At 39.4% G+C, this 135,125-nt stretch overlaps 3 protein-coding genes and 1 long non-coding RNA gene across 5 annotated transcripts; 2 read left to right on the forward strand and 2 right to left on the reverse strand.

The window, feature by feature from the left end:
• Positions 1 to 18,676: 18,676 nt before the first annotated feature.
• Positions 18,677 to 24,421, reverse strand: rnf114 (ring finger protein 114). The gene is made up of 6 exons (XM_018668183.2): positions 24,237 to 24,421; positions 23,234 to 23,384; positions 22,319 to 22,425; positions 20,953 to 21,067; positions 20,740 to 20,847; positions 18,677 to 20,655 (listed from the first exon to the last, which is right to left on the reverse strand). The coding sequence occupies exons 1-6, from the start codon at positions 24,371 to 24,373 to the stop codon at positions 20,590 to 20,592; spliced, it is 684 nt and encodes a 227-aa protein (XP_018523699.1). The 5' UTR covers positions 24,374 to 24,421; the 3' UTR covers positions 18,677 to 20,589.
• A 973-nt stretch (positions 24,422 to 25,394) lies between these two features.
• On the forward strand, positions 25,395 to 33,677 carry spata2 (spermatogenesis associated 2). 2 transcript variants are annotated; one of them, XM_018668181.2, is made up of 3 exons: positions 25,395 to 25,505; positions 26,570 to 27,412; positions 28,310 to 33,677. In XM_018668181.2, the coding sequence occupies exons 2-3, from the start codon at positions 27,062 to 27,064 to the stop codon at positions 29,663 to 29,665; spliced, it is 1,707 nt and encodes a 568-aa protein (XP_018523697.1). In that variant the 5' UTR covers positions 25,395 to 25,505; positions 26,570 to 27,061; the 3' UTR covers positions 29,666 to 33,677. The 2 variants fall into 2 exon arrangements, with proteins under 2 accessions (XP_018523697.1, XP_018523698.1); XM_018668182.2 differs by lacking the exon at positions 25,395 to 25,505 and adding an exon at positions 25,516 to 26,198.
• Positions 33,678 to 46,183: 12,506 nt separating this feature from the next.
• On the forward strand, positions 46,184 to 74,265 carry LOC108877954 (uncharacterized). Its single transcript, XR_001960177.2, has 3 exons — positions 46,184 to 46,430; positions 57,611 to 57,723; positions 73,521 to 74,265. It is a non-coding gene; the product is annotated as an uncharacterized LOC108877954 (long non-coding RNA).
• opn7b (opsin 7, group member b) lies at positions 59,306 to 114,751 on the reverse strand. Its single transcript, XM_018668218.2, has 6 exons — positions 114,401 to 114,751; positions 76,719 to 76,806; positions 76,462 to 76,624; positions 75,011 to 75,138; positions 65,751 to 66,085; positions 59,306 to 65,646 (listed from the first exon to the last, which is right to left on the reverse strand). Exons 2-6 carry the CDS (start codon positions 76,804 to 76,806, stop codon positions 65,146 to 65,148), a joined length of 1,215 nt encoding a protein of 404 aa, XP_018523734.1. The 5' UTR covers positions 114,401 to 114,751; the 3' UTR covers positions 59,306 to 65,145.
• Positions 114,752 to 135,125: the final 20,374 nt, after the last annotated feature.

The following is a 135,125-nucleotide window of genomic DNA, read 5'->3' on the forward strand; positions in this document are numbered from 1 at the left end:
TAACTGATTATACCGCTATCGACAGGGCCCCAGAAAAACAGGCACTCACTTTCCTCTTGATTGAATTAAACACCTTTTATGGGGCAAATCAATGGGAGGGGTGGCGGATGACGGGGATAAAGGGAGAGGAGAGCTGAGTGTTATGATATGTGGAGGTGAGATCTGTCTTTACTCTCTCACACACATTCACACTCAACACACACACACACACACACACACACACCCTCCACAGACAGGTGAGAGGTCTGATGCTATGTTGTAATTCAGGCAAATCAATGCTTTTAAAGCATTTAGCCATGCCTGGTGATGAAGTACAGTCAGAATAGGCCCGCCAAGCAATATATGTCCCAGACCCAAATCAATCATAATTACATGGCCAGGCGGGGTACAGTGCCGAGAGTGGACAGAGGGATGACTGGACTCCACTCCTCCATTCACTCCTTTTATAGTATGATCAAAGATGAATGGTAAAAAGAGATTGTGTATCACTGAAGAGAAATGCAGAGGGATGTAGGCCTTTTTCCCAGCAGACATTCTTACTTGTCATATTTGGAATTCAACTGTGACTTTATCAATTATACCCTCTACTTTTCCTAATGTGTAATGTCAAAATGTCAAATAAGAATTGATAATCTTCTATATAGAAGTCTCATTCCTATGTGCAGTTCTGTATAATGTGGTTTCATGACTTTAGAACATTTTGGGGAAAACATCCCTTTTCACATTTGTGTTCATCAGATCCTTGCCAGGCTAACACCTACAGAGACTTCACTGGTTCCAGACCTGTTTTCTCTTTTTACTTTTACTCTGACTCAAAGATTAATGTTTGAGATGATTTCTCTTAAATTTACTTTTTTAAAATCTGTTGAAGGTTCACGCTCCTTGCCCCAGCTGACGTTATTCTGGCTAGAGTCCATATGTTTCCCAAATCTCTACAAAGGAGGTGGTGAGTGAACTCATAATGGACAAAACATACTAGAATAACACCCTGGTTGACAAATATCAGACAGTTTCTTTAAAAGAATACTCAAATTATTATAATTGATTTAGCATGGTACTTTTATAACCTTGTTTGGGTTCCTATGTTTTTTTTTTTTAAGATCAAAGTCCACCTAGCAGACCAGAGGTTCAGTCCATGCGTTTGTCTCCTTTGTTAAAACCTGATGCCTATATTACCCACAGAAACTTTAGCCACCAACAGTTCAGTCAGAGATGTATGTATGTTGTGCTAATAGTTGCTTGTGTAGCCTTGAGCTGCAACAGTCAAGCAAAGATGAGAGGTGAGCTACAGGGGACTAGTAAGTGCACCTCTTTTTAACTCCACATCCTCAGATTTTTATCATTTTCAAACCTGTAGTCTTCAGCTCCAGCCAACACTGCCTCAAGTTACATCACTCGATGCAGTCTACACAGCTCACTCTGGTGCCACAAAAGGCTTTACACAACATTTTTCACATACGCAGCAGCACTCTCCAATACCTGTAAAGAGACTTGTACACAACAACAACAACATGTAAAATTGTTGGAGTTCCCGTTTAACTTTAGCCAACAACAAATTTCACTGATGTCAGAAAGCATCAACACCACAATTCTCCAATCACCAGTATCAGCGATCACAACGGAGCCAGGCAAAGTGACATCATCCCCACAAAACTGGCATAATCGATACAAAACAGGAGGCTGATCATTTTAAAACTCAGCTGTCCTGTAATTAGTACAAACTGACCCACCCCTCTTGGCCTTGATTTTCATAGACCTCACTAGTTAGGAACAGGCCAGTATGACCTCATGTTGCCACAGGGAGACCTCCCGCCTGCTGCCTGTCCTAATCAGCTCCTCAGCCTGGACACTGTGTCCACTATGACCACATTAGTCATCAACAGCAACCCTACCACTGACCCCCACAAACCACCACGCTAACTCCACAGCTTGGCTCAGCCAATCAACACTGCTGTCAACACTGGCCAAACCAATTAAAGTGTCTAATGAGCGTCTTGTATAACACTAACACGGCCATTAAAGAGCATTTAAAGAGAGTACAGGGGTATCAGGTGGAGGGCTGTGGGTTATGGTGTCATGGCTTATTAGTATTCAAGCAGCGTTTGGTTTCCATTAAGGCAGTGTTCATGAGCGCCTCAGGTGTCTCGATGGATCCGACGCCGGCGATGTGATGATTCACGCATCCAGGACTTTATAAACAGCTTTTACACCAATGAGAACAATCTCCTCTCATAAAGAGCACTTTCGATTTCATTTGCGAATACAGATATATGCAAGACAAAATAAATAAATAAAGTGCATGTGGAATGTGTTTGAGAAAACAGTGACTTGACAGTATTACACAGGCACTCAGTTTAATACCCAGCCATAATATTGCTGAGGGAACAGGCCCAAGGCGCTACTCTCTTTTATTAGTCATTCACTGGGATTATGGACACATTGCTTCCATTACCTAAGAGAGAGGAGCAGAAGCCCTGTCCCCCTGGGGATGGCCAAATAACTCTCTCTCACACACACAAACACACACACGCATTAACATACACTCTATGGCCTAAATAGATTTGAGTGTCAGTGCGCAGACGTACACACACACACAAACACACTCCATCATTAAGATGAACACTGGCTTCTATGAACCCCCTTTACCAGCAGGATAATAGAATCAATACTGCATGTAAATAAATGGCAACTAAATAGATCCATAATAAAGTTGCTGAAAGACATTAGATCACAAAGACTTGGTGAATAACCTTTCTATTGGTGCTTTTGTTTTTTCTATTTGTTATACTGTCTGAGGTCATTTGTGTTCATGTAATGCTCTCTGTCTGTTTACATCATGCCTTTTAAGATACAGTATCTGTGCCCTACGGGGCAATGAGTGGAGGTTACGAATAATCAGGCCAAATTTGCTCACATTAAATCAACACGTGCACTCACACAAACATGCAGCCAGCAGAGCACACACACACACACACACACACACACACACATGTTGGCTTTGTCAGAGGAGATGTGACGAGGCTGATGGATGGCAGCAGAGAGAGAAAGGATGGACAGATGAATTTGATTTGTCTTAATGCAGACGAACTGTGAGGTGGCGGTGCCCTACATCAGTGCATTAAGACCACAACCGTGGACACATGTATCAAGGTAAATCAATTACCAATCGATAAGATTCTTCAATTTGCATAAATCAGACTGTTTTGAGCAGTGTAAGCCCCCCCCCCAGTCGTTTCTGTTCCACACAGAGTGAGGATTCTTTTCACCTTCACTCTTTCAGTCAGTCATCCCTCCATCTCCCCACACAAGCTCCCTGACTTTGATGTGACATTTCTTACAAAAGAATGTAACCCTCTCTGGGGACAGAGATCGGCATCGGTCTATTATGTTGTTCTACGCTCAGTTCAGATGGACATGCCTCTGCTGACCTTTGAAAATGCTCTTTCCCAGACAGATTTTGAGTGGGAACAAAAGTTAAACAACTTTAATTACTAGATTATCAAAATTACAGTAAAGAATAAGCTCAATAAACAAACAGTTCCCATGACTGTAAAGCAGATGCTAACCTGGGGGTTGGGACCTCTCTCTGGGTCTTAAGATAAATCTAGGGGATATAAGATGATATTCAAGATAAGAAAAAAGAAAAATCGGCATAACAAAATTATGTCCTTATTGCTTTGCAAATCTTTGTTTTGTTATTGTGGAATACTGAGTAGCTCTACCTCTTCTGGCCTCTAAAAATTATTCAGATCATCGAAGAAGGGAACATCGTTCTCTGGTAGAACTGCTCACATCATGTAGACGTATGCAGTCTGTGACAAGGGATCCCGAGTTGACGTCGCTTCACTTTAAAGGGTCATGACACTGCTGTGAAGTGATCGTGAGAGAGAAATAAAACAGACAGACAGACAGGAGCAGTTTTTAATGTGACATGGTTTGAAAATAGCCACAAACTAACCTCACTGGTTCTATGATTGTTTATCATGACAAGTAACTGTGTGGAGCTGGATCAATCAGCAGTTCAGATTCCTGATCCCTCACTGCCTCACATTTGTACTCTATATACTAAAAATAGTAAAAGAAACTAAAATCCCTAAAGGCAGAGAGGAAATATTTTACTGTTTTTTGGCCCAATTAAATCGTGAGCTGAAATTCATATTCAAACATTTGTCATCTAATAGAGTCAAGATGCATGAGCAGGAAAACACGAGCGGGGGAAAGTAGCTGCCTGTTGACATCAATTCAGAGAATTAATGTGTCCCAACAAATCTTGTTGTTTTATTTCCACCAGCGCCTCCATTATGCGCTTTTAGTCATTAGGGCTGATACTTAATGATTGACACCCAGTTAAAGTGCACCCACAGTGCATCGCTTATCATGACCTGCTGTCGTGCGCTGCACACACAGGCACGCATGCCTGTATGCACACACGCACATATTAATATTTACTCTCTTAAACACACAAACACACACAGCCAAGCACCCACTCTCCTAAACCCCAACGTGGGCATAAATTTCTCCAGCTGTGACTTAAAAGACAAATAGCCAATAAAAGTGCCAGGGGTGTTCACACATGCGTTTCTGGCACAATCAAATCAATTTCCTCTAAGTAGCCATAAACATGTTCTCTTTTAAAAGGTGTGAGTGGGGTCCCATTATCCCTGGGCCCCCTGGCCTGCTCCTCCACCCCAGAGGTCTCTCCACAGGGGTCAGCATCAAGGCCTAATCTGTCTCAGTCCACTAGACCCATGTGTAGTTCTCAGACTTAGAGAGAGCAGGACCTCGGCCACATCCAAGCCTTCTGATCACAAGACTACGTCCATTAATCAGTAGCAGGCAGCACAGTGACAAAGAGATTGCCTGGCAGGGGGTTAGAGTCCAGGGAGTTGCCCCAGTCCTGCTGGAGGGCCCGGGCTGTGCTCCAGGCCTGTGAAGGTCTGCACGAGGGACCAGACAAGGGGTTCTGTTGTGGTCGATGTTATTAATCAATGGTTGCTGTGACTGAGCTGTCTATTTTACAGATTTATCAGTCAACTAAGACCTGAAAGATCTCTGATCACATTACTTTTGTCCTCAACCTTCGTGCACCAGTGTTGGCCCCATTGTAATGCAGTTACTGTAGTAGCTTCAAGGGGGGTACTGAGACTACAATTACCCTGGTTGTCCTTCCCATGGTGAATGATTGTAATTGTAATTGACTATAACCACTTTTTGCATATAAACTCCATGTAAAACACTCCACCCCCACCTTGCAGAGGCTCCCCGTGCACCCTCTTTCCTCCATCTTCACTGTCTGATAAACCTTGGGCCTCCAGCTTACACTCATGGGAGTTGACACTCAGTTCCTACAAATCCAGTTAATATTCAGTGGCTCATTAAAGATTGATTGGGAGCTGTAAAGGGGGAAATCACACACATATAAGAGCAGAAAATCCTGCCTTTAGGTTGTAATTGTGCTTTATGGAGGAGCTTTGGTCCTGCCGCTCCCTTGGTCCTTGTTAGTGAAGGTTAGGGATGTATAGACCTGCATGGTGGGGACCATGGCCTGGCCCAGGTCGACCTGGACCTACCCAGGCTATAAACGTCAGGCCAGGGCAATCAGGCACAGGATTGCCCCCTTGAGAGAGCAGTTCATTTCTACTGCTGAAATATTTAGGAGTCTGAGCATGCCCTAAGAGACTAGAAGTAGCAAAGCTTAGACACAGTCCTGTGTATATGCTGGAAGGAGTAATCCCTGTACATTCTGACCCAGGTGAGCTTTGTTAATGGTGAAGCAAATTACAGCCAGCATTGTAGCAAGGTCTATTTGCCATATTGGGTTTATCTAAATAAAGAGCATCATTGTTACTATTTTAACCACTTTGCTGTTTTTTTTTTTTTTTTTGATTCATTATGTTCCAGTTAAGTTTTCTGGGGCTTTAAATTGTTGTTTATTCTGTTTTTGTTTCTTCCTCCCACTGTCTCCCACTTTTTCTCTCTCTCTCTGTTCCCACTCTTTCTCTCTCTCTTCCTACCTGACCCCCGTGACCCAGCCAGTTTCCCAGGAGTCCCTGGCCTAGGCAACGCCACAAACACAATTTCCGTAATGTCATTTGCAGCGTGGATGAAGGAGAGAAAGTCCTGGCTGTCAAAACCACCTCAACGCCGCTGCGAAGAAAACACGACCCGACACATGACAGATTCTTAGGTTTGTACAAATGGACAGCTCCCCAACTCCCCTCCCTCTCACTTCAAACCTCTCACCTCTTCTCTCCTCCACCCAGCAGCACCTTATTTCTCTCTCCCCTATCTCTTTTTTTTTTCAACCCATACCCCCACACCCTCCTTGCTTTCACCCTTTCCCTTAAGAGTGTCACTCCCTCACTCTCCCCATGTCAAATGGGCAGAAATTACTGCATTATTAAGTGTGTGTGGAGGCTTGAGCCATCTCATCAAATCTAATTAAATCAGGCTGTCACATGACTCCCACTCTTATGGATGTGATGCACAAATATGGAGTCTTAAATAACTTAAATGAATTAGCCAAACCTTTTAATTAATAATTGTATAACTTAAACAATAAACTGACTGTTAATGTGCATTGTTATATGTGTAAAATGCACACAAACAGCAGACTATTGCTGAGTTTTTATTTTCTCCATTTGCCATTTTCCTTTATGGTTCACCCCCTTACTCCAACCTTCACCTCCTTCTGCTGGCATCATAAAGAAAGGTAGGACCCTCTCAATCATCGGCTCAATCAATGAAGATGATTGGACCAGTGAACAGGAACACATTGGGTTAACACCTCCAACCTGCTCTGCACCTGACCCACAGCCACCGAGAGTGTGCTCACATCCCATTTGTCACCATAGTTTTTCCTGGAACAGGGGGATGAGATTGAATGGGCCGCCATGGAAATATGATTTTCAGTACGCGTTGTTAACTCACCGGGGAGAGGCTTTTGCCAAATTCTATCAAAGTGTGCAACTGTGTATTAAATGACTATCAAAAGACCAGCCATCATTTTTCATGCTGTAACCATGGCATGCCCCAGAACTAACCCCTCTACAATCACAAAGAGGACTATTGCTATTGATCCACTGTCGACAGCAGATATGACAGTGCCTCAGACAAACACAAGCAAGACAGTTTTGAATATGCAGTTGTGGTTAGTATTTCAGAGGGCTGTATGGCGCGTGCAGAGGGCTGGGTTAATATAGCCACTTGCTCTGTGTGCAGATGGAGTGGAGACCTCAGAGTCACTTTCTTCCCACGCTACAGCCAAAAGTTTGGCACTCTGCTGTAGTGATCCATATGGAAGCAGGTGGGCGCGGGGCCATGAGTGGGCGAGAGGGGGTCCCAGTGGGCGGCGGGTCATGGATCTTGGGTTGATGAAACATCAGAATCTCCCACAGCAGAGAATGGTGGTTGAATGTGGTCTTCAGTGTGTAGGAAGAGAGCTAGTTAAAGTTTAACCAGCCCCATCCTGTTCTCCACAACCCTCCATCAGCCAGCCAGAGCCAGGCCCAGCCCCACATCCTCCACCCCCTCTGACCCCCACCCTGTTAGGGACAGAAGTGATGGATCGCCCCTGTCATTGTGCCCTGTGAGGGGACGACTGCAAAGAGGGACCCGGACTCCTTGTTAATCTGACCCTCTGAGCCAGAGTGGACAACGCAACACATTATGACAACCCCCCCTTTCCAAAAAGAGAACACATGGCATGTAACTAAACTCACCCGCCTACATATGAGCCAGAGGACTCTCCTCTTTTCCTTTTTATTCAGCCTATTTTCACCCCCAGCCTCCATAAACCATGACAGGAATGCCTTAGAAGCCAGGCACATTTGGTGAGGAGTATAAAAAGAACAGAGAAAGTTGGGCAGAAAGAGAAAAATGAGAGGTGGAGGAGAGAGACGGCGAGCAGCTGTGTGGAGTGACAGGACGCAGTGCAGATGACTAATGGTGCTGGATGAACTCATGATATTGACGAGTGATCAGTCATATGCTGATGCCATCTCTGCCCCAAAGCATGTGTTCACTAGCACAGGGTGTTGTAATGTTGCCGCTGTTTTTTCTGTATTGATTGTAAGAAAAAGATACATCAACCCAATAGAAGGCTCCCAAATGATTTCATGTTAAAAAAAAAAATTAAAAAAATAATCAACTTTTGCTAAATTACAAAATGTTTAGAGAGAAAATCAAACATTTCAACTTAAGATGACAAAGTAATGTGGTAATGTATAGAATCAACTTACACAATATATACAATCAATCATACAACTTATGCTATGTTTTGTCATTTTGATGACAGTTTTCATTTTCACTTTCACAGGGTCTGATAAAGCTCTGATAAAGTAAAAGAAAGCTTTGTTTTTAGTATGTATTTTTCAAAATTTATTGTCTTCTTTCACAAATGAGCAAAAAATCAACTAAACAGAAGAAATCTCCATATAAACACAAAATTATCAAACTTTCTAAGCAAAATTATAATTTTAAGACAAATAAATGAAAAACAGAAAATGACTTTAATATTGAAATTGTAAAATGTCAATTAAAGACGATGACAAAAGAAAATATATCATGCTAATTTGTAATGGTCCTCCCCTTTATTATTACATGTTTCCCTTGGGGTGAGCTGGCAAAGTTAATTTTACTGGTTTGTTAAGGGAACAGGATGTCAAGCTCTCACAAGGAAATGTAATGATGCGAGGGACATGGGTCAAGTTTACCATTTGCAGAGGGGAAAAAAATCTTGAACCTGTTTTCCTTCATTTTGTGACAGTGGGGTCAGAGCTCCACCCATCTGGGTCTAAACTAGAGACATGGGGTGTCAGTAGGTGACAGAGAGGGGCACCACACTGGCCTAGTCTGGGGACATGATCACAGATGGACATGTGTATGTGTGCATGTGTGTGGGTGGAAGGGTTGACAGACACACGCGCTGCACCTCTCTCAGCTGACTCTGAGAATATGTTTGCGTGGGACAAGTCCACCAAGACCCATCCATCAACCGGGTCCAAATACGCCCTGCGCCACTGTTGACATGGGGTTAACAACTTGACACTGACAGAGGTGGGCGAGGCCTGGAGCAGAATGGAGACGGAGACAGAGAGAGAGATGGATTGGACTGTGATCGACATTCAATTTGAATTATTGCAAATATTTCCATTTAGCAGAAAATTGAGTACTTTATGAAGTATACAGGCTGCTGGACAAGTGAGAGTGATTTTCATGGGAATGGTTTGATCAAAACTGTTTGCACACAAATTGTGTCCATATCCAGTGACTGTTCAATGCAGCAAAAGAGAAAACAAGCAGCGATGTATCTCCTCATGACCTTGTCCTTACTTCAGAGTATAGCTTCAGGTCTAAATAGACAAGCTTGTCAACCTGGCCGCCAGAGATGAGTTATGTTGGAATTGTTCACAAAGACATTAAACTTCCTTCCCCTCAGTAATCACTGTGCATTATTACACATTAAACATGCACTAATGTACAAGTGATCAATTTTGTGGTAAGACAACAACCAGAGAGTGATTAAAAACTTTTAGGGTGCATTGATTTAAAAACTACTTTGCGGGCTATGTGGAAAAAACAGGAGCTGTACATAAAGTAGTAACTCAGGGCCGATGAACGGGTCAGGATGCCGGGAAAGTTCCCGTCCAATGGAGGCCGAGAATGTAAAGTAAATCTCTGAGTAGCTATGGCAGGGATGCAGGTGGAGGAAAGCGCAAGGGAAATGTAGCGTAATCTCAGCCTCAGCCACGTTATCGGCTGGGCTTTTTAACACAGGGGCCAATTTAATTGCACTTAAAGCAGAATGGCAGAACATCAATCTTGATGAGTGGATCTGCATCACAGTTCTCCCAGGCCAATCTATCACTATCTATGCCTCTGGGTAGCCTCCCCCCAGCACTAACACACTCATACATGCCCATACTCCCTTGCCATCCCATCTGTACGTTCCCATCATGGTCCTTTTATTTTTTTATTTTAACAAAGCCATAAGTTATCTGTTGATTGAATGTTGGAGCATGTTTGGAAAAGCTATCTATGAGAAGTACAAACTATATTTCAACAAATATTAAATGGGTTTCGTGAACAAATCCCATGAAAAGGCCAAAAGCAGTATTATGTTAGTCCATCTGTCAATACTTTTTAACTTCCCAGTCAGACCCATCCCCATTTGTTTGGACTGAAGACATTAATATATTTAAAAAAAAAAGAAAAAAAGACACAAATACATATCTTCTTTAAAGGAAATGGTGAAATCATTGCCTAAATTAGCTGAGCACTGTAGGTTTTAGCCAGTGTTGCTCAAACATGAGTAATTAGTGTATTTGTTGAGGACTCTCTGCAGTGGATTTGGTGAGCTAATGAGTATTTACAGCAGCAGGGCAATGTGTGTTTGAACAGCTCAAAATAAATGACAGTACCCATGTTGATCATTATTGAAGAACATGCCACACAGTGCATCGGTGTGTTTTTGACAGTACATATATATAAGCCCCATGACTTTTGGAATCAGCTGTATCAGGCTCACAATACACACACAGTAGTTGTTAGTCAGAACAATATTAAATATCATCAGATTTATCCTTTAATACACACCATGTAGGAAATACAGCTGGCTTTACTAGCAGCAGCATAACATGATGAAGTTAATTTCTGGTCAGCACACAACAGTCAGTGATCAACACTGGCAAATTTGCACTGTAGTTTATTCCAATTCAGATTTAGGACTAGTGCAACTTTGGCCTATAAAGCACTAAACGATGTCTGCTTAAAAACCAGCACATTTTCACATTTACCGGTGAAGTAAATGCAGGGGAAATAGATACAGGCATTAGGGCTTAAGCCAATAGTTCTGTGGTTAGAGAACAGTAACTACCTCCTGTGCCATAAGCATCTTGAACTCTTAGTGGCTATGGAACACTTAAATACAGAGAGTACTGGCTTCATCAAGGCCATAAAGCATAAAGAGGACTTGAAAGCTAGGGACAGAGCCTATAGAGGAGTAATGATCCCTTAATGTGGTGGCCTCTCTCTCTCAACCTCTCACACTCTTTCTGTCTTTTCCCCCTCCTCCCACTCCCAACTGCTACATTAGCAGGGATAATAAATGAGACTCTGGCATCACAAGCATAAACTTTTTATGACCCACCTAACCAGCCTTATCAAATGTGGATGCGATTACTCCACCAGGTGACAGATGGAGAGATGGATGGACAGTCATGAGGGAAAGGATGGACTGCAAAAGGGGGAAATGTAGTTGCTACTCTGATGGGGATAAAATAATTATTTAATATTATGTACATGAAGTAATGATGACTGTGGAAAAGCAGGAAGAGAAAGTGTTAAAATAAAGGACAAGGAATAAAAAATGAGAACAGAATGAGGGAGGTGAGGAGTGGGAGGATGGGAGTGTCTCAAGTGTTGCTCTGTGTAGCTGCTCTGAATGAGCTGGTAAGATGGAGTTGACAGGCTGTATGGGCCCAGTGAAAGGTGCCTTTCTCTTCTACATGATAACTTTGATCCCTCCTGTTTCCACACACCAGTCAGCAATATTGTTAAGCAGCAGTTGGTTAATACTTTAACCAAGTCCTGGAATGGAGTCAAACGGAGGAGGTACTCCCAGCCCCCCATCCCCTCACCCCACCCCTACTCTTATAGTAGTTTGACCTGATATCTCTAGAATTTCCTACCTCTGTGGTCATTGTCTCCAACAGTGAAATTACAGTTACAACTCCAATCAGGTGCCAAATCAAGTAATAATAAGTGATAATAAAAATATCAAATATAAATATACCATTACAAAATTTAAAAAGAAAGAAAGACAAAGTAAGGTGTGTGTGTGTGTGTGTGTACGTATGTGTGGATTGCACACTGATTGACTAGTGTGCTTTAAACCATTGTTGTTCTTGACCCTCACCAAGTTATTTTGTAATTTTCTGATGAGATGCAGAACTCTTATTTAAGTCGAGGGCTTTTCTCACTGCCATGTTAGCTGTATGACTGATAGCATGGATGCATGCTAAACATGTGTGACATGTAGTTTTTGTTCTGCCTCATTAACGAACGGCCCGAGTATGAAGAGATCAGATTAAAGGTAATTAAAATGACAAAAACACACCATCATTCCTAATGCAGCTGTAATGATGGCCTAAGTGTAGCTGAATGCCAGCCTCCTCCACCTCTTTTTCCTCCCTGTTCCTCCCTCTGCTCATCCCTCTCTCCATCTCAGCTGTGGCTACAGAATCATTAACCTGGCTCTGTGAGTAGGATGTGCTGACAGAACATTCTGCTATTGTGCTTCCTGTCATCTTCAGGAAATCAGGGCTTCCCCCTGCTGTCGAGGTAAAGCACCACTGGGTGATGAGTGATGCCAATCTTTCTCTTCGTTCCTCCTTTCATTTTGTTCTTCTGTTTCTATGTTTATCTCATTCTCTTTACCTCTCTGTTTGTCTCTCCTAAAAAACTGCTTACACACAAGAAATCTTTCAGTTAGATATTCGGTGCGTCCAGAATCTCTGTACAGCAACTGAGCCATATTTAAAAGCTTATTTTAAAATTTAAATATATATATTTTACAGTCTAATAAATTTTCCTCATCATCAAATAATAAACCTTACAGTAGTTTAGTAGTATTTATAGCAGGACTATTATACTGAATTGCATGATATTGTCAGATGCTCCTGTTATTTTGGCCACCCCCTTGTGCATGCATGTGTGTGTCTGTGTGACCGCCCTGATGTAAGTGATGGAGTGGGTATGCTCTGTCATGAGCAGCGCAGAGTTGACGCTTCCTTTACATGGCAGCTGCAAGGCTCCGGTGATGTATCAGAGTCAGCAGAGGCATTGATCAGAACTGGGGTTAATCATTGCTCCGGGAATCCAGAAGAGATAGAGGCTGCCTGGGGAGAAGTAAGCCAGGAGAGTGGGCAGCTGCACCACAGGAGGCCTGCAGCTCTACAGTAAAGGAATGCTGGCAGGGAGACATAACCACTTGTCTGTTTATCTGACTATCCAACTGTAAGCTGTTCATAACAACAGAACATTCTGCACAGGTTTATATGTATCCATTTGGATCTGCGTGTGAGTGCACGTGAGATAGGGGCTGATGGGACCAGCAATGTAATCCCCTTAAATGGACGGACTTCCGAAATGTGGGCAATGTGATGCCGGATCTGTGCTGTGTCTACTCAGCAGTACCCATTCACTCCCCTGAGCTGGGGAGTTAATAATTCAAAAGAGAGAAGGGGAAAGAGGCCATAGGCCTGAGTGACAACATGGAGAGCGAGACAGAGACCAGTGGAAGTATGGAAAAACTGACTACAGTAGAAAAGAGGATTGCTGGATAATAACTAAAAAGAAATATTCCAGAGGGCAATTATATCACTTTGGAGAAAATTGACTACATTGTAGTTGCGTATTTTTCCCAACATCTAAACCGAACTACAGATTGCACTGACTCTTCCACCAGCAGAGGTCTTTTCCTCCATTCAGCTTCCCCCTCCTCTCGTCTCTCCATCCTCTTCTCCTCTCACTACTTGTCCCTCTGGGATGACTCTTCTCCGTGACCTGCCGTCACCACCATCACTGTTGCCAACATCAAAGTCCAGGATGTTCTCTCCAAGAAATGCACATTGAGGATATGAAGGAAACACACGAGAAAACCTACAAATGAGTAGCAGCACGGATACACACACACACGCCTGCGTACACTCGCACACGTACAGATACTTGAAGGAATGTCAGCAATGCCAGTAGGAAGGATGAGGGGCAATGGGAATACAAAGAGGTCCATCTCCTCAGAGGGGAGGAAAAACAGGGCAATAAAACCGTCATGTCGAGCCAAGAATCTGCTGATGGCACACATACATATACGCAAGTTCAGAGAGACAAAAGAGAATCTGTCAAGCAGATAAAGCCATCACTTCTCCTTTTCATCCCTGGTTTTGTCCAGAGGCGTCCCCCTTTCACCTCTCCTCTGCCCCGCCAACACTTGTCAGGCAAGAGAGTCATTAATGTTTAGCTGGGCAGTGATGGCAGCACTGACAGCACTCATCTGTCAAGAAGACAAGATGAGGGAGAGGGACAGCCCATCAAAGGATGCCACTTAGAGAGTGAGAGTGTAAAATGAGGGGAAAAAAGAGAAAATGTGAGGCTGAGGCTGGCCAGGACAGGAAAAAAAAACACTTTTTTTTACAAAGTTAAAAGTTACATCACCAAGGTGGGTTATAAAATGACGCCATTGTCATCTCCATCCTCCCCTCCTTTTCTATCTTTCTCTATATCCACCTACACCCCCCACCCCCAAATCTCCCTGCCCATTCACCCCCCTCTGCATGCTTGTCAGCAGTTTGATTCAGTACCTGCAGGTTAGTTACTCATTGAGCTGAGGAGGGACCAGAGCTGGTGGAGGTGTATGGACGGCTGTCTATGGGCAGCCACCGGTGGTTGGGGGCTGCTGTTTTGACTGACAGATCTGCCTGCGTCATCCATTCCCTCTTGTAAAGACACAAGACACAAAGCACAGGAAGTGGAGGAAGGTAAATAGCTCTGAATATGAATGGTACACTGCAGGGGCGGTTAATAATTGGGAAGTATTGGACTATTAATCTGAAAGACAAGGTGATGTCGGGTTTTGTTTTTGTGCGCTTCTGGAGCTCTGACATTACACTGTACAGCCATTGCTTCTGGATATACAGATGAAGGATCTCATGATGTTTCCCATAAACCATTATGATATTACCACCTTACACTACTTGAATAGTGCCCATTATACTGTTATTCACTTTCAAAAATCTCTGATGGAACTCTAATGTAACACATAGGCCGTAAATCTGAACTTCTGACAACAAGCTTTCTCAGGTTACAAAGCAATTTTGTGCCACCTTTTTTATACTTTAATCAACAATCCATCAAGTTTTTATTCTTTAGTTTAGATTTTTATTACTAATGTCTTATAGATCATTTTATAATTTTGTGCAAACTAAAGAATCTTTAGAAATGTTTATAAGTATTCATATTTCTTTGTGCCGATGTGAACATGTCCAAATATCTATGAGTGCAAAACAGTAAATGAGTGTTTCTCTCCATCTTTCCAGATACGTCAGAAGTTAATAGAGAAGGTGCTTTGACTGCCATGACAAGTTAAGTAGAGGGAGCGGGACCATTGTCTTCCAAATCAGCTGTCACTGTGTTTCTGCTGTCAGCACTTTGACTCACTACCTGCCTGGTTAATCATCGAGCTGCACCGAGCTGTGAGCTGCTGGAGGTGTATGGCCCACCATCGCGGACCCCCATCATCGCCACAACAGGACAACATCTGATTGACAGATTAGCAAGCTCTGGCGCTTTTTCGAAGAAAGACTGGGGGAAAACAGGGTGGAGAGTGGTGATTGGAATTGAAGGAGACTTGAAAGGAAGTGTGAGGTAGAGGAGGTGTGTGTTTGCGTGGGTAGTTAGAGGGTGGAGGAATGAAGGTCAACAGGTCTTCTCTAATGTACGTGTGCTGAGGAATATGAAGATGTAAGATTTTCTGTATGAAGTTTTTGCAGTGGAATAGACAGGTAAAATGAGAACATTTACAGACCCGCACAGATGTGAGGTGCACTGTTTATGTATCAGTGTGTCAAAAGCAGAAAATATATGACTTTGTCCTCAACCATTATTATTCTAACTGAAGCTATAAAACAAAAAAATCAAACAATATCTTAATAGCATGCTGTTTTCCCCCAGGGCTTGCTGGACAAGGGAGACTCAGGAAGAAGCAGGGCGACAGCCTGACAAATAATGACGATTCTTTTGAAAGTGAAATTGCCTCCCCTATTGGACATTAACGCTGCTACAACCAACATTTATCCCCCCCATCCTGATAGGTTATGCCCACTCTAGTCCTCTCCCCCTCCTGATTCCCTCATGCACGCCCGCTGAGGTTTGATTTCAAATGGAAAAATTAATGGGAGAATAATAGCCTTGGGCCTTGCTCTCTTCCACACACACACACACACACACACACACACTCACACACTCACATCTTAGTTGGTCTACAGGGGGACAGGAGAGAAAAGGTGGGGGGGGGGGGGATAAAATTTAGATCTATTTGCCTCACTTGGCCTGCTATTCCATTGTGACACAGGCGCACATGCACCAGTGCATGAGTGTACACACGCACACATACACCAGGGACTTTATCCTCCTTTTCATTTGCACCTTAGAGGGCTTAACTTTCAAATATTAGTACAGTGGCTGTGCGGATTTCAAATAAATAAATAAATGAATGAGGATGCAATGATTAGCAATTCTCCTGATAGTTATATCAATGTGTTTCATATTCATTTTCACTTCCAGGAGAATATTTCTGCAGAAACAGTGATTTTGAGAACTTTCCAAGCTTTTAGAAAAGCTCCTAAAACTGGTATGAAGAGTTTAATTCCCGCATTATTTGCAGCAGCTCATGTACAATAGCTTCAAGAGGAATTCAGAGTCCCTCACTTGGATTTACACAAAGCAGATCAAATACTGATTTGTCTCCTCCAATATGTGGCATTTTATTTAGAATAATAAAGTACACAGGATGCTTTTAAAAGCAAGAGTAAATATAAATTGTGTTATCCTTGCAGTACTGAGTACCTCTGGCGTAATATTGGCAGGAGTCAGATTTTAAAGGGCACAAAAATAGATGCACGCACACACAAGATGTGGAAGTCTCACTTCAGCTGATACAGGGCCAAGTTGGTTGCAGGCGTTATAAAATCAAAGTTAAGACTCATTGCTCTTAGGCTAGTAACACAAGAAGTGTGTGTGTGTCTGGCTGGGGTAGGGGGTCGGTTGTTAAGAGTTTAAAAGCGGAAGAGTAGTTGGTGTAAAAAATAAAAAAAATCCTGTATTGATGTCGGGGAAGCCCACTGGCACTTTCTGTTCAAACATTTGAAAGGACTGGCCTGCCGAGCTGCAGCGCCCGGGTGGCAGGATTCCCGCTCTTCCTGTTTCTCCTGACTTTGAGGAATTTTGCGGTGAACAAACTCCCAGCGCTCTTTTCACATGGCCCACACCTCATCACAGATACCTGCCTCAGCAAAACTAGAGAGAGATAGACCAAAGGAGAGAGAACTTTCCAGGCATTTGAGGAGTTCCTATCTCTTGTCACCCTCACTGTGTAGCACAAAGGCTGTCACAAAACTATTTTTAATACCACAGACACAGTATTGCTCTTTTTATGTTAGATATTCCGAAAGCACCAGGTGATGGATATGAGTCAGTTATCCTAATTCCTACCTCACTGACTGCAGAATGGACTGTGTGATGGATGTGAAATAGTCTAAACCGAGAAGAAGAACCATCTGGACCTGGCCCAAAAGGAAACATCTTCAGTCTGCTGCCAAAAATCAAGCACACAGACAGAGAGGAGTCTATGGGTATAAGTGCCGCTGCACCCTGACTCATGACTCAAAAGTGTGCAATTTCAACAATATTACAAAAATATTGACTGAACTTATGGTAGTTTCATCTGTGACTTCAAATGTCTTAGTGAATATCAGTTGACACAGCTACCGAGAGGCGTGAACTTAAAAGTTCAAGGATGCTGGATTTCAATCAAAGTACCGTCATCACAGGAGACTTGGGTTGAAGGGCGCGGGGGGGCTTACAATACATTAAAAGAAAACAAAAGGCTGGCAAAGGGGTGTCTAGGGTAGAGTGATGGTGCGACACACTTCTAAAACAAGCCACCGTCCCCACGCCTCTCGCAGTGTGCCTTTGGGCACATGTAGCATTAATTGCTGCCTCCACAGAGCCTGCAGACTGCACACACTATCTATTGCTCGCATCAAAGAAACCACATGCTGAACTTTATGAAATTTTTATTCAATGTGTTCACTTCTCTTCCCCTTTTCCCTCTCTTTCTTCCTATTCCTATTCCCCACCTTGCCCACCCCCCCTCCTTTTTTTTTTAGCTCCGCCACCAAACAGACAAGAAAGACTTCTCTCTCTGCCATGTTTTTCGGCTCGACTTCCTTCCTGCCCAGAAGCACTCGAGTATCTCGTTAGTTCTCTCAGCGCTAACGTCTCTCCTCCTTGTGCCAGGAGCAAAAACCTGATCGGGAGGGGAAATAAAGAGAAGAAAAGAGAAGAAAGGGGGGACTACATCAAGAAGTTTGGTGGGTAGAGATTCTCCGTAGAGCTAGGTGAGAAACTGTAATATCATTTAGCTACAGTAATTACAAATACAGGGAGCACACAAAGGAAAGAATGGAGATGAGAGGGTTTTTTCTCCCTGTGGACAATGTACACCGAAGGGCCTAAGTTTCATCATAAACTTAGCACAGATTCAAATACATGCAAAAACACATTGCAAGATCATTGTTGGTGTGACATAGCACTGCCCTGATTTCTAATACATGAACAAAGGTTTGTAGAGAGGTTGCCTTATTTAATATATTCCACTATTCTTTTCACTAACACACACCTTTTGCCCTTTGCCTGATTATGACAGCTGAGCAAATCCAGAGTTTAGACTGATGCACCCTGAACATTACCTTCTTGTTAACTGCTCTCTCTTACACACACACACACACACACACACACACATATACACTGTGGTCATCCATCAAAGCAGCGACTGTTGTTTCTTCCCCCACAAGTCTCATACACACAGGTATAAATCACTGCGCCTGATTTCTGGGGCCAGGGTTTAAATAATTAAAGAGCTTTAATTTATCAGGATTTAGCACCCAATGACAGTAGGGCTGACAAAAGAGAATGAGCGATATATTGAGAAAGAAAAAAGGTCATTATACATGAGAAACACATACAAAATTATTACACATTTTACTGGAAAGAGAAACAAACATCTAGGCCTAAGTGGCACCAAAGACTAAGTGAAAAGGCATTAAGGTTCTGCTCTAGAGCTACTTGATCTGGGTGTATGCAGTTTTATTTACCTGTTGGTAGAAGACAAAATGCATTGCAACTGTGAGTGAAGATTTGTACAACTGAATATGGTTGTGACCAGTACAAGTCATGGGAAAATGACACTAATGTAAAATAATAGATGGACACAATCACATTTTAACAATTAAAATAAAAACATCCAGCAAAAATCAAGCAAAGTCAAACAAATATCTTGTTACTTCACGTGCTACCAGTATTTGGAAGCATACAAATAATAACTATGTTGATATATATATATATATGTATATATATTTATTTTTTATTTTTTTCCAAGACTGTTGGCAGTGATATTGAGAATATGAAAACCAGCAAAACAAACTGGAGGGTTTTTTTGTGAAGAAGCATCCGAGACACTGGGCATGAAAGAACACACAACAGTAAGTTACAAGTCACGTCATCAACTGTCTAACAAGTGAAGTTCCGGTTATTTTGTTAAAACTATAACAAATAACCCCACCAAAACCTCAGTTACTAAAGACCAGTGACATTTTTGTATGATGCATTTTAACAAATCCCAGTTTAAAAACTAAGCTGAGAACAACACAATGAGTAAAGCACATTTATAGAATGAAATCTGTGTTAAATTCTGCCTTGCAACAGAGCCAGGTGGCTGGTGAGGGTCAGCGGCCGTCATGGATGGCCAAAGAACGGTGGAACTCTACTGCCCTCCTATGGTCATAAACATGCAAAGAAACTCCCGACAAATGAAAATCACAGAGCCAATTATGACACACTGATGGCCTCCTACTTGTATCTTTTGGTTCACTGAATGAAGTCTTAGCCCTATGAGTTTTGGAAGTCAGAAACAAGATCTACCAGCAGGCACAAAGACATAAGGGAGAAACATTACAATAAAGCAAACAGCCATCTCTGGCTTTGTTTGACCCTCGTATTATTTATTCTTTCCAGTAGATCTCTGAAAACAGAATGAACACACACACTCTCACACACACACACCCAGAAACAGCATAAAAAAAAGACAGAGCTTCCTGCTAATAAACTCAAAAACAATACAAACAAAATCCCACAAAACAAAAACCAAACAACCAAACAGAACAAAATCCCCCCTTCTCTTTTAAGAGTAAACATGCATGGTCACTCTTGAGTAGATTATTATATATTATTGTTTACATTACTTGACCAATGACTTCACTGAGTGAAGTTTGTTGTTTCCTGGCAATAATTAGCCACCTAGTGGTCAAACCCTTTTATAACATCAAGTTTTGACAACAGGGATTTTAATTACAACTTTGGAAGTTTCTGGCTGTATGACACCAAGTCATCAATGAACAAACAGCTTAATAAACATATTTTAGTAGATATTCAACAAACTATCAAATCTACAGACTCAACTGGGGGAAGATAAGAGATTATCACACCAGAAACACAGTGTCACTCCTAAATCAGAAAGTACAATATGCTTTTTAACCATATTGCAATTGATTCATTATCTGAATAATAAACCTATAGATTCGTGGTTACAATACCAATTCCCTGTGAAACTGATCACCCATGGTAATACAGTACCACCATCCTCATGACAGATGAATGGTGATAAAGTATGTTGTTCTGTCTTCTCAAGACTTCACATCACCATCTCCCCTTCACTTCACTAGATCTCGCCTCTGGTGGATTGTTCCTTACACTTCAGTTGTCCAAAAGGGAGCGCTGTAGAGCCTCCTGGATCATTGTGTGCTCATCTGTGGAGTAGTCCTGCAAATACATGGGTGAGTAGGTAAGTGAACTGATCAATAACATAGAAAGAAACCCTGTGTTGTGTTTAGGGCCTCAACTTACAACAAAGGTATCATAGGAGAAAGTGTGCCTGATCTTCAGGTGCTGGAAAAAGTCAGCACTCCTGTAGTTAGGGTCCCCCCAGGGCATCGAGGCACAGATGGGGCAGACCTAAACAGATAGAGAGTGGAAGAAATAAAATATTTATGAACAAATGATGGTTAAAACCAAAAAAAGCACAACTGATGGAATCACAGTGTAATGTGGATTTCTTACTACTTGGCGTGCATCTCGAGCATGCTGGGTAGTGCAATGTTCAACCAGGCCGTCCTGATCGAGGTTCTGGCAGTTGCAGTATGGACAGGTGAAGGTGTAGCGATTTGGCAAAGGACTGTGGGAAAGAAACCAATATTAAAAAATAATAGACTGATTTTGTATTTGGGCATTTTTAAAATCCAACTAACTCTGTAAAACAAACTAAAAAGGCCAAAGTCTGATAAGTCTTCATGTCCACATTACAAATGACTGTTTCTCAAACTTCTCTTATTTGTGAAAACAAAATGGCAGTTCAGTCTGTTATCAGGTTTAGGTCCAGGTTACTTTATTGTCTCCCATGGAAAAAAAAGTGTCTCAAATTAAGGGAACTGCTGCACCAGATATCACAATAAAACTGTAAATACATTACACTGACAGGAACATACTTCTCACTTGCATTAATATAGGCACACATGCAGTTGATAAAACCTTCTGTCATCTTTGAGCCCCACCACTGCTCTGAGGTGACAGGGGTATGAATGAATGTTAATAGTGATTATGCTTAGCACAGAGGGACCTTGTACGTCCTTCTAGAGTATTTTTACCCCTGTAATCCATTATTACTTTTTGAGCTACTTAGTTATGGCTGCAACATGCAGATTGATTGTTTAGTTTACAAAGGGATTAACAACTAGATAGTTAACTGGAGCATACAAAGTTGTTGTTGAAGAAAACGGTTTAAGTCCTGTGTTTCCTTGGCTGCATCAGACTGGACTGTAAATGGGTTTTCAGTGGAATTTACAGCTGATAAAGTTGAGAACAACATTATGCTGTCCTGTACAGATTCTAGATAAAACTGTGACAGTAAGACCTATGTTGTAATATACCTGAAATTCCCTTCTGTCATACTTGTAATTTTTTGTGCATTTCAAGATGGAATGTAAAACTGTGCCAGCGGGTAAGTACTGAACTGTGTCAAAAATCTCTCCCTGTTGGCTACCTAGTGCACAACACAGTATGTACTTTCTGTCGATTTATTTGAGTGCCCAAATTATCTGTACAATGAACAGTATGTAGTGGCCTAAAAAATACACCTCTACTGTTTGCCCACGAAAAACTCCCACAACGCAATGCTTCATCTTTGATAGATATGTCAGTAAACATTTAGACTGAAAACAGCTAAACAACAAATGCAAGTGGCTGCATTGTTGTAGGCGTGTTGTTTCAGAGATCACTAAGACATAAAATACAGTCAAGGAAGTCCAGTTTGAGAAATAGATCTGAGAGTTTGAAGACTTATCAGATGCTAATACACTGCCAGCAGTTTATGGTACTATGAGACAGGATGATTTTACTACTCTGGACTCCTTATTGCCTTCTACTTCACCTGATGATGGCAGGTTGGCTCTGGGCAGTGGTCCTCACTCCCTCCTCAATGTAGTCCTGGTATTTTGAACAGGCAGCTGTGTGGCTTCTCATCTGAGAAAGGCCAATCTGAAAAGTGAGATGACACATATCTGTAACGACCACATCAGGACCAGCATCATGTAATTGTTGTCTATTGTTTGTAATTTAAACTCTGCTACTGTCTGAATATAAAGACTGAAGCTCAGCCTCAGTATATGTTGTAGGGTTGGGCAATATGTTCAAATTTTTCAGCTTGCCACCATCAGTCCAACAACCAGCGACTGCAGATATATTTGTGTAGGTGTGTGCTGACTTTGCCTGTAAAGACAGACTGAACAGCTGTTAAACACTATTTGAGTCAGATGGCATCAGATGAAGGATGCCTTACTTGCAGCTTCCAAATGTACAAACAGGTGGGGATAACATATGCTATTAAATGATCAGGGTGCACAACCACACATACAGTTTCTGTTTTATGAATTGATGTTGCCTTTAACACCAATCGCTCAGACAGAAACCACTAAAGACGGTTTAATTGTCATTTAGTCACTGCCCTGTTTTATGAAAGACGGAAATCAGTGCAACAAGAATGTGCATGACAAGTCCAACTGGCAGTGTCTATTGGCATACACCTTGAATTGCCCTTTATAGGTTAATTATTTACTGAGTTGAATTCTCAAGGAGGCAGACCATTAAATTAGCAAAATAAAATGACAAAAATCGCCCTCCAGAAAAACAACCAGTGCCCAACCCTAATATGCCATTATGATATCTTCAGCCACAGTGGTCGCCTTGTGCATGGCAGTGATCCGTCTAAATGTTTGTATGTTTCCAGATCCAGTTTACAACAAACCAGCAGAGTTCATTTAGATGTCTCATGTCATTTTTTGCATACCTGAACTCCACATCCCTTGCAAGCAGCCACAGATGATTGGATGAGGGCCTCTAGTTCAGCAGCTTTAGTCCAGTGGCCCAGTGTGGCCCTACATACAGCACAAACAGGCTTCTGTGGACGCAAACACTCCTGCAGACAACTCTGGCAAAACCTGACAAGAGATGGGAGAAGGAATGAGATGATGAACACAGTGAGGGAAACAAGTCACTGAGTGTGTTTACATGTGCACTAGTATCTCAGTTTTGTGTCTTATCCTGGTTTTGATCATATCCAGGATGTGATTTTTACTTGGAACATGAGAAACCAGGTTATTCATTTCCCTGCAAACAAGTATCTAGGTTTCTGATAATCTGGGAACAGTTGTGTCTTTCTCACCATCTCAGCAATTATGGAGTATCTATTCTGTGCTTACAAATAATGTTTAGAAACCTGGATAAGATGTTTACATGTTGTATACACCTTATTCGGGTTTCTGAACCAAGAGTGAGATGTTTACATGCACAACATGTGAACAGGATACTCCAAAAACCTGACCACAACCAGAGTAATAAATAAAACACGCTCTCTGACACGAGAAACTGGATAATGTAATTTGGTGGAATATCCCTGTAAAGCTTCTGACAAGAGCTTCCTGTAAATCAGATGGAAAGTCCCCACCTCAAGAGGGCGCAGGGACTTGTAGTCCTGTTGAGTGATTTGACGAGTACAAACAGTAGTGGTGTAAACTACAACTCCCAGGCGAGGCCTCCTCTTTGATGTAAACAAAACTGAAACTGATTTAGCAAGCTGGCACTGTTTTACCAAATATTCAAGTCAGTAAAATTGAATTACAAGAGCACAACAAAGGCAGATACACGCGTGGTGGATGTTTTGTCAGTCTGGTGAAACGACATGTTTAAAAACAAGCATTTCCCCCCATTATTTTCACCTCGTATCATTGCATCGCTGGTGGTAGACGTGGGTTAAGAGGAGGACAATCGGAAGAAAAGGGTAAAATACTCACGTATGTCCGCATTGTGTTTTTACGGGACTGTCGAAGATTTCGAGGCAGACTGGACAGACGAATTCTGACACGTCGCTGCTCCCGTCAGAGACGTTTTTCTTGAGCTGTGCTGCGCTGAAACCTCCGAGCATCGCCATTTCTTTTCTTCACTGAGATAGTCCCCCACCGACCGTCCCGGTAACGACGTCACCGGCTCCTGCTTCTTTTTTAAGCGCGAGGGCGGAGTTATGTCTTAGAATACAACATACGATCACATTTCCAATTTATTGTATAAAAACAAGGGGTGGGAGGAGTATTGAGAGCCTTTCCTAGAGCAGCCTAGTAAATTAAGGAAAATAACATCTTTAATTCTATGAAGATATAGACTGGGTTATACAGGACCCTCAATTTTCCATCTTCCATCACTGTAGCTTGCACATGTGTTGTATTTTATTTTCATTCTTAAAGCCAGCTGCTGGTGAGGAACTGTAAGACTACATATTGCACAGATTTAATAAAGAAATGAATAATCGGAAAAGGTATTAAAAACACTAGCCTCTTTATACGTATGAGTACAAATGCAATATTTAAGTGTGGAAAAGCAGAAAATACTCAAATAAAGTAAAAATACCTCAGAACTGTACTCAAGAACAGAACCTGAGTAGATGTACTTAGTTACTCTCCATCACTGATAAAACTGGACCATCTTTGTTAAGTCTCACCTCTGTTAAGTAACAGTGACAATGCGGCCAGCGTTTACAATGATTTAGGGCTATAACTTACGATTTTTAATTTATTTATTTATGTTCTTGATTGGTCAATAAAATGTTTTGTCTGTAAAATATCAAAGTACCCCAGTAGGGTAAAGTTCATTTCCAGGAGCCTGAGGTAGCATCTCTAAATATCTTCTTTTGTCTTACAGTCCAAAACATCATAATAATTACAGTTTTAGATAATCCTACAATTCATCATTCTTTAAAACATAAAACCTGAATCGTTTGCACAGTACTAAAGACAAATGTTTTCTGTGAGCACGTATGTTCTGCTGAATTAGGAACAAACTGCACGCGTGAGATCATATTTTTGTCGTCCAAAAAAATCTGTACTCATGCAACTTGTACGTACTGAATAATGATAGTGATGTGGTTGGTGGGCTCTGCATCCCTTCCTCCTCAGCACGTGGGCCCCTGATGCTGATGAACTGTCAGAACTGAGGGCATGCGCATTGTGATTATGGGAATTTCCAACAGCTGAGGAGGCGTAGCTAGCCACGGCTAGCACTTGTTAAAGGTAAGGTGTGCGGGTGATGGTGTTTTTCTGACAAAACTGTGTGATCTCTCAGCTGGAGCAGAATTAGACTTGGTGGCACAATAGTCACGCCACGATAACTGTTGTATGGTTAACTGAGTCTAAATTCGCCAATGATTTCTATCTAGCGATGGACCGCCCTGCTAGCTAAAGAAATTGTTAGCTAGCCAGCTGCGCAGAAATGGGCGTTCACTGCTTAGCTTATACTCAGCTGGGGGCCCATGCCAGTCACAGTATCGGGTTTTGTCGGGTTTGAGAGTCATGAAAAATTAACGTAGGACTGTTCTCTGGCCGTCTCCTTTAATATCAAAGTTGGTCGTGGCGAACTGGTTCTGTTGCATTTGATGCGCAATCGTAAGGCATGCTGATGTTGTTAGCTAAGGCGTGCTAGCTTGCTAAACGGATGCTTGCTAAGGTTGATGTGTGAGGTAACTGGAATAGCCGGCCAGCACGCTTGGGAACGGGAAGCCCAACATTTCCTCTACCGTGGCTCGTGCTTCATGGCAGATTTTAGGCTTACGCGCACCTATGCGTCTTATTTTGCGTTCTTGATTTAAGCTAACTATTGCTAAGTGCAGGCTACCATGGGTCACACGCCTGTAACGTAGTACCGATCACTCACACATTCACTGGCGCAAACAGGAGCGCAAGACAAAAGGGATATGTCTGTCAACAGTAAGTCCCGGTCCTGGTTATGTACACTGTATTTCCCCTAATCTTTTTCTTGGTTGCGTACATCATGATAATAATCTGCCAGCCCAACCTATTAGCTGTACGACCAACATAAAATAGCCCACACAATGCATCCTCACACCATCCCACTCAGAGTACAGATACTGCTCTTCCAAATAGTGATGCATATACACTCTCATCTGAACCATTGGATTGTGGAAAAGCTCTCTTAATGATGTCAGTTACAAATGCATTTGGGTTGAATTAACACTGAGTGAAACAGTAGAGAGAAATTTGGCACAAGTTTTCCTCTGTCTTTTTGTGCATCAGACTGAGAGATTTACATTTTTAAATGCTCTCCTGTGTCATTACAGCTCGGTGACGGCTCAGAAGAATCACACGATCATCAGTGTGTCTTCATGATGAGTGACCTTGAACTCTACACATGCTGAAACCAAGGAATGGAATAGATACAACTCTGCATTTACAGAGCGTGAAGCAAAAGCTTCTCCTGACCTCATCTTGCATGACATAGGCCTGTTTGTCTGGAAACAAGTCGGGCTTTGAGCCAGTACCAGAGATGCCCGTAAGAAGGCATCCCTACAGGCTGCAGCCTAGCTACGCCAACTGAAAGCATCAGACAACTGTGCCTCTTGTTTAGAGGATGTGCTGCTGATTGGACGCAACATCTCATTCCTCTTCCACCTCTCCAAAACGTTATTAACGTTGAGTGTGTGCCAGCGTGTACAGTGAATAATGGTGGCCAAAAATGGTGCTTGAATGTAGCATCCTGGTGCAGGGTGTGCTAAAAGGGGTGAGGCTCTCTCAGAAAAGTATAACAGCTGACTGATAGTCTGCTGCTGATAATGGATGCCAAGTTAAAAGAGGACCTGTTTCGGAGGTATGTGACGGCACTAGAGAGGCGTCTGGAGGAGGGAGGGGAATGCACAGGGACTGGAACTGCACCTGAAGGGGACAAAAGCAGACACAAGGACAGTGAGGCCCTACTCTCCACAGCCACAGCTCTGCTTGGGGCCTACCAGCCAGATCCAGCACAACGTTTCCGCATGGTGCGTTTCTATGAGGTGGTGGAGAACTCCCTCCGCTGCCAGAGAGGGGGAAACCTCAAGAGCTTGGAGAGAGCCTTCCACACCCTGGAAACCATCTGCACCAACCTCTTGCTCTTCCCTTGGAAGAAGGAGTTCAGATGTATAAAGGTGCGTTGAGTTTATTCACAGGGTTGTCATTTTATTTTTACTTTTTCTTAATCTGTTTAAAACTGACAACAAACACACCATCTGCTTTCAATACTGCTTTAGGAGTTACATTTCCCAGTTTCCAAATGACAAAATGAACACCTGAAAAATAAAGCAACTTAAAATAAATAAATAGATAAATAAACATATTACATATTACTTTATATTACAATTTAAATATCTTTCAGAGCTTGAGGCAGAAACAAGAATGTTCCTCTGTCCATATTTTCACAGTTTACAGTCCCCATTGTTGTAGCTGTGCCACTGGTCACAAAGACTGTAGTTATCTTTTAAGGCTGATAATGTACAGAAGCAGTACAGAATATACAGATCATGTGTAGGCTGCAAATTAACGTATTGATTTGTGTATGTGATGTCAGCTCCTTGTCTCTGTAGTTGAATTATTTCTGTAAAGAAGTCTGAAACAAGTCTATCCAACATTAGCATCTGACATAATACTAACATATACATTCTGTAACATAATTATAATTCTTGTTTAATTTAGTATTTAGTTAGTTAGAATGTTATTTTCTAATTGTAACACTATTCAGTGTGTTATATATAAACAAAAGGGTAGTGTCACCACAATAATTTAAAATGCAGAACCCAGTCCTGCTACCCCTTTTAAATTTCTTGCCATGTTTTTGAAATACTTAATCATTAGATGACACCTGTGTGTGAGTTAATATTTTTTAATGTGGTTAAAAAGGTTTACATCTATAATGTTAGTATATACTGTAGCAAAACAGACCTGTATTTTGAATTTATATGATATCAGAGAAATAGAATGTTAAGTTTATTTTTTGTGTCCAGCTGTTTTAATTGACACTAATGCTGATTAACTAATTTCTCTTTTAGACCTTCACTGGCCCGTATGTGTACCATCTGCAGTCTGCCATTCCTGATGCTGAACTCCGATCTCTAATGCGCACCATTGGCTACGCCTGTGACCATGATTCGCAGTTCCATTTGCAGGAACACCCAGGAGGCGCAAATCATTTCCGCCAGTTGGCGTTCGAGCTCTTCTTGGCCCAGGCAGAGTGTCGTCTTCTGGGAGAGGTAGTGGCTCTGGCCCGTGGTTCAGCGTCAGAGCTGGAGGCCCTGGAACTCCGTAGAGGGTGCAGAGATGATGCAGCTGGCTGTGCTGAGGCACTCCGCAGGCGCGACAGCCTCGGGGCAGATATGGCTAGGCTGTCTGTGCGGCCACTGGATATAGAGAGGCCTCATGCACACCACCTGCGGAGAGGAAGCCGACCGTCTAAGTCTGTGGATGTTACAGATGGGGCTGGCCATTGGCACGCAGCTGTTAGCAAGCCTGTCTTGAAGGCCTCATTGAGCCTGAGGAAGGAGCCTCTGTTTGTGGATGCAGAGGAGGATATGAAGGATGAGATCATCAGGCCCAGCACCTCAGCGTCTCTCTTCTCTGTGGTTGCTCCACCTTCCTATAGCCCTGTTGCAGATTTCTTCCCAATTCAGTCACCTCCCCCGGCTGATGCTTACACGTCCTACCACCTGTCCTCTTTGGATGAGATTGACTTGTACACTGAGAGGGGTGGCGCTGGGACGGGAGGAAGGCAGACCCCCTCTCGACCTCCATCCAGAGAGCCTCGTGAGGCAAGGGATGGGTGGCTGCTCAAAGCTCACGGTAGTGTGAAGTGTCAGGGCTGTGGGCTGGGCTGCTCAACTATGGCTTCCTGCCAGAGGTGTGACATGATCCTCTGTGCTGCCTGTCATGATGTGGACCCCTCCCCTTGTTGTGGCCTCCAGGACTACCACCCCAAATCGCCACGACCCCTTGATGGATACATCCCCGTCAAGGAGAAGTTGTCTGTCTACTCCAATACTCACTCCCACTCCCATCTCCACCCCCATCCCCTCACACTGACTCACTCACACTCTCACCCCCATCCTCACCCCCAGATGATGGAAAAACCCCTCATGTCCACTAAGCTGTTTCCAAGCAAGTCTGTTGCCTTGACGACGCCAAAGGGAGGCAGCAGTGAGCGAATGAGCATGGGGGGATCGCGGTGCGGGTTTTGCAACAAGCCAGGTGCATCACATACCTGTGTGAACTGCTCAAAGGTGTCATGTGACTCATGCATGGGCTTGTATGCAAAGGATATGTGCACGCGAAAGAATCCCCAGCACAGCTTTGTACCCAACCATCAGCTCAATTTCAAATCTGGCACCATATCTCACCTGGTGTACCGATGAATCAGGCAGACAAAATATTTTGTTTCTCCCCCTCCGGCCCCTTAACCCACAGCGTAGTCTTGCACTATTGCTTTAGCTCTGTTCCCACTCAAAAGGGAAGATAGTGAATGAGTTGTTTATCTGATGGTCTTTTTGCTCTCTCTAACACTCTCTTGAACTTTGTACATTTTCTCTGTCAGTAGGACCCTGGAATGCACATGCCACAGAGAGCCATATCGTGTGCCCATCTCTCTGCCTTGTACAAGTTCAGGCCTTTTATCTATTTCTTCCTCCTTTTACCTTGCTACCTGCTCTTGAGTAGTCATGTGATGTTGTAGCGCTTCCCAAATTCCTCAAATTTTGTCCTCCTCAAAAAGGGAAACTAGAGAAAAGAGAGTTTAATTCCTTCTCATCTTGAATGAATTCCGTCCAAATGAACATATATACTTTGCCTAACTTCTCAGCTAAAAATTCCTCTAATATATAAATATATATATATATATATATATATACAGTATATATATATGTGAGTGTGTGTGTGTGAGAGTGTGTGTGTGTGTGTGTGTGTGTGTGTGTGTGTGTGTGTGTGTGTGTGTAGAAAAGACCTCTGAGCTTGCATTGTGACAAAGGGGATCTTTTTAAACTTGAAAATAGTAGGGAAAACAGAGAAAACATACACTGGAAGTCAATAAGTCAATAGTATATATTTTTAATCTCTATTCTCTAGAACAATGTGAGACTGTTAAATGGGCATGAGGTCTGGCATTGGGATATTTGGGGTATAAACTTATGTCTGTGGGTGTGGGGTGGGAGATATCGCAAAGGGACATATTGAGACAATGGTCAGATGCCATATATTCTATTTAAAAGATTATGCCTTGTAAATTAACCCTCAATTGTTTCTGGTTATATGACTAAGGTGGAAATGCTGCTGTTGACTTGAGACGTTGAAGATTTGTGGTGTTGACTTCTTTCTGGTAAATAGCCTGTTGAGTTGTGTCAGTTCCAAGCCCCCTACCCTCCTTTCATTACACTCCTCCAGCCTCCATGGTCCATGATGTTGTAGTGCCCCCTTACCAGAACAGTGGTTCCCTGTCAGTCTCAGGTGGGGTCACAGGAAGTCTCACGCTGGGCCACAAATCAAGTGATTGCGGTTCTTTGATAGTGTGTGAGCCTATTGATTGGTTTTAGACAGTATGAAAGTGTATACTCTTGACACGGTTTCTGTCTACCTCAAATGGCTTCAGCTTATACACCCAGTTTGACACTGTGGTTTCAAACTAGCCCTAAAAGCCTATGAAACACTGTATTTATTCCATCATTTTTCTCTAATTTGCCAGTCATGTTTTGGCTGAATGGAAAACATCTCCTCTTAAAATCAACTGATTCAGTCACTTTTAAAGGTTAGCAGAGGTTTTTTTTATTTTGTGAGATAATCCTGGGATTTGTCTTCTGAACAACATAACACAGGATTTTCTGTTTTGTAGCTGGTTACAGTTTTTCTATATACAGAGGGTGGACATAAAAACATGAACACTTGTAAATTATAACTAAGCGATAGCCCTATAACAAATACTATATTCAATATGACCTTCAGAAAGATGCTGGAGTTTCATTGTAATTTCTGTGCCTGTGTTTTGTGTTGGTGGCGTACTTAATTGCAAAGTACTGTAAATCATTTACTTATTCTACAGACAAAATGACAGCAACAGCTTACAATATCTTGCAATTAAGTACAATAGACTTTAGGCTCAAAAATGACAAGTAAGTGATGTTGAATTGATGCCTCTTTTCCACTGTATTTAAAAACTATTATTATTTCATCTTCACAAAGATAGGATTTGTCAAACGGCTATTGTACTATATTTTACAGGGACTCATGTTGTTGCGTCCACTTACTTGTAAAACAAATTGATTCCAAGTGTGCAATAAGTTTTGTGCTGAATTTCCAAGGTTGTTAGGTTTACAATGTGCTGAGTTATTTTTCTGATTTTAAGAACCAGAAAATCCCTCTCTTAGACCCCTGATTTGGGACTTATTTGGTTAGCATGAGTTTCCTCAAGCAAGTCACTGCCATTTGCTGTGGAAAGTTCATTCAAATAATTTATTAGTGTACTTAAGGGTTGGGGTCATCACAGATAAACAAACTCTGCTAGCATTTAAAACTGAGTGTCATAAATTTAGAGGGTACTTTTTGTAATTAGGCTTTGATTCTTTATGTAAAAGGAGAACTGATACAGCATGATGCAGTTGATAGCTAGCAAGGGCTACTTTCAAATCACATTTTGTTTAAAAAAAAAAAAAAAAAAAAGTCTGGGTTATTTTGACAGACTCTTTAGGCTACCGTAGCCTTTATGTTCTGTCAGGAGTAACCTTTAAATGCCTTAAGCTCATTCAACTGTCCTGTATTTTAAGTTTTTGGTGTTGTCATTTACGTTGCTCTGTGTTTTACCAGCCTGTAGATTAAACATTAACATGGTTTTGTCAGGCTATATGAATTAAATACGTAGCCTGTTCTATGAGAGCTAAGGAGAAAGAGAAAGAGTAACTGAAAAATACACACTTGTATGGATTAATTACTGCACAGTAGGGTTTCTAAGACAGAGCATAATGAACAAGGTATATTATCAGAATTATGCAGCAAATCACACATTGTAGACCAATATATATACTACAGGGGCTTACAGGGGTTAATGTCTGTAATTATAACCATATTTTGCTTGGAAGTCAAATTTAATATATTTTCCTTTACTTACAGATATTACCAAACACGCATTTGGTTGCAGGGAATGAGGTCTGATCTCATACTTACGTTGATTCCTTCCCTTTAAAACTAAGTTTTGTGTTTTTTGTCTTTATCATTTTATACCACGTGAAGAAGGGAAGTTTTGATACCATTTGGATGTAGCTTAAGGGTTCTTTGAAGGATGTTCTTGATTCAACATTAGCTAACTTGGGTATCACAAAAGTCTCGAGTGACCTTAGGGGAGGTGTGCAATTGTTTTTGTTTTCATCTAATGAAGCCTTTCTAGATAGTTTGAATATTTATCATAGATATATTTTCAGTTGCTCGAATCTGTTCATTGCAAATCATACCAGCAACAAAGACGACTTTCAGAAGTATTGAGCCATCTTGCAAGAGCGATCATATTGCCAAATGAAGAACAAATATCTTATTGAAGTAGAAAACAGAATCCTGTGGCTCGCCTGGATGTACAGTTAATGTAACATAAATCTGTGGTTTTGCTAAAGCTTAGCCTTGTGTCTGTAGATGTTGGCCTTTTTAAGAAGACTAGAAAGAAAAAAATCAACATAGATACCTACCCGCACACCATGGGATGTGGATTTGACTCGGATCAGTGGACTGATAAATTGTATAGGTCACTACAAAGGGCTAAACAGTCTTCAGGGCTGCTGCTAAGTTTGTGGGCACTGTTTTAATCTTTTAGTGAACAACTGACTTGTCATAGGTAAATATCTAATGTGGAGCTTACTTTACATTCATCCGTGGAGATGAATAACCGATGTTGGAAAAACAAAAGAGCTATTTTTATTTTGTGTCATGGAATACATTGAGCCATTTGAACATGATTGGTTTAACCCACACCAGACACACTCAAGTCATTGTGGAAGTCAATACTCCCTTTACCTCTTTGTGTGGTTATCTTACTGATATTAACAGTGGTGGTGTAGTTAGGCAGCCCCTTTACCATTCCCTGTTTCCCAAACCCTCTCTTGGCATGCTCTGTACAAGGCCCAAACCCATACCTCTTCTCCCTCAATCCTACATGTACCCTCACCCATTTTCTCCCCTCTCTCCTTCCCCCCCTTCCACCTTGGCACTGAGGATCATTGCACAATGTCTATGTGAAGGGGTATGGACCTTACGATCAATATGTGGGCATACATGGGGATGGAAAGGGAAAATAGCCAAAATTGTTAATTGGTGAAAAAAATCTATAAATATATATATATTGAAACGTAAATGAGATTTTATAAAATAATTTAAAGAATAAAATTCTGAAAAAAAAAACTTTTGCCTTTTCTGAGTTTGTGAATGACTGAAACTTTGTATGATTAAGTTGTTTTTGTTTGTTTGTTTGTTTAGTGTTTTGTCATCTTCTAAATTTTCTCTCCATCCATTTTATTTAGCGACCTGTTAGATATACAAAGGTGGGATGTTTGCACATGCATAGGCGCCATGACAATTTACTGCTGTTCCCCATCTCCACTGACGATTTACATTTTGTATTTACATACATTTTCTGCCCTTGACAGTAACATTATTTGTTCACTTCCTGTCAGTTTAGTGTTTGAACTAACATCCACCTCCTAACTTCCTTCACTTTGTATATCCCTGTTTACTCCCTCTCTTGGTTCCTATATACTAGCTTTGTAGGCTGCACAGCTTTTTCCCTATATGACCAGCAGATGGTGATAAATACCCACAATAACTGAAGCTGCATAACATCCACCACTCCTGTTGAGGAAAAAAATACTTTTTAACTTAATGTATATCATATATATCAAGTGATACTTTATTGCACGTGATACCTTAGCTTGGTCTATGAGCATCCCTATGGGTATGCAGCAAAATTAGTTTGAATGAATACTGTACACACATATTAAAAGTAGTCTGATATTTCACCATTTCCATCATTATAGAGAGTCAACCACAGAGTAGAAGCAGCCCCTTTTCTCTGCATGCCATGCCCCTCTGTTTTTGACACCAGCTGTAGTATGACATGGTGTACTAAAATAGTTGTGTGTGAAAGCAAAACTTTTGTATGCATAACAAGGCAACATTAGTCAATGGAGAAAAGAGCAAATGTAATAGTGTGCTGTCAAAACATTTCTGTGTTCAAGTTAAAATAAGCCAAGTCACTCATTATGCCTGATATGCTCTCTTTTACTTCTGTTAAGAGGGGACAAGATGTCTAGACATGACCTTTTATAGCAATAAAGCAGGACAACTTCTGCACTTACAGAGGTCCTGTGTTAGGTTGTTTGTTTATCAGTATTTTCAGCTCAAATGGAGAATGACAAACTATTTAAACAAATACTGTGCGGATAGATGAAACCAAATAAGAAAGCAGTAATCTGACACTCAGAGCTTGAGTGACATGGAAAAATATCTGTGAGAAACTACTCAAGAAGTAAATACAGAACAATGTGAGTTTTCACACGAGCAGGATTTATATTACCACCCAACAAACAGTCAAGAAAGTCTTGATTATATACAATCTTTGGCTCTTGTCTTCTCTGAAATTGGTGACTTGTGATGTGTCAGTGTGACTGTCAGGCAGTAGAGTTCCTGGAGTTCCTCATTTGTACCAATAGAAGCTCAGGTGCAATTCATTTTCATATTTATGGCCATAAGCAGCAAACTAAATTTAGCTGTTACCTCAGATTTCACATGGTAAGCTTCATACACTAAGAAGGGATCATTTTGAAATGGACATCTGCTTAGGATAAGCTTGCAGATGTTTGCTTTGGCTTACAGTTCTTTTATCAAATGAGATCTGGAGTCTGGTGCCCATCACCAGTCTAAATTAGCTTCCATATTGGTTATGATAATTGGATCAGTATCTGGATTAGCGCCATTTCCCTACAAACTAATGTTAGATATCAGAGAGCTGTAACTGAGATTATCTGCAAAAGGGGAAAAGCTGAGATGGACATCAGCAAAACCTCTATGGTGACTGAAATGCCGGGCGAGTGCCAGTCCCTGTGCCCTGCATCATCCTCTCCTCTGGGACATGTCAGAACTGTGCTGACTAAGATAACTTCACCAGCCTTGAGGGAACTAAAGACACACTGAGTAAAGAACATTACTGTTCAGCAGGAGAGAAAGATAATGAGTGATGGCACACTGCTTAGCCTTTGAATATATTCACCAGCAGCAGCAGCAGCATTAACGCCATCTTAGTTAATGGTCTCACTGAAAAGAGACCACCAGAGAAGCAATTACAGCACAGGCACATAGATAACTGTTATACCACGAGTGTTTGAATGTGTATTTCACAGTTCAAAATTCATACAATGCTTTAGGTCAAACGTTTTCCCACGTTTGCCTCCACTTTACTTCTATGTCCTCCATTTATTCAACCATCTCCATAGCAACATTTACCTATAACTGAAGAAAATGGACGGATTTCAAGAAACTGAGATTCCAGCAGCAGAAATGTCCACGGTTTGCCACTCACAGTAGCTTATCATTAGCAGAGGAAGGTGAGCACAGTATTTAACTGACTACATGTACAATCTGAAAGCATGTGACTCCTAATCAGGGCGGTAACAGACATGCAGCGCTGTATGTTATGTGTTTATCTGTATTCCACCCACATACAATGACAGTCTTACCTAACACTGCACGTTAGCCCAGTATAATTCATACGTTGATGCATACACACCTGTACATTGACTCATACATGCATCTGCGGCAAGAATGAGGTGAGCAGTACCCAAAGACCAGTTCTTAAAGAATGAAACCAAAGACGTGGGTTTTAGCAGTTCTGCATATTTAGTTTTTTTTTCCCATGATGGTTGAGAAACAAATAAATATATTTTTGCCATTCGATAATGAAAAGAACATTTATCTTCTATCTTGTACATCAGAGTTAGAGCGTGTTTGATACCCATGTCTCGGCAAATACATGTTCTACACTCACTCCTACACATACTATATACATGCAGAGGCCAGCATTTAACCCATTTACCCATTATCTTGTTAAGATAAATACTACCAGAGGTCTTTGTCCAGTGCCATAAATATTCCCACTACACAACTGCCTTAAACTAATGTGTGTTTTTTGATTTATAGTTAAAGGTGTCATTACTGCCTCCTCTCTTTAACTTTGAAACTTCATCACAAGGATGTCCTTGTCACTTCAAAGCCTCAATTCATCACCTGTAAGTGAAGTTGTCCTCTATGTTTTTTTGTTTTTGTTTTTTCCAGATATTTAACAGCAGCCACTGACAATGATTAACTTTGACAAATTGCAACAAGTGGGAGGCATGTAGCAAGAATGTTCAGTATAGTGTAGTTTGTGATAGGTATGACAATTAAAGTGGCCCCTGAGAACTCGATGCACCTCAGCTTAAAGAAGTACAAATAGACAAAACACAAAGCAAACTACTTTGTTTTCCTTTCTTTAAACATTCTGCTTGCGTGAGTGAGATATTATTCCCGTTAACCTGGAAGCATTTGGTTCTGTTCTTGGAGGTATTTTCTGCATTTGCAGTGTCTTTCAGTATCTGGCTATTTTTTTCTGTTTTTCTGTTTCTTATGTCTGTATGGTATGGTTTTGGTTCAGTTTTCTCACTTTACAACAGTTTTTATCAAGATTTTTTCTTTGTTCATGTTTTGTCTATTTGAATGTGTTCTTTATTTGCAGTGCACTGACCTCTCATGACCACTGTAGATAGTAATACGTGTTTCTGGATGTACAGTTTCCCCTATAGGTTGTTATCCTAATGGAATAGTTAAATAATAGTTATAGTTGAGTCAGCCAAGAGGAAAATGACAATCAGTATGAACTGCAACACAGTAGACTAAAAATCATTTTACAGAAGTAAAGCTATGGTAAAGAGATGGACAGAATAATAATGAATCAATTATTTTGTAAACAAGTAAACAAACTCAAGTTAGAACTGCTGATACCTCCTGCCAAACTTTATTGTTACCATAAAGTATGTGCTAATATTTTATTATAACTCATGTCCTCATGCTACCTACATACAACCTTGACACTCCTGCACTGCCAGCAGTTAATTGCCTTAAATATGAGATGCATTCACAACAAGTACACACACTCAAACTATTCACTTGTGTTTTGTTGAAAGGCTAGAGAAAAAAGAAAAATTAAAGCTGCTTTTCAAAGCAGTGAATCCCAGCAAACACATCCAGGTCTACAACAAGCCCATTCAGCAACCAGGATAATAAAAATTGAAGGCAGGTTCACCAAGACCTTGAACTGACCCTTAGTACAACAAGCAGGCTACTACCAAATGACCTGAGAGGTCAGATCGACTCATATAGCTTTTAAAGATTTCTATCATGAACTATGCAGGAGGGATATTTGGTGCTTTATAGACAAGTAAGAGAAGTCAAAACTTGGAGGACTAAAGCTAAGCCCACAGTAGCAGTAAAATCCTCAAGTGCCTTTAAACAATTTTTTACTTGTAGTTGTAGTGAATGTGATAGCTTTAATATCATTTGTTTATCGAACGACGCACGTCATAAAGGTCATCAGATACAAAGAAGTTCTGAGAAATGGTATTCTTGACGTCAGTCTCTTTATTGAATGAGACTGTTTTAACCCAGGAAATCAAGTTACTTTGAATCATGCAAACACTGTAATCCAAAACTTGCCTTTTGTTAATTACTGATAATTGAAGTGTTAGTGTGCACGTGAATGCTCTCAGTATTTTTTGTCACCACTATCCTTTTTTGCCAGTGCACTGGCCTTCTCTGAGGTCCTTGGAAAGTTGAATTGTGTCAGCCACTCAGCCTTGGCACTCCTCTTATAAAACTTGGGGCCATTGTTACTGCATCAAAAGGTGTAGCACATCACTCGTTCTGTAATAGTTTTCCAACAGAGACACAGTCTTGTTGTGACGTGGTCAGTGACAATGAGTTGTGATGAGTGGGATTCAGCAAACAGCATGAATACTTTTCACCAATACCAGTTTACTTTATTCACTCATATTCAATGCATATATACATATTAATGTAAAACATAGACAATCTAACAACAATAAACATCTTATTATTCAAGCATTATTTCCTTCTTTTGACAATGAAAGGACAACTATAGATAGAATCAAATAAAATTTACTTCTGAGTGTCTGTCATGGACAAATGATCCTTTCTTTCTATATGTATCCATAGACAATAAATAAGAAAAAGAAGGTCAAATTAAGTGAGGAAAGAAGAATGTCTCAGTGAGACTACAATGAACATGACAGCCCACACATCAAGGAGAAAAGGCAAATGGAAATATTTTAAATGGTAAATGGACTGTACTTATATAGCGCTTTTCTAGTCGTATCGACCACTCAAAGCACTTTACACTACACGTCACATTCACCCATTCACACAGCGCTTGCACTACTACAAAACGCTCCAGCACATTCACACACATCAGGGGGCAACGTGGGCTTCAGTACCTTCCGATTAGTGGACGACCCGCTCTACCTCCTGAGCCACAGCCGCCCTGACAGTGTCACTGTGTATAGCTTTATAATAAAGAGCAGTGCTTCTGTATTGTGTAGTGTGAATGTGACCATGAGAGGAAACTAGTTATCAGTCTTTGTGGCACCTGAAAAATTATAACAAAATAATTAATGGTGATATATTCATATTGTAAGAGACCAGCAATGTCAGTTGTACAGTAAAATTTCAGAGAATAGGAATAATAATAGGAAATATAAATTAAATCCGTTGTGTGCTTGATTTTCTTCACACTTCACACACAACTTTCTTGTGTTTTTATTTTATTTTATGTGTATGGTACTTGCTTAATATGCTTTTCTGTTTATCCTACAGGTTTTCACTCAAACATGGGTCATATAATCTCACCCTCTTATTATCTATTTAGTTAGTGTGGCAGTAAACCTTGTGCCCAGTCTATTGATTTTTTTCCCATGTCACCATTCTTCTGCTGGGATGTAAAAATAACCCACCTCCAGTCTTGTTCAGTACAACTCACCACAGTATTTGTGTGCAGGTTAAAAATGAACCTTTGTGTGTGCATGATGAAAACGCAACTTAATGCGCCCCCAATAAAATACAGCATGACAGTGTCATACTGCTATTTAACACTGGGATTCAAACTTAGTCTTAGCCTAATACGCTGTCAGACCGACACTTTGACTCATTTTCAAATGCACACTAACCCATGAACTTGGGCAGATTGAGAAAATAATCCCTCTGAGACTTCAAGCCTGGTTGACCTAATTTCTAATTTAGCTGGACTCTGCTTACCCCACCACTCCCAAGCTAGAGAAATGTTTTTTAACATCATTTGGAGAGAAGAGATTATCTGCTACTTGCATGTATGAGCAGAGTATCTATCTATTCATGTCTGTCACCCATGAGAGAAACCGTTACTGCATGAAAGGCTATTTACTGAAAGATAAAAATAATAGTAGATTAAAATCAGATTGTAATAGAGTCTTTACAGGCTGTGTTAGAGTGTTAATCAGAGAAACACAGCTTTTGACAAGGCAGTGACTGCTGAAATGAAATGAAGACTCCTCAGAATGTGTCCTAGGCTTTTCAGTGAGTGTTAATTGTGTAATTTTAACCTCCATGTGGAATAAATGTTTTTCACTTTATTAGCGTCCTTGTGTTTAGGACTAGATACAATAAGTGGTTGTGGGAAGTTTGCATTGTTACAGCAGCAGAGTATAGATGAGGGTAGATAAATATTTACATAGAGAAAAAACATTTACATCAGAACAACAATTTACACTGTATTTACATTAGGTGTATTATTGCACACATGTAAAACAATGGTGAGAAAAAAGTCACATATGTTACATAGAAATATTTCACATATTACTTTCCATTGTTGTGTGGGCCTAGTGTGTATTTGGGAACAGTGCTGGTCGCACAGCAGCAGGAAGTAAAGACCTGCGGTATCACTCCTTTCAGCACCGCAGGTGGAGCAGCCAGTTTCTGAAGGTGCTGCCAAGTGCTGTCAGAGCCTCATGCAGCAACATAACCACCTGAGCAAAAACTGATGCCTCAAAACAGTTTTTCTGTGGAAAAAATCTATTCTGCAGAGCAGAAAAAAAAGACAAATTATCAATTTATGCTGTAGAGACAAAAACATGCAGAGAGAGAGAGAGAGAGAGAGAGAAACAGCAAACAGGCAGTCTCAGCCATCTTTTCTTCATCATTCTTGTTGGCACATTGATCTCTCTGTCTGTTTGGTAGGCTGTGTGATTAGCTCATCACTGTTCATTTACTTCAGCCCCACACTGCTCTCTTCCAACCTCCAAAGCACTGATCTGCAGGAAGGGCACAGTGGATGGTTTGGTTACAGGAGTTGAAAATGATGTGATTTTTAGATGTATAGAAGAAAAAGACACATAGTGCTGGTACACTTAAACCTTTTTCTTTGGCAAAGCGTCTGCTCATGTGTGAGAATACGTTGTGTATCTAGTGGAGCAAGATTTATATCTCTGTAAATCTTGCTCCCTTCACCCTTGTCCTGAGCTTGGTTAAGGGAATTTGCATCCATGTATTATACATAATGAAGAAGTCATGGAGAATCATAGCATGCTGTGTCGTGTGGGCTGCCCTGAAGTTATAGCAGGAAAATGACTGAGCATATGCAATCACTGTAGCATTCATACACACATATACCTATTAAATTGAGCTTTCTCTTAATTTTACACAGTAGCACAGGGAGGAAGATCAGTTTTGATCATATGAATACTACACTGACTGTGATAACAGATAAAAAGAGAAATAGAGAAATGTTTTGTAATTGGTTATATAAGATGTGCATTATGTAAGCGCTGAGGGAGAACATACATGCTATATCTTCGTGCTCCCCTCAGAGGAGACACCAGAGTGGAAAGCCTTAAAGTGTTAAAGGATCACTGTGTGTGAACACAAGAGGGAGTGTGTGTTTGTGTGCATCTGTGTGTATATGTTTATGAACCAGAGAGAGAGCAAAAGTGTTTGGTTTTGGTTTGCTTGATGGGTGAGGAGCCAACGGGAGACACTTGCCGATAAAATGAAGTGATGAGAAATGATGAGAAGGATGAAGTGCAGTGATGCAACAGAGGGGAAATGGAATTTGAGGAATATGCTGGAAAATGAGAAGAAACTGGGAGATGGGGGGAGGAGAACAGGGAGGAGATGAAGATCAATGGAAGCAGTCACCAGAGGAGCTAAAAGGGCTGAGTGATCCACAGAAATGGACTGAGCCGTAGACAGATGTGTCGACAGAGAGTGAGACGAGGACTGACAGCGGAAGAGGCAGAGACAGTGACAGGATGAGATAGGGACACTGACTGAGAGATTTAGGGTAGGCAGGAAATAAAGTGGTTGGGTGAAAGAAGCAGGAAAGGGAGGGTGGAGGAGAAGTAGGCCTGATGGCTGTGACTCCAGTCGGACTTGCAGCTGAGTCATGGAGCATGAAAACAGATAAACTATAGCCCAGATCTTTCCACACTCCCATAAAGTTCACCCTGTTACAGTAGGAGATTGTCTCCCTGTAAAAAATGACCCCATAAGTCATCTGTGCAAGCAGCTCATTGTGACCCATAGTTATATTTTATTATTAGGTGGCTGTAGTAATTATGACAGGAGCAAAGGAGGATGTTAGGTGAGACTGACAAAGTCTGTGTTAGGAGGAGGTTGGGGTGGATGGATGGGTCTTTACTACACAAGAGAACACTGTTCGTTTTCCATGTGAGACAGTCAGTACTGGTAGTATTTTTTGTGTGTAAACAGACTTCTCCTCTTCATTATTCTTGCTGGCACATTGATCTCTCTCACTCCTATGGGTTATATCTGAGGGCATATATGGTTGTTTAGGTTGGAGGATTTGTTGCACTGGGAGTATGATGTTTCTGTCCAAAGCTTGAGTGTACATTCACTGCATTCTCTCATTAGACAATAAGTTTATTCTATATAGTTTTAGGGCAAATAAATATAGCTAAATTCAACGAAAATAGTTTACAATGTTAAAAGTCAGTAACTGGTTGTATTTTGGTTCGGGTCACTAAGGAATACTGACTTAATGCAGGAGTAAGATATATTATATACATCACATTTTATTTATGTTCTATAACTGTTGAGGTTTTCATATTTATTCACACACTTTATATTTAAACAAGACTAAGAGTCTTGAAGGGTTTGAAAATGATATGCAATAGCCTCCACAGTCAGCAGATCTCAACCCAACTAAACCCTTTTGGGAGATTTTGGAGGAAGACCATCTTCAAAACACCATCAGAGTTGGATAATCAAAACTAAGGAACACTGAAGCTGTTCTGGTGGCTCGTAGTGGAGCTGCACCTCATTAAGACACTTTACGTGTTTGTGTTTTTTTCTTTTACTTTAACTGGTCACACACATGTATAGATTTTTCTGAAACAGTGATTTGACAGTTATAATAACACCTTGAATAACAAAATGTTATGAACCTCCTGTGATACAGCAGATGAGTCATTTACACCTACATAGATACATAAACTATAAACTGTTGCTTTTGAAATACTTACAACATCATCAATAAATCAGTTATGGCTGTTCTGGGTTTGGTGCAGGTAGCAAAATAATAATAAACAGTCTGGGCACAAACACACAATCATTTAAAGTGTAGCAACATAGCCATGCTGGCTTGGCTCTGGCTCTCAGCAGCTGTGTTTCCACTCTCACTCATTTCAGTTGACTGACCATTCAGGTCCTTTGATAACTACCTTAACTGAGAAACAAATAGGGTAAATGAAATCTACTCGTGTTTGAGCCACACCTCAGAATTAAGATTTCTTTATCACAAGATTGTCATTAATCTTTTCATTAGTCCTACCTGCTCATGTGTTCTCTTTTTTCTCCCTGCACAGGACAAGTAAAAGAGGAGTTAAGTGGAACAGTCTCAGTAGAGCAGCTTTAATTGATTAAAGTGGCAGTGATGCCTTGTGGCTGTCAGTGTGAACAGCCATGGTGCTTAGGTGCTTGGTAGAACAGACCTGCATTCATTCAGTGGAAAGTTAAAGAGACTCACCTCAGCATCATTACTGGCCTTTCAGCATGGAAGCAGTCTTGTGTGGTGTTCACGCTCAGCAAGAACACTGCAGGTGAATCTGGTTTAATGAAGTGCAGGGCTATCTTAGAGGTGATAAGGGAGCAGCAGAAGCTTTTCTCAATACAGAGTGGAGCATAGTACAGCTATTTTGCATTCAGAGAGCATTCAGACTGCTAGACTTTTTAAAAAACATTTTGTAATGTTGCATATTTTTTCCTCATGAATCTACACTCAACGCCCCCTTGCAAAATTATTAAAAAAGGAAAAATGGAAATATCACACTGATGTAAATATACACACCCTTTGTTCAGTACTAACTTCAAAATTTGCAAAAAGAAATTGTAACTTTCTCTTATCCGTGCCCTTCCTTCTCCCTCACATGTAATTCATGTCTCCTGTGTGGGTGAGGAGCTCAGATGAATGTGAGAATGGACGTGTCCAGTGAGAAGTAAGGAAATGTCGAGATAAGCTGTGGGTAGATGAGTGAGAAGGGAGATTAAGACCAGGAGTCGCCCCACCATGAGGCTGAACATATAGCTATCTGGGGTAGAAACTATATCCCTACACAGGAGATAAGCTGTAGCCTGTATGGCAGCTGGAATCCTCATCAGTTCACTATCACATAATAATGAGGGGATAGTTTCTCAGGACTGTGAGAAGGCAGGCAGAAGACATGCATTGTCTGTCTGTCTTATCATGAACAACTGTGTCTTTGCGTCATACCACTTTACCTAATTTGGCACTAGGAGAAGTGTTTGATGTGCAGCACCTCAGCACATAGAAATGAGGATGAACGAAGGATGTGGTGATGAAAGGAGATGAAGATATCACAGAACATAAAGACTTGAATAGCCAATGGGGTGTAAATACACTGCTTTCTTTCTTTTTGTATTTGAGTTCTCATTTACATATGATGAATAGAAAAGATGTCGTACAAATGATGGTATATGAAGACTAAAATACAGCACTTATTTTTTCTGATATCACTGAATTGTACTATGTCATTAAGCTGTTCCAGTATGTCCACATTATATTTCTCACTTTTATATATGACAGCTCAGAGAATCTAAAGTTCCTTTTGGAAATGTCAGATTTCACAAACTAGGGACAGGTCAATGTCTTAAAGAGTACATGCACATTACTATTCCAGGTATGATCAGATTTTTTGGAATACCTTGTTCATGTGTTTGCACATATAAACATCATATCCTGACTTCAGAGACCTGTAAGTTGGTTTTGAGAAACCTAATGAAGCAAGTGGTGATCTCAAGTCAAAGACGCCAATCACAAACCTGGATTATGTCATAATCGCATACACAGGAACATGATAACTAACCAATTTACTGTGTTCCAGGTATTGTAATCATAGCCCAAATATGATTATGAACAGGATGTGACTCATCACAGGGATACTAGGATGCATGTAAATGTCCTCAGTGAAAGTAGGTTATTTAGAAATTCAGTTGTAGTGGGAATTATGAATCATTTTGGGTCCTGTGAATGTGGGGTGAAATTAAATGGGGAGTAAAAGAGAGGGATAGAGAAAGAAACATATGGTGTTGTCACAGTAACAGACGGGACATGGAAGTGCTGTAACATGCGGATGTAAGGAAAGATGCAGGGTCAGCAATGGCCTCTGTACGTACACACACACACACACACACACACACACACACACACTCGATTATGTAAAACTGCTGCATTCATACGGTACAGAACATGCTCCTGCTTATAGGAGCATAATTTGGCAGGGTGCTTGTTGTCTTGTTTGTACAATATGCCCATTCAGTCGTGTAAAAATGTGCTGCATTAATGTCAAAGCTTCCTATAGATGGTATGCATGTCAGGAAGATAAATGAAGGAAGACTAAATTCATAATATATACATCGTGTATCCATAATTTATATGCTGATTTCTTCCAGTATCAAATCTCTCATTAGTAGGTTGCAAGAAAAGATATCAGGAGAATAGAATGATGTAGCAACACATGCATGTCTGTGTGTGCACTGACTTTTGAGTTTGACAAAATCTGGTCCAGATTTTGACCAGGCAAAGATACTGCCTGAGGTGAAAGGGCGAGGTGTTCTAAAAACAACAGGAAATTGGTTATTGCAGTTGAATCTCACACAGAGAGACATTATACACACATTTTTAGATCCAGTGTGACTTTCCGTGGATATCTTCTTCTTTGATGTCCATGAATATAATAATGAATATATTTTCCGTTCTAATTGTACTTGTTGTAATTTAGTTGTTTTAGTTTATTTTACATCAATGTTTGGAAAATCAGTAATTCTGTTTTTCTTTTGTTTTTGTATCTAAAGCACTTTAGTTCAATAAATTTCAAGTTGCATCCGTTATTGAGTAAAAACAAGTCACCTAAAACAGTCATGATAAACCATGTGAGAATCAAACAAATGAAAGAAGCCAAATCAGTAACAGCAGCCTGGCTAGAGAGAGAAAGCGGTGCCACCGCACTGAGCTGCCGCCTGACACTAGTGGAGTTTCAGGCGGTGGTAGGGGGGCCGCCTGGTAGTTTGTGAACAGTACAAAAAGAAATGCACAATAATGTAATAAAATAAGGGTTTATGGGATATGGTTAATGATAGCATTAACTCGGCATACGCAAAAGAAAAAAAGGTTGCATTACCGTTATCTATCAGATTCAATGCACCACCCTGCCAGCATCCCGAGAAACACAAATCAAACACACCGACAATTGCGTATTAAACAGGCACACACGGGGCTTCTGTAACTCTCATCCCTCAGCAGGGGCCCCCCCATGAGGTGTGTGTGAGGCCGCCTCGCTGTTTTTGATTGTTAAAAGCTTACACAATCATGACTTCCGGCCGCTCTTTCACTGAAAATTGTTTAAAAACTGCGGAGTGCGGTGACACAAGACTGGTTGAGTGGACAGCTTTTTAAAACATTTAGAATGAACGCGTAAGGAAGCTGAACGTGGAGCAGATTGAGGAGGACTTCGCACAAGACTCGCGAGAATCACGCTCAAACAGGTGAGTACAACAAACTCATTGTGTAAAACTCTGCTTTGATGTGTGTTTGTGAGCTGTAGCTGTTGTGTTATATTGTTTACACATCTTTGTGTTGGGTGCTTTGGTGATGCTTTAGTCCGCTGTTAAAATATCGCTTGTTGCACCTGCCACAGTATCAATACCTCTTTGTATTTGTTGCCAGTTATTTTTGTTGCCTGAAGTTTGCCTCATCTTCTGGTTAATATAAGTAAGGCTACACTGATGAAGGTAATTTTATATTTAAACTTGATAATCCGTTGTATATACTGGCTGGAAATGAACCATAAAGAGTTGATGGTGTTATAGAGTTCAGGTCAGTCCTTATGATGTCAGCTGTGTTTTACCCTTGTATATAGACAACAACAACAAAAAAAAGTTACCTTGGGGCGGTTTTGAAGGAGGTTGTTGGGGAGGCACAGCTGTCTTTATTTTGTTTGAGGGGGGACCTGCAGTGTCACAATTCGAAAATCCCTTGTTTAGACCTTCCAGAGTATGCTTGACCCAAACTGACCCAAGAGTAGCCTCATGAACTGTCAGATCAGATAATATATGAGTCTGATTCTTCCAGAAGGGCTCAGGCTGAAAACAGGTCGGAGCTGAAGAGGAGAAACAAACTTTTAATTGTCAAGGTTTTGATGTAAATCTCCACCTCAACTTACCCAAGTCATATTTCTGTCTGCCGCTGAGATGCTGGAGCATCTCTGACCACAGGATCTGTAGTCTCAGCTGATGTCCATGCACTGATTTCACTACCAGGAAGTAAGTCCATTTATCAAAAAACACAGTAGCTTAGAGAAGTCATTGTCCAAAATATTTGGTGGACATGAAACTCATTCATCACAAGCCTGATGATCAACAGCCAGACATAAAGAGTGCTTGGATCAGCTAACACTACTGGTGGGAAGCCTTCTTTGCAAGTGTGTCAATGTCACTCAACAGCAGGAGGCATTACAGCCGGCACTCCAGCTCCACTTCAGGCACAATGTCACAGACGGCTTCCAGACATGTATTTCATTTTAATATACATTTGTTGCCTGTGACCACAGTTTTCTTCCACTCTAGTGGAAATCACTGGGAGGCAGAATGCATTTTTCCTGTGGCATTATTCCAGAGAGATCAGAATCACTGTCAGACCTTGCACTGACATGTTCCTATCCCATCATGAGCACTCAGGTTTTGAGAAGCTGTCATGAGCATCTGGAAGACATTTTCTGCAGAAAATTGTTTGATGTGAAGATGATATCCTACCTGCATTGTCATGGCACTAGTGGCTTTTATAGGAAATCAGATACATCCTGCATGGGGCTGGGATAATGGAAAAAAAAAAAAAAAAAGAAAACTGGCTGAACCTCAGGATCATGCCACTACCCCATCATAAATCAGTGCTGTGTGCTCTGGTACAGCACATAAATTCTGTCAATTTAGCTAAATTATATTAACCCTAGCACAAGAAGCAACAGCTTGGTGACTGACGGCTGATGATCATCTGATTTTATGAAAGCCTAGGAACGTAAATGGATAAATTGTGCAGGCTAGTTTTTCTTGGTTTGCCAGTCATAAAAATCCACCTGGGTGATCAGGTCCAACAGGAGAACACTGGTCCAGTTCAGTTGTATAGAGGGTCAGTGTATCAGTAAGATATATGTAATACAGTTTTTATTGACTTGAATGATGATACAAAACATATAAAATACAACTCAAAGTGATCAGTAAGGTCCAAGTCCAGGGTCCAGGGGGTTAGTTCATAATACGTCCTGAACTTTCTTCTTCCATTATCAGACTTATTGAACCATTCTCTCAAAATGGTTCAATAAACCTTCTTCCTATTTAAGTCTTAATCAAGTGAGAATACAACAATTTAATTAATTCATCTAGTATCTTATATAGATCCTTGATAAATTTGGGTTTTGCTGTACGTGGGGGAACACAGGCAGGAAGGAACCACTACCTGAGAGACAAACTGAAGGGCAAAAAAGTATTGATAACCGGTTTAATTTGACCTAACCACAGTCAGTGTGGCATTACTTGTGCCATTTTGTTGTCACTTTTTCGAGCAGTAGCAGTTAATATGGGAGGTAATTATTATTCTGCTGTTAAGCAGTGGTAGTGAAATGTAAAAACTGAATCATACGCTAGGGTGGTTGTACTGAGAGACAGTGATATGGCTAATCGAAAATAATCAGAAGTCGCCACTATGAACAGAAAACTGGCAGAAGAAACAGTTGAGGTGGCCAGCACCATGATAGCTAGCCTCTTAAATTCAAGTCAAGTCAATTTTTATTCATACAGGGCCAAATCATAGCAGAAGTTATCTCAAGGCACTGAACACATAGAGCAGGACCATACTCTTTATATTGTAATTTTACAAAGAGAGATCCAACAGTTCCCACCATGAGCAGTACTAGGTGACGGTGGCAAGGAAAACGTTAAGAGGCAGAGACCTCGAGCAGAAACAGGCTCAAATAGTCAATGAAATGGTGTTAGCTAACTTACATTTAGCATCTCTGATTTACTGGTTAGGCAGCTACTGTATAAACACGTTTTGAATAATTTTTTTGCTAGTTAGACTTTAGTAGCACAGATCAAATATATTGAGCCCAGTATTATGATATGAAGAACAGACTTGACTGGATGTAGTCTGTGGGCTCAGATGCAGTGGTGTGGCTTCAATAGTCCTGCTGTAGTGAGCAGGATTTTAGAAATGACCTGTGTATGTGATGGAGGAATGCACAGAGCAGGGTTAGAAATTCAGCTGAATTTGCTCTAAATCTGGTTGTTTTAACCAAGATTATGCTGCAAGATACATCTACATCTAAGGTCCCTGTTAGAGGCTAACCTGCAATTCTGCAAATTTTTTTGCAACCCTAGCAGTAACAGTGATCACATGACCACTGACATGACTGTTATCTGTTTACTTTAATCAATGATATAGAGATGCACAGGAGAGACGGCTGAGTTATCTCACTGTCAGAGAAGCAAATTACAAGTTTCCTCAGTCCCTTTATGTTATATCATTTCATATATATCTTAAGATTACTCTGGAATAAATGGGCCCACCAGGAAATCAACTGATACTACTTGAATCAACTGAAAAATAGCACATGCCTCACTTCATGCCATGTTGGATAGTGTGCTTGCAAAGAGCAGGATTTTGATTTGGGAGTCCACAGTCTGTAGCCTGCGTTCTATTTGTGGTTCAGTTTAGACAACAAAAACACTTTTATTAAGTTTGTTGGGGGAGGGTGCAGTTTTCCCAATTTTGTCTGAGGATGGACCTACAGTGTCAGAGTTTGAAAACCCTTGTCTAGACTTTCTGGAGCATACTTGACCCAAACTGACCCAAGAGTAGCCTCATGACCTGTCAGAGCATTGTCTTAAGGTTTCTATGTAACTGTTTGAACTGTGTGTGCCCCAAAGATGTGAAAATCCCCACTCTAACCTACCCAGGCTTATTTACTGTATGTTTGACAAGCTGCTGGAACATTTCTGACCACAGGAGCTGTAGCCACAGCTAATGTCCAAGCACTGATATCACCACCAGGGAGTAAGTCACATCATTATTTCAAAAATATTAGCCATCCCTTTGAATTTGAAGCACAGTAAAATGATCTGGTATGTGTACACACACAGAGAAATCATTGTCCAAAACATTTGACGTCACTCATCACAAGCTGGATGATCAACAACCAGACGCAAGGTCACCTCACTCAGGAAGCAGTAAAGTAGTGCTTTAGATCACCTGATACTGCTGAGAGCTTTACACAACAAAAAACTAGTTCATTAAGTTTAAGGAAAAAGGTTAAATGTCAATATAAAACACATCAGGTCTCATGCTTCAAGTCACTGCAGACTTTTTCTGTGATAGTGCAAGACCACAGTCTCTCCCTGGCCTTAACTGAGCGCCAAGACCCTAAACATAAGCATGAAACAGATGAGTGGCCACTGGGGCTGAACAATTTTGGGAAAAAAATCTAATTGCGATCACAGAACAAACAGTAGCACTACGTTCTCTTGTAACTTTATTTCAATCACACTGCTGCCTGTGATGATTTTTCAAATGCTGATACACTGAGATTGGGCCGGTAGAGACAGACACAGACGATTAAAACTCAACAGGATCTGTCCCAGTAGAAAATATAAAATACAAACACAAATCTAACTTAATGTGAGCTAGTTCATTCTACCATCTTCTCTTTGTTTCTCTTCTTTCTCTCTCCTTCTCAGCTCAACCTGCAACTTTATCAGCAGCAATAATTTCCCGTGGTGGGCTGCTGCTACATATTATGTATAGTGGAAACACTGCAGAATTGTTGGCATCTTGGTCACAGCTCAGTTATCTCTCTTGCCAGTCTGATGACACTGTCAATTGGTTTTAACTCGTCATAACACCGGACGTTTCAGCTTTAGTTGTGTCCGCTCTCAGAACAGGCAATTGGAGTGACTCACACTATCTGTGTTGCTCTGTTGCTCTGTTGCTCTGTCCTCCGTCCTCCGTGGTTTGGTCATTTCAAGACAAGATCTCGTTGTAAAGTTTATAGCCTGTCGCTCTGTTGCTCCTGCAGTGCTCTGTGCGTGAACTGTGAGGCACAGGCTGAGTTGTAACCTCCATGACTGATAAAATGATTGTGATATGAAAAACCTGTGGCACGCTTCTTTAAAAGTGATTGTCCAACTATGACATCATGACAGTGTTATGGATGCAACATGGTATGATGACTACTGCTGCTTTGGTACAGTTTATTCTTTATTCGCACTCAGTTTAATGTTATGTTAAATTTTTTTTTTTTTTTTTTTACCTCTGCGTAATTGATCATCCCGTAATGGTGCATTTCTTTATTGTGGAGACTAAATGTATATTCCATGCTTCAGTTCTATACCAATCCCCAAAAATTAGACCGGATGTGTGAAGTTATCAGAGCGACAAAGATTGCTGTGTGCAACATGTTTGACTTCAGTGACCAATGGCCAATAAAGCACTGAATAAAAATCATAATATTTTCCAGTGCCTGGTTCAATTACACACAGAACAGATCTGAGTTGGTTGCAAAAAACACTTTCCAGGCAGTCTGATTTCCATTGCAGTCTGCTTATTCCTGTAGCTTATTATCTAAATGCAGACATGGTGTCACATCGTGTCAACATATTTCTAATGCAATTACAATGGAATTTAATAACTTACTAATGCATTAAGTTTTGTATCTGTTCCTAGGGTTTATACAGCAACAGTTTACTGTTAAGATTTACAATAATCCCCGATTGTAGAGGAGACAGAGATGGTTATTTTTTCACTGCAGTGCAACTCTAAGATGTAGTATTTTGAGTTAGAGGCGTGACTGATGCTTTTCTTTCTTTGTTGCTTTTCTCTTTGGAAAAACAAACTCTCTGACTGTGACAGTTGTGAACATTTCTATTGTTTCCGTTAGTCTCCCCGTCCTTACCACATGTACAAGATGCAGCAAATCCAGACACATTCTCAGGGGAATGTAAGAAGGCTTTATAGGAAACACAGAAAATCACCATTGACACAGCAGACAAGACACTGGATAATGCTGAGGGACAATATTGGTGCAGTATTGTATTTACAGGGAACCAGAGAAAGCTTAGATGGTACAGGTTTATGTGGCTGTTTATTGTTGTTATGGGATTATGTTAGCTTTTGATATGACCAAGTACATAGCTGGACTACAAACCGGGAGTGTCCATCTAACAGCCAAGGCAGTTTTGGAAGATAATCGATTTTATGCTCTCTCACAGGGTAGCAGTCATGAACAGTAAAGGACACAAACACTGTACAGTCACTGAGAAACTTTATTTCACAGGATCAAAATTGGTCATGCTCATGTAGCTCAAATTAGAATAGATACCCGTTAGTTAAAAAGTAAGTATAAATACTTTTTAAGTTCTGTAGTTGTTACCCCCTTATTCCTTAAGATCACATCTTGTTTCCTTGTACCTGCATGTTTGTATCTGTACATACTGTACTGGAACACAGTAAATTGGGAAGAATTATCGTGTACACAGTGAGCTGTAATTTAATACATTACCAAAACATTATATGCAGTAGGTATATAAAATAGACAAACAAAGCAATGCGTTTAAATTGGAGTCAAAATAAATACACCGAGGACGTTTGGCAGAAACAGAGCACAGGGGTTTATAATTAGATTAGGTAATCAAATCTTAACAAAACACTGACTATTATTATGGGGAAGCATCCAGCAAGATTGGGTGAATACTGATGGAAACAGACAAGCATCTTCTAGCCAAGTGCTGGATGTATAGTGAGGAAAGAAAATTGAGACCTAGAGATATGAGTGCTGGAAAGTGGAAAGCAGCAGTTTGTAGTGGCAACTGATAGAATTAGCAGAAGATTGAAGGGAATGTAGCTTTTGGTTTGACTTCTTGAAGGATGCAGGTTTAATGAAAAGGATATAGATGCAAGCATGATGTTAAGCAGCTTTTGCTTTACTATAGGAAGGAAGTTCTGAGTGGCATATGAAAATATGAAAAAAGATGAATATAGAGTAAGGAAGCAGTGCATGTAGCTAAGAGGGGCACCTGTTTTCTCATGAGGGCAAGAGAGAGACAGCAGAATCTGAATCTGAATCTCATCTGACATTTAGGTAACCTACAGACAGTCCAGTCTCTTTTCTGTGTTTACAAAATATTTATAGCACTGTCCTAAATCATACTCTTACCTCTGAAGATCTTTCACACACACATACTCACACACAAACACACGTCTGTTAGAGTTCACGGGTTCCTATTTCGAGATGTTCCTGAGGCTTAAATGTTTAATCCAGTTAAATTTGTACTTTTCAGATTATTAAATCCACCATGAGGAATGTCAGCTGAGTGTACAAGGTCAGCAAAATGTAAAAAGTGATTATTCAATGACAGAGTCACAGACTCACTCTCTTACTGTTGCCTGGAGGAAAACAAACAAAGGACTACCTTATGTATCCAGTTTCTTTTGCTGTCTTTGTATTTTTTATTTATTTTTTTTAAAACCTTGGCTTAAATATGTGGCTTCAATACTGTGACGTGCAGCGCACATGGGAAAACAGTATGTAATGATGACCCTTAGCAGGAATTCAGACTGAAAACAGCCCTGTGTTAAAACTGTGCAGGTGGCTGCGTTGTTGAAGTTGTGATATGCGATCCAGGAAGTCTGGTTTGAGAAACAGACTAAGTATTTAAAGACTTTTCAGATGCTAAAACGCTGCACAACAATTTGCAATTCTTACAGAATAGAGTTTACAACTTTTTACAACTTTTTCATGATAGCGATGGTGAGGTGAGAGATGCTGTATCAACCAAGAATGTGCGCTTGCATGTATTTGAATTGCCAAGGCAGCATCTTCCCAGCTGGATGATATTGTGTTATCAGAGTATGAGCCTTGTTAAACCTTTTTTGCCAGATGACCTCAAGTTGTTTTTCCCTGCTGCACAAACAAATACAGTTCTGGCCTCAGGAAGGCACAGAAGAAAACTCATGTTGTTTCTTTAATCAGAATTTGTGGTCTTTTCAGGGCATCTGTGATTCAGCTTAACAGTCTTGACTCTGTGTTGTCACAGAGTCACACTTTGCCCAACTTCATCATAATATAGCTAGGCTGGTTAACATGTGTAGTTAGGCTCAGTTTAACGCATTAAGTTCAGCTGATGTTTTGGTCACTGGTTTTGTAGGACATGTAGAATATATGAATATTTTTTTACCTGCTGACAACTCCAGATGAAACATTCAGGGATCGTCAAAGTCATTGGGATTCATTTTTGAGAGAGAGAAGTTCTCTAAATCAAATTTCATCCCAAGTAGGATTGAATTATAGGATTCACAGGCCACAATGATGGAACACACATTTCCATCCCTAGAGCTACACCACTAGCATGACTAACTAAAAATGCTCTCTTTGTCTGAGTATGCTATCCGGATAATCCCATCTGACACTGATATGCCATTATACCATCTCATTACAAACATTGTCTTGTTTTTGAATTGTATGAGTAACACATGCTGATTGTTGTGGAATCATTCCTCGTGCAGTTTTTCAGGAATCAGGAATGTGTTTATGGAAATATTGCAGGTAATCATCAGGAGGCACATGCTCATCCATAAATTTGTTGCAGGTGCTGTGTAACTATAATCTGAACAAAAAAAAACCCATACAACTGTTTTGTTTCTAGTTCTTCTTTTATTCTACACAGGCATGACAATGTGTCAATGACACATGACTTTTTCTCAGGTGAAAGTAAGGCTGTGAGCACATCTGTATAATGATCTGTGATGACACATCACAGATCATCTCTAAATTGGATAATTGCTAAAATACATGAGGACAACATTCAATCAATATCCTGTTTAGATAACACAATGTCTTTCCCATCAGTGTTCGAGCAGCATAAATATAACGGTTAATTAAAGTTGCAGCTGAACATAAAAACATTTTAACAACAGCTCATCTTTACAATATGAACCCACTAACGTAGAGTCATGGATCCTAACAGCACCAAAAAAAGTAATGAATTGTGCACTGAGGTCCAGGGTATTAAATTCATACCTCTGAATATCTGTTAATAATTGAGTGCGAAAATGAGTGGGTCAGTAGCTGCACAGGTTTTGATATAATATTAACTTACAGAAAGACCAGGCACAAAACACCCTCAGCAAGAGTTGACTTTAATATGTTTATGTTTTAATATGTTAATACATTTTCACCATTAAATTAAAAAATCTTTTGCTTGAAATAGATTGGTAAAGACACTCTAATACAACCAAAACTACTGATAATATAACATTACAGTGTTAAACTACTTTTGGCCATGCCAACCACAGAGTTGTAGGGATGTAGTGTCAGTCAGTCCACATTTTGGTTCAGACTCAAATGTTAGAACAACTACTGGACAGATTTACATGGAGCTTTTTACAGATATTCATTGTTCCCAGAGGCTGAATCCTAATGACTTTGATGATCCCTTAATTTTATTGCCTTCGTGTAGAGTTCTTGTCTTGTTTACTTGTGTTCTGTGATCAACGTCAACAGCAGTTATAAAAACTGCTTTCTTATTATCCTTCATATGATAAAGCCTCTATGGGGATTTTAAATATTTTACAGTAATCATATCAACTAAAAAAAAATATAATCTGAATCAAGCAAAGTTATTGGACAATAACCATCTAGAAAAATGTCCCTATCAACTTAAAGAAACAAACCACCACTCCTCAGACTGAGATAACCTTTGTTCTGTGCACATTTGTCACATAGATTAAATTTTTTTTTTCTAACATCCCATTCTACCCCTCTCAGATGTAATTCACTCCACCTCTCCGTAACTAAAGGATAACATCGTTTTTGCTCCAAGATTGTGAAAAATGCACAAAGCCAGTCTTTTCATGGTCCAAATATGCCAAATTTGACTAAATGATGCATAAAAATTAGAACAAAGGAAGGTCTTTTCCTTACATAATGTCCTTGTCATTTGGACAGACTTAACCACAATTGGTTTCCATTTTTCCCCCTGAATCATGGAAATCACATGGTATATCAGTGTCATTATAAATCAATTCATCAACTACTTACAAGAGAAAGAAATGTACCATAGATTATCATAACAGTCAAGAAAAGAAAGGGGAGAAATGCTCTTTGTATCGTAGAGAGAATTGAGGGATGATAATAACTCACCTAAAATTATAAAGAATAATAACTAACTACAGTTATGCCAGAGAATAACGTAAAATACTCACTAAGATAATAACAAAATAATTGCCTTAATAGTTATGTTAAGAATATTTTGGGGCATGTATTACATTACAGTGTGTATAGCATGATTTAGTGCAACTCCATCTTAAAAATCTGACTTGCAGGCTACTGCAAAAGTAATTATAAGGCCTTTAATTAATTACTGATCTAAAAAGCAGTAATGATCTTATGAGTAATAATCTTTTAAGAGTTGATGCAGGGGACAGTGTACACTGTATAATTTTACTTTACTGCCTTAAGCATAGAGTTGTTATCACAGCTGTAGCTCTAGATTGGTTTGCTTATCTGTACTATACTATTGCATTCTGAAATTTGAAGGATCATGCTGGTGGTTGTGCATATTTTAGCCCATTTACTCCTATATAAACCAGACTTACTTTACATTACTACTGGGCATTTTTCAAAGCATGCCATAGTTTATGAATTATTTGACCTGTGATAGCTCATGATAGTTCATCCATCATAGTAATTATTTATCATAGCAGTCATTATGTCTTGTTCTATCTCTGGTAAAGTGTGGTTTGATTTGAGTGTGGTGTAATCATCAGCTGGTTTAAAAACATCTCATACATCAAATTGTTACACTTCAAAGCGTATTTTATCTCACTGTGTCTCAGGCACAAAGACAATCCATAAAAGCACTACCAAGGCAAAGACGATGCTCACATAATGATGAGATCAGTGTATTTTGAATGACGGTTAATATTCACATGTATTCTCAAGGCATTAACAGTTTATTGGAACGTTCAGGGTTACCTGTGTAAATGTTGTTTTAAATCCAAAATTCAGCAAACAGACTAATCATATCAGTGTGTGCATGGCTTGGGAGCTAATTATTTTGACAGGTGTGATAAGAGGATATCCCTGGGTTTTGGATGCTGTTCAGAGGACTCAATAAGAAACACGAAATAACATGAAATGAAACAAAACATGAAATAAAATATGATAAAATAGTATTGTCTTTGGTTTCAGGAGTAAATCTTAAGTGTGATTTCATTGTATTACAGTATTGGTCCCCTTTTTAATATCAAGGGTAAATATGTTATTTATCTGGTTTTTATTTTGTCATGTTTTGTTGGCACCTAACAGAAAGATAATTCATTTTCACTAGAGCTTCAGCAGTGGCTATAACTTGCACATCTGGAAATTGCTATTTAGTTGGGATGTGATATGGCTGTATATTTGAATACTGTCTAATTCAATACTCTGCCAGGCACAGAATCGAATTAGACGGATATCCTCTGTTAGTGGATGGCACATGTATGTATGGGAGATTGGATCTTAATGTTCAAAGATGAAATCATTTATACTGGCAATGTAGTGCAATTTGGTTCAATATACCATGCACACTGTGGGAGTGAAGACAAGGGACAGTTGTTCTAAATGAATGTTTGTTTTCAGGGAGTCTGCCCTCGGGGAATGGATGCCTGGCTTTGGTCCCGACAGACACATCTTCATATTATGAGAAGTGGAAGCACTGGGATAAACAAGAATGCAGGAGACATCGTGAACAAGTAAGATAAAATATTAAACCAAGTGTGAGAAGAATCCATTACACTGGGAAAAATAGTACAAGTAGTGACATGTTAGTGAATTTGGGAAAGGACCTGTGTTAGAGTAATTGCTGTCGCTGCCTTTGAAATCTTATTAACTACTTTGTTACTTTATTCATGGAAATGCAAAGCATCCTTTGTATCACATTGTGAATGGCCATTCTGAAAATGTCTGTCATGATACACTATTGTTATAAACACTAAGTGCCAATAGATTTTGATCAGTCGCCATGACTATCATCAGTAGCATGATGTGCTCATCGTGGAACTGTGTGGAGGAACTGAGATAATTAGTACTAGTGTATGTAAATAGCAGCCAAATTTAATCAGACTGTAGAAGAAAGTCTCTATTTTTCTTCCTGCTCTGACAGTCCTCCACTGTCTAAAATTGGTCTGATATTTGATAAATGGAGGCAGACAAATAGCAGATATTTATCTACACAATATGACACATGCCCAATTTAGATGTAGAGACAAGTCAAAATACAAAATAATGGAGTCGGAGCATGTCCTTGCCTTGTTGCTGAAACAGATAAGGTCAATAAATTCTAGGATATAATTTTGGCTGGACCATAACAGTGGGGCCAGCTGTAGAAACATGATGTGAGTGAGTGAGTGAGTTGGCTAGTTGGTTGGCTGTTTGGCTGGTTGGCTGGCTGGCCTGATGAAGTTGGTGCTGTTGGACTTTTGCCCATTGGCCACTGCTCTGTCAAAATGACTTGTTCGTAAGGCAGCTGCTTGTGTTATGGAGAGTTAACACAGACTGACAACGCTGTCAGCAGCCTGGCAGGAGAGAGAGACTGTGGTGCTGAAGGATTCAGAATTTTTCAGGCCCACATTGGTCCATCCATATACTAGGTTTTAACCTAGTCTTGTTAAACAGTAATATAAAAATATAATAAATCACATTCTATGCTAAGAAATGTGAGTTTACAGTTTTTGCAGTTTCTGTATTTTCGTGCAAAGATTGCCATTACGCTGATAAATGAGGCCCCTTGTGTAACACTTTCATATCAGTTTAAGCACTAGTAAAGCTCATGTCAATCACACAGAATCATGATTGACATAAACTTGTACTTGGCTGCAGCAGACCAGCTCATATTCACACATAACTCCCCATCCTGAAATCCTGCACTAATGCCAATCTGGCAGAGTGTGGATGTTTTGGCAGATGGTTGCTCAGTGGGGGCATCTTGTTAAGGTGCGGCAGCCAGATCGTGTCCATCTGTTTGCATACACCACAACTGCTCTCAGCCTCACCCACATCTGCGGGGCTAATGCAATAGGCAAGGTGTACAAGGACAAAGTGAGTGGGAAAGGTATAGAGCAGGAATAGAAACAGCAGCTGTGGATAGTTTTTCTCAGTACATGTTAAATGAATGATGTGGTGGAACAGAGAAGTTTGGAGAGAAAAAACTATTCACTATTTGGTGAAGCTTTGAAATGAGACCCTGACAAGACACTGCTTTTTTTATTGCAACTGCGATGAAGTGATTCTCTGCTTCACAAGAACAATGACAACATGTCTGTCTGTATGATTTTATTCTGTTCAGTGAAAACCTCATACCTCTGAGATATAATTTTTTAGGAAACTACTACGTACTATCAGCTTGCCCACCATGCATTTTAGAGCATATATGAGTCTGAGGCAAACCTTTTGGACTAGGAACATTTCTCGGAGTGCTTTTCACTCTTCACTTTGGGTGTTGGACTTCAAAATTTACTGGTACTTGGTAAGAATCGAACCGGCGTCCTCAGAACTACAAATCAGGCATCTTATCAGCTTGAGCCATTTAGTTGTAGGGATCAGATCAAAATTCACTGAGCCAGATAAAAAATGGTAAATATTAAAATGTTCAGTGTTATTGTATAGCTTATTTTGTTTCTGGTACAGGGTTTAGCGCTCCATTTATATGGAGGGAGATGTGAGGGCCCTCCTGCTTTACCAGGGCTTGCAGCATGTATTTCCCCCCTTGTCTGATTAAAAACAATTAAAGAAAAGGAAGATAAAACTGATGACTAGTGATAATCTCATTCATGGAGTCCTGAATTGTATTTATTTATCATTCCATTTTACCCCAGAACAAGTGATATGCCCTTGGATAGATGTATTTAACACTTTTCATACAATCCTAAATATTTTTTAAACCAAAAAAAAAAAAAAAAAGATGTAAACATTTTTCACAGTGCATCTGAAACTTCACTGACAACAATAATCATTTCAATAATTATAATGTAATAATAATATTTTAAAATGTATATAGATAGACATACTTTTTTTCCCCATATACAAACATACATATATGTACAACACATTACATTCAGCCTTGTTTGTGTCTTAGAAACTGGGGGAGAGGGGCTGCAAAAGTTCTGATGTTTGTGTGTATTTGTATTTACATATACCAGCGTAATACAGTGCAGTCTAAATTTGCAAATATCCTGAGGACAGATTGTTTGCTTTTACAAAGACAAAAGGAAAATAGGGATTCATATAAAGACTTTGCTTTACAGCTGCAGTCAGAAGATTCAGATTCTAGTTGTATCCTCCTGATCGCATTCAACTTTATTTACAGCGGATTAGCACAGATGTATAGAAGGCAGTGCGTATAGGATTTATCACTCCATTCAGACCCAGTGTAAGCTTAGAGAGTTCAGTAAGTGCGTTATAAACCATTATAAATACTGCATGAGGAGTTTCTGCTGATTCAGAGTCTCATGTCTCAAAGGGGATTAACAAAGTCTTTGTCATGTTTCCCAGGCTGCTTCTTGACAGGTAAGATTCACAAAGTAAAGAAAGTTGAGATTAGCATGTTTAATGAAAGTGTTGATATGATGCCTCACATTGTACTGGTGACAATAGAAGATTTCTTGATGCAAGGGCAAATGATAATTGCATCTAGCTCCGGCAGTTTCATGCACACATCTGTCATATCAGCTCTTTTAATTTCTCCATAATTAAGAGTACTTGCAGTAAACTGCTCATCCAAACAGCTGTAATCACATCAAACACTTCTGCTTCTTGGATTCCTTAATATTAAATGCTGCATATCTCAAATCCAGATTCAACAACAAGAGCCATAAATACATTCCATGAGTAATTGGGAGGTAGAAACAGTCACCTTCATAGAAGCGGCATATACAATAACCTCATAATAGATTAAATTTCCACTTTGGATTATTGTGTCTCTGTGTAACCCAACACCACCACAGTGGGAAATGGATCTTAAGTAATAATAGTCTGTAATGGCCATTATGGCTGTGTAATATTACTTATCTTGCTATTAGGATATAAGTTCAGCTAAGTCTTTCCTTCTCTCACACAGCTATTAAAAGGGCTAAAGGAAAACAGTTTCCAGCTTTAGTGAGGGAAGCCACAAACCTGAAAGCTGTTTTGCACTAAAACCTTTTTATAATAAGAAAAAGATGGAAACACCAGTTGAAAGCCACCAGTTAAAAGCTAAAAAAACTAAAATAAAATCCACCATCCCCCATTTCAAGACACTGCAAAGGGTTTCTCCACCCCCTGTTTATAGATTTAGGCTGATATTATGATGAATTAAATTTGGCATCTGTACATACACATAATAACTACATACATGCAAGCCAATGTCTACGTGAAATCCCTGACATCTGATATATACATATATATGTACATTGTTTTGAATGAGTTAAGCCAGTGGAGGTGACCCATGTGGGAATGGCTAGTGATACAGAATATACACCCAGGTGCTTGCAGTATTTGTTCCTTGAGTAGAACAGAATAGAAAAAAAGAGACATCAAAATCAGATTTTCACAGTTGTGTTTCCTGGTTTGTATGTCCATCTTTGCCCAAGAACAACGGCGGTCCAGCACAGGACTGGAAGCCAAGTCTTTGATATGTTTCTTTTCATGATAACCTGCATATTGTTAGAAAAATACGAGTGTGTCCAAAAAAAACATTTTGGCTTTGACAGTGAGTGTAAAGGTGACTATAACCTTTGGTTCCAGCATGATGAGCAAAAAATTCCTCTTGCATTTCAATGATCCTTGAGCTTTCACACCCTTCTTTCCCTAAAACTTATAGCCAACATAAAACCAGGATCATTCTTGACATACCAGAGTAGGAAGTACAATCATACAGCTTTTCTCCAGAGAAACAATTGTACCATATGTAGTTAGTAGACTAGTCATCACCTTTAGGTTCATCTTGGAGCAAGAAACTGTAATGAGCTGCTACTCAGTAAATCCATGTAATTGTATACAATAGTTGTTAAGTTACATAAATGAAAGAAACATGAAGATATCATCCTGATAAGAATCTTTGACTTTGTCAGTGGAAAGGCCCGTTTGTCTTTTCTATGGCAGTAAGGCTCCTCACATGTAGATTTATTGGCACTGGGCTGAAACTAACTCATGCTACAGAAAGCCTTAGGCTTCCTTCACCTTATCTCACTTCTTAGCCTCAGGTTAAGATTCACACATGATCACAACTCTGAGTATCTCTGTTATCAGAACACACAGCATATGCCAACAAGTGTTGCTTTTATGCAAACCTTGATTAACTAAATGACTGCATCAGTTAGTTTTTTTTTTAGAATAACCATGAAAAGTCAGGATTAACTATGCTATGGTCTGGGGTATTGTAAACTCTGAATGTGGGAAATCTCTAGGCTTGTTTAAGTAATCGATCCATGAATTTGAAGGTTGATCACACAACAAAAACACTGTACAGGAACAACTGTTTGAACTTAGAACAGCGGCAGTTGCCAACAAAAAAAACGTTGAGACAATTTATCCTTTGTCTCAACGTTAGGGGGTAAACATTTTTTATTGGCCAGTACAGTGTGTTACTGGAGGCATTATGGCAAAAACTGAGGTTCAATTTTTTTGCTGTTGATGTATTTTTCTGCAGAAGACATCTGCGTCAACATAGTGGCCTCATTGAAATGAATGATGGGGGCTATGTTTTTTTTTCATGCAATGCTAATACCGTTCTGAACACAGCATAAGCCCACAGCTAACAGATCTGTAAGCCCTGAGCTAACAAGGGTCTTTCCCCAGGGCTAAGTGTGTGAAAAGCCCAAGCGGAGTATTAGTTCAGGTGGCAGTGGTTGTTTGGTATCAATTTCTTCAAGAAGCAGTCACTACCAATTTTAGAGCAGTAATTCAAGGAGTGCAGCCAAGCAGCAGAATGCATCACATGTGCTGACATGGGTGTTTTGCATGACTTAAAGCAAATTATTTTATAACAAAGTGAGAGAACAAAATGGGAACTGCTTTTATGCTCAGGTATTCTGTGGAAACTGCAAAGAACTGCAGTCTTTCCTCTCACCGTGGTAAGGAGAGGAATCATGACATAGTATGAAAGTCACACCAGTCAACCACAACATGTGCTTGAGCAGATCTAATTAATCTTGTCCATGGCAGGTCTTTTTGTACTTCCATTTGATGACCTATGCTGCCAGGGGGAAAGTATAAAACTGCTTGTTGGACAAACACTGTGGTTAAGCTCAACTATGCTCGCTGGGCATTTTTTTTATTGAACTAATTTTGGCAGGTGCTGAGGCAAAGCCTTGTGTCTCATGTTACAAATAGTTTTATTGAACAACAAGCCCTCTCTTTTCAAAGAGGCAAGAGGAGAACTAAAGGCAAGTGGCCTATATTCATGCATAGACATTGAGTTAATTTCTCCTCTTTTATTATAATGCCTCGAGGAACATGTTTAATGTGCCCATTTCAGTCTTTTTTCTTTCTTTGTTTCTTTCTTTTTTTGTTGTTTGTGCGTCAGACCCCATAGAATTTGCTGATACAACGTTAACTTCTGTTAAGCACTGCATACTTGTACTTCTTCCCATGAAAGAACATGCTCACAGAGGCACATTTGAAAAACACACACACATGTACATGTATAAATAAACACCACAATTTTTTCTTTCTCTCAGTTTCATGCACACACACAAACAAGCTTCACTAAAATCTGAGCATTTTAAAAGAAAATTTGGGTCTTATCTTCATAGGTTTGGCCCTCATTGTTGTTGGTAATATTTAACATCCTAAAGTTAATTGCTGAAATCTGGGAATGTGGCATACACACACATTTTTTTGTCTTAAGAATTGTTATCTGCTTTACACCTGCACTTTGGGTTTAAAATAACATGGTTTCAGTACAGTAATATGGCTGAAATATTAGCTTATTTTTGAACCTGTTGACTATTTGTTTCTTGCCTTGTTAGACTGTATTATCATAATCAATAAAACTCGGAACCAGAAATATGACAGTAAGACCCAAAGATGTAAGAAAAAGATAGAATTATCCTTCTACTTCAGACTGCTGCAGTGGTCTTTTTTAGGATGAGATATTTACCTGATTGTACCTGATCAGCCTCTGGAAAATAAAAGATGCCAATGTGTGAAGACAACTTTCTTTTCTACTCATCTGTCTTGTTCACTGTGTTTCTAAGAGCCACCGCTTTTGGTTAGATGCTCAAACTGCTTGTCTGTCACTACCTTGAACCTTTTTGTCTTCTAAATAAAGTATGTTGGGAGAGAATAGAGCTTACTGAGTGTCACAGACTTTGTTATACAAAGTCCTCTACTTCTATAATTGAGTCGTGCAGACACAGCAGATTAGGCAAAACTGACACTGACAACTCCTCTCTGCAGAGGGATCAATACAGTAACCCTGGGCTAACATGTTCATGTTCATTTTTACACATGTAACAAGCAATTTTTTTTTACCTCAGTGCTTTGTTCTTAACTTCATAATGGGCCTAGTTTATGTAGATGAATGTAGAGGCTGGCACACTGTAGATGAACTAACTGGGGCTTAATTCAAAGCTTTTATCATTAATCTTCAGGAATGAGGAGACATGACTAATTTCCTATTAGAAGACAGCAGCAACCCTGTGGTCCTTCAGTTTGAGGCATGCACGAATAAATACCTATAACATCAAATACATCATCAAATACAGTACTTGTAAAAATACATAAAAGGTAGTTTAGGGAGGACAGAGTTTGAATACCAGCTCCCCCCTCTAAATCCAGCCTGAATTAATTTGCATTGTGACTCCATGGATTCTCAGTCTTGTTTGCTTAATGTTGATCAGTCAAAGTGATCAGGTTGATCAGGTTTGATACACATTTGTGGTTGCATGTTGGCTGTTTGGCTCACTTATCCTTCTGTATTGGCTTCTAACCTTGTAGTCATATGGTTTTTGGCAGTATCATATATTTGAGGCATGAAACAAGTTCTTAGTTTTTATTTCTTTTTTTCCTTCTATCAATCTTGACCTTTTTGTTTTAATTACATTTTCCCTTTTCCTTAACTTGCAATTAGTTTTTGCTGTCTCTTGCTCCTCGCCTTCTCTTTGTCGCCTTCTCTTTGTCTGACTGTGTTTGTTTCTTTAGAGGAAGTCGCTCTGCATCTCGTTGGAGAGCTGACTGACAGCCACCTCACTGTGCAAAGATCCTTTAAGTATCCTGGCAGTCTGGTGTGGGCTGAAGTCTTTAAGGTTTTCTCTGTTACCACTGACTATATCAGGACAAGGGCAGTGTCTGCAGGTCCTGTGGTTCTCTGGTAGCCCATTGGACAACCTTGTCGAGTTGCACTCTTCTTTGTGATGAGACTGCCTGCAAGTTCCCTTCTGTGCAGAGCTGTGCTGACACAGACATCTGCAGAGTGTGCTCCTGCACTGGGCTACATCTCGACACAGGGACTTGCGGAAGTTGGGCTTGAAGACCAGATAGACAATGGGGTTGTAGAGGGTGGAGGACTTGGCAAAGATAGCTGCCAGAGCAAAAGCCATGGGTGGTACAGTTGCTGGGTTTCCAAATGCTGCCCACATGGACACAATAGCATATGGACTCCATGCTGTCAGGAAACCAATGCAAACTGCCACGGAAAGCTGAAAAGAGATACCAAAACATGTTAAATATATTTGTCATGTAAACACATTTAGGAATATATTGCATAGTAATTTTGGAAAGTGTGCCTAGAGCAAGTGTTTACCTTAATGATAAGTGCATGTGCATTGGTGATCTTGTTCTGTGGGGACATATGCTGCTGCACAGCCTGGCGGGAGCCCCGGACGGTCAGCAGGATGAATGTGTAGGACAGGAAGATGACGGTGCAGGGCACGATGTAGCAGAAGAAGAAGAGACAGATGATGTAGCTCATAGCTGCAGAGCTTTGGCTGGGTGCATGCCAGTTGATGCAGCACGCTGTACCATACGGCTCGGCCCCATACTCTCCCCAGCCAGACAGGGGACCCACGGCAAAGACTCCAGCATAGCACCAAATCCCAGCAACCAGGAGGCAGGCGTGACAGAACGAAAACTTGTTACCTGAGGAAGAGTGTAACAGGGCAGAGACAGAGGGAGAGTTGGGGGAGTGATTACTGACAGATGAGGACAGTGGAAGGATAAAGAAACAACATTGCGACAATATGCTACTGAAGCATATTGAGTCTGGTTACCTGATGCTGATAACAGGCAATGAGTGAGGAGGAGAAAGAGACAGGAGGAGGAGGAATTGGAGAGATGTCATCCAGTAAGTGATTAACAACTTGATAGCAAATTTTCCTCAGACATCCCAAAGATTAATTCATTTTATCCTTTGCTCTGGCCAGTGTATATTTTAATGTGACCTCAGACATGTTCGGATAAGAGGTCACATGGCTCACAGGAATGCACATGTGAAGTTCGTAATCCTCATAATGCCAGGGACCCAAACGTAAACATTATTCTGTGTGCAAGGAGAGTAGCTGCATGGCATGTTTACTTAGAGGCCAGAGAATGTGAGAAAAATCATTTGAGAAGCTACAAAACCACTTCCCTGTACTCTCCACAGTCTAGACCACTGTGCACACAAGATCTCATATTAGGAAACACAGTCACCACTATTTGTCAATTTTGGCTGTTTATTTTCTGCATACAGGGAAAATGTGTGTGGATTTTATGTTTGGAAAATGTGGGGAAAATGTGTATATCTGGTTGAGGAAATTGTAAAAATATACGAGCCTCTGTGCCACAACGTTGTCTTTGTGACTCACAAAACTAGTCCTTAGGCCTTAGTTGATTAATGAGACCAGCAATGTCTTACAATGACAGCACCCTAATGGCTCATTGGTTGCTTAAGTTGTAACAAAATTTATAGTTTAATCAACGTGAAGGTTGGTTGATAAGTTCATTAAATGAATAGGCTGTGCAGTTAGAAATGTAAATCACCAGAATGTTATTTCTCCCCACTTACCACTCCGCTTAGTAATGATGTGACAAAATATAAAGTCGATAGTTAAGTTTTCTTTGTACAAAAGGCCATTGTTGCAATAACAAATCTGGTAGTTCTACAGTTTATTTGTGGTATTTTATTCATATGAGAATTTAAATGTGAGTGTGCTGCATTTACGATGCATTTCCGTTCAAAGTAGAATGATTAGTCATGGTCATTATACTCGTGCTAGAGTGTGAATAAGAAAATCCATGGGAAGCTGTTAAACAGCCTACTGTAATTGATTTGAACCAGAAAGGGCTTCTTCAGTGTAGAATCAGTGAGGATAAGAACACAGGGAGCCTTATCTATAGTACCACACAGCCTCTTCAGTTGGATGTCATCCCCTCTTACAGTTCAAGCTGATAGTGGTGGGGTTGTGAGGTGGTGGTTTTGAAAAAAAGCCTTGTGGAAGTTGCTGAGGGAGGGGAGAGGGGCAGTTTTGCTATTCTTGATAGCTTTTATCTGATGTGAAGCATCCCATCACCGATCAAACTCTCCAGCTATCTGAGTGGCACATGAAGGATTCAACTTGAGCTCTTTTTACACGGAGAGCTGAACTCAATTTCTAACAAAAGCCCTCAAACATGTGCTCTTACATTTTAAATAGGGATGCACCAAACTTTTTTTCTCCTGATGCTGATACAGATACCTCAGCTCAGGGTACCCACCTGAATAATATGGCATTTTCTATTTATTCAGACAGTCAGTGCAGAAAGCTACAGTAAATGTGTGGGGAGAGATAGAGAAGTGACACGGAAGTAGGGCTGGGTATTGTTCAGAAATTTTCGGTACCAATATCGATACCTTGACTTCGATACCGGTTCCTGAACGATATTTTTTTCAATACCAGTTTTATCAAATCAATTCTAATAAAGAAAATTACATCACATATTATGGTACAAATCTTTGGTATTTTTCCACTCAAAGCAGAGACTAACATAAAAAAAATATACAACAAATAATTTTCAGTGCAAAAGGACAAGTGACAAGTCAGTGTCTAATGCTCACTGCTGCATACTAAGGATCTTTAAATCTTGCAGTTGAACACGGAGCAACTTTCTGCTCTTAAATTGACTCAGTGCATGTTCAAATGCTTCATCAAATTGGTCGTGTTGTCAGTCTTATCATGGACATTGTAGTTATGTGGTACGGTCCTTAACCATTCAGCCACTAGGGCAGCTCAGAATAATTATCATGTGAGGTTATCTGAGGGATTGTTGTGGAACAAAAACTGAGTCATGGCTCACTGTGATTAAATGAATGTAGATGAGATTGGGAACTATTCATTTTTAAAAATGGCATTGACAAAGGAGCTAATTACTACAGATCTCTCAAATCTTGGCTGATACCCAATCTACCAGTTACTTATCATGGACATTTTTTCTGAAATAGCCATTCAGTGTATTTACATTCAGTAATTACCTCTCTGTTTAGAATTTTGCATTCGTAAATGTCCACCATTCATACTTGTGCTGGTTTCAGATTACTAGTATGTGCACAAAGATTTCACAGGAAAGGATGCATGCCATTTAATCTCATTGAAATTAACAGCTGTTTACTGTTGGCTCGCTTTACCTTGTATCAGAGCTTTATTGAGGTACAGCCAGTGCAAACGGAACATTCCATGGCTGCTGCTTCACATTAAAAACATTCAACAAATACTTTTGACCTTTATTAAAACAATGAGAACTTGTTTGGTGTTTGTTATAGCATTAAACCACACTTGCTGCATCCACAGCAACCTGGGATGTCACCACATCAATAAGGACTGAAGCAGCTATAATCAATGTATTAAAAGACAATGTGAAAACATTGTTTAGCTATTGGGCCCACAAATGAACTGTTTTGGTTCACTCTCATAATGTTGTTTTTGGCCACAGCAGGTGAAAAAAATAAAAGTGCACACTATCTGCTCATCACCAAACAGCAGGCAGACACAGTTGCTCATCGCTATGTTCACAGTGATGAGCTGGTAAACATAGTGGGCAGTTAGCAGCTAGAGAGCCAGATATTTTCCTCAGGAGTTGAGTGCCCGTGGTCTTGGCTGTACAGAGTATCTAGTGATAAATTTGGTTCCTATCGTGCAGAGAGACCAGTCACTCTAATGAATTTGTACTAAATGGAGATGCTGATACCAGCTTTTACCCTTTAGTCCACCATGCTCGCTGTGTGTGCCATTTCATACACTGCCAAATATTATGAGTGATGCTGTAATGTGATTGAGATCTGTTTAAGCTCAACAGTGCCTGAAAGGCCTCAGTTTTCACAGCCAATACCACTTAAAATCAGAACAGATATCCCACATTGATTCTGTTGTCACTTAACTGTAAGTCAGTCCTCTTTAACAGTAAAGCAATTCCAGCTCCCCTCTTCATTCTCTGCTATTTATGGCCCACCTCCCCCTTGTCGTTATACCCTCTTTATTTAGTGAACCACAGAGGGGGAGGATGAGTCCTCCTACCAAGAACGTGCCTGACTCATCTACCCTCAGTTTGTCGTTTGATGGACTTCGATCTGGCGTTCACAAGTTCATCAGTGCTCATGAGTGGCTGTAGATTAAACCAGATAGGAAGCACTAGATCCATATGCTGCTGTTAAATCACTGCTGTGTATGGTAATTTGTCAGCAGGGTTCTATTGATTAGCAGTATCCATGTGAGGTACTCCAGCTGTGACAAAAAAGAGAGAAAGAAAGGTCAATCAGGCTCACCCATCTCCCCCAGTGCTACATCTCTTCTGCTACCTATGTGTGTCATCAGCTGCACCCTGTAGCATGTTCTTTAGTGCCTTGCTCAAGGACATTTCAGCAAGAACATGACATACAGTTAAGTTACATGAGTAATGAGAATGAGACCACTCTGACATCCTCTATGAAATAATTTAGGATTGTTTTTCACAAGGGTTTGTTGCTCATCAGCAAGGAAATCATTCTGTTACTCTTAACATTCATATGCAATTGCATGGATTTATCCTGGGAGAAGATTTTAAAAAGGCGATGCAGTTTATTAACATGGAATAGAAATCTTTGTAGAAATAATTTGCTGTTTGATCAGAAGAAATTTGTGTAGATCCTTTGTGGTAGATAATAATCCCAGCTGGATATATTTTTGCGCAGTCAGTTTCTTTGACACGCTTTAGTCTTTTCATAGCAGCATAGAAGCAGTTTCATATTTGAAAAAACATACTGATATCAGCGAGTCACTTAATTCTCTCACACACATCTAGTCCAAGTTTATTGTCCTTGGACAACTGATACAGTGGCCAATGTTGAATTTAATGTGATAATCTCTCCATAATAGCACTACATGTGGAAACTGAACCTTGTGTCAGCAGCACATGAATGTTATCACTGTTCTCTCTCCGTACCCCAGAAACCCAGTCCTCTGACATTTTTGCTGTTATTCCATAAACAGTTTCTGCGCTGCTTGTTTCTTTACTTGAGTTTATGCAAAGCACTGCATGGAACTGCCATGTAACTTCTTCATTAAAAAAAATTGTTTAAAAAAAAAAATTGAAATTGTTTGGTCAATACCAGGCATTCTTATTAACATGACAATGAGCCAGTTACAGAAAAAGTAAAACAGTACCAGCAGTGTGAAGTTTTTTGATGTTCCTCTGTACAGTAAAATAAAGTAGTAGCTTTAGCAGTTTTAACACCTGTGTCACCTGCAGACAGTGAGAGTTGCTTCTTTTTGGTTTCATTGTTGCTATTCTCCTCCTCCTTTCCTTTGTACGTGTGTTTAACGTTTTAGATTTAATGGATAAAATTCAGCTTGTGTTTTTGGTTTGGCCTCTGTATCCCACTTCCCTTTTTTACATACGCCCTCTTTACCTTTCCAGAGTACCCAGGGGAATGGTGCAGGATGACAGGACTTTCAGTGATAGTCAAGCTAGTTTGAACTTGACTCTTTCTAGTACTCAGCAAAAAAAATATGCCTGAGCTAACAGAACTCACAAGTGTCCTCACTTGTAGATGGCAGGTAAGGCAAGGAAGGGAGTAAATCTCACACCTCCTCATGAACAGGTGGAATTCATTAGTCTGAACAGAGCAACTTGTGACAAGTTAGTTAAGAGAGTTTGGTGAATCTGACTTGGAACGTTCGTATGAGCAAGCCTCACAGAAAAAAGTAGAAAGCAGCAGGTCACTAGTGCAGGGGCTTCAGGTTTCCATCGGTGTCTACACAGGATGTGTACAACACCAGTGTTTGGACAGTGTTCGAGTCCAACACACAATCACTGTAGCTATGTGTGGAGAATGGAAGCAGAAGGACTTAAATCTACTAAAAGTTTCAGGTTGCAGTTACACAAGTAAAGCAAGTGACCTGTTATGCAGACAGTGGTACATGAAAACAGAAATGATCTGTTCTTCAGAAATGTATGAGGTGGACCACTAAAACACGTGACTGAAATGCCTCCTGTGTAGATAAGCTACAACATAATGCTGCTGTTGTTAATTTCTGGCTGGTGCATAGAACAAACTGATCTGAAACTGCTGGCACTGCAGGTTTGCAATTATTTTCTGGGTCTTATTTTGCCTGCTTCACATAATGTGTTTTGTTTTTGAGCAAGTGTTTCTGTGTGTTTTGTCTAGGGGAGCTGTATATAGTATATAAACTAGTTTAAACAAGAGGACAGCCTGGTTTGACAGTGTGTCTGTGAGCTGCGTATATTTGTACAGGGCTTCTTGCAGGGAAGTCTCATAAAGGCATAATTATCTGTGCTCATTTACATTTCAAACACTTTTATTTGTGAGGCTTTTAGTCTCTGGGGTTTTAAACTCTGCATTATAGACTGTGTTCCTCTGGAAAACAGACAAGAGAAGCCTTTTTAAAAACACAGCGTGACTTCAGTTATAGTCTGCCTATTAGCAGCAATCGTTGAACCTACTGGAGTCTGGAATAGACTTCTATTCAAGCTACTAGCTGGTGCTATAGACAGAGCCTGAATTAGTTCAGTTGTGACATGTACATGTAAGCTATGTTCACTGTCCATCAGATCTATACAGTCTCACCTGCTATATGCTGCTGTTTTCAGTTGTGCTAATTTCTTCCTCATCTCAGTCTGCCTTATTCTCTTCTCTTTTCCTATTATAGTAGTTCTAATGTGTTAGAGCATCTTTGCCTTGTATATCAGGCACTATAAAGCGCAGCTGATCCAGCACATGTCAGATTAGCTGTATTCTGTGTATGGGTAAGTGTGTGTGTGTGTGTGAAGCCTATAAATGAGAACATCCCTGGATTCTTCACTCCAGGATGCAGATTCCTGGAGTGAGAGCTGATGCAGAAAATGTTTTGGAATTAAATTAAATTCTATACAGTTTCTATACAGTCAACTGCTACCAGTTCATACATATTTGCGTATTAGATTTTTCTAAATTAATTATAATTGATGAATTACGGCTAAGTGGTGCTGTGACAAATGCTATCACTTTAACCTAAAGAAGACAAAGACAAAAAAAGTATTTTAAAAACTCAGCTGCCTGTGTTGCTTAGAGAGATTTGGCTTAGACTCAGGCAGTCATGTAAATAAATCCTCAGTGGCTTAATTGGCAAAAAGATAAATTGTGCTCATTAACAATTTGCTGCTTCGACAGTTTGCAGTCATTCCAAAGTGCAGCAAAAATAGCTCACATACATGAGCATCAAAAGACTGGATAGTTTTATTAAGTGAAACTGCCTTATAACTGAGTTGTCTCAGACTTCCACCAGTTACAGTGTGGTCATGAGTAGAGATAGACCGATGTTTTTTTCAGGTCCAATACCGATACCGATTATTAGTAGTCAAGGAGGCCGATATCTGATATTTGGAGCCGATATTCATTTGCAATAATTGGTCTATCCCTAGTCATGAGCAAGTACAGAATGATATGTTCCCTTGAGCAAAACACTAATTCTCTGCCTGCCTAATAAATATTAGTTAGATATTAGAGTAAGTCACACATGAATGTTAACGGCATGTATTTCTGTCAGACTTTTATTTAAAGCTATATTTTAGAGCCATACATTAGCAGTAAATCACTTCTGTGCATAAATGTCTCTGATCTTAGGATGGACATGTCATTTGGTTACTGTGGTTTCAAGGGGCGGGAGTACCACTAGTTTGGAAATTTGAGGGAATAACTCTAGAGTGTGAGTTGGAGTAAAAGAGAGAATTACAGGGAGAGTTTGAGAGAAAGAGCCATTTCGAGACTAAGAGAGTTAGAATGAGAGAGTTGGAGCGAGACAAAGAAAGCGTTTGAGATGGAGAGTTAGAGAAACAGAGCAAGAGTTGGAGAGAGAGTGAGATGGTTAAAGACAGTTTTTGAAAGAGAGTTAGAGTGAGACAGAGTTAGAAAGAGTTGGAGAAAGAGAGCTAAATCCCAGCATGAAAGAGAGCATTACAGAAGTTTAATCTACAACAGAAAGCAATTCTAACTCAACAGTTAGCTGACACTATTAATGCCCTTGAACAACATCAGAATTCTTTTGCATTATAATGTTTAAATCTTCAACAAATCTTCTATTTGCAGAGTTCTGCCTGCATGCCTGTCCTGGGAACCTGCAAAGATAAAGTGGAAACTACCAGTGTTATTGCGAGTTAAGACTGGCTGACAAAGCTGTCAGCAACCCAGCAGGAGAGACACTCTACAGCGCAGTAGGATTTCAATATTTCATATGTTCCAGCCACGTATGTGTCTGTTTGTTTTTGTTTTTTTTATCTAGTCTTGTTTTGGCAGTTACCAAACTGCTCCAGCTGTTTTACCAACACCCTCTGGACTTGAGTGGGTCTGATCCTAAATTTCATTTAGGCGAAAAAAAACAAGACATACTGCAATTGCATTTGTGAGCTGACCGATACAGTACCAGTCAAAAGTTTGGACACACCCTCTCATTCAATGATTTTTCTCTATTTTTATTATTTTCTACATTGTAGATTAATATTGCTATCCTATCCTAAGTTTATCTTAATTTTCTCTGGCTACAAAACACGTGAAAGGACAAGCGTAAATGGGGCTAGGGCCCTCCTTGACATATATTTATCTGTGTTTTTCTTCTCCTGAGAACAGTTTACCTTAAGCTCCACTGGATTATAATGAAAACAGAACTCTTTCACCTTGACATCACTGTAACCTGTGCAAACAGTTGTCTATTTAATGCTTTGAAAAAGAATCTGGATTGTATGGCTACCTTAATTGTACTTGATATCTGAACTGTAAACCTTGAGAGCTAAGCCATGTCATCATCTCTGCAGGTTGTCAATAAATTAATTATGACTGAACATGTAAAGAAAAGCGTTTCATGTTGTAAGCACAATAATGTCTGTGCTCAAATTGAAGCTAAATACAGCTGTCATCTCTCATAGGAGTGCTATGCCCTGTTAAATTCACACAGACCTGTCATAAAAAAGAGTGCCCAACTCACCTAAACAACAATGCAATGGACAGGTTGCAAGTAACACATTGAAGTTGCTCACAGCAGTCTCTGCATGGCAAATAATGCACTCCAAACCAAATACTTATACGCTATCAACTGATTGGTATTATTTAGTATTCATAAGCAGTTATCACAACCAGACGAATAACATCACACCTCTAGCCTCGTAAAGTGACCTAGTCACGTTCAAAAGTTGCAAATTCCAATAATTGGATGGTGAAGACCCTGCAGGGGAATACGTTAAAATGGGAAGACAGTACATTAAAAGGCCTTGTAAATGCCTCCTTATTTGCATATCCTGCTGTTTAAAGAGGTTAAAACATGGCCTTGAACATTAACATTACTGCAGCATGGCTTGAGCTGCTGCCTTCACTGCTTTCATATGTCTCCCTTAAGATTAAAGGTTTTTGGCATGACTGGAAGATTCATAGCAAAGTGGTGATTGATATGGGTGAAGAAGCCTTCTAGTCTATCATAATCAATGAATATTTTTTAACAGTTTCAGTAAATTCTTCTGCTTTAAATAATGTGTTATGGTGATGTGATGGGAGTTTAAAAAGGGAAGTATAAAAAATGGTTGTCTTACCATAGTTTGGGCAGCAGACCTTGAGCCAGCAGACAGAGGAGAGCACTGTGAGGTTAGTCAGACTGCAAAGACCAAACAAAACGCCACAGAAAGCGTAGATTGTGCAGGATATCTTATTAAACAGCCACCTGAACACAGAGAAACAGAAGGGGACTTTTGTTACGGTCTTCCTGATATCATGTCAGCATTTCTCTGCAAAAACCCTCTGGTGAATTACACAATTCATACCCAGTAGATGAAACGGGTAATACATTTTCTGGGCTTCCCTTGGGTCATTAATCACTGTAGCAAGCAGTGATGCATTTTGACCCAATCACAGCATATATGACAGCTATCTGCCACACATGCTCAGGGGATCAAGGAAGCAAATAGGGAAAGCCAGTGGATGAAGCAGTATGAGAAACAAAGTGCCATAAAGATGAAGTTTCTGTTATGATTCTGCACTGTACAAATAACATGGACTCTACTTGACTTGAATTTCAGCATTTTATTAACCTTTTTATTGCTGTTTTTTTCTCTGCATTTTTTTTATGTGATTGTGACATTAAACTTCTCCTAGGTCCATAGCCAGGAATTTTAGAAACACTGAGGTGTTATGTGTCTCAGCACAACGCCACTATCTCAAAGGGATTTATTATTTTCTGAATGTTATTATAAACTAAGGAAAGTACATTTGTATTGAGCTTGCAAATAAATTATGATTGATTACTATGCTTAATAACAATAAAATAATTGTTGAATAATGAAATGAAAAAGAAAAAGTAGAGATGTAGTGTACGAATAATATTGTTATTGCAGTGACCCTACTTAAAATCACATTCTGTTTCCTTGGTAGAGACCTGAGTATAGAGTGTTGTATTACATCTTCACAACAAAGAGCACTGTCCTTTGCTATTCTCTTTTATTAATGTTCAGACCAAAGCCACCAATGTCTTTTTAGGAGAATATTAACTGTAACATTATTACTGTAACAGAGGAGGTGGAATCGTTTTCTTCAGGCCTGAGTGGATGGCTGCAGATGGCTTCAACAAACTATAGCTGGGAGGTTGGACACACTTTATTAAGCCTGAGCCTGCTGCTTTTAAAGTGTAAAGCAGCTATAACTGATATTCTTTTGGTAACGATGTATCAAATGACAGTGAGACAGGGTCATAGTTGTGATGAACCTGAATATGTGTTCAGCTTCCTAGCCCCAAATTTTACTGTTTTGGTTCATTCTCACCACTCTCACAGTGTCAGTGTCATCAGCCATAGCAAGCAGACAGTTAAGGATTCTGAAAATGAGAGGGACGAGTCATCCTATCCCCAATGGAAATTACACCTTTGTGTGTAGTTACTAGTATTCTCTTTACCTTCATTCCTTGACCCTCAGGAATATACTGAATGTGAAGATAACATAGCGACAGAGTAGATGAAAAGAGAAAAGAATGGAAACTTAAACGGTTACTCACATGTGAGCATAGGCTGAGGGGATAGCCAGTGGGAACAGGGTTATGGTCATGCCTAGGTCACTGATGGCCAAATTAACCACAAAAAACTCAGCTGGCTTCAGGGAGGACTTCTTTCTATAGGCCACAAACAGCAGGATCCCATTTCCCAGCACGGACAGCACACCTGGGAGACAGCGTGACAGGATATATAAAGATGTGAGCTCACATTCATACACTTAAAAGGCGTAAACCTAGGGGAAAAAACTAAAATCACTCACCAAAAATGGTGTAGATGGTTCCCATGAGGAAGTCATTGTCTTTCGATATTTTGGACACGAGCAGAAATGTTTCTGAGGCATTTCCCATCTGGAAAAAAAGGAAAAGCAGACAGGGTAAAAAAGGAGGATGAGAAAAATCTTTAAACTTGCATTTTTGCCTTCAGGCAATTAAAAAAAAATAAAACAAGCTAAAACAACTTCCTTACCAATTTACATCCTGATCCCTTAGATAGGACATTATACAAAGTGTCTTGCGAATCAGCTACTGCTATGATGCCCTAAAACAATGTTGTAATAATAAACACAGTTTAGCTTCACTTCCCCAGCCTCATTAATACTGCTTTAAATAAGAGGCCAAACCAGATTTATTCACACAGTCTCACAAAGCTACTTGTGGTTCATATTTGTGCCAGTGCACATATCATACCGTTCACTTATAACTACAGAAAACACAGTATGGGTTTGAAGTTGTATTTTTTTGGCTCCCTCTGTCACTGGTTAGCTCTTTCCACAATCTTCTGTAAGTGGTGCCATAACCAACCATGAATGTCATTTACTGTCTCTTCTTTTTATAAGTTAGAACCTACACATAGTCTCATCAAAGTGCAGAGAAGAGGCTATCTCCATGTAAAAATTCAATCCCATTCATCACTTCAAAATCAGTCCCATCTCAGAAACCTGTCAGGTTATTTGCATACACAGCATGATCTCCTGCCGATACAGCATCCACTGTGGCCAAGGCAAGTTGCTGAGGCAATCTTACTAAAGGAATTTATAGGTGAAGAAAACATGAAAATGTATTCATAGCCTCTCTCTTTACTCAATGACTTCACCTCCACTTACAAATTGAAAGGTACAGACAAAGGAAAGAGACATGTTAAATCACCTGAGGTTAAAAGTGGAGCTGCTTGTGGATAAATTCCTATTACCATACACTCAGGAGATTATCTTCAAAGAGAACCAGGAGTGAGGAAATTATTTTAATGCTATTCAGTGTGGACTTTCTATTAAAATTTTATGTGGCCTCAGTGCCTGTAAGCACAAGCTGTATACAGATATAATCTTGTACAGGTTTGTGCACAAAGTCCTTGCCCGTATTTGCATACAATAAGTTGTACATACATATGTACATGAGTGTGTTTACAGCTGGGACATTTTGTATGTACTATGTGAGTCATCTAAAGAACAACTCTGTTTTATTAAAAAGAACTACTAATTTTTGCTCAAATGACATCAAACAGCCTTACACTGTTTCATTAATACATGCAATTTAATTATTTTTCCATAAATTACCCCAGTGTGTTATGCCCACAGTTTGCTGAGTCATAACTTTTGGTTTGAGAAAGTCTACATTTGTCTTGAGAATTAACATTAAAGCAGCACTCTGAGTATCCCAGAACATGTCTTGTCTTGTGATGTTTAAGTATTTTTCGCCTTTTCAAATGTTCCCACAGATGTTCAGAGGGGTTGAGGTCTGGTGACTGTGGAGAGAACGGATGGGATGTAACGATGCCTTTATTAAACCCTGAGGGGAGCTTAAGATGTCACACCAGCGGATGGGTACACAGATTAGTTCCACAAATGGATGAAAGCTACATTTGTTTATACACAGAGTACATAGCACACATAAACATAAGTAGTAATGAAAGTGTCAATAATATGAAGAACACAGACATTATGTATAAAAATAGCTTGAAGACAAGAGCTTAACAGATGATTAAATAAAAAGCATGCTGTCTGCAGGGTTAGTAAATAGTAAACAGACCTGGACTGAGAGATTGAATAACAACATGAAATTTATGTATACATGATACATTAATACAGGCAAAGCATGTGTGCAGATAGCATATAAATTACACCTCCAGGGCTTTATCCTGCCTAGTCCTGCATTGTACTAAGTAAAATTAATGTAGATAGGGAGTGAGACACGTCAAATCATTGATCTGATCATGACCAAAGATATTATCTTTTCTTATTCCGTGCATTCCTCTTCTTTGTCAAACCACTACCCACAATACAACTCCAACTGCCAACAGTTCAGTCAAAGATTTGTGTGTTTCATCCTTGTAGCAGCCAGCCTCTAGACGGAAACAGAGATAAGGAGAGGGTTTCGGAGAGAAGTTTTTTAATCTCACTTTTGCCTAACTTCACACCTCCAAATTTGTTGTTTTGTTTTTTTTTTTTTCATTTTCAAACTTCTGGTCTTTAGCACGAACCAATGCAAACTCAAGTGAAATCATGAGAGGCAATTTGTCAGACTGTCCAGCTTCCTCTGGAGTCACAAAAGGTTTGATCCAACTTCTTTCACATAAGCAATGGCACTTCCTTCCTAAAATCAGTGGAGTTCCCCTTTAATTCTTAATGTAAAACCTGGAGGAAAAGCTGTGAAAAACAGACAAATATAGCAGCTTCACATGATATAATGTCCACCCGCCTGTCTGATGATTTATGTTACTGCCCACTCCACCTTCTGCTGTCTGCTCTCCACTCAGCAGTGTCAGGACTACAAGGGGCAAGACTGGATTAACAGTCTGTCTGAGAGGATGAAGTCAAGAGAGAAACACTGAAAATATGAGAGAGGCAGAAAGAGGATGGAGGAGCAGGTTAAGAGGGAAGAACCCTTGCTCACCCCCATCAGTTTGAGAGTAGAAAGTGCAAAAAAGTACAATAAAGGGTGAGGAAAAGTCATAAAGTGACTGTCAGCCTGCAGCTGAATAGTGGAATTGGGGCTTATCATTGTAGAGGATGCGTGTGACAACTTAAGCCTTGCTGTCATTCAGCGTGGAACTCATAGTCTAACACATGCACAGATATACAGGCACACACATACAGGACCATGAGGGAGGTAGAAGCTGTTGAAGAAGAGGAGGAATTGGAGGCTGGAAAGACTAAGTGAGGACAAGTGAAGGATGACAGAAATCCCATAACTGGAACTGTCAGAAGCACAGGATTGAAAGCATAATGATGGAGATTACTCATAAGACGAATGGGACAGAGGGACAGTAACAAAATTCAGTGATACAGAAAACATTCACTGTGAACACACATATCATTGAATACCCTTGCGGAATGCCAAATGATTGCAAGTATGGGATACAACTGAGAGTGAATTTTCTGCTGAATATGTTTGGGAAAGATTACTGTAGTTATATTTACTCATACACTGAATCCCTTGAGTGTCCAATTCTACAGTCCATGTGTTTCCCATAAAAATTCCAACTAGACACCACCTTCACAGATCAAAACCACTAAAACATGATATATCTATATTTTTTTTGCCTACATGTGTAAAAAAAAAAACTACACTACTTACAAAGGTGTCAGCATTATGCATATTTTTAATAGCTATCCAGCATGGACAGAGTGAATGAAGTAGAATCTACACACCGTTCTCCACCAAACATAAACCAAGATCAGTGGTTTGCAGTCTGTGATCCCTGGCATTATGCAGCTCTAACTGAACCATTTACAACAAGAAAACACTGCCCACAGAGAATATTTTGAATCACATTTTTTCCAGTTTAAGAAATAATCACTGATATAAAATTCATTATCAATGATCATATCTCTGTGTTTTCCAATTGCAAGTCAAGTCAATCATATTAGACTTGAACACTGTGCAGTATAACAAATGTATTGATTATGTTTTGGGGGAAACTACTGCCTGGAGTGCACTTGGTAATGATGTAGGAAGTTTCCTATTTTGCCTAACCCAACTACAGGTTTAACTGGTTTAACGTTGGAGCCTGGCCTTGGTGACCTGCAGTCGGTTGTTGGGTTTAAGCTACAGAAACACTTATTGGTTATTGGTTAAATGACCCATGTTGTGCTTTAAGTCAATGCAAATCTTTTCAGCATTTATCCAAGACCATGCACTTTCCCTGATATCAACCAAGTGCTCTTAGACGCTTAAAAAGGCAGTAAAAATACCTTTTTAGGACACAGTGAAGGGAAACAAACTAAATTAGTTTTTTTTTTTTCTCTTCCATTTTTTTAATTTTTTCATTCTCAGTGCAGTGACTGTTAGAGCTGTGGAGATGTATTCAAAACATAGCTTTCCTCTCCACAACCAACTATAGAGTTGACCCCAGTTCAGGACACAGCCTGGTCGAAATTAATCAAACATGATATCCCACCTTCAGGTTTAAAACTACAGCCATCACGGAAGCAGAGTTTCATTATTCAGGGGTGAATCTGCTAAAGAATCTCATGTATGAATTCTGTTCTCATCCATCCTCTCTATTGTATGCCAGCACACCATATGTGATTAAATGTTGCAGGTCACAAGCTGATCATCCCATTAATTTCCATCAGGTATCACTTATTCAGCTGGCACACACCTTCTTCAATCAAAACCCATAAATGATTACTGCATGCTTCCCTTTCCCTTCATACATAAATGTTGCTCATCAGAAGCACTCTGTGCATTAGGCACACTGCAGTTGTCATCAAGTTACCAGATGACAAATGACTGAGTGCAGTCAGGAGGAACAGTAAGCGATAGTTTCAATTATATCATGGAATTAAGTGGAGGGCAAACAGCTTTAAACCCTGTTTAACTACCTATGTGTGGAATAGTTTTTGCTCATATCTTTTAGGTTCTCATAAATCTTTAGAATACAATTTCCTGTGCTCATTTAAATGTAAAACCACTGTAATAAACAGACTGTATAGGAACATACACTGTATATGTATACAGTATGTTTTGATCTATGTAGAGAGTGGGTGATAAGAGAAGAAAAAAAAAAAGTGATTCTAGAGAGTGTAGTATGATGTATAGAAGTTCATAAAATTGATAGTCCCAGTCCTTGATTATGATTGGTTAAACTCAAAGCCAATGTAAAATATTTATAATAAACATATACCATATACACAAAGATGTTAATGAAAGATCCGGCTGGGATTTAAGTTTGAGCAGTCAGGGAACCCACTGTGTACCATCGCTTCACTGGAGAAATACCACTCGTTGTTTTTGCCCAGTCCAGCAGGTTTTAATCTCCATCCAAAGCAGACAAACTACACCAATGATCTATGGTAAGTTAATGATGTGAAGTCACATGGGGCGTAAATGTGAAATCAGCCCTGTAATCTCCCTGGCCTGTAAAGTACAATGGGAGAAGATGCTAGAGCAATATCCTTGCTTCTACCTGTACCAGCAAAGAGGAGTGCTAACATTACTAACACTACTTCAAAGCTGATTCATTCTACTACATATGTACAGCAAAATAATAACAATGAGAAGTACTGGAAGTGGAGATAATAAATGAATAAAGTAGAAAACACAAAATACAGTATATAACATTTAATAATTTTAAGAAATTGTTCATGATGTAATTCTTTTTTTGGACCTAAAATCAAGAGGTACATATGGAGTTCAAACTGCAAGACCCAGACAGCAAAGACCCATTCATCCTTACTAATAATGTGTGTTTCTTGAACAATCACACCAGGGGCTCTAACGCCATGTCTAGGCTCATTAAGACCTAACAAATCCAAAATATAATATGAGTGAATGTGAGTTAAATCCTAAAATCAATTCTAGGTATCTCGGGCAAAGGTAGGTGTAATACAATCACGCTTGTTGGATTTTGATAAAGCCCATCAGCTGCATATTTTATCAGTTGAAGGCATGAAATGGTTTTCTAAGTCCTGAGTACAGGTGTTACATTATTCCACCTGCGATGAAATAAAGGAATGGATTCACTTGTCAAAGTCAACCAGAGATATGAACGACTGAATTTTGGCTGACAATCGTGAAAAGATCGAAACAGGATTGCGAAATTCTAGTTAACTGACAGCTGAGAAGTGTGGACTAAATGCACACACACATATACTTAAATGTAGCCATGTGAGAGTAAGCTGCTGTATTCGCTCAGAACTGGACACTTACTGAGCCATTACAAGTCTAGTTAAACTCATGAATAATGAGTCAGAATCCCTCCACCGTGACTGAAACTGCGTGTGAAATAAGATCCAGACCTCTGGAGGGGCAAGCCAAACCACCTGGTCCACATCTTATTTAAAGGTCAGTCTTTTCCTCTGTTATGTACTGTAGAGCCTGCTATACACTGTGACAGGAGAGGGCAGAATTTAGGCAAATTATTTTTTTCCACGGTGCGAGAAAGACAAATGAGCAAAAAAAAGAGACCAGAAACAATCGGCAAGGGGATGCATCTTCAAGAACTGAGCAGAGTCTGGGCTCAAAGAAATGATACAGTGGGAGCCAATTATAATACATAAGCATGATTATGTAAACAGGACATGAGTGATTATCTATCTATCCTCTAGATATTACTGATGAGAAAATATGGAAGACCAAGAGTCCTTTTCCCCCTGCCACACTATCTCTGTCACCCTTTTCTATTTTTCTCTTCCTTGGTGCTTTGTTTCTTAGCCTTCTATGATCAAAACCCACTCACCCACCCTGGGAAAAAAAATGCTGACACGTGTTTTTGCTATCCTGTGGTACTGAGAGCAAGAAAAACCACTACTGTACTCTTTGGCAGTAGGACACACAGGTTTACCCTTCCACAGGAAGTTAGTAGAGTTTTGAAAGGTGACATGAGCTTCCTTTGGACAGGATGAACTGAAGAACTTTGAAAACACAGCAGAGCTAGGAACTCCAAAAATATGTGTATAACAATTAAAATAACTCACAGTAAGTGACACATTCAGTGCCAGTTTCTAACTTGTAGCGCTGCCAGTTAGCATAAGTAGTTGTACTCTCAGTGTTGGCTGCGATTCAGATTTCCTGCTCAGTCTACATCACTTCTGACAGGCCCACTTCATCAATAACATGTCCATTTTTAATGATGGAGTGGAATATAAACAGCCCCAAATGGCATCCATTATGGCTTGCTCCCTTCATTCCTCAACTCCACTCCTCCTGTCACTTCCTGTGAGTCAGTGCTTGGTGAGTGAAGGAATGAAAGGAGGAAAAAAGAAAATGCTTTTAGATATACCCCATCTATGCTTTCCCTCCACCATCTCATGCCTTCATCTTTCATCATCATGTTCCCCCTAAGGGTATTCATTCAGCTACCTCACCTCCACCCCAGAAATTTTGTTTCTCCTGCAAACTTTGCTTTTCTGCCTTCTCCTCCCCCTGGTCTCATTGCTTTTGCAGTGAAAGCAGAATACACAGATGGTAAAACCAAATAAAGTTTTTCTGAGGTTCAGTAATTAAGCCTATGTATATGTATGAATAAGTAGCTCAGAGACTGTGAATCTGTTTTGGATCAACAATTTACAGCCATCTGTTATTATGTGCTTTTAAAAAATTACCTAGAAATTTAAACTTCAAAGACGTGGAACTTGTATTTAATGTATTCAGTAAAATGGAAGGGCTCTTTGATTTGTCGTTTTTTCAGATGTTTTCTTTTTTTGAAATTCTTCCACAAACGCTAAGTAGACCAAACTCTCTAAAACAACACTAAAATGTACATTCTCACTTGAGTGGTTGCTTTTTTGCTGTATGTGTTTATTTTGGCACTCAGTTTCCTGTGTTGCTTCTTGAAACACATTAAAATGAAAATTTGTATTTGCTGGTAATGGTGTTTTTTAACAGCAACAAATTTACTTGCATCAAATACATATTAGAGAGCAGTTTTATGTATCTTCCATATAATATGGAAGTGCTTATATAGTGAAAATGGTGGAAATTCAAAAGCTCAGAACAAAGCGTCATTTTTACACGGTCAGTTTCATGTGAATGCATATCCACCTACATTTAACAGGAATTAATACATCCACTACTGGGTTTTTTCCAAGTGGAAACCTATTGGCATTTATCTGGAAACATGCAAAAGCTCAGATGAGTCCTGGAACATGACCTGGCAATCACAGGTTTTCTTAGACAACAATCACTGTGATTGACACATCTTCTATAATTCACCATAAGAAAATAGGGGGTGATACTCTCTCACGGATACCGATGTAGAAAAATCAAGCTTAACCTTAAAGGTTGAACAGGCAGAAAATGACAAGACAAAATTGGTCTTAAATTATTGAAGACATGAGCAGGGTGTCACTGCGGTTCCCTCCCAGTCGACATAAAGCGAGATCATAGCGATTTTATAACATCCTGTGAGCTGTGCATATGCCTTCAGGGCTATGAAATGCTGGTAAGGTTTATTGAGGTGCTTTTCACTTCACTTTTTAAATTAATATGGAGCAATTGAATAATATTTTATCCTAAGTTTTTAGGATAAATTTAATTAATAAATTAATTTTTTATTTGGTGGCATGAGAAGAAGCACACAACATACATCCCAAAGGTGCATTTTGTGTATTGCATGCCACCAAATGTCCAATTTGCAGCACAATCATGCATGACACATGACACTGTGACTTTCACTTCCTCTCAACCAGATGGAAGGTTGTGTTTTCTTTTCCTCTTGCTTTTTATCTTCCTTTCATTTATCCCTCCTCCATACACTCCTCTCCATCCATCCATTTAGCCAACATCTCCCCTTTTAATCCAAACATTTACCCAAGTTCATGCAAATTACATGTGTTGCAGCCGTCTCTTGCATTCCCCACATGCCCCGTCCCTCCATCGTTCCATCCATCCATCTGCTCACCTCTGTGCCTCTGACAAATGCATCTCAAACAGCACATCACTCAAACGTTTCCATGCTCTCTTGGTGCTCTTAGTTTGTCTTTAATATCACATGCAGCTCCAGTCACTCATCCCTTACTCTTCCATCTGTTCACCTCAAGTCAAGCTGCTGCCCGCTGCAAACTCAACCTCAGACATTCCCATATCTCAGAGGGGGATTTGTCTTTGTGACAGACTGATGTAGACATGTGTGTTTCAAAACAAACACGTTGCACTTGAGCTTCATTCCTCAAAGGAATCAGAGAAAGTTTTGGGTTTATTTGGTTTGCAAAGTTTGCAGAAAACCAGGGTTCAAGCAACATCATTCAGGACTTGCAAGCTCTGTCATGTTTGTTAAAGAGCTTGAGGGTAAAGGACAACAAACGTTCCTCCTCTCCCATATATCATCTTCTTTGTTGCTAATATGTTTGCTTTATGCTCCATTTGCTTTCACCCTCTATTTTCTGTCTTACCCTGCCTCCCTCTCTAAACAGGAGCTTTGAGAAGCAGCACGTATATTATACATATGAATAACTTTGTTTTTACATTTAAATATGGCCATTTAAATACGGTAATTGCATGGTATATGGAGGAAGGAAAACATTTGACTTGTGTAATTCTCCAACCAGCCACCACAGCAGCATGTGTCATAAACAACGAGCAGGTGTGATAAATAGCAAACCCCAAAGCTCAACCTTATCACTCACTGAAAGGAGCGCATACAGAATGCGAACAGATGAGAAACAAATTCCATAATAAACCTGTCACAGAGGAAGAGAAGACTGTATCAACAAGAGAAAGCTGACTGTATATTTATGTCTCAAAAATATTTTTTAGAGCTTCACAAACCTTGTTACTACTATCGCAAACATCGCAGCGACCATGATGAAAATCTTAATCTGAAACACTCATCGTAATTAGTAAGAACCTTGTTTCTACACTTAATCAACTTGGAGTAGTGCACTACGCTCATTGTGCAACACATCACATAAGATGTTGGGTTCTAGGGTAATTGCTCTCTCTTCAAAGTAATGTGTCAGTTTTTTCTTGTACCTAATTAAACTGTAGAAGTTGTCATGTTTGTTGCTAATCCTCAAATCTTGCCTGAAATCTTCACCGTTCAGCTTGTGTACAAGTTGCTCTAAGCACTGAAAAGCTGTAGTTATAGACTATAATCAGTGTCTTTGTGTTTATTTGATGAATTGCTGAAGATAAGCATTAAAATCAACAACACAGCTACTAACCTCATATAGTCCCTCATATAGTGAAAAAGTAATTTAATACTAGGTTGAAAAGCAATGTTTTGTTGTCCTTTCTGGTTAAAAGTTTCAAGCTACTCAACAGTGATGTGATGAGTCCCCGGGGTCCACCCATACATCATGCAGTAAGATTGGCAATCACTATCATTGTATTTGTTGTGTTTTATCTAATGACTAATACGATCAAAAAGCTCAGGGACTGCACCTATAACAAGCAAAAACTGTACCTGATTTAAATTTGGCCGTGAAGTAGTCACACAGCTCAGCCATACACCATCTGTGACACACACTTGATCTCTGCTGTGTCAAAACTGTTGCCCCTTCAGCTTGAATTTCATTTTGAGGAAGAGAAAGAAGTCGCAAGAAGCCAAATTTGGCGAGTAGGGCAGGTGGGAACCAATGATTGTGCTGGTGTGACCAAAAAACTTTACGTGCTTTGATGGTGATGACGATGGAGTGACCAATTGCCATGAAGCCACAGTTCTGGTCCTTGGGCTGAATGTCCCCCCTTAGACATCTCATAATGGTGCAGTAGAACTTAACGTTAACAGTCTGGGGGATGATCACTGTATACAAATCTGCAAATGTCAAACAAAAAGATGAGCAAGGCGCTCCTTTTTCAATCTCGGAGACTGCAGGCTCTTCCAATGCAAAGACGGCTGTTTAAACCTTGAGTTGTAGCCGTAGACCCATATCACTGGTGATGATCCGTGACATGAAGGTTGGCTCAACCTGGGCCACTTTCTAACTCCTAGCAGACTTTGACACAATTCTGCTTCTGCTCCATGGTGAAATCACGTATATGCACCTGCAAGTGGTCAAAAAAGTGCATGTAGCACAGGTCCCAAAGTTGATTGCACAATGTAACATGGAATACTGACTCACGAAAGTTACTGCTTGCACCTGTTGCATGTGTTACCCTTCCACACTCCATTTGTTCAAACTGCACTGATTGATCTATCAGTCTCAGTAGAAAGAAGAAAAAGCAATAGTTTGAAATGGGAGGAAAAGATCCTTAGACTTTGTGAGCAATCTCTCTACAGTAAGTGAATAACGACAAGTGCTGACCCCATGCAGGTCCATCTGACCCTTCCATACCCTGCTTGAGAAGTCCCACAGGGCTAACAGAGGCTTAAGTGTGGGGAAAAAAAGAGAGCTACTAGTTAACCCAGACCTTTACGAACTCCACAGGACCTTCCTGCAGCAGACTGCAGGATATCTGACTGAGATGGATGGATGAACAAACACATGCTGGCAGAAAACAAGCTGTAATGTACAATACTGTTTGTGTATGTGCTGTATCAGTATGATACAGTATGTAATGACAGCAGTTTCAGAAGTATTTTTTATCTCATTGTTAAGGTGCAGTGAACATGTGACGCACTTTGATACCAGATGACTGTCTGACATTCATCCAATGAAGGGGAAAATATGCGTTTAAGACATGCAGTCATTTTCCAATATGTAAACCCTGCCTACTGGTATCTTGTGGCTAATACTTCCAACTCAAAATAAACAATATTTGTATATTCAACAATTCTTGTTTTTAAAATGAGGGAAAAGAAGCAAATGTAATGTTAGGAATTTGTACCTAGGTAACAGACTTTTTTGTGAAAGTATTATTCCAATTAGATTATTTTTAAAATGATAATTAAAGTGTGTGGTGTTAAATCCGTCAACCATTTGCATCTCCAACTGAAACAGGTATTTTTTGTGGTGTTTACCTAAAATCAAGACAAATTTATTTATATAGCTCTAAAATAAAGCCATAAATTTGTGTCAGAGGCTTTTACACACCATATGACGCCCTCTGTGCTTAGACCCTTAATTCAGATGAGAAAGAACTCTCAAATGAAACCTCAGTAAGAGCAACAGAGGAGGGATCCTTCTTCCCAGATGGACACACTACCATATGCAGACAAAAGTAGCAGTGGTACAATTACAATTGCAAAGGTATTTACTAAAATATGTGTATGACATATAATTTTAAGTTAAGTGAATATTAAATATAGTAAGTCAAAGAGCTGCTCACTGCTCTGTCCTTTTCTCCCACTGATTTCAGCTCGAAATCTTTCTTGCCTCCCATTCTCATCTCATAGCCACCTCTATCCCTGCCAGAGGGGATATCATTTATCACAATGCACTTGAAAGCTTTTTAAATCACACAAATTCCCTCAGTGTTCATCCTCTTGACAAATATCAAGTTTTTTGTAGAGAAACTGTGAGAGGTTGAGGTGAAAGGAGTAGAGGCTGCAGCGACCTGGCTCTGAAATAAAGGAGCCTCCACTGTCTCATTGTAACTGGTTGTTAGCCCCTTTTCTGATGTAGTTTTCAGGCCTCAAATCAATCCTACTGTTCTTACAGCTAAAACATTGTCACAAAAACTCTTATGGACTGAGGCTGCATCACTGGCACAGTCCTTGTACCAGGCACCAGCCCACAGTGGCACAAAGTCAATGCTGAGTGTTTGTGTTTTTACTGTTTTAGCTTCACTAATTCCGCACGTCAGAATCGAATTACAAAAGTAAATGGCCACAACATGCAAACACATGTACATCTGTCAACAAAGCCAGCAAAGAGCAGCTGTTTGAGCAGTGATAATCACCAAACAGGTTGAGTGTGGAGAATTAAAATGAGGCATGTCTGCAGCTCACGCGAAAGACTATGACTGTGGCTGGTATTGGCAATCGCCTTAGCAGCCCCACATAGAGAGGATAAGAGGCAGAAGAAGAGAGAGTAAGAAAGACAAGCAGGTTAAGACAGCTTGTCTGCGCTCCTGTTCCTGGCACAGTGGCTGATGGTAGTCCAGCCAGGACTCTCTTACTTACTCTCAGCTGGCATGCTGAGATCTCAGTGAAAACAAAGCTTTCTGAAAACAGGTCCCTCTACTGACAGTATGTTAACAACACTGACGCAGCAGCCTGCCAGGGCAAGATTAGCCTGGCAGGTTCAACAGTTGGATGAGAGTGAGCCAAGCCAAGAGACAGGTGCAGGGTCTCGTGGGGACTGACACACTCTCTGGCAGATGGGAGAAGTAGACTTACAATACTGCAAAAGACTGAGGCTGTGTCCAAAATCACTCACTATTCACTATATAGTGCACTATATAGTGAGTTTGCTATTTTGTAGTGCTGTCCGAATGTATAGTGAGAATTATTACACCCTATATAGTGGACTCAAAGTACCCCACAATGCATCGTGAAAAGTAGTGAACAACCGATGGTCACTAACCAAGCAACAGATCCCATCATGCATTGTGTTCGTGCTGTGAGACAGCGAAAAACAGCAGACGAGAGGAGAAAGAGTCAAATGGCCGCAAGGCAAGTGTATGTGCAGCACATTTCAACAACAAGGTAATTCAAAGGCCTTTTTAAATAAAACTTGAAAAGCATCGAGACAAAGTGTAAAAGAAACACATAAACGGACATTCAAGTACAATTAAATATAGTTATTGAGGAGTTTAGAGATTAGAAATTAAAAATGAGCAAAAATACAGTAAAACAAATAGAATATAAGAATAAAAGTTACGGTGCAGAGCAACAAATTTATCATGTCATGTCATTTGATTTAATAGAGGGCAGCGGCAAACTGAAAATATTTATTACAGATCTTCACCAGCCGACATTAATCTGACATGTTTTAATTCTGCAAGAGCAATGACGTCATTAACAGCACAGAGAAAACAACCTGAGTAGTGTCTGAAAGTGTTTTAACACCAATGAGCCCATTATAGAGTCCACTACATTGAATTCCCTATATAAGTCAAAGAGCTGCTCACTGCTCTGTCCTTTTCTCCCACTGATTTCAGCTCGAAATCTTTCTTGCCTCCCATTCTCATCTCATAGCCACCTCTATCCCTGCCAGAGGGGATATCATTCCCTCAGTGTTCGTCCTCTTGACAAATATCAAGTTTTTTTGTAGAGAAACTGTGAGAGGTTGAGGTGAAAGGAGTAGAGGCTGCAGCGACCTGGCTCTGAAATAAAGGAGCCTCCACTGTCTCATTGTAACTGGTTGTTAGCCCCTTTTCTGATGTAGTTTTCAGGCCTCAAATCAATCCTACTGTTCTTACAGCTAAAACATTGTCACAAAAACTCTGTAGTAGAGTAGGGGGTAGGGAATGAGTGAGTGATTTCGGACACAGCCTGAGTCACCCGTTTTCCACTCCTCAAGCTGTGTATAATCAATGTATCCATCAGCTTCTATTCAGAATTTGGAATTCATGAAAAGAACCACTTGTTACTACTAAGAAGCATGACTCATTACTAATCAGATATGTGAGCATGACTCCTGACCACTTGTCATGACGCAACTTGCTCAAGGTTTTGAGGGATTTTAGGGGGATTTTACCACTTCACATCATGCTCTTTTTATTGTTCAATGTAGGTTTGTTTTTCACTTTGAGCTATTGGATGATGTCTGTTCTCGTTTGCTCATATGCTGCTATGATACAGCTGTCACAGCAATACCATACTAGACCTCAGTTGCTTCATATTATGTAAGTATTCCTTCTTTCTTTCTCACGGGTACCTTCAGGTTCCTTTGAACCATCCATAGGCTGCTAATAAAGTAGCTACAGTAAACTAAACTAACATGATTCAATTTATTACCATGTACATTAACATGGATGGAACATTTATGTAACAGATCGTGAAAGTATATTAAATATCTTAAATGTAAGTCATAAATCTTCTGAAGATTATTATCCTGATCCTTGTGGGACCAGGAGAGAGCGACATCCTCATCAGAGTAGGATTAATAGCTTGTTTCAAATAACATAGTTCTGTCACTCACATGAGACTGAGTCCCTGGGCCACTGCTGAGACCTTTACATAGACAATTTCAGGGTGTACCATTTCCCATAAGGCAACTGTGAAGCTTACAAGCAGTAGAAACTAATGCATTGCAGTGAGAGATCTTTTATGCTTTATCAAATACTAATACAGAAAGTGGCAGAAGGATATTGATCAATTTAAGACAGAGCTGGAGTGAAATGTCACTGATATTGCTGCAATCCATTGTTGTGTCCTACCTCTAAACACACACAAACACATACAGTAAATGTAGAGGGCCTGAGTTAGTAGTTATAGTGGGTCTGTGGTGTTTTGGCTGTGGAATCTTTAATTTTTGTTCATGACTGCAGGGTCCACACACTGTGAATGATGCACAATAATACTCATTCTTTCTTCTTAATGTTTTATGTTTGCCATTTTTCATTTTTCATGGCTAACAACATTTTAAGTTGATATTTACAAAAAACATGTTGAAAACTACATCACAAAATTATTATTCTATTTAAAGTTAGGGGCTGAATATTTTGTGAAATATTACGCATTACACCTAGTTTATTGTCGTCTAACTGTATGTGTGGGTATTTTGGTTCAATCATGATCATGTCTGTGGTAAAGGCAAGTTGAATTAGCTAAAATAAATAAATAAAAACAAGGTATGAACCAAACTGTGGTTCAAAAAGGTGTGACCTGACCTGTGGATTTACATCTGATTGCTGCTGTTACATTTTTTGTATTTTGAAAAATATGTAGGGCTACAGTTGCATTTCATTATGCAGTGTTGTATTGTATAATGACAACAAGCCTAAGACCCTCGACCTATTCTTACTGAAAAGTAATAAAGGATGAGTGTTTGTCATGGAAACTGAATCTTAATCTGATCTGAATCTTAATTTCAGGGAGTGACCATAACAGTATTAGAGCATATAAACATGAAGAAACATGAACACAATGAAGTAGCAATCATATTACAAGGTGGAATAAGAGATGTAAATTTCATGTCATTCAAAACAAGGTTCTCTTTTGTAGAAGAACAGTCTCTTTAAAGACTTGACTGACCTTCATAACCATAATAAAGCAATGATCATTCACTCTGCTGACACTGTAACACAGGAGTCCATCCCTTCTCTCAATTTCTCAAAGTACTTTATGTCTCGTATCAACTACACTAACATTATAAAAGGGTCATATCCTTCTTCTCCCTGTGGTCGATACTCTTCGCTTTATTTGTAATTTAACCAAAATATCAAGGCTGAAATAAAATGTTCAAGTGGTGGGAACTATTGCTATAATGGTAAGTGCTCATGGAATTTCTCTCTGCTAAAAATCACCCAAACAAAGAGAGAAAAAAATCATCCGAGTGAACCAAAACAGATTTTTTCTACTATCACTTACATCTTTAAATGCTCCATTTGGAAAACTCAGTGACACAGACAGTTTAAAATCTCATTCAATACTTGAAATACAGTAACAAACCAGAGGCGAAGCAAGAGGCGTAGCCAATAACACTTAACCACCAAACTTCAACTTTAATTTGATTGTGTAATTCACAGCATACAGTGTTACCACAAGAGTGTTAATTTTGTCTTCGGCCCACAGCTATTCTGTTTCTAATTACGTCCACTGTAAGCACTACATTCACTTTACATTCAGTTCAAGATTATGTTCCTCACCCCTTGCATACAATCATTTAGAGCCTATTAAGCACTGTCATATAAAGTAAAAGTGTTTTTTGCTGAGGGAAATCAATGAATGAATTAAAGCTTGTAATCAATGTTGATGATAATTGAAACAACTCATTCCAGAAAAACTGGTATAGGCTTCAGTGTTTTCATACATGCAAAATGGAGCACACAGACACAAAAAAATCCACTTTGATCTTTTTTTGTCATGCTAGCAACATGGAATGACAATGTTGGTCCATTCCTCAGTCCACCACTTTGGTCCAAATATCTCAACAATTATCAGTTTGTCTCAATGTGGAGAGGTGCTGTCAAAGGCTCCTGTGACCCAGAGCAAGTGAGAAGGTTAATGAAAGAGGTGAGACCATGCATGCAGTGTATGTGTGGGATTGAGAACCAAAACAGTGAACTAAAAAAAGCTGCTTTTAGCTACAGAGTTGGGTGTTAATACTCTGGTTTGGCACAACGGGTGACCTTTTTCATATTACATGGAATTATCTGATTTTTAATATAATCAATATTACCTAATGAAGGTTTAAGACAGGATCTCAATGCAGTTTGTGCCCCCTGCCATAATGAAATGATGCTGTGCCACAGGGGAGCTCCCAGCTTCACCACTGCACCAAGCCTGTCAGCTTTAATTAATGAAGGGTTACTTATATTACTGTACATATGTATATGTTTCATTCTCCATTCACATCTAATCTCTTTTGTCCTTTTTTCTGTATTCTTGTTCATCCTGATCCTGTTCATCCTGTTATTTGCTCCTACCATGCACTCCTTCATTATACTGGCACACAAAGATGCTAAGATGCTACTGAAATGTTCTGTTTTTGCTAATTAGCAGTAACCTGAAAGGAAAAACCTGATTATATTTATGAGGATTTTAGAATTTTAGATAATTTAGGTCAGTAAAAAGCTATAGTTAGAGCTAGTCTGACTTTACTTTGAGGTTAACAGGATGACACTTATCACTGGACAGCAGGTTACGCAAATGACACAATCCTTGCAGATGTAAGGAATCTACTACATTACTTTCACACTTTTTGTCCTTGCTTGCTTTCAAAACTTGCGCATTTACAAATATGTCCCTGAAAAATCTCAAAAGCGTTACATAATTTCCATAAACACACAACATATCTTTACCACTGTAGGTGCATCTTTATGTTTGTACTCAGTGAAAATATATGAGGAGTATTACAAAATTAAGTTCAGTTAAATTCACTTGTACGACTATGAAAATGTAGTACTCTTTTGCAGCACATACCACAAAGAAATGAGAAGGAGTGGGAGTTGTGTGTTAGCACCCAGGAGGGCGGGGTCCGCTGACGACAACCAGCAAGTGCAGTGCTGAATATTCACCATTTGTGCTGCTGAACAAACGTTGGCTCGCTTAACTCATCTGTGTTTTTTCCTTGACTTCTTTTCTTCCCATACAGACTGAAAAAAGCCTGCAGTCAGCACTGTAGTACTGTGGTTTTGAAGGCTTTATAAATGGTAAGCCAATAGAAATAAGGTAAGAAATGGTAATTAAAGTCCCATGTTTTAATGAAATACCTGGCTGTTCGTCATATCATTCTGTGCATCAATGCTTTTGACTGAAAATTAATTAATTGAAAGTAATAAAACATGTCTGAAGCACCCTTTGAACTGAAAGGGATACTCAGTTCAGTATGAGTGAAGAATTACAAAAGGCATGAAAGCTTATTAAGTGAATAAAAGCACTATTCAATGTTACAAGGTTCTATCTATCTATCTATCTATCTATCTATCGATGTAGACAGTGTTAAGCGTTATCTGGGTCTTAGGATAGGATAGCATAGGATGTCTGTGTTTCAGTGTCTCTGTGCTTTGTTTTTTGTATTTGGGATTTAGGGTTTCAGATTTCTGCCATGAAGCTTTTGCATGAGAGGAAAACAAACAGCAGCATTTGGAGACCAAGAGAGTCTCAGGTGATGTTTTATTCGGAAGCAGTGGAACGGAGTGTGCACGGGGGAGAAACGGCAACACACAAAAATGAGCACAACAGAGGGGGTTCAAGGCATGATTTAACCATAACCATGAGTGATCACTGGGTTTTCTGGGCTGTGTATTGTTTGCGTCTGTGTCTGTCACTTTCTGTCAGCACACTGAGCAGATTAGGTCAGATTCTTCCTGGTCTTTTTTTCCAAGGAGGAATAGTATATAAACAGTAAAAACAGAAAATTGAAAAACTACAAAGGTACTACAAAAGCTGTGACCACCTCACTTCTCGAACTTCAGGCTTTTATGGCTATTATGAGACTGCCAGAAGAAAATCCATTTGGACCTATCTGTATGAGAGGAGTACACCACTGTATCCTTAAGTCCTTGTTAGTCCTTTAAGTGCAGCATTTCCTGACTTCAAATCACACAGCAACATTTTTCTGTTAAAAAATAATAGCACTTTATATCAACAAATCAGTACACCTTACTTAAGGAATAAATTAGCAAGATACAGAGCATTTCAAACACATACATCACAGTCAAGACATGTTACCTCAGACCATAAGATGACGAATGCTGAGGTAGCCTTGATATTACAATGAGCTGTCAGTCACTCAGTAACGTGGCGTTACAGAGGATACGAGTCCCAAGAGGCACACTGAGAGGACTATTACTCATTCCCTGCCAATGCCACTGTTGGCCATTCAATCACACTCTGCTCTCAAGGTTGTTGTCTTCATATGCCACCACTAGTCAAGGACTGAATTTCATTCCTCCAAAGCTTTTGCCCCTGTTTGACACATTTTCTGCCTCCCTTTCTGCTTTCCTGCGTCAAAAAAAATAAAAAATAAAAAAAATAAAAATACTGAGAGCATGATGAAGGGATGAACTGATGAGAAAATGGTAAAACATGGAGAGCTGAGGATAAAAGTATACAGCTTCAAGAGTGTAACCAAAAGCCTGTGCCTCTCCTCATATACTCACTTAAGCCTAGTGCTCTCCCAATGAAACTGCATCTCCTTTACTGAGGATCAGAGATAGGTCTTTACCTTGACTTATGGAACTACAGAATAAAAACAGTGTCACAGTCCTGCATGATGCACTCAAGAGAGTCAAATGCAAGAAGAAATTGAAAGAATGCAAGAATTATTGATATTGCTGACATCTATGGTTTAAAATGAATACAAAATAAACAAAAATGGAAAAGCCAACACACTGGATTAATCTAAGAAAGAGTACAAACATTATCATTGCCTGAGGTAGATAATGTCTTGTCATCTGGTTAGATGATAGAGATCAAAACAATTCAGATCAATGCATTTTTCTAATCTCATGGAGTGCACAATGAATTAAGCATTTGGTCTGCGGCTCTGCACGAGGATGCCATTGTTACACAATGGAGCTTTTGTTCCTTTTTTAACTGTGAACTGCTGAACTGACCAATACTTTGGAAAAAACAAACCAGTCACATAAATTCTTTTAAACAAGATACAGAGCCTTGAGTAAAACTTTTGCCTGACTACAATGAAAAACTGTTTCACTCATGGCATTAATATAGCTCTAAAATTGTATTTTACTGACACCAACACTGAATCTGATAATGTTGTTAGTGCAGCTTTAAACAGTTACATTAGACCTCACTGAGGCTTGGGTGCAGCAAGAAACTGCAGTGAAACATATTTAACTGATGCAGAAAAGGAATGGTTTGAAACGAAGGTATAAAATTGACAAGTTGTGGTTTTATGTTGAACAAAATGTTTTAACTATTCCTCTGAGGTGTCGACTTTGTGTTACCTAATGTCAAATACGTCAGAGTATGAAGTTAAGACAGGTCTCGAATTGACACTAGATACAATGCCTAGCTTTGCCATTTAAGTCAATGGATTTATACTGCATTAATAAACTATACAAAACACTGTGGTTCATTAAACCTTGCCTCCTAATAATTACATTCTGTACATACTGTACAACTTACCAACCACATCATATAAGATAACATAACAAGGAGATGTTCTAAATGAACATATTTACAAAGTCAGAAAATCATTCACTGATAACATATTTCATTTGTTTAACCTACAAAGTCCAGTTATGACAACTGAAGTATATTTAATGTCTTTATGCTCATTTGTAATCAACTAAAAACACTTGACTGAGGTTAGGGAAATATTTTTGTCTAGGTTAAATATTGTTTACTTGTGTTATCTCTGTTTAACCACAACCTTCCCTTAACCTCAACCTTAACAAAAGTATTTTTGTAGCCTAAACCTAGGACGTGAACCTCAATCTCCAGGTAAAAATTCTGCACTTGGTGCTCCCAACATCCAACATAAATAGCCTACTTGATCCTGATCTTGCACATTTGTAAATGTAATGTAAATGAGTTCCATTTGGAACAAACAAAATCTGAAAAACTATTCCACTGTGATTCAGAGAAAGGACTCTGGGTATCACGCGAGGTTCACGTGTTTATACACAGGTTCACAGCTTTGTATTGAGTAACAGAAAAGAGAGACATGGGAAACTCAGCAATGAAAGTGCTGCTTGACTTGTACCCTGAGGTGCTTCATTACTCTGGGGAGCCACACTAAGAAAGTTGCACATGAAGCATTCATGTAGTAAGCCTATAACTCCCACATGGGATCTGAACAATAGCATACATTGTAACACGTGAGTTCAGCTTAAAAAAATATATCGAAAATATGTCAGCTGATGACACAATGAGGCCATTAATGAGACCTTCTTCTACTCTTAATGCTAAATCAGACAATCTCCCCTGTAAAGTGAGATTGTTAGTACAATAGGTGTTAGTATCCCATCTCATGTACATTAGCTTTACAGCTGCCTTAAGTTCAGATGTGCTCAAAATAAAATGGTTGTACACACATAAATAAGCAAACCAATTAACCTACAATCCTAGTGTGATATACTTATTACCTTATATTTATGAAAACTTTACTAATCAAATGCAACTCTGCATATTTATTACCTACAAGTTGTAGAAGAAGAATAATTATGAATGGAATATCATTTTTCATGCAACAGCATTTTTTGCTCTGTAATATAATTTAGTGCAATGTTACTGAGTTCAAAGGATTTCATTCCACAACACAGCAAAGAAGCTTGATGGATATTTGGTTTGCAGATTGGTGTTAATGCTAATCACAACATGCTAACATGCACAGGCAATCAATGAAATTGTGCTGATGTTTAGCTGGGATAGAGTTCATGTTCAGCATTTTGATTTAGCATTTTAGCATGTTAACATTTGTTAATTAGCACAAAAGTCTGTACAGCTGAGGCTGATGGATCATTTGTTTTGCAGGTATTTCATCATAAACCAAACTATTGGACAAATTCAAATGTTTATCTAATTGTGGCGCTACATGAAAAGTCAGGGGATAACCATAGTCTATTTATACAATAACTTCATAGAACTGACAGCAACGAAGGTGGTAATGCTGCAAGGATAGTGCAAGATGTATCTGTAGATGTTGGAAGTTTTTATGACCATGTGAAGTAGTCACCACTGTAATCTACTGTAAGATGGATAGGAAGGATGGATGAAACTACAAACTTAACAGAAGCAAAATTTACATGGAGATTTTCAAAAGATTTTAGATGGAGTGTGTTAATAAAGGGGAATAAAATTAGTCATGCATATGGTAATGGTCAAGAGGTTTGCAGTTAAACTAAGCTTTTACTTCCTGTGCTGATTTAGTCATAAAGAAAATCTCAATTCACATAGTAGAGCTCATTTGTAATTCAAAAGCAGACTTTTTTTCATCAGCTCATCAGATTTTTGTCCTTGATGCTGGCTATGAAAGAACTGAGTCTATGATGGGAGAAAATTAGTATTTGAACTGCATGACTCTCCCTTTTTTCTCTTCACTTAATGCACCACTTGTTTTGAGTGAACTAATGAGCTCTAGTGCTCACCCTTCTGGATCAAAAAACAAGCTAATTTTCTATCCATTTCAAAAGATAAAGAACTGAATTGTATTTGTGTTGACTGACTGTTTAACTGAATATCACAGCTGTAACAGTGAGCATGTGGTGAATGACTGTGTTGGTGCTGAACTCGAAATTACTCAGAGCAGACCCCTGTGACATTTCATAACATAGCTAATATCTGTGGTAATGAGTCTGTCAAACTGTATCATTTCACATGATGTGAAAGTCTGAACTTTCCACAAAAACTTTAATTCTCAATATCTCTATGAGAAGAAGCTCTGGCAAGAGTACTGAACCATGTATCATGTACATTAATATGGGATGCAATATGTTTACTTGTCTCTAATTGAAGATTTGGTGGAAGAAGGCAAGAGTCCAACATTTGGCTGTGTGAGGCTACACTTGAGCTAAAAGCACATATCGACATGCTAACATGCTTAAAATAATAATGGCAGAATGCTGATATTTTACCAGCACAATTTTCAAAGTTAGTTAGCATGTTACAGTAGTGTGCCAAGATTTGCTAATTAGCACTAAACACAGAGTACAGATGAGCTGATGGACTGTATCAGTTTGCAGATATTTGGTCATAAACCAACCACCACAGCATGGCTACGAATATGAATTAAGAAAATGGGTGCGCTGCCTTTGAGGTCAAGCTAATTTTACTTTTACTGTATAAGTCAAGGACATATGACCAAATTTTTAACACATAGATAATTGCGGATGTTTTAAATGCTTCCCCAAAAATACTTGTGATCACAATACCAAGTATTGTAAAAGAGTGGTGGTATATTCAGGTCTCATCCTTGACTAGATACTGACTGCAATCTAATGCCCTAGATCAGCATCAGGTCCATACTGTAGCTGCTAAAATATGTGGACTATGCAGGAAAAATCAACTGTGCTAGCAGTGAACATTCAAAAATGTAGCCACTGAACATAATCCCAGGGTTTGCAGGGTCATCCAATAACCACATTGTGTTTGTACATTGGGTTACGTTTTCAGAGTATTGCGGATCATTGTTTTGCCAGTGCAATTCTGGTATGGGTGAGTCTGGAGTAAAATGAAATTGGACAGCCACATCATCCCTGCATTGCAAAGTGAAACAATTGTTTGTGATGCTATTCAGAATCCCAATGTTCTCTGGGGAAAGCTTGCTCTGAAGAATCTAAATCTAATGCTGGTTAATCAGATGTTTACAGTAAGAGAGATGAAAGACAAAGGATTACATTGTGCTCCTGATTGTTTTTTGTTTTTTGTTTCCACAAGGGGCTATACCTCATTTATTTGTGATGCCTGCTGGATACAGTGATGAATTGTGAGCAAAAAAAACATGTGCTGCTAAAAGCCTCCAGGAAAGATTCCACAAAGTGCTGGCAAGATGCCTGTGCTCACTCAGTCATAAAGCTTGCCCTCTTAATTAATTTACATCTGACCACACTGGAAGGTTAAAAAGTCTGATTTTCAATCATCAATGGTCTTTTGTTTTCTAGGATGCAGTAGCTGTGTGTAGCTGCAGGCTGGTCCAGATGAGGAGAAAAGGTTTTCACTGAACGATTAGAGTGTAAATTACTCTGCATGCATGCAATGAGACTGGTGGTGTGCTGTGCTGGCACTGGCTGAGAATGGGGCTGACAGACAGATGGATCCTGGATCAATTCTTGTTAGAAACTGACAACAGGAATTGAAGTAATTGTTAAAAGGTAAAGGGAGGAGATTAGAAGTGAGAGTGTAGTATAATTATTTCTTGGACAGATTCGATGAAAAGGTGCACAAACACAACATTAAGGCTCATTCTGACAAAGGCACTGCATCAAATAAACCATTCATTTCAATGACACCTTGTTAAAAGACAAAACATTGTAGCATGTAACTTGTACCATCATTTACCCCGCAAGTATCCAGCTGATGGAAAAATATTGCTGCCATGGTAATGTTTACAGTCCTACAGTGCTCCAAAGGAGTTTAAACTGTCATAGATATTCTGGTATTGGCTCTCAGGTCTGCCAAGGGTTGCTGTGTTGCAAACAGCTTTGGGTTGGGTTCCAATTTGTCACATTTGGTCAATTAAGCTTAATGAAGCGTCACATCATCAGGCTTTATACTTAGCTTTTACACAGGCAGACTGCAGTGTTGGTAAAATCTTTGAGGAATAATCACATTAAAACACAATTTTTCCATTCAACTAACAACTGTGTCATGCAGCCTACATACCAGCCTTCAGTTACTAGATCACAGAAAACAGATTAGATCCCCCAGGAAGGTCAGTGTTGGACAAAAACAACACTTAGTTGATTTGTTCTCCTTGTTTGGAATTCATGTGCGTGCTGTGTTAAATGAGGTTCTCATTTCCTATTGAGGGAGGGTTTCAAAGCACTTCCACATCAGAGGCGTCTGATTGTCTACCACCATGAAACACCTTTAACCAAGCATTTCACTCACATTTCTAGTAGCTACAATTTGAAAAGACATCTAAAATCCATTGCATACAGGTCATAAAAAAATAACTTAAACTTAGAGAGAACTTAAACAAAGTGTAAGTGTAGTAATGAATGACTTTTGTATATTAGGGTAGGGTTTTGAGAGAATTTCATAGCATGGATGGATTACCAGAGGAAGAAGAAGTCAGTGGTTTTGTGGCCTCTGTTAAAAATGACTGTTATTGAGTCAATAAAGAGGCCATTGTGCCTCCTTCAAAGGGAATTTTTGTCCCCTCAGATTTTATGGGGAATGTTAACATCATTGACTGGCTGCAATTGACAGAATGCAATATGAACTGTCTGAGAGAAATAACAAAACTGTCCAACAACGGTGGTTGTAATAGTTGGGGACTTTAGGGTACCTAAATCCTGTGAACCATCATAAACCAATACCTCATAATCCATCCATACCCAAGGGTTCTAAGTGTTCTTTTTCATACCATGGACAACCATGTCATCTCTCAGGTTCGGTTCAAAACTGAAACTGAGAAAATCTGGGGTTGGTTTTAACAAAACGAATGGTAAGACTTAGATGTTTAAATTCATCCTTTACAGAAAGCTGTCTAGTTCTTGACTATCTTAACTAGGACCAATTTACCATTAATTCTGTGTAGTTTCAGAAAATACAGCATGTAGTGATAATACAATAAATATTTTTTTCTACAGCTCATCACCTTGGTAAGGACTGCTGGTTAACATAGCAGCCTAATGAGCTATGATCATATTTCACACTAGTTCAAAAGTGTAGTAACAGAAATATAAAAATATATAAAGGAGAACAACTATATTGTGAATTTGTCAGCATCAAAACACAGTATACAGCAATTGGCCACAACATTAAAACCAGTTACCAGGCAGGCCCATGCTGTGGACACTAGCTGTCATTTGCAACACTAGCAAAATTAAGACACTTTAGACCAGTCTAAGAAATCTTTGTGATTCTGCCCCCTGGAATTATAAGCTTTTCACATGATGACTGACAAGCCAGTAAATGTGAGGCATGACATTTTAAAGAGTCCCCTCTGCTCTTTTTTTAATGAAAGTGTTTTTCCTCCGCCAAATGTGAATCAGCACTATCTATTCCCATTTTGACAAAGAAACCCAATTATTCCATTCAATATGTAAAAACACCCACTTCCTGCTCCACATAATCACACCATACCCCATTAAGCACAACTTAATGCAATTATGTTTTGTAACAGAAACTGTCTGTATCTTTATCTACGCTGTCTCAATCCTCTTTCTGTCACCCATTGAGGTTGTGGCACTTCACTTGCCAGGCAATTTCTAAAGGACACTCTATCCCTTATCTCTATTTTGCTTATTGTGCTGTCAAGCCTCTATGCACCTCTTCAGTGCATCATTCGTCATCTGTATCCAATCAAAAGATGCCTCCTACATCTGCCCTGGCTACTTTCATCTCCACCTTTTTCAGTCTTTTTTATCAATTGCAGACACATTATTGAATTGCTTAATCATTTCCATCTTAACTTATACATAACAATATAATTAAAATTAGTTTAATTGCCCTGTATATCTTTTTGTCTTTATGTATTTGAATACTAATATGGCAACAACAACAAAAACAACAAAGTCTAAAGCCATGTTTGTGACTCTGTAAGAAGGTGAAGGTGCTTCAAGCTTAATGCTGATGTTAGCATACAGGCTCACAATGGCAAAGCTAACATTTTAATGCTAGCACTAAACACAAAGTACAGCTGAGGCTGATGGGAATACTGTGATTTTAGCAAGTCTTTAGCCATAAGCCAAAATATTGGAAAAATTAAACTGACGGCACCAGATAAAAAGTCAGTGGTTCATCAAAGCTGTTGGGGAGTATGAGTGTCTATACCAAATATGATAGAAACAATTGTTGAGTCATTTCACCCAAATTCATAAACATCAACCTCACTGTAGTACCAGATGAAGAGTTAGAGGATCACCAAAGTCAGTAAGAGTCATTGTCTGGGGACCATGAATATCTGTCAATTATTCAACACAGTTGAAAACAAAAAATCAGTATCCCATTACTTGGTTACAACTTTTCCTATTTTCTACCAGTGTAGACTTCCACACTACATTTTCTACACAATTGTGATGTTTAAGAATGGAAATGAAAGAGGCCCAGGCTATCTGATATTTTGAGTTTTCATAAACAAACAGCTCATTCAGAGCAACACAGCAGTGCTGAACCATCCAGCCACAGAGGTCTTCAGGTTTTAGTGTTTATTTCTATATACTCTGCAGTTTATAGATTCCTGCAAGCTCTTACAGTAATGACATTTATTACATTTTCTTGAGTATTATAATTCATTTTTGCTGCCCACATAACTGACCTGTCAAGAATTCAACCATTAAACTTAGCTGATGATGAATGACTTCACCGTACTGCGGCACCAGTTGCAGTCTCATGTGTTACGTTACCCCTCCAATATGCCATTGAGGCTCTTAGCAGTTATTCTTCAATCATATGTGAACACTTTAGTCTTCATCCTCTCTGCCCCTTAACCTCTTCCTCTGCATTTTTCTTTCTTTCCCCCTTTTTTCATTATTTTCCATTCCAAATTCCAATTTGAGCATACTTTTTACTGCACCCTTTTAATGACTTGCCCTCTCATCAGATTGTGCCATCTTCAGACCTGACTCAATGGCATAATGGTAGGTGTTGAGAGTGGGGGGTGGGGGGATCTGTAGCTTAGGATCTGTGTCAGACAGACATGACAAGCAAAGGGCTACAGGGAGTAACACAGTGAGGGAGGCAGTGATGTAATGTTTTCAACAGACAATGAAAGTCATGTAAGAGATGAGGAGAAGAGACAGCAAGATGTGGCCTTCTCTTCTAACTTCAAACCAAAATCCACAGAGATGTTATATGAGTCATTTCAAAGTTAATGAGATCAGAGAGCTTGTGTGCATAATACATGCTGTGGGATGTTGTAGTGTGCATTGTTTATTTAAATGTGTATGAACGTGTGAGGGTGTTCTCAATTGTGTATATTTGATCTTGCAAATGTGTTTGCACTAATGTTTGAATGTATTGCTGGAGGGTTGTGAAGGAGAGGCAATGGGAAATATATGAATTTGTTGCCATGTATGCAACTTGGGAGCAAAGTTGTCATTGGTCATGATTGCAAATTAATTTTAGTTGCTGTACCTTGATGGTGGCAAAGCATCTGCCATAATGCTGATGGGGAAGCAGTTACAAGATCATCACAGCGTCATAAGATTACACCAATCACATAGAAAAAACTAGGAAAGCAGGAGTAAGTAGAATAAAAATCCATATGCCAATGTTCACCTTGAACAACGGATTGTCAAAATACATAAAAATGCATTCATAGCTGTTTTGTCCGTTTGGATGCAATGGAGCAAGCTGTAAACACTTGATACTTTACACATTATCACTATAATTGATACTCATTTAAGCTCTGTTTTGGTCTCCACCGACTATACTACAACAGGGGAAATGGGAAGGCATTGAGATATGAACTATTTTCACAGTGGGTAAATTATCAACTGCCTCCTCTTTTGTCTTTTGTCGGTCTTTTCCTCTCCTTTTCTATCTCTATTTCTGTTCTTGTTTTCCCCTTGTTTTATTGTTCATATATTATATAGAGTTATAGGTTTTTGCAGTAATTACTATCAGCTTACTGTAGTTTGTCTGTGCTGCATCATTACTCCCTGTCATGCCTCCAACAACATGGGAGTGATTGTGAACTAAAGGTCATCAAATTGCAAAGTTATAAGTCGTTCATCATTCACTTAGCTGATCATAGGTTCCCATTACTGTTGTAACAAACTGGCTAAGAAAAAAAAATCTTAGCAAGAAGGTAGGGGAGATACAAGGCATGATATATGTTTTATAATAGTCAAACTAACTTAACACTAACCTTAACCATAGTCAATGAATTGTTTGGCAGTAAAATAATAATAATGGACTGATCATTTCAGTCATTTCTCAGTGAAAAACAGAGAAAAAAGCCAAATCCAGCAGTACATTGTTACAGGTGCTACTTGAATTACTTATTGCTGACTGCATGGTTTGATATTTGTGTCTGACACACCTGTAAGCCGTTATGTGACTGGCATCACCTGGGGAATGTGTAGGCACATTTTAACATAAATTTGGAATCACATTTACAGATATATGACACTTTTTACAATAAAACTGTCATTCCAGGGTAGTTTGTTAAGCCTTAACACGACACGTTCTGTGCTGAGGTAAGGGAGCCATTAAATCAAAGACAAGGGGAGGTAGACATTTGGTAACAGTGAACACAACCTATTAATTTAATGGCCATACCCTTGCCAGTGAAATTTAGTGTGTAAATGTATGTCTGGGGTTGTTTTTATGCATTTATCAGTATGTGTTGTGTCTGTGTGCAAGAGCGTGTTCATGTTGTTCTTACAGTCTAACCTGGGAGTGACAGTCTCATACATAATGTATGAAGTACAAGAGGATAAGGACAGTTGACATTTGGTTGCTTGTCATTCAGGATATAACTACCCTGGGGTAATGACCATGCTCGAAGATAATCACACGCGGGTATTTATACATACACACACACACACACACACACACACACATACACGCACATTCTGTACAAACGCCAAAGCATATTTCTCTTCAGGTTACTGTAAATGGCAGATGTCCATGTCAGAGCCAAAGGCCTCTTTCAGCTTTGAGGCAAATCACCCAATCTTTGTGTAACATCATTAAACAATTGTTCATCCTCTCATTCTCAACATATTACACAATTCACTGTAAACTGTATATACAGCATGGGTTCACAGAGTTTCACGGCGTTATTGCATGCAGCTGAAATGTTACATTCACAGTCAAATGTCTGCGAATGATATTTCAATGAGGCCAGTATACCTATTGGAAAACAAATGGTTTAAGTACAGTTGTATATTGCTTACAAGTAGATAGAACATTGGGTAAAATGACAACACTACATTGCTCACATTATTCTGCACACAACCAGCCCATTACACACATTCATATACAGAGACACACACAGCATAGTAGGGTTAGGGGGAAAAAATCGATTCTTAGATGCATTGCGATGCGAATATGGGCAATTCTGACTCGATTCACAAATGTCAAAAATTGTTTTTCTGACAACAGAGCGCTTGCGCAGGGTTGGCAACCCATGGCTCTGGAGCCACATGTGGCTCTTAAGCCCCTATACAGTGGCTCCCTGTAGCTTTGCCAAGAAACAACGTGAATAAATAATGCTTATTTCTTTTTCATTTAATTAATACTGTGATGGCAAGGGCAGGGCAGAGTGACATGTTTCTGTTGTCCACTCTGATACTCTCAGCTCCGGTTTCAGGTGACTTCTGTCTGCTGAGAGCTGCATACCCATCATGGGAAAGCACACAGCTGAAGTGGAAACTACCATGTTATGGTGAGTTAAAACGGGCCGACAGTGGCAGCAACCAACCGCTACAGCATAGTATAGACACAAACATTCACAAACACTCCCAGAGTCATGGAGAGAGCAGCTGCTCAGTCAGGGATTACCGTCTGAATCACACTTTTATTTTTAAACTGTCTGTTTGTGTCACTTCAGTGAGAGGAGTCCAAATGAGAATAAGAATGTGAACTTGTCACAACAAAGCATTAAAGAGGCTGCTTAAAAATAGTTTATGTTTTTCAAGCTCTCATGGATTCCCTTATGCTATTCTTGTAGAGTCATGTAAACCTTAATTATGTAACCACGCTCAGCATGAGTGTATATTTGGTTTGAGAGCTGTGAGAGGGGTGTGGAGGGGGTTGTGGGTCCAGTTTTGTTTGGATACAAACTGTGCTGACAAAGATGTTGATTCTGTTGTAGCTTGATCCAAACCTAATTTAACAAGCCAAGATTTAATGAACGTAAAAAAAAATAAATGTTTATCATGTTAAACTAGTATCATATGTCGATGTTGATTTAAACGTTTATACTATGTAATTTATAGCAGTTTATTAGGGACACCTTAGGTTCCTACTAAGCTGCCAACTGTGTGTATAACCACAGTTTTCAAACTGCAACAGAACACATGAATATCTAGCCACTGCTGACAATGTTAATGTTGCTCTTAATTTGAATCTGTTTTAGCAGTATTAATATGCATTATTTGGACAATGTGACTATCTGCTAAATGTCAATATAGATAGGGGAGGGGTCAGATGTCCAAAATTACCACAATGTGCTTTCATGTTGAGAAAGCCTGAGGAATTAAGAGAAATTTGAACCCAGTCATGAGCTTCAGGCTGTGAGTCAAAAGCTCTAATTGGGGACGAGAGGAAGTGGGTGATTATGGTCATTTACAATTTTCATAATCGTGAATAATCATAAGTTGGTAACCCTTTCTCCATTGAAACCTATGCCTGTGGCACCCTCACAATCCCCATTTGACATGTGGGGAATTGAAGAAATATGCAAATTACTGCTTCGAGTGGCTATGCTGAAATGAAGGGACTATAAGTAGTTCATTTCACACAAGCTAAATCCCAAAGTTGCTGTTGAGAAACAAGCAGTGTGTGTAATTTATGTAATGTTCTTTTGTGTGTTCCTCCACACATTTAGTACTGGCGACGGTTATGGTCACATCTGTTGACAATGTGATCTCAGGTCTGTGTCAGCTGGCTGGATATTAACCCCACACACAACACAGAGAGTGAATGCAAGAAAAATCAGGATAGACACACACACACATATCCTAGATTACAGCTGTTTCATAGACAAGATGCTTACGTCAATTAATTTTTAATTTTGTTGGAGCAAAATTGAAATGCTTTTTCTGTGAAATTTCCATGTGTCAATGTAGTCACACAGTAAGATTTACTGTTTCATTGTAATATTGACCTGGATGTTTTTATAGATGACCATGGACAGTGTCTATTTTAGCCATGACAAAAGTTGGATTTTTTCTTTGCCCAGCTTTAAAATCATCTGTAGTTTTTACACAAATACATGAAATGGAAGATAAACTCCTATATACAGTTTATCACATGGAGCAAAAGCCATTGAAATTTCCAATCCACCTCCCCAGTTTGCCACACTCACTGACTATATCAATAGGTAACAATAACAATTCACAGCACATTAACTGGCTATGTGATTCAGTAAACTGTGTGTAGCATTTGTTATGGTCACAACTTCATAATTCATAATTGCTTCTGCACAGCTGGATATGAAGAGCCAGTGCTGGGAATGCCCCAAACCAGATGTACCACTCCATTTAGTACACTGAGCTTTCCAACATTAGACCTTAATGCAACAGCAGCATACAGGGTTTGTCACCTCCTTATCACACATAAATGATATCTCCAGGGAATGTGATTAAAATCATTTCATGTCTAAACAAAACACAGAGCTTACATCTTGTCTTGTAATTTATACTTGGACATGCCAACAATACATTTTCAGAAAATGACAGTAAATTAAAAAAAGCACAAGTAAAATGCAAAAAAGTAAATGCAAAAAGAAGCTTGTTTCAGGGAGAAGAGACTGCTTTAATCATTATGTTAAGTCAACTATTCTATGATTATAGCATTATAAAACTATAATAACATTCTATTCTAAAATAATTTGGCGAGGATATACTGTATAGCCTCTAGTCAATATTCAGAACATGAGGAAAAGACATTCTAACACTGATTGACAGCATTTCATTACGCTTAATGTACACACAGCACATAAGCAGACAGAACCAGACTGCTGAGGACACAAACTACAAACACCTGAGACCCTGGGGTCACAGAAAAAGATGTTAATTTACAAAGGACACAGCACAGAGTGAGAAAAACAACCACCTGACCCTTCTTTAAGAAAACAAATCTTCAATGGTTGCCTTGTCCTCTGGTCCTGAAACTACCATTTCACAAGAGCAAAATATAAGGATAGAGTGTGGATGGTAGTGCGTGCAAGGCATACCTGAGGAATAACAATGTCAGGGACGGTGAATGTAAAATCTTTCCTATCCTCATGGAGGACCAATTGGTTTTCAAACGAGACTCCTTTGTCAAACACAGATTGTATGCTGTCTCTCTTTTAGGGTCCTCAAAGGCAATTTTACAACCTTTTTTATGTATAAGACTTTTGTTATGTGTAGCTTTACACAGTATGTTCAAAGAAACAACCAAGGATGAAATAAGGGGGAGAAAATCTTAGTTATCAACCCACCCATGAACATTATCCCTAGAAGATAAATGTTTCATATTACTGCTACTCACTGCTCTGTTTAAATGTGTGAATACTTATTGCCTGCTATTCATTGACAAAGTGTGCTTTTTACAACATCCAAAATCTAAATTCAACACCACTTCATGGTAAAGTGTCTGGTTTACACTTGCCCAGAATCTCATAAATATGCATCACCTTACTGCACATGTCAGGCTTCATCAATTTTAACATATCAATTCAGGAGTCAGAGAAAACAATCTTATGAAGACTACAAAGTGAACCAGTAACAGCAGACCTCTGGAGGTCCAAACATCGCTGTGGGAGCAGAAGGTCATATACTGTATTAACCGGATCACTGCTGCCTCCATTCATTCCCATCACAGTGCTAACCACCAAGAAAAGCCGTATTCTCTTGACACCTGCACAATAAACCCTTTTTCCTCTCAAACACCATCAGTTTCCACTGAGATTCAAACCCACTGCACAATTCAGCTCTTTTTCATAACAGGACTGTGTTTGCTGCATGTGACTCTGAGACCTTTTGGAGTGCATACTACACTAATCTAACTGTGTAACAACTCAAGGGGCAAAAAATTATACCCATAAAGAGCAAGCAAGTGGAAAAACACATTGCTCTGGTAACAACGGTTTTGCAAGCTTTTGGGTAACTGGCCTTTACCCATGGAGAAGCAGAGTCCTGACTTAGCAATGAAAGGTTCAAACATATTTAATAATATTAAGCCTCAAAAATTAAGACTAGTAAATTTGTCCTCATTGGCAGACTGTTTTATTTTGCACTGATGGCAAAGCTGTTGGTATGAAGGAAGCGGATTGTTTTAAAACCGGAATTGTCTATTGTCAAAGATAAATAAGACTAATTGTAACAACAACGAAACACATGAACATGTTGCTTTTGTATCAACTTGCAGAACATAATATAACATGACTGTGTATGCATGTGCATATATGCATATATCTTAAAGGCAAATGATAGGATACATCCAGGTGTACCTCAGACAACAGTTCATTGGTAGATTATGATCTTCTGAATCTGAAGAAAACATAAAAAATTAAAAAAAAAAAACCACAAACATTTCTACAATTCTGGGCTAGCTATCACATTTCATTTGGCATTTTATTCTACTTTTATAGCACAGTGGTTTTGTGAAGGACAGGCAGTATTTGGATCCTTAATTTAGTTTTCTCTTTCACTTGAGAACAACAGTGTTTCGATCTTCAAATGATCAGTTTTACCATATCTGGTGCTGAAATGAAGAGCTCTTTAACCTGTTCAAGACAATCTGAAACAGTACAAGCAATATTATGGTATACGTAATGCAGACACACACACACACACACACATATGCACAATATAAGGCATTCAATTTGCATTTCAGTTGCAGTCTATGAGGTAAAGTGAGCACAGCCCATGTAGAAAAATGTATGAAACATTAACTTACTGAGGCACATTAACAGCTGAGTACACATTAATTTGACCATAACGCATAGGAACTGTCTGTGTGGTATACTAGGTATTGGGGTGGTGCCTCCTCTGTGTTTTTGTTTCAACAGGTAAGATTAGCATAGGCAGTTTCAATTTAGTTTTAGTTTTGCCAGCAAGGTAGCTGGGAGTGAATAGGAAGTAAACACCTGATTACACCTGCATTATGTTGCTTCCCTCGTCCCTGCTGCTTTCTGGTTCATAACAACATCAAACTGACATTTTTCCGACAGAGCCGGAAAAGGTGGAGCTCAGATGATGGCTATCTTGTCAGTTAAAGTGAATGAATCAGAATAAACTGAACCAGATCCACACACTGGGGGGATGGTTAGTTTCATAAGTCAATGACCGTCTTTGCGTAGTGTTACAAAAGAAGTTATGTATGGATGTAACAAGTGCCTGTATGACAGTCTACCCACACTGAAATTATAATGAATGTTCATTCATCAAGCACTCCTACGCTCTATGTCATTGACCTCTCCCATTCATGTTTGGTACAAAAACTAGGATAAGAAGGGGGTTTTTGAGTGATGTGTGAACACATAAACACATGCACTCCTTAACCATGATCAATGCTGTACTCTTGACTGATGCACAGCAAATTGTCATTTACTTTTTTTTTTCCAAGTACACATGACAACAAACATTAGCCAGAAGCAAAGAAAAGAGACAGGGTATTATCTGGAACAGCACATGATGTAACCACCACAGAGCAAGTACACACACACAGCTAGTGGACAATGTTCTCATAAAACATCACCTTCCTAACTCAAAGCTACGTGGGAGCTCTCCTTCATCTGCTCCATAAACCTGATTAATTGTGGTTTCAGCCTTTCACCCCCACTGGCTCATCACTTCAAAACGCCTTCCCTCCCACATTGATGTGGAAACTGCTGTTCACAGGAACACCTACAAACTGTCACATAGTTGGACTAACTGGGTTATATCACCTCCACATAGAAAGTCAAACGACACATGCATGCATCTGTACACATGCACCAATCATACAGCACAGACGGATGTATGCTTGCATAATATGTAGGGCTAGAACCAGTGATTATCTTCATTATCTATTAGTCTGATGATTATTTTCTCAATTAATCTTTTGGTGTATTAAATGTCAGAAAATAGTGAAAAAATACCCATCGCAGTTTCCCAGAGCAACAAGTAACACCTTTAAAAAAGTAAAACCTAAAGATACTCCATTTACAACCTTACATGTCATCCCCTATTTATTTTCTCATGCTGCCTGAAATTTTCTACTGCAAACATTCTACTAAAGCCAAAATCCAGAGAAATATATGTAACCCCCCCCCCCCCCCACACACACACACACACAAAGCATTTACACTACAGTGCCTTTTGTTAAGTGCACAACTTTGTCCTTTGCTTTGATGTCTCATTTTTTTCAGTGCTGTCTATGCTCCCACTGATATTTTATTACAGGGAGCTTTTGTGGTCCTGGACATCATGTGAATCAAGAATAAATTTGGCAGAGAGCAGTAGGCATTACATATTTCCTCTAGCAATCCTGGCAGCAGAGCTTGACAAAGCTTGGTCTCTCATGTTGGATACTGGATGTGGGCTGCGTAATTATTATTACGCCTGGCAGGGCCAGTGTAGAATATCAGCAGCATAGGATATTCCTAATAGGGGGGGTGGGAGGGATGGGGTCACGGGGGACAGTATGTCCTCTCCAAATAATCACATGACTTTGTGTGTGTGGTGTCAGGGAACTCTAGTTTTGTCATTCATGCTGTAACCATGAAAATTACAACTGCACAACTAATACCTTTGTTTTTGTAAATGCTTGGGCGCTAAGTACCTTGAATAAAGATTTATTCCAGCTGTTAGAGAACAAAAAGCCTTCAAGGCAATCAAACCTGAATCAGTGATTTGTGCACCAAGAACCATGTGTTTGTGTTATACAGCAGTTCAAGTTAGTAGCAATAAAGTTAAACAGCATCAATTAGAGAAATCAAATTAACATATACTCTGCTCAAGCATGAATTAAGTAAGCTGATCAGTTACAGTATATTTCTAAAATTCAATTATTTTCCTTGGAAGGAAGGCTTCTAAACACTAATTAGCTTAATGAGTGAAATGCCATTTTGAATAGCATGTTAATGTTCATGAGTAGCACGTGTTTATGTGAAGTGTCCATGTTTAAGTTCTAATGTAAGTTCATAGTAACCAACATGTAAAGGCAGAGCCAGTCAGAAGACACATACGGCATAATGTGTCTGAAGCAGAGACGCAGCAGCAGAAAGCTTCACATAGCTGTGGTTCACATTTCAAAGGGAAATATGTATATTTTGGAAGACACTGAGGGAAACATTTGATTATCCCTATTTGTGTTTATGAGCGTCTCAATTACAACTCAACATAAATTGCAACTTCCTCTGCTTAGTGGAGGAGCAACAGGCAAAAGCAAGTCACATGTGGGGGGTTGGGGGGATTCACATTGTTGCCTGTTAATTAACATTTCAAAGTTTATAAATTTCAAAAAATGGGTCTAAATGATGAGTCACCCTTGACACTTAATATTGCATCCATATGTACTGTAGTCTTAAACATACAGCTTGCTGCACAGTGACTGCCAGTCCAATATAGTATGTTCAGTACTGTATATCATCGTGGAGGGACTGTTATGTCAGAGCTAATGCAATCCACATGACAAATTTTTACTCAATAAACTGTACTGTACAACATACAGAATCTGACCTGACTCCATTAACCTTCAGCACATGTGTGCTTTAACAGATGTTTAGGCTTAAAACTCATCATCAGAATCTGTCATATGAAAACAATCAACCAGCTACTGTTGTGAGGCAAAGTCAGAACGTCCAATAATGCACATACTGTCTTATGTTGTATTGTCTATTTATTTGTGTTTAAGGACCCCCTTGAAAATGAGATGGTTCATCTCAAGGGCCTATCCTAATAAATTGTTTCAAAAGAAGAGATAGCATATGGGTCATCACTTGATGTAGGGAAATCAACCAGGATGTTTGCACGCACAAAACAGGTCAGACCAGGCACAACAGTGAAACTAGAGCCCGGGACAAAGGCACTGTGATCTACTTTGCTGTACATTCAGTTTCACACTAGTTTTTCTAAATTAACCAAGCATGCTTTTACAATAAAACTTTCATTGGGGTTAAGAGGTTTTTTTTTTTTTTTTTAAATAATCATCTACAAACAAAAGATAAATGTACACTGTAAGTCCTACTAAAATGCAGAATACAGTCCATAAAACACTTTTACTGCTTACCTTAATGAGAGGGTATGACACATATGGCTGGGGATCATGGGTGTTGAGTCAAGTCCAGAGCAAAGATGATCAAACCTTCAACCATGTGTGGCAGTACCACAAGCAGACCAGCTCAACACAGACTTGTGCGTAGCCACTGGGAAACTCTGGCGTGTACTACGCACTCAGGCGCTCTCTCTCACACAGTCACTGAGCGAAAGGATCCACTCGCAGTCGGCAGCAGCCCCGCAGCTGTGCTCAGAGAGATCCAAGAGGCGACAGATAGAGACAGACGTGCTGCTGCCTTGTGCTGCTGGTCTCTGCTCTCTCCTCCTCTCTTTCTCTATCAGTGTGCAGCTCTAACTCTCTCCCCCTGTCCCTTCTCTGTTGCTCTGCTCTGCTCTCACTCTCTACTTAAATCTCCTTCTTGTACACACATGCATTCTTCACGCTGCACCCCCCACCCTCTGTCTCTCAAACACACATGCACACACACCTCTGTCAATCTCAGCCTTTTATGTTCCACATTGTTTATCCTTAACACAGCATGCTCCCACTGTAATTTCCCTGTGCTGAATGTCTTTCAAAGGTTTTTAGTATCGCAGTCTGTGTTATTAGTACACTTGCCCTCTAAACAGACCAGAGTCCTTTGATTCTCACATTTTCACCTCAACCCCTGGACTCATGATGCACTCTCTTGACAGTATTTCACCACACTGAACAATCTTCAGTGGGCTCCTAATATTAATTTTAGATGTAGAACTATATACAGCATACTATACAGGAGAAAGATAGAGGACCTGAAGTGAGAGAGATTAAGACAGAAAGATAAGAGAGAAGAGTGAGGCAAAGGGATAATGACATGACACAGAATGGATATCTGAATGTGGAGAGCTCTGTGGGGTGGGGTTGAGACCAGGGCACGGGTTTGGCTTTGAAGTGCAAGTGAAAGCAAAATGTCATGGCTAATCTTTGCTAGCGAGCGCAGTTTGTTGCCACCAGCAAAGGCACACTGGCGTGTGTACCCTTGCTCCCTAGTCTGTTCGAATGCAATTTCACAAGGCACTGGAGGATCCACTGGGAGCATTATTCATAAAGAAAAACAGAAACAAAAGACTTTGCATCAGTCTTCATTCTTCTGTAGCACAAAAATGAAATGGATGAATGTGTAACCTTCAAGAATACAATTCATATGTATTATGAAATACTATTGCATCCATTCATATATACATTTGAATGTAGGAAGGCGCGTTCATTCATTGCAGAGCTGTGTAAGTGGAATAAATGAGTAGGAGATGGAAGAAACGGGGGTGGGGGCAAAGCAGCAGCCAATCAGCACTCACATAATCCACCTTGATCTTGATTTCACTTTGAAAGCTATAATATTAATACAATGAAAAGCTATATTCTTACAGATATTAGGTACAGCATGTTAAGTCTATATTGTCATATCATGTCACACTTATATGTGACATAAATGTCTTAAAAGTTAAAGCTGAAAATAAATCAACACTGTGACTGATGTACAAAAGAGAATATATTTATGAAGGAATTCTGTAAAGCTCACAATCCATTTTAGGCATCTTATTCTCTCTGTCTGTCTGCACTGCCCTTGTGTTCCTTCTTTGTGTTCATCTGCTCAGTCTTGGGCAAGATACCTTGATGTTTACCTCAGTCAGCAGTAAACATGGATAGCGGCACCAGAAACCCACCTGGTGAACGAGCAGACAGCTGCCCAGCACCTGGCACCGGCATCTCATACAAAAGTACACATAGGACAATTCAAGGAGAAAAAAGCATGTGATCAAAGAACAATATGAAATTCTCTTCTTTCATTAACTGTCATAGGGATGTAAAGCTGTAGGCATGAAAGAGATGAAATCTCAGCAATAGATTTAGGTGTATGAGGTGATCGGGTATACTCTGGCTACACTTTCCATATATCATCAGTGTAATGTACAAAGTTGGATTTCGGATTTCCAGTTAATTTGTTTAACATGGATGATGTGATCGAGTTTTTCTGGCCCCGGTCCTGATATGAGTCCTTAAACACTGGCTATCTGCCTGTCCCAATGTGATCACTTACAAGATGCAAGTGATATTTACAGCAATTAATTTGAAGTGACCATTTTACACATTGCATGTGAGCACAAATAATAACACATGCAGACACAAATGCACACACACATGTAATTAAAACTACAGTGTTCACCTATCTTCATATATACAGTCATATGTAGGGAAGCAGTGATCAGATCAACTACCAGGTCTACATCCCTAAAGCAAAAACATAAATCATCAGTAGAGTGAAATACAGGAAGGGGTAGAGAAAAAAAAACAACAGAAAACAGCCTGTAGCTGGTCCCATGCAGCACTGTAAGCTATCATGTGTTTTGACTGGAAAGTACATGTTTGTTTTCTCCTGGAAATGTTGCACATGAACAATGTGTAAATTTATTTGTTTCAGTTTGTGGTTTGAGTGGAGGTCTCCTTCTTAAATCTATGTCACATATATATTTTGCCATATTGCATTCTGAATTTAGATGTACCTAACAGTGTTAACAGTATTACAAAGAACCTATTTACCTATTTGTGTGTGTTTCTTTAAAACTGGCAACATTTTCTGAATTCAGTATCTGTTGACCACTCACCAGCATCACAGTCTACACATCCATCTAGTAAATAGACAGTGATTTTGCAATAATAGGAAAGCAGTGTACACTATTTTGAAAATTCCCTTCTTGATTGTTAATTCTCAAGCATCTTCCTCATCACTATGCATCATCAAGGTCATCATCATGCATCATTGTAATGATCCTCCACCTTTCACTGATCACATGTAACCTGAGCCTCAGTTGATAAACTACACTTCCAGGATAGTGTGCCTTTATATTATATAACACATCTATTTATGGGTGCAGAAAGCATGTAAAATGGTGTATTACATAGTTTTGGAACATCTGGTCACAGTGGTCTACAAAAAAATGGTCTTGTGCAGTTTTGGTTAAACTCTGAAGTGGTACCAGTAAAATTTAAAATCAATAAATAAAAACTGTATATGGCTCATGGGTTTCTCAGATGGTGCAATTCTGGTAGCAGTATCAGTGTTCTTTTACTGAGGCACTGTGATGTTACAGAGATGCCATACTCCCCAGATGTAAGGAAACATGCTTGGTTGGTACAGACCCCAACAAAAATCAGATAATCATGTTTCTATTTTCTGCAGTGAAAATTAAATTCAAAAAAATCAGACTCAAATCATGACACACATCTGTCAAAATAATCACATTAGAAAATAAGCTTAATGGTCATCCATTATCTATACCATCTATTCCATTATCTATGAGGATCATGGGGGGGTTGGAGCCTATCCCAGCTGACATTGGGAGGCGGGGTACACCCTGGACACCTTTCTTGCTGTGAGGCGACAATACTAACCCATACCATACTGCCCAAATACACTAAATGTCAGGAACATAAACTCTGATCATGGACTAGCTACTTCCACACTTGTCTGACAAGGTGATGGGGACTGCAGGAGTAGGAGAATGGAACTTTGGACAATATTATCCTGCAAACAAAAGTTATGTCTACATTCAGTTTAACACACTGTGTGTATCCTGCATCTCCAGCAAATGGGCTTACTGCCTTCTTAGCAAAGTACTTTAAATTAGCTGCTGAGGTCAAAACCTCACATGTCGTAGAACACACAAAAATATTTAAAAAGTACTTCTATGATATTCCTATAATGCGTGTAATATTATATTGAACTTGCAACAGTGTAAGCGGAGTTCGAGACAGAGTGACAAGCATACTTGTCTGTAGCTCGCTGTAGCTAATTACTCGTCAAAGATGCCAAGATTATCCGCAATGCACATGCATAAACGTCACAAAAAATGCCCCTTTCCCCCCTTTGCTTGACCAGCCCCAGCCTTCGTCAATTGGACATGGCCACGACCATGAAAATGACAAAAATAGATGCAACAGCTGGTGGTTAACCTAGCTTCTAGAGACAATAGCCTACTGTAGTCACAAGAGGGCAGTAAATTCAAAAATGAATGCAAACAGGTAATATCATATCAAGAACGCTACTCTAAGATGTAAGGAGGGATACTGCTTTCACTTCGGTATTGTTGTAATTGATGTCAATTCTTAGCTTTAACTGGTCAAGTATTGCTTGCCACTGAGTAGTACCAATATGGCAACCGAGTGGCTTCATGCTGTGAGGTTCGTTCTTATTGTCATTGCTGACTGTTTTGATCTATATGATGTCATGAGCTATATACATACGTCTATAACGTACAGTACACCTATGCCCAGTACATATAGGGTTGTTCCAGCAGCCCCAAAGCCTGTGGGCACCTCTAGAGAGCTCTGTCTGTATTCATAGATCTGTTATTACAACACACAACCACCATCACCTCATTCCTGGATGAGTCACATTCCTCATTCTTTGTCTCTCTCTTTGTCTCCCCATTTTTCTCTCACTCTCTCTCTCTCTGTCTCTTTGTCTTATTCTTGAGTTAGCAACGCTTTTGATATGTGGGTCAGGACTCTGTGTATTTGTTTTATGAAAGCCAAGGGGAAAAAAACAGAACATACTCAAAGGAATAAAGAGAGTGAGAATTGTTTTGCAGGGAGAAAAAGAGAGGAGGAAAATCACATCAGTACATATTGGACTGTGACTAATCAATCATCCTTGTTTCTCCTGTAGCAGATCCTGGCAGGAATTCATTCAAAAAGCAGGTGCTCTTCCTATATTGTTATCATGACGAGGTTACTGAATAACCCATGAGACTTCAAATGGTTCTCAGAGCGATAGATGTGTAAGCACATGGACCAAATGCATATCTGCACATTCAGATAGATCAAAACTTGTTTAAATTAGCATTCAATTCTAATTTTTAAATTGCCATGCACATAAATACTGTACAATTCAGTGCAGATTTCTTTGAGTGGTGTGGAAAAGTGAGTTCTTTATAATTTCATTTTATGCTCACTGACTATTTGACATCAATGAAGTTGCTATTTAAAACTTAACAAGCTACCAGAAATGACACGAGAAAACATAACACTGGAGCTGGTTCTAGTTCTCCAGTCACAGGGATAAAACATACATTAGATTCTTCCTTTCCATTGTCCCATTATGGCATGCTTTAGTCTTAATAACATGCATTTCTATTATGTCCATACAGCAAGGTATAGCGTTACTGACCTGCGCTATTTGTCCAATGATTAACTAATTAATATATGTATAATTAATTAATATATGTGGTCAAGCTGTGGATGTATAAGCAGTTAAGGAAGCAGTATCACTACAGAATGGCAGATATGAGACACAGACTTTATTCATGGAACGGTCATTCTTGCATATCTGTTGTTCTAAAGTGATACGGTTTCCTGTTCAAGTTACTGTATTTTTGTACGCCGTCTTTAGTTTGTTCAGTGGAGTGTGTAAGCTACACAATGAACTAGTTCACTATGTTCGCCTTTAAGTAGTTGCATACAGTAGGAGTCGCTGCAGTATGGTTTGGATTCACTGTTATATTACTGACTTTCCTCTAACAGACAGCAGCAACTGTCGCAGCTCAGCAGTCTGGACTTAGAATGCCGGCAGGTCTCAGCATGAAGTACAATAACTTGAAACAGAAACAGCCGTGCTTACAAATGACAGATATGCAGCACAGACAGTATTCATGGGATAAAGTCTACACTACATATCTGTCATTCTCAAGTGATACTGCTTCCTTTTCACTGTATTTTTCTATAATTTGTAATAATTTGTGCAGTAGTGTGTGTAAGCTACATAATTTACTGGTTTACTATGTTCATCTTTTAGTAGTTTTTCCTTTTATCTTTTTTTTTAAACTGGTAAAATTTCTATGACAAAGAACAAAAAAGGGTGACAGAGAGGATAAGCAACATAAACATAATGGACAAAGATAAAGACAATAACAATGATGTATGTTACAGTGATGATATGATAAGAGTCTGGGAGTGGAGATTCGATTAGATTAAGGGTGTGTGTGTGTGTGTTTGTAAGAGGCAGTGATATGGATCTGTGTTTAGTGATCCTAGACAGGTTAGTGTGTGGAGTAAGCAACATGACATGTGGGGGAGTGGAAGACAGAGACATACTGTTCATGTTATGGTGATAATAGATATATGATGATGTGGTGTAACATCAATATAATAATAATAATAATAATAATAATTGCAGGTCTTTGTCATAACCCAAAATATCAGGCAAATTTGAATTTTGATCTAATGATGGTACTTGATAGAAAGTTAAGGAAGTCCTTCAACAAGTCCTCCAATGCCCATACAGGTTGCTTATCCCTCCCCTCAGATACGTCTTATTGCAGCGTATCAGTGGTAGGTGTACCAAACCTTTGTTGCCATCGCAAAAATAATAAACATAAAGTTGAGTCTGTGGAATGCTTACAGTTTGGTTAAGTAAAGGCACAAAAACAACTTTAGTTTTAGGAAGAAAATAAGTACTTTCTAAAGGGTGGAGAATCTTCATTGTCATGGTTAGAATATGAAACATGGGGCTATGGTTGTGGAACTATCATGAATAAGAGAAACAACACTTTCACATGGGAAACAAAGACGGGACACCTGTGTCAAACCCATGCGTTGACCCATCCTTCCACCCAAAACCTCCTCCCAACATGGAGTTTGTCGATCCTTATACTACACCAGTTAACATCCTCCACTGTTCCCGTCATAATTACTATGGTAACTAGAGGTAGCCCAGTAAACAATGTACGTAACAATGGGTCACAATCTCAGGAAACATCAGTTAATCATCAGGAGGGCAAAAATGTCTATCCAAAATGTCATGGCAATCCATCCAATAGCTGTTGAGACATTTCACTCAAAGCCATAAATGTCAACCTTGTCTTGCTAGAAGAAAAGTTACAGGATCACCAAAATCATGAGGATACATCATCTGAGTACAATGTTATGTCTGTTGAAAATTTCCAATCCATCAAATACACGTTGAAATATTTCACTGGCTAACTGCTGGTGGCAGTGATCACCAACATGAATAGGATCTATCATCGGGACAACATGAGACTGAACAACAGACTGACAGCTACCATGGCACGTAACAGGCTAAAACTAAAAGCAGCCAAGCAGAATGGACATTAAAAAAATGTACATTATGTGGCAAAATGGTTGTGAAAACCTACATTTACCGTAATGCTAAAACTGACTGACTTGCACCAACGTACAAGCAGCGACTGAAAAACATCCAGCAGATGCAGAAGTAAAGACTTCTTTCCATGTGCCACACATTCCAGTCATGGAAGTGATCAGTTTGAGTGTCAGTTTGAGCCAAATCCCACTGAAGCATCTTATCTGTTCAGCCGACTGAAACAAAGTGATTAATGACTAATTGAGTTTTACAGCTTGGCAGAGCGATAACAGTGACTTTGGACTGCAGTAAACAAGCAGTACAGTAAAAGTCCTTCGCGTATAGTATGAACAAACAAATGAACTTACCAATAGTTAATTCATGGAGGAAAATACGTGAAGCTACACCACAAATATTATAGGTTACCCTTTCTGTATAGCTCTTTTTTTAGTCTCTGATCATCATCTCTCAGGTGTATATATCTCACGTGTATATATGTATGTATATATATTGACTAAATGCATGCACACTTGCAGTATATCTTGCTTGGCGGGACACTATACTGTGCTCTGATAGACAATCCAATAAAGTGTGTGCTGTCTCTATAAACATAAATTCCATCAACCGTGCAAGCCCCAGGGCCATATCGTGTTTGCAAACATCAAGCATATTTGCTGTATTGTCTAACAGCTTTAAACACTGACAAATGTTTAAGCTGTTCTCTATATCTGTCACTGAGGCTTTGCTTTGCTTCATATTACTTTTAGAAATTACTGTTGGCTTAAGTTTAGGCACTGTAAATCACCTTCTAATGACACCAATACGGTTTGTCCGTCCGTCCGTCCATCCATCCATCAATCCATCCATCCATCATCTATTTTGCATATCCATAAAGGGTCACAGGGGTGCTGGAGCCTAACCCAGCTGACATTGGGCAAGAGGTAGGGTACACCCTGTATAGATCGCCAGTCCATCGCAGGGCCAACATATACGGACAACCATACATGCATGTCTTTGGACTGTGAGAGGAAGCCAGATTACCTGGAGAGAGCCCACGCAGGCACAGGGAGAACATGCAAACTCCACACAGAAAAGCCAGTTTGTGTTCCTGCTATATGTCAAGGTCTTACCTATACAGTGAGTGAAAACTAAGACCTGTGTGTGCCAGAAGTGTTTGTTTTTTTCTTATCTAGGCTTTTATGTATAGTTCCTTCAACTGTGCAACAGACCTTTTACAACAGAATAAAAACTGGAGAGAGAGAACAAACTAAGGTTAAATTAGGCTACAGAGTAATAAAGAGATTCACCTTTTTTTCCTGTTTTATTTGTGGAGAACATATTCAGTCAAACTGTGTGTATCTTGAGGTAATAACTTTGTGCGCATGCTCTGAATGTTTTTGTGTGTGGCAGAAGGCAACCTGGCCAGTGATAAATCACAGTTCTGCAGCTAGCCAACTTTAATCTTCTCTTATTGTCTTTATTTCATTTCATTTCCTTTGACCCTCTCTCATGTTGTATTGACTATGTTTCATTTTTCACACCTGCTGCACACATTAATTTTTTTCTTGGTTCGCCTTATCCCTCAGGCAGAGGAAACTGAATTATGTCCTCCACTGCTTCTCTGATCTCCATATTACTTCTCTCTTCTATCCCCCTCATGGCAGCATCTCATGTCACTAGTTCATTTGACCTGGGTCCTCCCTTAGGTTGTGCTTATGTTTACTCAAATGTTCAATCCTTACTCTGTTCATCCCCCAGTGTCTCTGAGCACATCTTAAAAAGCCATGTGTTCATGACACGTCACAAAGTCAAAAATTACGAGCTCCAACTTGATAAAAATGATTTTAACGCATGGCCAGGACAGATTTTGAGCTCGAAATCTCATGCAGAAATTCCATCATTACTTGTGTATACAGCAGTGTTCAAAAGAAAAACTGGCATGGTTTTCCAGGAAAATGGATGGTTTGCAGCCAAAACAACATGCCTCACTGATGCCCAGGCTGTTGGCTGAATTAGGCCAAATGCCCACTATTAGTCATATATGCCAAACACAATTTACTCCTTAAGACTAATTTTGAGTGAGTGTTGCCTCCTCAATTATTGTCAAATTATACTTTTTCACATTCATACCAGTTGATTGTATATGTGGTGAAAAAAACGTGGCATAATTAAGAAGAGTTTTATGTTACTAAATTATTAGAATTTACTAAATTACTAATAGGAGCAGATAAAACTCAGGTTGTAAGCATAGACACACTGCTGACAGGCAGCTGGAATTTTATTGCAGTACCACTCATTGTTTGATATGGACCTAAATATACACTGCTACCTTGGAACACCATTTTTCTAAGTTACTCTGGATACTTGAAAATTTCTTTATCCATAGTTCTGTTTATCAATAAGTCACCACAGCAATTCTCAGGGGGAAATTTATAGATTGTGTTTTTGAATTCAATGTTTTTTTTAGCTTGCAGCACAGTTTGATACATTCCAGTAATTATATATTTTTTCACCTTAGCAGCTTAAAAGTTTTGTCAGTCCTGTAGATTATCAAGTTTAACTGAAGTGAAACTTTAGCTGTAAATGCAACTGTGGGTACAGTATTGCTAGAAAAACAACATATATTGAACTCCTTATAGTCATACATACTTGCAAGTCCAATGTTCTGGATTACAGAGCAGCATGTTGTGATGACGGTCAATATGTTTATCGTTCAATGTATGGATAGCTACAACAGACAAAATAATGGGGCCATGAGTATATTTTCACCCGGCAAAAATTGAATGTGCTATTTAAACAGGGTAATTGTAATAGGCTTTGCTTGTGTGACTCAGAGGTTTTCATAAGATTACCTCAAGCTGAAGTCAAGTGTGGATATTTACCCTGAGCCTTCAGCCTCTGTAACAAGCTGGTCGACTCTGCTGCTTCCCAGTTAATTTGTCACCCTGTTTTCTCACTTTCTGCTCCAAAGTCTCTTTCCCTTTTACTCTCTTCTCTGTAGCTATATAGCTCACCTTCAGTGCCTTTGACCACTACCTTACTTCTTGACCCCAGTCGGACCCCAGTTTTCTTTCTGTTTCTCAGTATATTATTTCTCTGTCTCTGACTATTTGAAATCTCCTGCTCTTCTGTTAACCTACTTTCTTTCGTACTCTAAAACAATTAGCTCCTCTCCTGGCTGGCAGCCTGTTAGTTTCCTCCAGTTTTTGGGATTGCACTTTTTTCAGCTTCCTGTTTCCAGGCTTCACTGATGTCTGCACAGCTTCGTTGCTGTCTGTGTTTGTGTACAGTAAGCAGTAAAGGATAATAGATTCCTACCACAGATAACTTCATTTTCCAGTTTTATTACTTTCCACACCTCTGAAGTCAGTGTTTTGTAGGCTCAGAATCTATCCCTCCACTCTTATCTTCTCCATTAGTCCCCCAATCAGTAGTCCCCATGATATGGATTAGCCCTACCAGGGACCAATTCATCATTTCCAAATAGTGCAGTACTCCTGCTCACTACTCCTCTGTCAACCCCATGTTTTCTCACCATCTCTCTCTTGAAACTATGCAAGTTAATTAGTATTCTATCCTTTAATGCAATACATACTTTCCATTGAGAATGCAATTATGTCCACTCCATGGACATCTGTTGGAAACATATAGAAACAGAACCATTTAGTACATAAGTGGTCACGCACACTGGCAGGATAGGCTCTTCTTCTGACTGTGCTTCCCTATGACTCCAAGCAGCAACGCAGAATTCTCGTATATAGAGCAGAACCCAACAGATACATGTCAATTGTCCAGGATTGCAGAACAACCCTGCATTCACACCAATCACATTTAGCGTATTTCACTAGACTAGACAGTTATATAGTTTACACTATGTGGCAGCCATTAATCAGCCTCTGCTAACATGCCGTTTTATTGAAGTTACAGCACATTAACATTGTCAGTGGCTTTTGTTGGTAGAGGTCAGAGTAAAAATACAGTTCACTAAAATGCCTGTTGCACTAAACACAACTGTTGAGGGGATTGTATTCTCCTCCTGATCAAGTTTGATATGTCTGCATCAACAAGCCATAAAAGCACTTAACCATTAGTAAACATATCTCACTTGTCTTGACACAAATGCATTAACATTTCCATATAGACACAAAAATAACTGCTACTTTAACATTTATCTTCTTTTTGAATATCTCCCTTCAGCAACCTCAGCACTGAATGCAGTAAAGTAGGTTTTCTGTGGCACAATACCAATTCTTTCCTAAAATGAACTGCAGCTTTGTGCAGTAGTGCAAATTTTGGACCCACCCTGTCATTCAGTGTTTTTTCTTGATTTTAATTATTTTCTACATTGTACATTAATATTTAAGAAGGAACACAAATGGAATTATATAGTAAACAAAAAAAGTGTTTTGATTGAGAGAATGCAGAGAATACAATGAGCAAAGCTGTCATCAAAGCAAAAGGTGCAAGAGGTGACCACTTTGGAGAATCTAAAATATTAAATTATATTCTGGTTTGTTTACTAGTTTTTGTTTACTACCCACACCTGTGGGACTACTACATAGTCCCACAGGTGTTCCTTCATAGATTTGATGTCTTCAATATTAATCTAGAATGTAGAAAATAATAAAAATAAAGAAAAACCACTAAATGAGGTGGTGTGTCCAAACTTTTGACTGGTACTGTATATCTACAACGTCTCTTCCTCACATCCCTTGAGCTCCACACCTCCAGAGAGGTTAGAAATTGGATCCCATGGGTCATGTGCAGAAAAGAGATATTATGTGGGATTACAGCATCAGAAAAACAGTCAGTAAACTACTGCAGTGCTGTGCAGTCAGAAGAGGAGTATGTGAAGAAGAAAACGAGTGAAAATGAATTCAAATCTAAAATGCCGAGGAAGTGCTACTTCCACCTTCCTGCTGATCAGAATGCAGACTTGGATATGAACAGGCAAGCATGAAATGTGTTATGTCATGTAGAGGAGAGGAAGAGGAAAACATTTGCTGTGCTGGGAAATCAAAATGACACCAGACACACCAAAGAAGTGGACATGTTGATCCCACAGCTTGAACTTGTCCTCCTGTGTCTTAATAAAGAAAAAATCCTTCATCTCTCTTCCTGTATATTCTACTTCAAGTCAAAACAGTTCAATTTCTCTCTTATATTGAACTAGGTCTAAAGTATTTTACAATCTTCCCCTGCTAATCTTTGTATATACAGTACAGTATGTGCCCATGAATCTAGTCAACCCTATTACAGGCTGCCCTTACAAAAGAGCAGTGACAATATACCTATTCACTTTTTCTCATTGACAGCCAGTGACAGCCTTACCAAGGACCACTTGCTCAGAGGACTGTGTATGACTTTGTTTCCGCCTCGCCTTTGTCACAAAGGTCAGTCCATGCAACTGGCTTCATCAGTAATGGAGGGTTTTTTGTTTATTGGTATTTGCTATGACAAATGAGTAACCCTCCTGCCCCCTAGTCCCCTGTGAAGGTTAATGATTCCACACTCTAATATCCCTCTCAACTGAGACAGCATCCTGTCTGTTATGTCATTTTATCCCCAGACCACTGACTTTAAGGAATGCACATCCTATTATTTGAATTCACAGAAGATGACAGTACAGTCTTCCTGCCCATATGCTGTGAAGTTGTGGTAACTCTTTTGTCCATATTCTGCTATCCTATTGCCACTGCCGTGTGGTTTACATGTATCAGGACCAGCTGCTACATCTCAGTCTTTGAGAATAAGTTTTTCAGCCAGTACCATCAACAAGGCTGTTTTTATGTGTGGGGGAAAGAGTTAAACATCCCTCTGAACATCTAAAGTCCCAAAATAAATGCAACAATGCACCACCCTTTAATTTGCATTTATCACAGATTGGAGACATGCAGGGAAGCAATTTATGTAACATAACCGTGCAGTAATGAAAACAGTGAATCACTTAACACTGAATTAACCTGTGTCTGCTGATTATTGATCAACTATTGATACAGGAAAATACTGTCCCCCATATTTTATCATTAATTTCTCTTCCCCATGCATTCTTTAAACAGTTGACAGATACAGAATCCTTGAAAAAGAAATTTGCAAGTTTGCTAATAAGTGCCACTTGGTCTTTAGAATGTCACTGGCCTGGTATTGGCTACCTAGTAGTAACGTTTAAATATGGGAAGACTCAGAAAACCAGCCAGAGTGGGCCTACATAGATTTTTGATATTCTAAAGAGATATATAACATTTGGTATAGATATTGATGATATTTACTCTGTAATGTGTTTTAATTTGAGACCTAAGCACATGATATTATTATGACCAAACTTAACAGGAAAATCATTCTTTGATAGTCAAGAGTTCACTTTCAGTCCAATTTATTGTGTAACCAAAACTTTTGCTGAATGATTTAATATATTGTAAAAGATTAGTGATCGCCACCTCAGGATTAAACAGGATAACAAATAGCTCATCAGTGCACGGCTGATAGATATTATGATATACCAACTGGAATATCCTTGCTGTGCATCAATAGAGAAGATTACAGTTGTGGTAATCTTCATTTGAGGAAGAGCAAAAATAGAACAATTTAGTCCTGAAGAAAAGCAGCACTTCAGTGGTATGGGTGTATTTCAGGTTTGAGATGACAGATGTGCAACAAAAGAACGTATTATTGTAAGGCAACACCACAAACCTAAAGCACTATTGACAGCTATATGTTGAGTGTTTGACCAAAAAGTCAGGTGAAAGTAGTGATTCTCTAGCTTAGTTTAGTAATCAAACTACTATTTCAGAGTTATTTGCAAGTGTTTGTATGAAAAAGGCTCAAAAAGGCACTGTGAAGCAATGAACACCATAAAAACAATGGTGTGTATTAACACAGTGAATAAAGATGGATCCTCCAAACACCAGATATAAGATATGCAATTTCGTCTCGCACTTAAATCAATCAAGTTGCCCTCAGAGAAAGTATGTCGAATGCAGGAAAAAAGTTGAAATAGCAATACACCGCTTCGACCGATTTGAGGAGGTTGTGTTTTTTTAAGCAGTGCTGTTGTGTAACTGTGCATGGCCATGAAGAAAGAGAGAGAGACAGGCACGGTCAGAGTTTTCAATGTAAAATTATTGACTTCATCCTGTAATTTTAAGCCCCTACAGTATAGATACAAAGACTACTGAAATATAATAATTTTCATCTTGAATAAAATATAGGGTAAATCACTGTTAGTTCATGATATTCAATATTCAGCCTGCCCCTCTCTCTCTTCACTCATTTGTCTTCCCTCCTCCTCTCTGATGGGCTCGCTGACAGATCATTACTTTGGCACTATTCCAGATGTGCTTGGCTGTGTGTGTGTGTGCGCGTGAGACAGAAACTTATAAATGAACAATGAGCAATGCAGTGGTGAGCCAGCTGACAACAGGTCATGGTGAGAGGTTTGATGAATGTGTTCCTCAAACCCTCTGGCCTTCTCAGTCAATGGAAAGGTCACAGGACCAGCCTGACCTCCCCTGGAGAATCTGTGGTTGTATACTAGCGTGGGCTATGCTGTCTAGTCACACTGGCTGCAATAATCATATATTGATGTATTTAGAATTCTTTTATATCACCAGAACACAATGATCTGTGTTTGGTTTGTCCAATAAAATGTAAGCACCAGGCTGAAGATGTTAAATAGTTAATAATCCACTCTCTGTAAAAATGTATCTATAAACAATATAAGGAAAACATCAGTGTGCAGTTTGGGTGGAGAAAGTGCTTCTATCCGGGTAGTGACTGACCTAACACTTAACGGTATTTGCAGCACAATGTGGAACTTGAAGGACCACATGCTGCTTTCAGTTTCAGTCTGAAACGCTTTCAGCGGCATCCATACTTTTCCCAAGAGACACAGCAGACAATGGAAATCGCTAAGCTACTGCTTCACCTACTGCTTGCAACCTTAGCTGACAGCACTATCAGGAACCACAGAAGCCAAGAATGGTGCTCCACAATGAATCACCATCAACTACAATTTCACAGCATATTCTCTTTGTGTTGTTGCCTTTTCTGTTTGTTTTAGAATCTGCTGGATAGTGTAAGTTGACCCCATTGTAACAGAATCTATGAGACATTGTTTTGAAGCATACAGAGTGAAGTCTTAAAGAGAATGAATGAGCCATTTGAGAAGTAATGTTATCTTGCAGAGTTTTTTCTTTCCTATTGGTCTAAACCTGCAGTTGAGGCCTGCATCCCCTGCAGCAAGGGTATTACTCAGTTAGTCAGATAACATTTATTAATCTAATTACTATTTAACGACTATCAAATTTACACATTGAGAGAGCTTTCATGAGAACCCACATGGACTGTTTTTCCCCTAGACATAAACAGGCTATTTTCAGTTTTCAGGATACAAGGACTTGTGAATGAACATAATGGCAATGAATAATCACCTCAGAGGAGGAGGAAGCCTCATAGTGTGGGAATGAAATGCCATTTAAATGTTCAGGAAGAAACTCGTGACAATTAGATTCAATCAAATGACCCTTAGCGCTAAAAGGTTGGACGTGCTGCATTTCCCAGTGAAAATCAGCAACCAACTCTACAGCTTTATGTAGCTTTTGGCACATTTAGCTAAACTTAATCTGAAGATCACAAGTAACTATGGTGTCAAATAAATACAGTGAGTAAATAGTATAATTTCTTCTGAAATGTAATGAGTAGAAGAATTAAAATAAAATCAAATACTCAAGAAAATAAAACTAAATGAATTACATCCACATGTAGATATAATACTAATGTTACATTTGTTCACTTTTAAATGTCTGTAAAATGGTGATCTCCTACAACCCCCCTCCATGTTCCAAACTTCAGGTATGATTATTCTCTCCTGTGCAATCCCCTGCTTGAAACTCAATCACGCCATGGGACTGTGCATCATCTCTACTTGCATGTGCATGACTAAGTGTCATTCTAACAGCTGTCAATATGAAGAGGATTCAACAGACATTATTAAGTCCTAATTATTTACTGTCACTTCAATGATGTTATTTGTCAGTCACACAGATACTGGAAAAGACTATGCAATACCACTGAGACCTGCCTCATGCTGTTAGTCATCTTGTATTTAATGCTGTAATTAGGTTTATCCATGTGACAGTGGCAGATATTAACTGTCATCCTGAGAGGCAACCCAACAGGTTCTAAACTGCACATGGTCCGTGTTTATCTATTCATGTCTAGATAATATACAATAACAATAATGTATAATATTATATATGGTCAGTTGCATAGAAAGTAATGTGCAGTTCTGAGACTGAAGGCATCATTACAACACAATCGATGTGACAGATGCAGTGATCCATCCACGATTTAACTGTTAAGATGTTTAATAAATGTGGTGATGTAACATTCTTTATTAAACCTCACAGACTGGAAAGAGAGCGGCTTGTAGCATGAATTAAGATGCCAAGTACACAAGTATAGCATATTATTATGTTTTAATTTAAAAATAATTACTGTAATAATTTTGCTATCATGTACAGTATATGTGATAAATTAATTTTTAATATATACACTAGGAGTACACTGTAGTTGAATAAATAGTGCCTTCCACTTAAAGGGTAACTCCACTGATTTCGCACAGTAAGTGCGAATGCATGTGTGATTGTCTCCAGTCATGAAACTTGAGGCAGTGTTGGCTCGAGCTAAAGACAAGAAGTTTGAAAATGACAAAAAAATCTGTTGGTGTTGAGTTAGAAAAAAGTGAGCTTAACAGAACTCTGAAGTCCACTCCTCATCTCTATTTGACACTAGCAGCTCAAGGCTAAATTAACTACTAGTAGCTGACACTCCAAATAAACGAGAAGTGGCCAGGCTGCATTGTGGCCAATGAGGCAGGTTTGACAAGGAAGAGAAATGCATGGAATAAATAAGAAGATATCACTGGTTCTACTGGAACTGAAGTCAACGCTCTTTTAATGATACTAATACTACAGTATTCACAAAATAGATGTAAGCATTACACACTGTATGCAAGTATGCATTCCATGTTACTCTTTTTTTTCCTTTCTGCTGTTGGCTAAGAGTAGACCAAAATGTGACTTGAATTAATACAATTCAATCAAAGAGAAAAATGATTTCAACCACTGTGTGAACACTTCTTTGCGTAGTTCACTGGATAATCAAAGTGAGGTAGAGGAGTGAGTGAAACAGACAAAGGAGGGGTACTGCACAAACTCAGTGTCAGCTGAGTGAGCTCCAAACAAGAGTAAGGTAAGTAATGAAAAGAATGTGTATGATTTAGCCTAAGGTTTTCGGCTCTGTTCAGTGTAATGAAATACACCTTGTGTATCATGAGCTGCAGAGTAATTTCAGCAGTTAAGATAAAGCTGCAGTGGTAGTGACTGGTGCATTTTTAGCAGTCTTTGCTGAGAGGAGAAACTGAATCAATAATGCAACCGTATAGGCGTTGGCTGGGGAATGCAATTTTTTTTTTCATTCTTAATTCCCATTACTCCCTCACACAAATGTGCACACAAATTCAGTATGCATGTTTATCACACACATCTCCCAATGAATTCTGTAAGGCATACCCTGCATGGTGGCTAATTGCTGTGAGGCACTAGCTGCTGAAAGCAAAATATATATAAAAAGCATGCTTCAATTGCGCCACAACCCTCCTGCAGCTCATAGAACCTTTTCATAGTGCATCCAATTTAATTATAGCACATTTTCAATTATAATCCAACCAACTACATCACAGGAAACCTTTACCTTAACCAACCCACCAGCTCTGTAAAACATCTGTGTGCGGTATAAATAAAATGTTAAATGATTCAAAAATGTACCATCTTACAATAATGTACTATTTTTCATTTCAAGTGTAGGTCATTTGAGCTTCTGTATATTTAAAAACAAACCAGTTAGACAGACTGCATTGAAAATATGACACCCAAAGGGAATACCGCAGCTTTCTCAATTTTGGCCCGGGTTGTTACTAATGCAACGTGGCTCTACATGGCAAGGCTTTTCCTGAATACTTAAGAGACCAGATTGCGTGGCTTCACAAAGACGGGAAAGGGTGCAAGAGCATCAAAAGGCTACTCAATATAAGCTAAAACACAGCTGCTGCAGTGATTAGGAGATGCAGGAGGAGCCATACTACTATTAACAGAAGGCACAGTGGCTGTCCCCAAAAATGAGCTACTTATGCAGCCTTATTTAAAAAACAGAAGTCCATGTGCTTCTGATTTGGCACAAGGATTATCTGGAAACTGGTGTTTCAAGTGGACTGATCAGACACTGTGAAGGACATCACACAAAGACAAATTCAAAGGACAGTGTCCAAGAAGAAAACTAGTTGGTTTTGTTTAATTAATCAAACATTTTGTTTTTCAAATAAATTGGATTAATTATTCTTTGGGCTTTGGCTATATCAAATAAAACTGCATTAAATGGACAGGATCTGTAAAGTAATTAACATTTTCGTGATAGCGACCAGGGGTGTACTCTATTTTGTTATATTCTGCAAGTGGTAAGAACCGATATGAAAATGTGTGTGTATGTGGCCTACTGTATTATTATATATTGGCTGTATTGGGCTTGTCAGTATGAATATTGCTCATTAAAGTGACACACAAAGTGAGGACTCAGTAACCAGGCCACTCTGAGGATGTGATGACCTTTAACACTAGTATAGGAGCCACGCTAAAACCAACAGATGGATTGTGGGATTTTAATCAACATGTAAGATGTTTAAACTGCTCTGGAGAGTGAGGTGCAATAAACTCTGTCTCAACTGCCTCAATCGCTGACTGTGTCTCCAGTGAAACCAAGCTGCTGCTGCACTACTGGCCTAAGGGACACAAATCAAATGTTTGTGCTCATGTATGTGTGTGTGCAAGCGTATACTTGGGTTTTTAGCACAGCATGTGCGTGTATGTTCTGCTTCACAAGGAGATGAATTTCCATTGTACTATACAGTACAGTGTGTCGATAGGGTCAGGTTTTATGCCTGTTACTGGGATGAATACGATATAAATAAGGCTTGATGGCTGCTTTGGATGAGTGATGCATTCTAACAACCTTTGTCAGCTTGTAAATTGGTTCCACTACTGCTGAAAGAAACCTGCAATCCTCTTCTTATTGTATGTAGAATGTGTGAATCTGTGAGAGTGGGAGATAGAGAGAGGTGCTTTGGTTGCAGGCATTAAAAATATACATTTTCTTTAGCAGTTAATAAAGATTGCCCACACCCACCATGAGAAAAATGGCAAGGGATATCAAATTCACACCAGCAGATCGGCAATCACACTTGCACACAGAATTTAAATGGAGCCCTATTACACTGGAGATTGAAATCTATTCCTCACAGTCAAAACCCTCTTTGGCCAATACACATGGAGAAGTATGCAAATGCACATGCAGGCACGTCAACTTACAAGCTGGATGTGTGATTAAAATGTAATTCTTTAAGCTTTCATTTAATTAGGGCCCGAGCAACGAGTTGCGTGGGCCAACGGGGCCATGCAACGAGTTGCAAGGACCCTCTTGTTTTCGGTCTGTTTATTATTATTATTATTATTATTATTAGGGCCCCGAGCAAACGAGTTGCGTGGCCCAACGGGGCCATGCAACGAGTTGCAAGGACCCTCTTGTTTTCGTTCGGTTTATTATTATTATTATTATTATTATTTTTTTTCTTCTTTTTCCGCCTCTTTGATCGCCTTTTTGAAGGCCTTAACATGCGTCAAAACTCCTGAAAATTTGGCAGACGCGTCAGGCACGGCGAAAAATTTAAGAATTTAGGGGTCTTGAGCATGGGTGTGGCAAAATGGCCTCGGTAGCGCCACCTACATTTTTAAACGGAACAGCCCCTCAAGCCCGTTGCGCCTAAAAATCTGAAAATCTGCACACATATGTAACATCCCATGACGCACCCAAAAAGTCTCTTGGAGCCATATTCTAAACCCAACAGAAAGTATTTTTATTTTGACCGGAAGGTGAAAAAATTGTGTGTTTTTGGCCATTTCCAGGGGTTGCTTGAACGCGAAACTAGTCCTAGACGCATTATCCGATTGACTTCAAAATTTGATAATTTGTTCTTAAGACATAGACGAAGTTAAATTGCAAAAGTTTCGGACTTTTCATTGAAGGGCGTGGAAGTTATGGCCCCTCAAAGTTCGATTACTCGCAACGAAACAGGAAGTTGCTTTATATTTGCTATATTTCGGCCATACTTTGTCCAAACTGCATCAAACTTTACAGGATTGTTAATGGTACCTATCTGCACACATCCATATGTCAATATTCATACAATTGTTGTAGCGCCACCTATTTATAGCAGGAAATGACATATTTTATAGTGTGATGTCCAGTTTCTAGACGGGTGACCAGATTCACTTCAAATGTTGTCAGCCCCTCCTTGAGGATTTTTTGGAAGACTGGCTCCGAAAATTGTGAGTTTTGTCGAAGCGTGTGCCGGTTCTGGCCCGTCAAAGTTCAGAAACCCAACTTCCTGTTTGAAACCTCAGATTTTGGGGTAACTTCCTGTTGCGACTCTCTACTTTATCCTATAGATGGAGCCATTGTATTACTCTTTGATGGGTTTTTGGAAGGGGGTCT

The sequence above is a fragment of the Lates calcarifer genome, linkage group LG6, assembly GCF_001640805.2.
Source record: "Lates calcarifer isolate ASB-BC8 linkage group LG6, TLL_Latcal_v3, whole genome shotgun sequence".
Taxonomy (NCBI): Eukaryota; Metazoa; Chordata; class Actinopteri; family Centropomidae; genus Lates; species Lates calcarifer.

What these genes read in the sequence shown, in the direction of transcription:
- rnf114 (XM_018668183.2), bottom strand. Translation starts at nt 24,373, where the DNA reads ATGGCGATGCTCGGAGGTTTCAGCGCAGCACAGCTCAAGAAAAACGTC. An exon ending in GCAAGGGATGTGGAGTTCAG is followed by an intron (nt 22,426 to 23,233) that starts GTATGCAAAAAA and finishes CTCACTTTTCAG; the next exon opens with ATTGGCCTTTCTCAGATGAG. An exon ending in TCTCCTATGATACCTTTGTT is followed by an intron (nt 20,656 to 20,739) that starts GTAAGTTGAGGC and finishes ATGTATTTGCAG; the next exon opens with GACTACTCCACAGATGAGCA.
- spata2 (XM_018668181.2), top strand. Translation starts at nt 27,062, where the DNA reads ATGGATGCCAAGTTAAAAGAGGACCTGTTTCGGAGGTATGTGACGGCA. An exon ending in AGGAGTTCAGATGTATAAAG is followed by an intron (nt 27,413 to 28,309) that starts GTGCGTTGAGTT and finishes TTTCTCTTTTAG; the next exon opens with ACCTTCACTGGCCCGTATGT.
- opn7b (XM_018668218.2), bottom strand. Translation starts at nt 76,806, where the DNA reads ATGGGAAATGCCTCAGAAACATTTCTGCTCGTGTCCAAAATATCGAAA. An exon ending in CCCTCAGCCTATGCTCACAT is followed by an intron (nt 75,139 to 76,461) that starts GTGAGTAACCGT and finishes CTCTGTGTTCAG; the next exon opens with GTGGCTGTTTAATAAGATAT. An exon ending in CACATGCACTTATCATTAAG is followed by an intron (nt 65,647 to 65,750) that starts GTAAACACTTGC and finishes ATCTCTTTTCAG; the next exon opens with CTTTCCGTGGCAGTTTGCAT.